The sequence below is a fragment of the Diabrotica virgifera genome, chromosome 3 (genome assembly GCF_917563875.1).
Source record: "Diabrotica virgifera virgifera chromosome 3, PGI_DIABVI_V3a".
In the NCBI taxonomy this organism is placed as follows: domain Eukaryota; kingdom Metazoa; phylum Arthropoda; class Insecta; order Coleoptera; family Chrysomelidae; genus Diabrotica; species Diabrotica virgifera.
The window spans coordinates 231,284,932-231,429,110 of NC_065445.1; the positions used below are offsets into that span (position 1 = coordinate 231,284,932).

The following is a 144,179-nucleotide window of genomic DNA, read 5'->3' on the forward strand; positions in this document are numbered from 1 at the left end:
TAATCACAAGAAAAATTCAGGTCCGGATTAACAAAAAAAATAAATAATTGTGACCTTGAAACAACACCCTGTTTATTTAAATTTTCAAAATTCGTCTGCATATTTGAAAAGAGCACAAAAAACTAAGTTTAATTGTATCGAAATTTTTGTTTTGAAAATTCGAGTTCTTAAAAATTTCGACATATGTAATTTCAAAATTAAAGTCATGCAAGTCTGCGCAAAAAATGGAAACTCCATTAAAGCTCTTTTCAAATGTGCAAACGGGTTTTAAAAATTTCAATATACAGGATGATGTTTTAAGGTCACAATAGATTTATAATTTTGTTTAATCCGGACCAGATTTAATGTGTACCAGATGTCAAAAAAATATACAAGGTGGTTCTGAAGTTATGGGTCCAGAAAGAAATGGGCAAAATCGATAAAACACCCTGTAACTCGGTTATAAAGTCGGTGGAACAATAAATTTAGTGTGTCTAGAACCGCCCTATTTACTTCTATTCACCAATCAAGTATTTTCGTTTTCCAATGAAACACCCTGTATACTACCTGATCTTGATTGCGGCCCACAAGCTGTGGCAATAGCTACTATGTGGCCCAGGAAAGAAACAGTTTGAGTATCGCTGTATTAACTTAAGTTCAAATCTGCAGCCTCGGATTCAATACATTAGTATTCGTATGTGTCTTACACATATTTATCTTGAGTCCCCCTAGCTTGTACTCGTCCTTTAATTTCCTCACCATATATTCCGTGTCCTCCCTGTCTTGTGCAAAAATTACTTGGTCCTACGCATTGTTCCAAATTTTCTGTACCTACCATCTTTTCGAAGCCTGATCGCTGTATATGTTAAAAAGTGTACGAGGTGAGTATGATAAATACGAATTATCAAAGAATATAATTCAGGGCAAAATCAGAGTCAGAAGAAGCTTAGGAAGATGTAAAATCTCGTGACTACGTAATCGTAAACGCTTTTAGATGCAGTTCAATTGAACTATTCAGGCACGTAACCAACTAAATTACTATTGCCAGAATGATTTCCCGGAACTTAAAGAAGAAGAAATGAAAACATCAAGCCGGACCTGACGACTCAGCTATCAATACTTACACATACTCACATTGACTAAAGAATAAGGGAAAGTTGAAATCATTTGCTTCTTGTTATTTTGCCCGGCCTCGACACGACGATTTAGAATTATTTTGAATTCAGTTTCGTTTCAAATGTGACGATGCGCCAGTGGTCGTATTTACCAGCGAATTTGTGAATGTGATTAGGAAAATATTACGGGCAGTTACACGATTTGGTCGAAAGTGAAATCAGTTATTAAAGAACTAGCGGCTTGGCGGGGCTACGGATCATGAAAGTGACAGTGATTGTATCTGTGTTACTGTGTTGCTTATTAGGTAATGGTTGCTCTGAAAAAATAGATTGCATTGTTCTTACGCGATAAATTTGCTTTATGATAGGATAGGTACGTGTAGAAAAGATATTTTGGTAAAAATTTTTTTTTCTACTACACTATTGCAATACAATCTTCTTCTCCTATGACGTTGAAATATAAGTGGATGATCTTCGTTTTTTCTACTGCTGCTCTGAATAGTGATCTGGTGTTAATTGTATTATAATTGACGTAAATTTTATTGCTACGAGCTTCTTTTCTATCTCAACTACGTTTACATTTAATAATTATGTATTCCAATAGTTCATAGTTGTTTATCTCTTAAAATCACTAAAATATTCTAATTTTACCTTATCTTCTTCTTCTTCTTCTTCTTCTTCTTCTTCTCCTTCCTCTTTATAAGCAATTCTGATTGTTCATTGGCGGATTGATACCTCTATGGAAGGTTGTCACTCTATTTTTTGCGTGATTGGTCGATACTTCTTCTACCAATTAGTGATTTATCTCGTGGTATTTTGACCACACATGTCTCCCCCATTCTGTTTATGTGGATATTCCATTCTTTTTTTCTATATAGTGCCCATTCGTTTATACGCTGTACGTGATATTTTCTAGTAATATCTTCACTCCTCTTTAGATACCTCAGCGTATTTCCTATAATTCTTCTCAGTACTCTCATCTCTGCCGTTTCCAGTAGTCTTTATATCGGGTATTGTTTCTAATGCATATGATGTCATTATTGGTCTTACACTGGCTTTATAAATTCTTGCCTTCATCTCAGTGATAATATGTCGGTTTTGCCATATAGTGTTATTAAGGCATCCTGCCAGTATATTTGCTTTTGTATTTCATTTCTCACTTCTTTGTCCAGGTCTCCGTAGCTTCTTTGTAGTGGTTGTGTTGAACCACGTTCGTAGATTTTTCAGCCAGGAAATCCTTCGCCTTCCTGGTCCTCGCTTTCCCTCTACTTTTCCCTGCAAGACCACTTGCAGCAGTCCATATCTCTCACTGTTCCTCATGATGTGACCGAGGTATTCGATTTTGGCTGTTTTTATTTTGATTAACAGCTCTTTTTCTTTTTTCATTCTCAGCAAAACACCCTCATTAGTAATGTGGTCGGTATAAGATATCTTCAGGATTCGACGATAAAGCCACATCTCAAAAGCCTCAATTTTCTTGCAGGTGGCGTCTGTGAGAGTCCACGACTCAACTAGGTACAACAGTATAGGAAATATATAACATCGTAGTAATCTGACTTTTATGGGTATCGACAAATCATGACATTTGAACAACTTTGCCATTTTTTGAAATGCAGATCTTGCTTTCTCTATCCTACATTTGATTTCTATAGAATGGTCCCAATTTTCATTGACGTTCGTACCAAGGTAGATGTATGTTTTTACTCTTTCTATTTGATGACCATTCACACTGATTCGTCCAAATTGCTGTTCATTCTTAGAGATCATCATACATTTGGTTTTCTTAGTGTTTAGTGAAAGTCCGTATCTCTGACTGACTTCTGCGATTCTGCTCATTAACTCCTGTAGGGCTTCAGAACTGTCAGCGAATACCACAGTGTCGTCTGCGTATCTTATGTTATTGATACATTCTCCGTTAATTCTAATTCCGGCTTCAACATCATCCAATGCTTCTTGAAAGATTTCCTCAGAGTAGATGTTAAACAGCAGTGGGGATAGTATACATCCCTGACGGACCCCACGTTTGATTTTGATATCGTCGGATTCTCCTGCCTCTGTCCGGATAGATGATGTTTGATTCCAGTACAGATTGCTGATAATCCTTAAATCACAGGTGTTTATTCCAATATTGGTTAATATCTCCATCAGCTTGTCGTGCTTTACTGTATCGAACGCTTTATGGTAATCAATGAAACATGCATAAATATCGCAATTCACGTCTCTACATCGTTGAAATAGCACTTGTATACTAAATAGAGCCTCTCTTGTACCCACTGCATTTCGAAAACCAAACTGTGTTCGGCTGATTTTTTCTTCGCACAGTCTATATATCCTTTGATGTATAATTTTTAGAAATAGCTTTAAAATATGGCTCATTAAGCTGATGGTTCGGAAATCACTGCAGGATACGGACTTTGTTTTCTTTGGTAAAGCAACAAACGTCGACTTCAACCATGCTTTTGGTATTACTCCACCTAAATATATGTCGTTAAATATTTTGGTTAGGCGTTGAGTACCGTCGGTGTCAAATAGTTTTATGAGTTCAGCATATGCATTGTCAGGTCCAGGAGCTTTGCCATCTTTTAGTTGTGATATTGCTCTTTCCACTTCACCTGATGTGATTGGTAAGTGGTCATCACATATGTAGGATGGAGGTTGTTCGGATCTAGTATCATCAAAAAGTTCCTGTATGTATTTTGTCCATATGCAGATTTCTTGATTTCTGTCTGTGATGATATTCCCCTGTTGGTTTCGCAATTTGCTAGCTGTGTTGGATTTCTGAAGACCAGCTGCTTGTTTCACCTTTTTATGCATGTTAAACGTATCATGTTTTTGCTCTAACGACTCTATCTCTTCACACTGTGATTTTAACCAATTTTCTTTGGCCTTTCTTATTTCAGTTCTTATTTGTCTCTGAATCGTGTTGTACATTATTTTGTTGTTTTTTGATTTTATTCTTTCTTCCATAAGTTGTAGTATATTGTCGTTCATCCAACTTTTTCTCATCTCTTTCTTTTCTATTAGATGTTCTTCTCTGATGTTGTTAAAGGTTTCACATATATTTTGGAGTGATTCTTCGGCATTATATGTTTGCTCCATATTAATTAGCTTCTCTGAAAGAATCTGTGCGACTGTCTCTTTTGTTTTCTTATCTTTTAGTATTCTCATATCGCACTTTTTGTTGCTGTTCTTTTTTGCAACCTTCTTGAATCTAAACCTAAATTTACCAACAACAGGAACATGATCTGATGATACGTCAGCACCGGGGTAACCCTTAACCGATAGGCATCCATTACGGAATCTCTTGTTCACCATTATGTAGTCAATTTGATTCCGTATTACGTTTCCTGGTTGATCTTGCGGGGAGACCCAGGTGTACAAGCGTCTTGGTGGTAGTTTGAAGAACGTGTTTAGTATTGTAAATTCTTCTTCTTCTACAAACAGTTTTAATCTGTCTCCCCTTTCATTTCTCTGTCCTAAACCAAAATCACCTATGAATTCACCGCTTCTCCCTTTACCAATTTTCGCATTGAAGTCACCCATAATGATAGTTATATCTTCTTTTTTGTAGCTCCGTAGCTGAACAGTGTAATTCCAAGGTATTTTATTTCAAGTACTTGATTAATACTGATGCCATCAATTTCTATTCTACATCTGATTGGTTCTTTTAATGATTATTGTTGTTTTAATTTTCTGAGATGAAACTGTCATATTGAATTCTTTTGCTCTTATGTTAAATCTGTGGACTAATCTTTGCAGACCATCTTCATCTTGGGTTATCAATATTGCGTCGTCTGCGTAGCAGAGTCTTTTTACTTCTTTCTTTCCCATTCTGTATCCTCTTCTTTTGTTGACGCTTTTGATGATTTCATCTATGATTAAACTAAAGAGCATAGGGCTCAACGAGTCCCTTGTTGTATCCCGCTGCCTATGTATAAGTTCTGTAAGTTGACCATCTATTCTGACCTCTATTTGGTTGTTTTGATAGATGGTTTCAATAATTTTTATGATATCTAGGGGAGCTTATATATTAAACAGAAGATGGATTACATCTTCGAATTTTATTCTGTCAAATGCTTTCTTCAAGTAAATCGGACATAGAAATGCTGGTCTATTATACTTTAGCATTTGTAGTTTTCTATCAGTTTTCATCTCCTTTTTTAATAGTAGAATAATTAGTTCCCTCGTTCTTTATTCTCCCGGTATTTTATTGTGTTTTATAATTTTGTTAATTAATGTTGTTAATTGTTCTGTCATTGCTGCTCTACACTATTTCAGTAATACGTTTGGTATTCCGTCTTAACCTGCAGCTTTTCTGTTCTACAGCCTTTCAAGTGTTTTTCGAAATTCACGTGTACTTATATTAGTCTAAGAGCTAGTGAACCCTCCGACTAACGGTCGTCCTGTAAGGCTAAAAATTTTTCTAGTGATAATTCATAGCACACCAAGGCTAAAAACCATGACCTGGCAGGCCTCAGCGGTGCACGTGTATCTACCAGGTGAATCGAAAAGTGCAAATTTAGGGGGTAAAATAAACTTTCTCCTGTAAGGTTTAAATTTAAGTATGTGTTTGAGTAAGTCATTTAGAAGAAATGTGTACAATGACAGGCGATTCTGAAGAGCATAAGACCTTGCCAGGCGAGGGGAAAGATTAGGGGTTTTTCCTAAAATTATTCTTTTTGCATCGAACAAATTTTTTTTAGGTTTTTTGAATCATGTTAAACATAAAACGTCTTTAGTGATTTTTCTCTTAAGTTAATAGTTTTTGTTATATGAGCGATTGAAAATTTTGAAAATTGAGAAATCGGCCATTTTTAACCCTAAATCGGACATTTATCTAAAAATTTCAATGTTACCAAGGTACGTAGATATTCTTGAAACATTGATTGATGAAATCTAGAAGAGTTTTTTGCAATAAAATATCGAAAACCCCTTTGTTTTTTTAATTGCTAATCAAGCGTGTGCGACACTGTAGTATATGTGAGGACGTTTGAGTTTGCATAAATTCATTATCTCGAGAATGGCCAAATTTCAAGAGAAATCCTCAGACACGTCGATTTTTATTTTTGAATTAGGACTTTTTGGCATATACATAATACTAGTGACGTCATCCATATGGGCGTGATGACGTACTCGATGATTTTTTTAAATAAGAGTAGGGGTTGTGTGATGGCTCATTTGAAAGGTTATTTAATTCTCTATTCAGTAATATAAACATTAACATAATTATTTATACAGGGTGTACAAAAAAAATTTTTCTTCTATTTGTCAAATTTAATCAAAGTTAATTTAATAAAAAAAAATTTTTGTACACCCTGTATAAATAATTATGTTAATGTTTATATTAGTGAATAGAAAATTCAATAAACTTTCAAATGAGCTATCACACAACCCCTACTCTCATTTAAAAAAATCATCGATTACGTCATCACGCTCAGATGGATGACGCCACTAGTATTATATATATGCCAAAAAGTCCTAATTTAAAAATAGAAATCGACCTGTCTGAGGATTTCTCTTGAAATTTGCCCATTCTCGAGATAATGAATTTATGCAAACTCAAACGTCCTTACTTATACTACAGTGTCGCACCTGCTTGATAACCAATTAAAAAAACAAAGGGGTTTTCGATATTTTATTGCAAAAAACTCTTCGGCATTTCATCAATCAATGTTTAAAGAATATCTACGTATCTTGGCAACATTGAAATTTTTAGATAAATGTCCGATTTAGGGTTAAAAATGGCCGATTTCGCAATTTTCAAAATTTTCAATCGCTTATATAACAAAAACTATTAACTTAAGAGAAAAATCACTGAAGACGTTTTCTATTTGGAATGTTTCAAAAAACCTAAAAAAAATTTGTTCGGTGCAAAAAGAATAATTTTAGGAAAAACCCTTAATCTTTCCCCTCGCCTGGCAAGGTCTTATGCTCTTCAGAATCGCCTGTCATTGTACACATTTCTTCTAAATGACTTACTCAAACACATACTTAAATTTAAACCTTACAGGAGAAAGTTTATTTTACCCCCTAAATTTGCACTTTTCGATTCACCTGGTAGATACACGTGCACCGCTGAGGCCTGCCAGGTCATGGTTTTTAGCCTTGGTGTGCTATGAATTATCACTAGAAAAATTTCTAGCCTTACAGGACGACCGTTAGTCGGAGGGTTCAGTAGCTCTTAGACTATATTAACTTCTCTATATGTGGTAACTTCTGGTGTTTCCTGTTCTGGCCTCGTTTATTCTTTCTCTGCATAGAGCTTTTTTTGATAGTGAATCCATGTATCCTTTTCTATGTGTTTTGGTTCTATTAGTTCCTTTATCTCCGTTCTTTGACCACTTATAAAGCGTCCGTTGACCTCTTCCTAAAAGTGTTGATAATTTCAGATTGTTTATTTTTTGCCCTTTCTACTATTGGCATATACTTCAAAGGCATCTGCATATTTTGACGTCGGTTTTAACTCTCTTTCCCTTTAGGTTTTAGGTCTTCTATTACCCTTTCCTATTTGACAATCGTTCCCTTCCAATTTTCAGGGATCTATTATATGCCATTCTTTATATCCTCTACAGGGTGCTTACTTTTTGTAACAAAGTTAGTTATATCTAAACTAAAAGGGAAGTTCCCTAGGTTGGCTGTATACCATATAGTTAAAAAACTCTAACAAGAAGTAAAACCACTTCTATGTAAATTGGTATATTTATTAAAACTTAAAAAATCCCAATGGATTGAATAAAATATGTCCAATTCAGAACGTTTTCAGACCTATCAAATAGACCTAGTTACAAATATACAGAGTCTTCCATAACACTATACCGCATCAAGACATATTTTTTTTAATTTATTATACGCAGGGTGTTTGGTAAAGAATAAGCCATAGCTTAACCTTAGATTCCTGAGCTTAAAATAGGTCGATTTAAGCTAAGTTACCTTAGTACGAAAGTTGATAATAACCGCAATACATAGGTGTCAAAGTTAAACTTTTATTTTATTTGTTCTTGAATAATATTTCCTGACAGGCATGGGATAACAATACGAAATTTGTTTTGGGATGAGAAATCTAAATTCGTCACCAAAAATGATGTATTACCCAGAGGGCGTCACATACGTCTTTCAGCGCTCATTTAATACGTTCAATTTTTTTATCCCCCACTCTACATACTTTTTGAATCAAAACTTTTATTTTTTTATTATTTTTACTTAAAAAAGGTATACTACATTTATCCCGCTAAACTCAACCGTTTTCGAGATAAACGCATTTTAAATCTGCGATACAACATAATTTTTTTGCATAATAGGTTTCATTGTAGGTGTAGTTGAAGAACTTGAAGCAGACCCGAAAAAAAAATTGAAACCATAAAATAATAATTGTGCCAGTTCTCATATTTATGTCATTGCATCGATTATTTCATTCATAGGAGATTCTGACCAATAGAAAGCTACAGAAATCTAAATTAAATCAATAATTTTTGATAATTGCCCGTCGTCAAGTATATTACCTCAGATGCCCTTCGTTGCTACGAAAAAATACATTCAGTGACATTAATGACAATTAATGTTTTAAAAATTATAAAAGTGATGACTTTCAACCGTGAAATATTTATAATAACTGTGTGTTTAATTGTACTAATTTTTTGTACTTACATAAATAAATTACAATAAAATTTTGGTTTTGAACAGTTTAATTCATGAAATAATCGCAACAAATTGCACTCGATCTCTAAAATTAATATATAATTTTTGCCCTCGTGACACTTTGAAATAATTTCACTCGCCTTCGGCTCGTGAAATTAAAACTGTCAAAGTGACACTCCGGAAAAATTCAATAATTTTAGAGCTCTTGTGCAATTACTACAGAAAATTCCATTTGAAGAACTTTGTGATACATTTTTGAAAATTTTTATGGTTTTAAGTTATTTTTCGGGCGTAACTATAATGATATTATGCAAAAAATGATGTCGCCTTGCAGATTTAAAATGAGTTTATCTCGAAAACGGTTGAGTTTAGCGAGATGAATGTAGTTTACATTTTTTAAATAAAAATATTAAGAGAATAAAAGTTTTGATTCAAAAAGTATGTAGAGTGGGTAATAAAAAAAATGAATCTATTAAATAAGCGCTGAAAGCATTATGTGGCGCCCTCTGAGTAATATATCATTTTTGGTAACGAATTTAGGTTTATAATCCCAAAAAACCCCCGCTTACCAAATGTCGTGTTATTATCCCATTCCTGTCAGGAAATATTCAAGAATAAATAAAATAAAAGTTTAACTTTGACACCCTGTATTTCGGTTATTATCAACTTTCGTACTAAGGTAAATTAGCTTAAATCGACCTATTTTAAGCTCAGGAATCTGAGATTAAGCTATGGCCCATTATTTACCAAACACCTTGTATATTATATTTATTTATTTATTCCTTCTTTATATAGTTTATTTATTTCATAGCGATTTCAAAATAAAAATGGTCATAACTCGTTAAAAATATCCCTAACCCCTTCTTGTACGAAAGAGATTATGAGACGAGTCTCAATATGCGAAAATATACAGACTGTTCAATTTAAAAAACATTATGTTTGCTCTGCCACGTAGTTATTAATCACCCTGCAGAATTCGGCATATTAGCCAAGCCTGGAAAATATCGTTGGCTATATTTTTTCTAAATAACTTTTTTGGATATTCTGTACCATAATGGATTTACCAACCAACGCGTCACCCCTAACATGACTTAGAGACCACTTATGTGCCCTCCGAAGCATGGTATCGGCTCAGTTAAATTAGAAATTGAAAAATTTCTGGTGCCAATGCCGGGATTCGAACTCGAGCCCACCAGTATGTTAAGCCACTGAAACCGCCAATTCTAGTAATGTGGTACTTATTTATATTTAATCTGCTTATTAAGAAAACTGCATCCGTGAATGAAATTTCCCGGTTCGAAACACTTTTTCTTCTTGCATGATTTATTCGCAACATATTATTATTATTGTTTATAATTTCAGTATTACATTTAATAAATTTGTTCTCTTCCATAATTGTTAAGGAGTTTCCTTGAACGAATGTAACAATTTCAATCGTAGGGTATTCTGTTATTTGTTATTTTTTTGTATAAGAATTTGTTTTACAATAATTAAAAGTACCTCTTTTTTGGGGGGATTTGCGATCCATTGCGTTTTTGCAATGGATCGCAAATCCATCGTTTGCGTTTTTTCAATTGTTTCATCAGTTATTATATTTGAAGTTGGCTTAGTTTTATTTTTTTTTTAGTTTCTGTAAACAGCGCATAAATTCAATTTTTACTTCAATTTTAATTTAATACTCGTTGTACATCAGTGTGTTTCTGTAGTTAAATTTTTATGTCTATTTATTACCCTCATTCTGAGTGTAGAATTCTTTAAGAAAATAGTAATTATTTGCCAGTCCATGTAATGTTTAATGTTTTCCAATTTTGTTTTTTCCGCCTCCTCAGTCCAGCATAATATGAATGCTTGAGCATTGCCCCAGTATAGCTTTAATCAGCATAAGATTTTTAGTGCCTAATTTCTTTTTTTCGCCTTTAAACTGTATATATAATATATATAGTTCGTTCGCTAAACTCAGACACAACTGGCTAGTGATTTTAGTAGGTAATTTTTTTGTTTTTGGCCAATTTTGCCAAAGTTGGCAAAATTACTAACTATTTAGTAATTATCAACTATTTAGAAATTATTTACTAATTTACCGATTATACGAATTTCCACAGTTTTCACTGTATTCCTTCACTCAACCGTTCTCTCCAGCTCTTCTGTCTTGCCAGTCCCCTTCCTGTAGATTTCTTCTCTCCATTGCTTCGCGCACTTCATCTCTGAAAGATCTTCGGGGTCTGCCTCTCTTCCTTTTTCCTATCGGGCTCCACTCTGTTATTCGGTTTATCCAACGATTTTGGTCTCTGACATCCAATCTTCTGACATGTCCGTACCAGGTTAATCTCTTCTGTTCGATGTAGTCTAGTATGTCTGAGTTCACTCCCATTCTTCTCTTAATCTCTATGTTATTTATTCTATCTGTTCCTGTTACTCTACAGATTCTCCTTAGGAATTCCATTTCTGTTGCTCTTATTTTGTTTTTGGTTTTCTTATTTATTGTTCAATTTTCATACCCATAAGTGAGGATACTTCTTGTCATGGTATTATACAGGGTGTTTCATTAATAATTGTCCATATAGTAACTGGAGAAACCTTAGCACAAAATACGAAGATGTAACCTAAAACACTTAAATAAAATGTGGCTCCTTACAGAGTTACAGAGTTTTCAAAAACTTTGGATACCACTGGAAGAAGACTAATAAAACGGTAGGTCTGTACATTTTCGGTTTTTTCCTGGCTCTAGTATCATTGTTATTTGTGCTAGTTTTCATTGTGATGGGAAATGACCTAATCTCATTATAGAGTTAAATATCTGGGTCAGAAATTGGAAGCCTTTCTTTGGGAGTCGATTGAAGGGTATTTCCTGTAATAAGGTCGTATTACTGACCTTTTTTGGATAGATGTTGTATTGTATATTTAATTTTTTGTGAATATTTTTTTGGGAAATGTCTAGTTGATAAGGTTTTGTGAATATTGAAATAATTTCTTCTTTAGACTGTAGTGAGTATTTTCCATCATTTAGTGTAAAAACTTTTTTGAGGTGTGTCGCAAATGTTTCGTCTTTTTCTAGTGCAATTGTCGTCCATGTTCCTATTTCTGTTCTTAGTAGTGGGATTGCATAGTTCTGCCTTCATAAGGTCGTTCTGAAGCTATTTTCTTGTGGCATTTTTATAATAAATTACTTTTACTGGGAAATAAGCCACAATTTTACCAAAAAAATGATTTTATTAACGTTTCGAAGCCCAAATCAGGTTTCGTTGTCAAAATAAAAAACACCGCTAAAATAAAAAAAAATAAAAAAAAATGTTGTTGCTAAGTAAAAAAATTCTTCTAATAATTTATTTAATCTGACTCATTTATATTGGCAATTCAGACATATATTATACATTTTAAAGTAGAAGACTTTAAAATTATATCGCCAATATTTATGAGTTGCGTTCCTGGGACGACTTTACTAAAAGATAGTTCATTCGATTACATGAAATCAATCCCAACTCAAGAATATCCGTCACAAAAAAAAACAAAAAAAAATCATAGCATTTTATCTGTCTTTAAAAAGACAACCAAATGCAACGATGACAGTAAAATTTTTTAAAGACAGATCAAATGTTATGATTTTTTTTTGTGACGAATATTCTTGAGTTGGGATTGATTTCATGTAATCGAATGAACTATCTTTTAGTAAAGTCGTCCCAGGAACGCAACTCATAAATATTGGCCATATCATTTTAAAGTCGTCTACTTTAAAATGTATAATCTACGTCTGAATTACCAATATAAATGAGTCAGATTAAATAAATTTTTAGAAGAATTTTTGGTGCTACTTCGGTATGCGGTCTACGGCAGAGTTTCTAGTTTGGTATGCGGTCTACCGTCTGATATGCGATCTACGGCAGTTTAGCTGATTCGTCATGCGGTCTACGTACAAAAACAAATTAGAGAAACTATTACAAACTTTTTATTATATTTATACTTTACTTGTCATACTTGTGCTTTACTTCACACTTCACGTGTTATTTTGTCTAAATCCCGAACCGAGGATTAGCGGCGTGTAATTTGGGTTGCCTATATAAACTTGAATTAACGAAATGGGCCTTGAGTGTTAATTTAAAACGCTGAAAAGACCGTTTAGTGATAATAAAAAGGGTGGGTTGTGATTGCGCGCAGCGGTCAAATACCTCCTGCCCTGCGGTTCTCTCACTCTAATACCCGTAAGTTGGGTTTGGACTAGCGTTACCAGGTGTCCCGATTTGCGCGGGACGTCCCGATTTTCAGGGGTCTGGGGCCGCGTACCGATTTTTACCTGATCGGGACACTAAGTGTCCCGATTTTCACCCACGAAAACCAATTTCAGGAGGACTTGCAGTGAATTTTATAAATATGTTATAAAAACAAGGCACTCCTAAAAGCGGCAAAATCGAATGAACAATATAATTTTAATAAAAAATAAATAATTTACTAAATCTACGATTTTTTTTGTAATTTCGTCCGATTATTATTATTACGTAGGATTAAATACAGATTCTAGAAACACCTTGTAGTCCAGTAAATGAACGGAAAATACGGCGATACCGTGTAATTTTCACGATCAACTCCGAATTGCATGAAAATTTGGACGGCTTGTGCGCCATTAGTTGCTTTTACTCGGGGGGTGACAGTCACCCCCCGATAGGTATTTGAGGGTGAAAAACCGCGCGTTTAAAATAAGTCCGGAGTTGGAAAAATTGACTAATTCTAAGCAATTTTAGTTCTACAGAATTTTTTACTCTACTCTTTACAGAGTTGTTTACGATTGAAAATGTTTATTTTTCGACAAAAAAATCATGTTTTCAGAAGATTTTCACAAATAACTCAAAAAGTAAGTATTTGATCGAAAAAAATATTCTTAGCAAAAATGTAGCGTAATATAAAAAAATGAACAAAAATGTGAACTCGTAAAGTCTATAGAACCAGCAAAAGTAAAGTTGTAGCTCATGAAAAATACGTTCTTATTCGTCAAATTCCAAAAATATTTCAACGTGAAATAACCAAGAAATGAAGCCCTTTTCGGGAAAACCAATTAAAACTTTTCTAATAAAGCTTTATTTTTATGTTTTAAAAAAGTTTCGAACATCAAAACTAAGCGATTTATACTCAAAATCAAGTTGACTCCTTTTTTTGGGTAAAAAATCGTGAAAATCTCCCCTATTTAGCACCCCAAATGAAATTAATCGTTACCGCTTTACAAACAATTTACTTTACTTATTATATATTTTTTACATGATTGAAAGGGCCTAAACAAGTCACTAATCACGATGTATGCAAAATATGAACAACCAATTTTAACCAATTTTTGTTTTACAGAAAAACAAAATGAATCTATCATATTGATAAAAGCAAAACCTACCTATTTTTTACTCCTTGAGATTTTTAATATCCCTAATACTCTTTAAATTATTTTGAAAAAAGGGCATTTTCCAATATTTGAGGAAAATTTATTTTTACTATAAAACCATTTTTTTTTCAAAACTAAGCACTCCCACCGGTAAACCTTACAGATCGTATAAACAATACACATATAAAGTAAATGGTAAAGGGGAACGATTAATTTTATTTACGGTGCTAAATAGGGGGAGATTTTCACGATTTTTTTTTTTTACCAAAAAAAGGAGCCAACTTTAATTTGAGCGTAACTCGCTTAGTTTTAAGACTGCTAGAGACTTTCATATACAACAAAATTAAAGATTTTTTTAAACACTTTAAAAATTTTTAATAGGTTTTGCCCGAAAATTGCTTAATTTTTTGGTTATTTCAAGTTGAAAAATTCGATTTGGAATTTGACGAATAAAAACGTATTTTTGATGAGCTACAACTTTGCTTTTACTGGTTTTATAGACTTTCTGAACATACAATTATTTTGCTTTTTTAAAAGCTACATTTTTTCTAAAAATATTTTTTTCGATAAAATTACTCGAAAAGTATTGACTTAGTTTAAAAATTATAAAGAACAAAAGTTTTTTAGAGTTAGTCAGTTAATCCATTTTGGGACTTACTTTAAACGTGCGTTTTTTACCCCCGAGCAGGGGTAACTGTAACTGTCACCCCCCAAGTAAAAGCAACCAACGGCACAAGTTCAACTTTGATGTAGACAGTAAGTAGAACCTAAAACCAGATTTTCATGCAATTCGGAGTTGACTCTGAAAATTGCACTCCAAAACGGTCATTGTTGTTTATTTGTCCCGATCTACAACCGTAAATCCCGATCTGTTTTTGCTTATGTACCGATTAAAAACAAATCGGACCTGGCAACACTAGTTTGGACCGAAGGGTTAGGTCTTCCTCCTTTCAGGCAAAAACCGATATTTACTGCGGTTGCATGATATTTAATATTAAGATAGTATTGGATGTGGTAGAATGTAGACTCTTTGTATAATTACCAATTGAACAGTGAAGCTGTTAGTAATAATAAAATAGTAATGTTTGTAATAGTTTCTCTAATTTGTTTTTGTACATAGACCGCATGCCGGATCAGCTAAATTGCCGTAGACCACATATTAGACGGTAGACCGCATACCGAAGTGGCACCGAATTTTTTTTACTTAGCAACAACATTTTTTCTTATTATTTTAGTAGTGTTTTGTATTTTGACAACGAAACCCGATTTGGGCTTCGAAACGTTAATAAAATCATTTTTTTGGTAAAATTGTGGCTTATTTCCCATTAAAAGTAATTTCTTCATAACGTCCTTGTAGCTTTCCATAATGAGTAGTCAGTGGCTTGGGTTGCATCTAGTTTTTGTAAGTACATATTCCTGAAAATTTACATTTTTTCTGCCATTATCAATTTTTTAGGTCTTTTTGTGCTTTATTGGTGTCTGTTGAACTAGAATATGAAATACAAATCGAAATCCAATCAACGGTTCTAAAGAAAAAAAGCTTTAAACTCACGATACATTTAAGACGACGCGCTTTTATTTTTCTATGGAAAATTCTATGAAACATAAAATACTAATATATTTATAAAAAAAACTATGCAACGAACCGTTGCATTAATTCTAATTAAAAACTATTGCCCAAAATATTTCATTAACTTCACTGACTTTCAGGATTATTCCAATAAATCTTTTGAGGATCCTATTATGCTAAGCTTCTTTTCTGTTAAACTTTAATGGGGTTAAAAGGTCTCATTTATCCACAAGAAATTTAGATCTCTAGTAGGTATGAGAGTCATAAAAATTATTCTGGGTGTAATTATAGAACAAATTTCCCATCATTAGTACAAATGTGGGGAACGTCACTTGAAAAAAGTAATTAAATATTAAGTTAATGTGCTATAAATTACAGTAATTAGAGAATACGATAATAAAAATAAAACTAAAAGTATATTTTTATGTATAATATGTTACATGTATATTTCTCAACATAATGTTGAGTAGGTACCTAATATCCAATAATAACATTTAAGCGTTTCTTTCATGTTTCAACATTCAACATTCAATTATTAATATAAGATTTGATAGAAATTCTTCCAATTTAGTATGTGAATGAAGAAGACAAAATATAATTAAAACAATGTCAAGAAAGGAAAACAGATTTCTTGTATTCTATTTTTTTAGTAAGATATGCTCATACAACCCTTAAAATAAGAGTTTGTTAGAATAGAATAGAATAGAATAGAATAGAATAGAATAGAATAGAATAGAAATATGCTTTATTGTCACTGAAAATTATACAATTTTATGGACAAAGCTTAACATAGATTCACGAAAAAGATATACATAACAATAACAAATACAATTTTATAAAATTAGATAAATCGTCAATAAAAAAAATATAAACAAGTTAAAAAAGTGAAGTAAAAAACAAAAACCAATATATTGCAAAATTACTATAAATTGCAAAATTGAACATACAACATAATATAATAAAACACAAACAAAGGAACTAATAAGTTTAAGCTGCTTGTTTGAGACACCCAAATATAGATAAATACACTTTAGTTACTTGTACATTACTGTGATTTCTTAGTTAGTCATTAAGAAACTCTTCTACTGAATAATATGGTCTTTTAGATAAATGAGCTTTTGTCATTTTACGGAACTTGAGAAAGGATGTTGCAGATTTGAGTTGTAAAGGGAGATGGTTGTATAGTTTTTTTGGGGAATATAGTATAGATTTCTTTACTAACTCAGAAGACGGGATCGGTAAATAGACATCAAAAGTTGAATTTCTGGTGGAGTAGTCATGATGAGGCCTTGCTGGAAAGACATGCATGTGTTTACGAATTAAGCAAACAGTTTCTAAAATATACAAAGATGGAAGGGTTAAAATTTCGTGATCTTTAAAGTAACTTCTGCAATGGGTTGTTCTTCTGAGGCCAAACAGATATCTTATTGCTCTTTTTTGTAATTTGAAAATAACATCAAATTGGGCAGCTGTACTAGACCCCCAAAAAGGAAGACCATATCGAAGATGAGACTCGAATAAAGAAAAATATGTTATTTTAGAAGATGCTAAATTGAGTTCCTTCGAAACAGATCTTATGGCATAGCAGGCCGAGGCGAGTTTCTTACTTAACAAATCGATATGAAGGGACCATTTGAGGTTGCTGTCTAAAAGAATACCAAGAAATTTTACAGAATCAATGGTAGAGATCTGGCTGCTATTCACAAGCAGGGGTTGAAGAGCACCTTTATATGATAATGCTACCGTTTTATCCACGTTAAAGGAGAGTAAATTAGAGTCAGACCAGGTTTTTATCGTAAGAAGATCAGAAGTTATAGTTGCATGAAAAGTTGCAATAGTTGAGTTGCTCCAAGTGATACTGGTATCATCAGCAAAAAGAAAAATTTTTCCATCGTTCATGCATTTGTTCCTATTCATGCCTCGTTATAACTGTATAACTACTGTGTTTTAAACTTTTACCAGAGAACTGCAGTTCTCGTCAGTGGCGCACAATACCCCTACATGCGACACTATATATACACGAAATTTTCGATTGTCTAAATCTGACTGAATTGAAAATTGGGCCAAATCCCATCTTAAAGTTTAGGAAAAGACTCGCCCATCCATAAGTCAACTCCAAAAATTTCAAAAATTTAAGTCCGACCTTTACGGCTTCTGATAGTACTGATCACTACCTTTCCAACGCATGTCTAATTTTGAAAATCAGTTATACCAATCAAAAGTTACCGAGCTCAGAAGTATGACTCAATTTTTATTTAAAAAGGGGAAAATGTTTGTGGATATGTATGTATTGTTATGATCTGCTTTATATTACTTTTATATTAATTATTATTTATTTGATCAATTATTGAATTAACGCAAATCATACATAAAAATATTAAGAAAAAATCTCAGGGTGCCTTTTGTCAAAAAAATTTAATTAAATCCTCTTAGGTTATACATATTCTTTCTCGTGGCTTCAGTATCTCTTAGTTGATCCTTATCGGGATAAAATAGGAAAAGGAAATAAATAGAAAAATCATAAATAAACACATACAAATACCTTTATTATCAAAAGCAATGCTCTATAAATTTATCAATTAAATCTTGTTGGCATAACTGTCCAAAAGAAACTTTTACCATATAAATTAATCTAATTCAAACTAATATTTATCGCTTTGTTCTTGATACCCTTAATAAACCCAGCTAACCAAACAAATTTGGTATTCGCAAAATTACCTATTAAATTTTTGAAATGTTGGAATCTTAAATTCATATGCTTTTACGTAAAAAAATTAACTTCTGATTATAAAAAAAATCTATCACATAGGTTATTGACTGACCTTTTTGATTCACACACAATGATGTCTCCTCTTTACCCAAACAGCTCTTCCTTGTTGATTATGTTAGGCTACCAATCAAAGCCCTCTCCGTTCTCAGCAAACAATCCAGCAGGATACCAGCAACTATTTCTCCAAAAACACAAGCCAGGCCTCTTTTTTGCCAGCACTCGTTCAATAAACTCCAAAACTCTCTCCTCTCTTTCTCTCAACAATAATCTCCTGAGACCCAAGTATCTTTTTTACTTGGTGTCACAAATAATTTTAATAATGATAATTCTTGTAACTTACTCTCTTGGACTTTACAGAATCAAAGAGGTATTTCTTCTCGATTTGATTTGTCTCTCGTTCCACTTTTCAGCTACTCTCACTATCAAAACAAAACACTAGTACTTGCTTCTGAACTACTCACGAAAACTTTTGACTGCTCCTTTCGGATGCCGGTAACACAATAATCCCTCTTTTCAAAACTATCTGAAAATTCAACCTTCTCTCCTTCCCATTCCAAATTGCCAAACCAATCAGAGACATTTCTTCTTCCCCATTGTTTTTTCATTCGAAACACCCACTCATACTTTCAAAAATATTCCTACCATCATAATAACTACTTTCGGGAAATTCTACAAAATTTACTCGGGGTTAAACAAAAAGAGATTAAAATTCCAAACTTTCTTTACCTTAATTTTCTAAGAACTAATTACCTATGGCTTCTACCTTTCCCGTAATAAACAATCGGTTTAAAATAATAATCCTAAATAACTTCCACTTCACTTTTATTTACAAAAATGTTTTTAATATCCTTCATGGAAAAATGCATTAAGGAGAAACCACCTTGCGTGAAAGCTAACTTCTAATAAATATTTACAAATCAATATACAGGGTGTATCAAATTTATGTGCCCGCGTTATATTAAAAAAATTAAAATTTTTAATCTATCTTTGATTGATAAATTGAAACACAATAGTATGTATGTGGAAAAGTTACACCGATCTGAATTTTTTTTCTGTGTTTCAAGAGGGGGTCGGGGTCGATTTAGAACCGGTGTAGTTTGTGACTTTTGACCACCCATAAGCCAACTATAGGGCTAGATAGATACAAAATAGCATATTTTTGGGCGTATATATCTTAGGTTCAAGGAGAGACAGGAAAACCACAAATGCACCAAATCAATAGCGTTAAGTTAAGCTTTCAAGTGATTAAGCGGTTAAGGTCATAACTACACACGGCTCAATATAGCCGAAAAACTGAAAAATTGAACTTTGAAAATTTGGGTTTTTCGACAGTTACTCAAAATTTCAACCTACGAATTTCTCCAATAACTGAGCGTTTGTAGGAGGACTCTAGACGCGTTTAACGGTGTATACCTCATATCTAGAAAAATTCGAATTTTTAAGTTATAGGCTTCATAAATATGATCAAATTTATTTCTTATGGGAAAAACGATTTTTCAAGCTCAATAATTCCTGTAATACCTTCAGTTATCATACTTGATCTTGGATGCATCAGATACTACTTGTCAATACGTTTCAAACTCATGTTTAATAATCAAAATCGGTTAAGCCGTTCAGAAGTTATCGAGTTCCAAAAGTATAATCCATTTAACCATTATAGCCGAAATGGCTTATGTAGTTTTACTGGTTACGACGCTAAGCTTGATCGGACTATCCGAGTTTATTTGCCGGCCATAATTTTAATTAGGATGTCTGGGATATGAACTCGGATTGTCTTATCACAAGTCTGGTGTCGTAACTACTAGATCAGTTCGGAGAAAATGCGACAAAGGCTACCATTTATAACGCTTAACATGTAATCGAGAAACATTACATTCAACTGCATACATTTAATTTATAAAAAACTTTGAAAAACTCCTGATACCAGAATAAAAAACCGCTAAACGTCGTAAAAATGAGTGGCGCATGCAATATTCCAGCTAAAAAAGAACTGATATGAATATTACGTGGCGCGAAAATGTATTTTCATTTTGATGGAAAATAAAATTTCAGTTTTATTTTGAAAGATTTGATCCATAATATTTGCTAAATTTGAAGTAAAACGCGTCACAAAAGAGTCTCAAAATTTGCGGCGCGTTTTATTTCAAAGGGTTAAGATAGGCAAAATGCCCTCACTCCCAGAATTCAATTTTATTAATTTTTTTACGTTCTATGCAACTAAAAAATGAGATAACGCGGATTTTTAGCTCGCCACCCCCTTACCCCTCCCCCCACAGCCAAAAACGTAGATTTTTAGATTTAATTTTTTTTAGTTAGGTTGCAATTGATTTAAAAATTTCAAAAAATTCACACGTGTAGCTGAGGCTTTTATAAAACATGTCCATTTTTTATGGACCCATTGGTCGAGTGTACATAACCTCAAATTTTTTTTTAACTTTTTTAAAACCTATGACTTCTTTTCGGAGGGGGCTGCAGATCCAATTTTTTTGGATTTTGTGTATTTTATCGAAAGCTATCTCTCTGATTTTTTTCAGATTTTTCTGTCAGGTGCGCCATCTTGAAAAATCAAGAAAACGGTTTTTTTTAGGGGGTTTTTGGGGATTTCCTCCATTTTATAGACTGCAACATAGATCAACTCAAGGTTTTGTTAATAGATTATGTATAATTTAAAATAACTGAGTATATTAGGATATTCAAAAATTGGGCGAAACACTTTTAAACCCCCCCAAAAACCATGTTTTTTAAAAGTTTTGTAAGGATTTTTGCGGGTCTAATTATATCTTTTGTTGTCGATACAGCCTGAATATTTTTTTTATTTTTTTTACGTTCTATATGATTTTAAAAAATTAGGACTCACCGCAATTTTAGCCCACTTCTTCTATTCCCCCTCCCCCAGAGCCAAAAATGTCAATTTTTCGATTTTATTTTTTTTTAATTTGGTTTGCAATTAAATTATGAATGTTATTCTGAAGCTATTTCTTTGTGGCATTTTTGTAATTAACTATTCTAAATGGTCTTTTTTTAGTTAAATTGTGGCTTATTTCCCATTTAGAATAGTTAATAAATATTAAATTATAAATTACAAAAAATTCACACGCACAGCTTAGGCTTTTACAGAACATCTACTTTTATGGACCCGAAGGTTGAGTGTACATATTATAACCTTTTTTTTTTTTGTTTTTTAATAGGTACGTATAATTTTTTGGTGATGTATGTATGTCTATTTTTTTTGTGTTTTGTGTATTTTATCAAAAACTATATTTCTGACTTTTTTCAGATTTTTCCGTAAGGTGCGCCATCTTCAAAAATCCGCAAGCAAAACTGGTTTGTTCGGTGGTTTTTAGGGATTTTCTCCATGTTATAGATTTCAAAATAGATTAACTCAAGGTTTTTTTAGGTTATGTAGGTATAATCTGAAATAACTGAGTTTTTAGGGATATTTTTATATAATTTGCTATTGAATAAACTTAAAAACAACCTGCTAGTTTTAACAATCATAAACTTGTCAGGATGACACGTTCCACAATTAAAATTACGTTTCACAATTAAAACTTCCCCTGTTTCCATACCTACATAAAAAGTTTGTCCGACTAGACACCGTTAAAATATTCACATATTTACAGCTTGCTATTAATAAACTTTTTTTGGTACGCGGGATCCAGGCCTAATATTTTTTGAGATCACTACAGCCTGAATATTTTTTTCATTTTTTTACGTTTGATGTGTTTAAAAAATAATCCTTAGACCAATTTTAGCCCTCCTCCCTCTTAACCTGCCCAATAAATCATTATTTTTTCGTGTTAATTTTTTTTCTCAGTATATCTGTTGCTCAGTTTGTTCTAAAGTAAACTACATTTTAACAAAATAATTTCAAATTTTTGCAATATTTTTATATAAAGCAAAGATTTTTATATAAAGTAAAGATGTCGTTGTGATATCTTCTGGGTAGGATACAAAAAACAAAAATAAAACAGAATAATCAATTTAAGAAAAATACATTATTTTAATATATCCTACTTCTTGTCGTTTTGTGAATCAAAACATTTTATTCTTTTATATTAATATTACCTTCCATTATACATATTCTAATTATTCAAACATGTGCTTGTACTATCTACATAACCTATATCCTGCTCAGACTATTAATGTCATTTTGCTTCACGTTTACTGCCACGTAAAACACCATTAAAAGAATAAGGAAAGTATTATCAAAGAATATATAGCTCTGTATATACTCGTAGAGTATTCGGAGAGTATATTCGTTGGTATTACACTTTACAGTTCTAAAGTCTTCATCGCTGTCTTCGTCTATTACAGGTATAACATCTGTATTGTCAAAGAGTTTTGTAAGATATTCTGCTGGCTTGATGATTTTTGTAAAATATCTTCCATGCGATAAATATTATATTATGGCAGCTACATTCGAACAACATCCTATGCCTATGGTTATGTTGCCGTTTGCGCAACTCGCATCTACAACAGTATCTATCGTTTAATGTTTTCCAAACCATCTTCGTTTGGCTCATAATGCAAATAGCCCATGCTGTATGCTTGTCCCCATTAGGTAAATTATTCCGATTCATTTTTTTGCACAAACTTATTCAAAAACAGGTCCTTATAATAAATCCGCATGGTGCCAGGCAGTACAGCGGTCGAAAAATTGTCAAACAATTTTTTAAACGAATTCAAAAAATCAATTTTTTTACTTAGGACAAATTTGTTGTAGATTCTCTGGATCAACCTGAGCAAAAAAGGTCTCTTGTGATTTTTCTATAAAATTGACTGTTGTCGAGTTACATGCAATTTAAAATTTGAAAAACGCGAAAATGGCCATTTTCAAGGCTTAATTCGATTAAAAATTATTATTATGAAAGTCATTAAGTGACCAACTCAAAGTTTAAAGTCCCCCTCCCCCTCCCCTGCAAGAGCCTGAAGAAATTTTTGTCGTTATTTTATTACTATTATTTTTAATAATTAAAAACGAGCGCTAAGCACGTATTGAACCGACCGTCCGCGAGAGAGATGTACAATGTACAATTCATTGGACGTTTTAAAAAATATTGATTGGAAGTCAAAAATACGTTTTAAAAAAATAAAAAAGGAATTATTTGAGGTTATATGTATTGTACACTCGACCTACGGGTCTATAAAAAATAGATATGTTTTGTAGAAGCCTCATAAAATTTTTAAATTAATTGCAACTTAACTAAACCAAAAAAATTGAAAAATTGGCGTTTTTGTGGGGGCAGGGGGAGGGGGTGGTGAGCTAAAAATGCAATTAGTCTTATTTTTTAATCACATATAACGTAAAAAAATGAAAAAAAAATATTCAGGCTGTATCGATCTCAAAAAATATAATTAGACCCGCAAAAATTCTTACAAAACTTAAAAAAAACATGGTTTTTTGGGGGGGGGGGTTTAAAAGTGTTTTGCATTCTATAAAATGGAGAAAATCCCCAAAAACCCCCTAAAAAAACAGTTTTCTTGATTTTTCAAGATGGCGCACCTGACCGAAAAATCTGAAAAAAATCAGAGATATAGCTTTTGATAAAATACACAAAATGCAAAAAAAATTGGACCTACAGCCCCCTCCAAAAAAAGTTATAGGTTTTAAAAAAGTTAAAAAAAGGTTTGAGGTTATGTACACTCCACCTATGGGTCCATAAAAAATGGACATGTTTTGTAAAAGCCTCAGCTACACGTGTGAATTTTTTAAAATTTTAAATCAATTTATACCTAACTAAAAAAAATTAAATCTAAAAATCTACGTTTTTTGCTGTGGGGGGAGGGTAAGGGGGGTGGCGAGCTAAAAATTCGCGTTATCTCATTTTTTAGTTGCATATAACGTAAAAAAATTAATAAAATTGAATTCTGGGAGTGAGGGCATTTGGCCTATCTTAACGGGGGTACCCTTTAGCAAATATTATGGAAAAAATCTTTCAAAATAAAACTAAAATTTTACTTTCCATTAAAATTAAAATACATTTTCGCGCCACGTAATATTCATATCAGTTCTTTTGCAGCTGGAATATTGCATGCGCCACTCATTTTTACGGCGTTTAGCGGTTTTTTATTCTTGCTTAAATATACAAATGCAGCACTAATTTCATATAAGTATTAAAAAAAGATCATTATAAAAATTAATTTTTTTTATATCTGCAATGATTTACAAAAATCTAAAAAATAATAAAAACGCAAATAATAAAATAATGATACATGGTAAGGAAGTGAAAAAAGTAAAAAAGTTCACATATTTGGGATAAATTATAGAAAGGGGTAGAGGTGTAAAAATTTGGCAAACAAACGAAATATCGGAAACAACAAAAATTAAATTTTTAATAGCTGCATCAAAAATATACTACTTTACGGAGCAGAAACATGGAAACGGGACGGAACTATCTACAACTAAACAGCTACAAAATTTTGTAAAGAAATCTTTAACAAAAATCCTGAAATTATACTGACCCAACAGAATAACTAATAAAGAACTATGGGAAAGAACAAAACAAAATAGCATATCTACTACAGTCACAAAAAAAATTAAATCGATTGATCATGCTTAGAGGAAAAATCAAAACATAGCGAGACAAGCATTTGAATACCAACCAGAGAGGAAAAGAAAGAGAGGAAGACCAGACAACAGCTGGAAGAGAACTACATGAAAAGGTTGGAGAGAACATGAAAAAATTTGACTAAGAGAAGTGAAGTCAAAAATAGAGCGAGAAATAGAAAATAATGGAAGGAACTAGAACACAGTTTATCCAGAGAATAAACTAGAAACAAGATGCGCTGACAAAGCTAGTCATCAATCTTACACTATTGAACAATAAACGGATAAGTGCCAAATACTCCACAAGGAGGGATGGACCTAGATGGGGATATCTGCATTGACGATTGGTAAGTTAAAAGGTTGAAAGATTTATTACCGGAATTTAAAGTCTTAGTGGTCCGATAAGTAACAGCCTCTCCGCCCGATGGTGCCAGTATCTACCATCGTGTAATACATTCTTGTAGATGGCCTATTTCAAAATATCAGCCAAATCGGACTCGTAGTTTTATTTTGATCACGTGTGTAAGCGGGCGTATTTGGGGATTTAAGAAAAATGAAAAAAGAGCAATATCAGTCGGTGATTCGACTCTTGTTGTTAGAAGGGAAATCCTGCAGCGAAATTAAAAAGCGCTTAAACGCTGTAAACGGTGACTCTTCTCCTTCGATGGAAACTGTCAAAAATTGGTTTAACGAGTTTCAACGTGGTGGCATGTTTGTTTTTGATAAGTCACTCCCAGGTTCCCCGAAAACGGCTACCACTGAGTATAACGTGAAATAAATCCAATCTCGTATTGTTTGAGATCGCCGACTGAAGGTGTAGATTAAGAGCCGCTATAGGTGAAAATTCTTAATCATTTTAGGCACGACGGGACCCTACAACTTAAATAGTAGAACCTAAAAGAAAACGTTTGAACACTGTGCCGTCACTTTTCAGTGGCACATGCGTCTACAGTGGCGCATCAAACTTTCCACTTATGGACGGGATACATAAATTAAAAAATACCCTCACTAATTAACAGAATTTAATTTTTTTCATTTTTTTAAGTTTTATGTGATTAAGACATAAGATTCATCGTAATTTTAACCCACCACCCCCTTCTCCCTGCCCCCACCATCAAAAACTTTATTTTTCGATTTTATTTTTTTTTTGGTGGGATGCAATCAATTTTAAAATTTCAAAAAATTTACACGCATAGTTAAGGGTTTTATAAAACACGTCTATTTTTTATAGACCTGTAGGTTGAGTGTACATAACCTCAAAAAAATTTTTAAATTTTTTTTTTGAAAAAAAGTATATAACTTTTTTTTGGGGATAGCTGCAGATCTAATTTTTTCTTAGTCTTGTGTATTTTATCAAACACTATATTCCTAATTTTTTTCAGATTTTTCTGCAACGTTGGTCACCTTCAAAAATCCAAAAAACTGTTTTTTAAGGGGGTTTTGGGGGGTTTGAACGTGTTTTTCTGATTTCTAAATATTCTAAAGAACTCAGTTACTTCAAGTTACATATAACCTATAAAAACAAAATTGATTTGATATATTATGAAGTCTATAAAATAGGGAAAATCCCCCAAAACCCCCCAAAAAACAGTTTTTCGGATTTTTGAAGGTGGGGAGACTTACGGAAAAATCTGAAAAAAATTTAAAATATAGTGTTTGATAAAACACACAAGATTAAGAAAAAATTAGACCGGCAGCTATTCCTCAAAAAAAGTTATACGCTTTTTTGAAAAAAAAAATTTCTTTTAATTTTTTGAGGTTATGTACACTCTACCTATGGGTCTATAAAAAATAGGCATGTTTTATAAAAGCCACAACTATGCGTGTGAATTTTTTGAAATTTTAAAATTGATTGCATCCCACCAACAAAAAAATAAAAACAAAAAATGAAGTTTTTGATGGTGGGGGCAGGGGGAAGGGGGTGGTGGGTTAAAATCACGATGAATCCTATGTGTTAATCACATAGAACTTAAAAAATAAAAAAATTTAATTCTGTTAGTAAGTTCTGTTAACTTTTAATTTATTTATCCCGTCCATAAGTGGAAAGTTTGATGCGCCACTATCGACGCATGTGCCACTGAAAAGGGACGGCACAGTGTTCAAACGTTTTCTTTTAGGTTCTACTATTTAAGTTATAGGGTCCCATCGTGCCTAAAATGATTAAGAAATTTCACCTATAGCGGCTCTTAGCACAGCACACCCCCACATAGCAATGCAAGTTCCGTGTTAACGAGTGAAACGACGATTGTCGCATCAGCCAGTGGTCGGGAGCGTAACTATATGCCATATGGCGGTATATTCGAAAGACCTGTAAAATTAACTGGGATTGAGAACTCATTTTAATGTAAAGGATAATCAATATAACCTTAAAATAACAAAAGAAAACAAAATCCTTATCCTATACGATAATATTTATATCGTTGATTGATAAAAATATACCTGTATGTATTTATCAATCAACGTTTATAATTCGTATAGTATACTATTTGGATTTTCTTGTGTTATTTTGAGGTTAAATTTATTTTCCATTACATTAAAATGCCAAAGTAGTTAAAAAATTAAAGAATAAAACATAGAATACAATCTTTATTTATAAAAATGTTTATATGTATGTTCATAAAATATGTTTGTTATCAATTATCAATGTAAAAACTTAAAACACAACTACCTTATTACACATAATATATATTTACACAATATTATTTATTCATCAGTTTAAACCACACCAAAATTGTATACATTTGGAATAAAACACAACTGCTGTAATTCACTTTACACTTTTTGTTGTTGGATGCACTATTTAAACGCTATTTATTAAAAAGTAAAACAAATAAATATGGCGTCCTATTTTTCTCAAGGAAATGAAAACCAGAGATATGTAAAGAAAATAGATCAGGCTAGTCATATGCCACTCAATGCATCGGAGTGTAACGCCGATATCAAGTACGGTGGTCTAGCTATCTTTGTCTGTCGTGCGAGTGTGAGCGTATCTACCAAGAGGTGGGAATAACGGAACGACAGTGACACACAGGCGGCGGCCATCATATGCTAGAAAGAGAAAGCTAAGCGCCGGTAGAGAGAGATAGATAGACCACCGACCAGAACTGTTCCGCGTTACGCTATTTTTCGAACTGGCCTAATCTATTCTGTTATATCTATGATGAAAACACAACGAAACGAAAGTGACAGTGGTGACAGAACGAGCGAACGAACAACGTGCAGAAATCTGCAGAAATGAGACTAGTATCGCCATCCCGTGCCAGGGAGCGAACTAGCAAACGTGCGTTGGCCTTGAATATCCCTGTTACATTGCTATGTGGTGTTCTGCTGTGGCTCTTAGTAGTGTGTGAGATAGCTGAGACAGTAGGCATGTCAAAAGATCTCGTTGGTTACTTATATATGAAATTTTGGACATAAAAAAGTTGTCGGCGCGATGGCTGCCACATTTTTTAACTTTGAACAATAAACGCAACCATGAAACCACTTCAGAGCAGTGTCTGATGCTGTTTAAGCGTAATCCAAAAGAGTTTCTTCGTTGTATCATAACCGTCGGCGATATATTATGGTTCCACTGGTACATACCAGAAACCAAGAAACAGTCAATACAGTGGACGTCACCCAGCAAACGTGATCCAAGGAGGGCGAAGACTATCCAATCGTCCGGAAAGGTGATGGCTACCATTTTGTGTGATTCACAAGGTACGTTCTATGTCCACTTCCTGGAAAAGGGCAAAACGATCACACCGCTTTACTATTCCGCATTATTATTGGTCCGAGTCGACGCCAGATTTCAGGAAAAAGCCCCAATTAGGGAAGAAAAAATCTCTTCCGCCATGACAACGCTTCGACTCACACCTCCGCCATCGCAGAAATTTGAGTCGAATAAGAAGTTCATCTCCGCCACCGAAGCCTACTCTACAGACCTCGAGAAGAAGTATTTTTCCGACGGGTTAAAGAAGGTGAAGGATCGCTGGGTAAAGTGCATCGAGTTAAAAGGATACTGCCTTCAAAAATAAATCGCAACTAAAACAAATAGGGTAGGTGACTAGCGTCATCTGGCAATTGAAAGATGAAGTTTTTCAATCCTAAAAGCAACATTAATAATATTGAAAATATTAAAAATATTACTAAAAGATTTTTAAATTGAAAAACTTATTGGTACATTTACCTAGTGACACCTCCAAGGCTTCTACAATTTGCAAGCCAAATGGATGCTACAGTGAAGACAAAGGGAAGGAATTCTACACTATGCAATTCACATCCCCCGTCTGCAGCTTGGTAAAGTTCCAATGGAAAATGCACCTAGTTACTCTACGGAGTAATACGAATATAAAATAAAAATGTATACCATTTTTATTATTCAGTAGCAATGCGAAGGCAAAACAATCTTACTTTTAAATTAGAATACGGAGTGCAATCCAGCTCTCTGAATCGCGATTTTCGATTTTTATTGGAATCTCATCGGAGAGAGCGCAGGCTTGTTCTCCATATCCTAACTGACCAGCACCGAGAGCTTTTCCCACACATTGCAACTGAAACAAATAGGGTAGGTGGCTAGCGTCATCTGGCAATTGAAAGATGAAGTTTTTCAATCCTAAAAGCAACATTAATAATATTGAAAATATTATAAATATTACTAAAAGATTTTTAAATTGAAAAACTTATTGGTACATTTACCTAGTGACACCTCCAAGGCTAGACAAGGGGAAGGAATTCTACACTATGCAATTCACATCCCCCGTCTGCAGCTTGGTAAAGTTGTAACGGAAAATGCACCTAGTTACTCTACGGAGTAATACGAATATAAAATAAAAATGTATACCATTTTTATTATTCAGTTGCAATGCGAAGGCAAAACAATCTTACTTTTAAATTAGAATACGGAGTGCAATCCAACTCTCTGAATCGCGATTTTCGATTTTTATTGGAATCTCATCGGAGAGGCTTGTTCTCCATATCCTAACTGACCAGCACCGAGAGCTTTTCCCACCCATTGCAACTGAAACGAATAGGGTAGGTGACTAGCGTCGTCTGTCTTCACTGCAGCATCCATTTGGCTTGCAAATTGTAGAAGACTTGGAGGTGTCACCAGGTAAATGTACCAATAAGTTTTTCAATTTAAAAATCTTTTAGTAATATTTTTAATATTTTCAATATTATTAATGTTGCTTTTAGGATTGAAAAACTTCATCTTTCAATTGCCAGATGACGCTAGTCACCTACCCTATTTGTTTCAGTTGCAATGTGTGGGAACAGCTCTCGGTGCTGGTCAGTTAGGATATGGAGAACAAGCCTGCGCTCTCTCGTATGAGATTCCAATAAGAATCGAAAATCGCGATTCAGTAGGCTGGATTGCACTCCGTATTCTAATTGAAAAGTAAGATTGTTTTGCCTTCGCATTGCAACTGAATAATAAAAATGGTATACATTTTTATTTTCGTTTCTCTTTTGAAGGCTAAGTATTTATCGGACCGCCCTAGTAATGTTAATAAATGGACAGATAATGAATTAAAATAAAAAGATTATCCCTACTACAAATGGTCCTAGAACAACTTTTTTTAAATTCGTGGAAAATTACTAGCAAATTTTGTCTTTCGATGCAACTTATTGAGATGCAATATTTAGACACAGCAAAAAATCACGGTACTGTGTAACTACCAGCAAAACAGGCAAAGACATTGAAAGACAAATAAACCTTACAAATAAGGCATCCTATGGGACAGGTAATGAGGAGACAGCGATATGAACTGCTGATGTGATGAAGTGATGATGAATGATGAAGACTGATAATATAGGGCAGTGGCGTAGCCAGGAATTGGCTTTGGGGGGGCCCACCGGGGGGTCCGGGGGTAATTTTTGAAAATTAGACCTTGAAATAGGCGTTTGGGACTCATTTAAGCATCAAAATCTTTGGTTACAAATAACTTTATTATAGTTTTCAATTCCTCTCGAAAAGTAAAAATCAACGACATTTTATTTTGTTGATTAAAACTTTAGGAAAGATGTAAAGTTGTATGTTAATGATCCTTGAGTCATAATTTGATTGATGCTCTGTCATACTGTATACTCTACCACTTTCTTATTGAAAAATACTCATATTTTAACAGATCAAAACCCATAAATATTACAAGTAATGTTCATAGAAAGGTTTCAAAACTCAATACAATTTTTTATCCGTTCATAACATTTATTAAGTGCACAAAATTAGCAAGTTTACTTTCAATACAATCCTGAATTGGTAATAGATATGAAGATGTGCCCTACTAATGGAACTGCAACCTTCTTGGAGTTCTTGTGTATTGGCAGATGATTTCTTCTGTCTTCACTTGCAAATCTCGATGTATGGATAAGAGTGCAAGGGAAGTGAGCCTTTCTTCACCTATTGAATTTCTTAAATAGGTCTTCAGTCTTTTCAGTGTTGAAAATGATCTGGAAAATTAAAAAAAGCTGGAATCTTTTGAACTTTAAAGTGAGGTAATGAGTAATATTACTGACAAGCTGTCTAGTATTATTAAAAATTGTTACAACTTCAATAAATTACAATGAAGAAAACATATTATTAGAACAACTAAAAAGAACGATATTAACTATTTATAGTTCAAAGTAAACTCATCAAAGTTTATAGGAAATATTGTATAATAATTTACCTTTCAACTGATGCTGTTGTGACAGGGAGGACTGCCAATATACCAAGCAGAATCTTCATGTTAGGAAAAGCATCATCTTCGTCCTTCAAAGCCTTTAGCACTGAAGTAGCAGTTTTAGGCGTAACCTGGGCAATCTTCCACTGGCTTTTCCATAACTCCCACTCCGCATTCAAGATGTCCCGGTTTGTGTGGACCAAATCGGATTGGTAAAAATCCAAGGCAGGCTCCAGATCAGTGAACTGCCTTTGTTGGATATTGCAAGGAAGTACACTGTCTAGGCCAATTAACACATCTTTGTGGCTGGTGAAATAAATTATTTGTCAATTTGTACAAACTTTATACTAAATTAGGCATCAGCAAAACGAGGAAACCTTACGGGAAGTAGTTGGTCCAACAAAAACAGACGTAGTCTTAATAGATAAATAATGTTTACAGTTAGACCCAATTTCAATAACAAAGTAAAATATTTAAATATAGGCTATATTATCGAACTTAACTTACCGGTACTTCTTGAGTTCGGGAATTTACTCCTCCGTCCGTACTCAATCTCGGTTTTTTAGAAATGCGTCCATTATTTATTTAATATGAATATAAATTATCATCACAGTTCACAGCAAGCATTAGACTGAACACTAAAACCCTTCACCATGTAGGCCTATGAATAGCTACGTATTCAACTGTCGAGTCGAGTCGGTGCGTCCTAACCTCAAAACAAACCAGAAAGGCGTGAGAGCGAAAAAATCTTAGCAGCCTAGTGGCTGCTGACAGTCGGTCCCATGAACAGTGTTGCCAACCTTTACCTTCTAGAGAAGAAAATATACCCAGTACCGACACACTGTTACTTTATAATAACTGCAACTCTTTATTTATGAATGCAATAATACGTGTGCAGTGTTAAATAAGATGTGTGAAGCACGTTGTTTTACGTACAAGATTTAATACAAATAAACCGTAAGTCAATACCCGTAAAACTTAGTTTTTTATGATTTCTACAATGTTTAAAATTTTATAAATTTCGGGGGGGCCCGGCCCCCTTGGGCCCCTTCCCTGGCTACGCCACTGATATAGGGAAAGATAAGAAAAGGAAGGAGTATAGGAAGGAGGAGAGTGTCCTGATTGAAGAATTTAAGGGACTGGTTTAAGAACTCTTCAGAGCAGCGGTTAGATAGAGTAAAGCTAGTGATGATGATATCTAACCTGCGATTGGTAGACAGTACTTAAAGAAGAATTCTTTACAATTCCACTCAAGAAACATCCAAAGATGAACTAAAATTATAATATACAAAACACTGCTAAGGTCGGTCCTCATATATAGATCAGAAATATGGACTTTATCGCAGAAGGATGAAAGGCGTTTGGACATATTTAAGCGTAAACTACTGTGGCAAAATATTTGGAACAATAAACGACCAAGGGCAGTGGCGCAAAAATACCAACCAAACATCGTAACTTTCATTATAACACGATCGCTAAAAAGCTAACCACAGGAACACTTAGGAACACGTAGGAAGAAGAAGCAGAGGCCGCGAATTAGGTAGTTGGATAGAGCTGAAACTGATTTAGGGGTATTAAAAATAAGAAGACAGGCAACTGGTCGACAGAAACCGAACAGAATGGTGGCGAATCTTGGAGCAGGACAAAGTATTGTAGAGCCAAAGATGCTGACGATGATGACTGGGTCATGCTTTTATTTGAATGATGTTCACTTGTATTACACAATATTACACAATACACGGTGTAACAAAAATACAGGTCATAAATTAAATCACATATTCTGAGACCAAAACTAGTTAGATTGATCCTAATTTACCTAAGTACAAATGTGCACACAAAAAAAAGTTATAGCCTTTGAAGTTATAAAGTGAAAATCGATTTTTTTCAATATATCGAAAACTATTAAAGATTTTTTATTGAAAATACACATGTGGAATTTTTCTGGCAGGAACCATCTTAAAAATAAATCATAGTGAAATTTGTGCACCCCATAAAAATTTTATGGGGTTTTGTTCCCTTAAAACCCCCAAACTTTTGTGTACGTTCCAAATAAATTATTATTGTGGTACCATTAGTTGTTGACACACGGGGTACAACACACCCGTGTTGAGCTGCCCCCCCCCCCGACTTGCAAAAATCAAAAAACAAATAGCCTTGATTTATGAGCTATTTATGAGCTTTCATATTCCGCAAACTAAAAATTTTGAGCTCGTTCCACTGAGCAGGAATTTATTACTTAAGTGGGGGGGGGGGCTGAGTCAGCCCCCTCACTACTTAAAAATAGGAATATTGAATCGGTTTTTGCGGCAGAATTACGAGCTATTTATGAGCTCTTGAAATTATATAGTTTCGATTTTTGAGCTCATCCCCTTCATCCCCAAACAACCCCTTAATTGATTTAACTTAAGAGAAAAATGCTGAGAAAACTTAAAATATATCGTGTTGCGAATATAATTCGTATAGCTTATATACTCTAAGAATAAACTATTAAATCACGTGCATTTCGATTATTGAGCTACAACCCCTTCGCAAGAAAACCACCCTATCTTCCCGGCTTAAGAGAAAGTTGTACTTAAAATGCATTAAATTAATTATTTGGCGACTACATATCATTTAATAATTTATAAGCTTCCAAATTACGCGCATTTAGATCAGTAAATTGCAATTTATTTTGTATAGTGCAGTCACTGAAGGTAAAAATCAACGATTACCTTCAATTTCGGTGAACCTTCATCGATTTTCACTAAAATTGGTCAGTGGTTAGAGGATACGTCAAGAAACAAAGGTGACATGGTACCACCTTGCGCCTTTACCCTGAGGGTGGATACAGCCCCTTGTCGGGGGTGAAAATTATTTTATAAAAAATAATTTATGAAAAATAACTGCACAAATCAATAAAATAACAAATTAAAAGCAAAATTTATTATATAAAGTTATTAAAATAAGTCGATACTTTTTAAGTTATTAAAGATCAAAGATTTTAAATATTCGTGAAAAAAAATGCATGTTTTTAAGCGGTTTTTCGTAAATCACTGAAAAACTGCAAGTTTTTACAAAACAGTTAATAGTAGTTTAATTCGTATAGCTTATATTCTAAGAATAAACTCTTAAATCACGCGCCTTTCGATTATAGAGCTACAACCCCTTCGCAAGAAAACCATCCCATATTCCCGGCTTAAGAGAGAGTTGTACTTAAAATAATTTAAATTAATTATTTGGCGACTAGATATCGTTTAATAATTTATGAACTCGCAAAATATACACATTTCAATTATTGAATTGCCATTTTCTTTCTATAGTGCAGTCACTGAAGGTAAAAATCAACTATGACCTTCGATTTCGGTAAATCTCCATTCATTTTCACGAATTGACAATAACAACTTGCGGTTTTAGCCTGGGGTATATGTCACCCTTTCTCGGGGGTGAAAATTACTTTATTAGAAATAACCCCACAAATCGAGAGAGGGACAAATTGTAAGCAAAATTTGTTATATAATATTATTAATAAATCAATACTTTTTGAGTTATTAAAGATCAAATATTTTAATTTTTGTGAAAGAGATGCATGCTTTAAAGCGATTTTTCATAAATAACTCAAAAACTGTAAGTTTTTACAAAAAAGTTTTCATCACTAAAATTAAAGCTAATAAAAAATATAATAAATTGCTTACTTGAAAAACAATTTAATGTTAATTTAAAGTAAGTTATTGGTAATTAAATGTATATTTTTTTCCGCGACTGTTCAAATCTAAGGATTCAAGCTTAAATAACGGGAAAGAGATACATTTTATAACACTTAGGTACTAAATACTTGTCAAAGTACTTAGAAATACCTATCAAAAATGAGCTCCAGAAAAAGTTGATAGCATCAAAACCCGCTCACCAATTTTCGTGAAAATGAATGGAGATTTACCGAAATTGAAGGTCATAGTTGATTTTTACCTTCAGTGACTGCACTATAGAAAGAAACTGGCAATTCAATAATTGAGATGCGTATATTTTGCGAGCTCATAAATTATTAAACGATATCTAGTCGCCAAATAATTAATTTAAATTATTTTAAGTACAACTCTCTCTTAAGCCGGGAATATGGGATGGTTTTCTTGCGAAAGGGTTGTAGCTCTATAATCGAAAGGCGCGTGATTTAAGAGTTTATTCTTAGAATATAAGCTATACGAATTAAACTACTATTAACTTTTTTGTAAAAACTTACAATTTTTCAGTGATTTACGAAAAACCGCTTCAAATCATGCATTTTTTTCACGAATAATTACAACAAGAATAAAAAACCGCTAAACGCCGTAAAAATGAGTGGCGCATAAAATATTCCAGCTACAAAAGATCTGATATGAATGTTACGTGGCGCGAAAATGGATTTTCATTTGATGCAAAACAAAATTTTAGTTTTATTTTAAAATATTTTTCCATAATATTTGCTAAATTTGAAGTAAACGCGCCACACAAGAGTAACTTTGATACAGTTTGAATTTTGAAACTCTTTTGTGGCGCGTTTACTTCAAATTTAGCAAATATTATGAAAAAATATTTTAAAATAAAACTAAAATTTTGTTTTGCATCAAATGAAAATCCATTTTCGCGCCACGTAACATTCATATCAGATCTTTTGTAGCTGGAATATTTTATGCGCCACTCATTTTTACGGCGTTTAGCGGTTTTTTATTCTTGTATCAGGAGTTTTTCAAAGGTATTTATACATTAAATGTATGAAGTTGAATGCAATGTTCCTCTATTACACGTCAAGCTTTATAAATTGTCACCTTTGTTGCATTATCTCCCAAATGATCTAGTGTCAATCGAATGTACACTAGATTTTTTTCTATTCGAAATAGATTGAAAAAAAAATATATTGAGATGGCCGGTAAATTAAGTCGGATTGCCCGTTGCCAGATCAAATTTAGCATCGTAACCACTACAACTACATAAACCATTTGGGGAATAATCGTTAATTGGATTATACTTTTGTATCTTAATAACTTCTAAACGGCTTAACCGATTTTGATCAGTAAACATGAGTTTGAAACGTATTAACCAGTAGTATCTGATGGATATAAGGTCAAGTATGATAACTGAAGCTATTACAGGAATTATTGAGCTTTCGAAACCGTTTTTCCCACAGGAAATAGATTTTATCATATTTATGAAGCCTATAACCTAAAAATTCGAATTTTCCCGGATATGAGGTATACATCGTTAGATTCGTCTTGAGTTCTTCTACAAACCTTAAGTTATTGGAGCAATTCGTACGTTGAAATGTTGAGTAATTGTCGAAAAAAAAAATTTTCAAAGTTTAGTTTTTCAGTTTTTCGGCTATACTGAGCCGTGTATAAGTCTGATCCTAACGGCTTAGACACCATTTGAAAGCTTAAGTCAACGCTATTGATTTGATGTATTTGCGGTTCTCCTGCCTCTTCGTGATCCGAATATATATACCCCCAAAAATATGCCGTTTTGTACTTACCAAGTCCTGTAGCTGGCTTATGGGTCGTCAAAAGTAACAAACTACACCGGTTCTAAATCGGCCCTGGCCCCCTCTTTAAACACAGAGAAAAATATCAAATCGGTTTAACTTTCAAACACACATACATACATATCCACAAACATTTTCCCTTTTTTAAATAAAAATTGAGTCACATTTCTAAGCTCTATAACTTTTGAATGGTATAACCGATTTTCAAAATTAGACATGCGTTGGAAAGGTAATGATCAGTTCTATTAGAAGCCGTAAAGGTTGGACAAATTTTTAAACTTTTTGGGAGTTTTGGTGACGAGAACGCACAAGAGGCCCTAAATAGGAAGGGCCGTAAAATCTACACCCTTGGACCAAAATCGATGGTTGACATATAAATGGGTGAGTCTTTTCTGAACTTTAAGATGGGAGTTGGCCCAATTTTCAATTCAGTCAGATTTAGAAAATCGAAAATTTTGTGTATATATAGTGTCCCGTGTAGGGTGGTGTGGGTGTGCGCCACTGGCGAGAACTGCCGTTCTCTGGTAATGTTCAAAATTAGACATGCGTTGGAAAGGTAATGATCAGTACTGTTAGAAGCCGCAAAAGTCGGACTTAAATTTTCGAAGTTTTTGGGAGTTTTGGGGACCAGAACGAAAAACCGACCCTAAATAGGAAGGGCCGTAAAATCGACACCCTTGGACCAAAATGGATGGTTGACATATTAATGGGTGAGTTTTTTTTTGAACTTGAAGATGGGAGTTGGCAAAATTTTCAATTGTCAGATTTAGAAAATTGAAAATTTCGTATATATAATAGTGTCGCGTGTAGGGGGGTGTATTTCTGCGCCACTGGCGAGAACTGCCGTTATCTGGTAATCTTTCCGATATAAAACTAACAGCTTCGATAACTAATAAATCGAAAAATATTAATTTTATCAAAAAAATGTATAATGAACATTTTTTGCTTATAATTAATATTTTTACCAGCATTTGTGGTCAAAATATAAAAAAAATTCCACCCTCGAGATGAGGTGGCAACCACCCCATAGTAAAAGCGTCTTTCGGCATCATATATATTTTGATCCTTGGACTATCCACTACTTATTGTCAAATTTTTAAGCAAATCGATCCATTCTGTAAAAATTGCGAAGTGAAAAATTTCAGTTCCTGGACTAATTCTACTTTTGGAGCTCTATAACTTCTGAACGGCTTACCTGATGTTAATCACTAAACATGAATTTGAAACGTATTGACAAGTAGTATCTGATGCATCCAAGATCGACTATGATAACTGAACGTATTACAGGAATTATTGAGCTTGAAAAACCGTTTTTTCCCATAAAAAATAGATTTGATCATACTTATGAAGCCTATAACTTAAAAATTAGAATTTTCCCAGATATAAGGTATACACCGTTAGACGCGTCCTGAGTTCTTCTACAAACGCTCAGTTATTGGCGAAATTCGTAGGTTGAAATTTTGAGTAATTGTCGAAAAACCAAAATTTTCAAAGTTTAATTTTTCAGTTTTTTGGCTATGGTGAGCACTGCGTATGTCTCAGCTTGATCGCTTGAACGCTATTTGAAAGCTTAACTCAACCCTATTTATTTGGTGTATTTGCGGTTTTCCTATCTCTTCTTTAACCCAAGATATATACGCCCAAAAAATATGCTATTTTGTATTTACCTAGTCCTCTAGCTAACTTACGGGTAGTCAGAAGTCAAAAATTAGACCGGTTCTGAATCGGCCCTCACACCCTCTTGAAACACAGAAAAAAAAATTCAGATCGGTTTAACTGTTCCACACACATACATACATACATACATATCCACAAACATGTTCCATTTTTTAAATAAAAATTGAGTCATATTTCTGAGCTCGATAACTTTTGAATGGTATAACCGATTTTCAAAATTAAACATGCGTTGGAAAGGTAATGATCTATGCTATCAGAAGCCGCAAAGGTCGGGCTTAAATTTTTGAAATTTTTGGGAGTTTTGGGGACGAGAACGAAAAACAGGCTTTAAATGGGAAGGGCCGTAAAATCCACACCCTTGGACCAAAATGAAGAAGTAACATATGGATGGACGAGTCTTTTCCTAAACTTTAATATGGGATTTGGCCCAATTTTCAATTCAGTCAGGTTTAGAAAATCGAAAATTTCGTGTATATATAGTGTCGCTTGTAGGGGTGTTGTGCGCCACTGGTGAGAACTGCCGTTCTCTGTGTAATAAGTAATAACTTAAAAAGTATTGACTTATTTTAATAACTTTATATAATAAATTTTGCTTATAATTTGTTCTTTTATAGATTTGTGCAGTTATTTTTTATAAAATAATTTTCACCCCCGAGAAGGGGCGGTATCCACCCTTAGGGTAAAGACGCAAGGTGGTACCATGTCACCTTTGTTTCTTGAGGTATCCTCTAACCACTGACCAATTTTCGTGAAAATCGATGAAGGTTCACCGAAATTGAAGGTAATCGTTGATTTTTACCTTCAGTGACTGCACTATAAAAAATAAATTGCAATTTACTGATCTAAATGCGCGTAATTTGGAAGCTTATAAATTATTAAATGATATGTAGTCGCCAAATAATTAATTTAATGCATTTAAGTACAACTTTCCCTTAAGCCGATAAGATAGAGCGGTTTTCTTGCGAAGGGGTTGTAGCTCAATAATCGAAGTGCACGTGATTTAATAGTTTATTCTTAGGTATATAAGCTATAGGAATTATATCCGCAATACGATATATTTTAAGTTTTCTCAGCATTTTTCTCTTAAGTTAAATCAATTAAAGGGTTGTTTGGGGTTGAAGGGGATGAGCTCAAAAATCGAAACTATATAATTTCAAGAGCTCATAAATAGCTCGTAATTCTGCAGCAAAAACCGATTCAATATTCCTATTTTTAAGTAGTGGGGGGGGGGCTGACTCAGCCCCCCCCCCCACTAAAGTATTTAATTCCTGCTCAGTGGAACGAGCTCAAAATTTTTAGTTTATGGAATATGAAAGCTCATAAATAGCTCATAAATCAGGGCTATTTGTTTTTTAATTTTTGCAAGTGGGGGGGGGGCAGCTCAACACGGGTGTTAAACACAATGTTTTTAAAACTTTTTTACCTCTTAGCAGTTTTTCGATAAGCTAGTATTTATCGAGATATTTTGAATATTTTTCTAATCCACCACATATTTTTATTTGGTATAAATATGGTATATTTTATATGGTACATTTTTAGGTATACTTTGAACCATATATTAAAAAAAAGTGGCAACATCTCGATAATAGGTGCCTTATCGCAAAAATACGAAGAGGCAAAAAGTTTTAAAAACACTGTCTTTAACTAATGGTGCCACAATAATAGTTTAATTGGAACGTACACAAACATTTGGGGGTTTAGAACAACAAAACACCCATAAAATTTTTATGTAAACATATTAAAAAAGAAGCCGCATCTCGATAAAAAATGCACCTTTGTACTAAGGTAAGTTAGGTTCAATCGAACTCTTTTTGGGCCGAAAATATGTAATTTAATTTATGACCTTCATATTTGTTACACCCTGTATACATCCTTATTGTCGAAAAATGCAGTTTGTAGTAGCTTAGGTAAATAGTAGCTATTATGACATGCGATGTTCGGCTCACAGTAGGGTCCCCTTTTTAATTACAAATATTATAAAATTAATTAGGTTCATAGGAGCGGGTCTAGGACATTTCGCCGTCGCCGTTTCGCCGTCGCCGTTTCGCCGTCGCCGTTTCGCCGTCGCCATTTCGCCGTCGCCGTTTCGCCGTCGAGCCATTTCGCCGTCGCCGTTTCGCCGTCGAGCCATTTCGCCGTCGCCATTTCGTTGTTAGCATTCGTACTTATAATTTCGGGATGATCATTACTTGTATATAAGTTTTGAATGGTTTTCGAACGATTATATACTATCACTTTTGCATAATGAAGTTTTTTATTTTTGATACAGTAAAAGCAATTGAAATTCCTTTTCTCAATATTGTTTATTTCCGGGAATCTGATAATAGTCATATTTATCTATTTAATGATGTATTCTAATTATACTCTTGTTTATTGTCCTTAATTTGTACTGACTGATTTGTACTAAAGTATTTACCCTGACATTTAGTATAAAAAAGGCTAGTATGTTATCACGTGCTTGCGACATTTAGTATAAAAAAAATTAGTATGTTATCACGTTCTTGTAAACTTAACCAATGCCGGAATGGCGACGGTGAAACGGCCGGCGGCGAACTGGCTCGACGGCGAAACGGCCGACGGCGAAGTGGCTCGACGGCGAAATGGCGACGGCAAAACGGCGACGGCGAAACGGCGACGGCGAAACGGCGACGGCGACGGCGAAACGGCGACGGCGAAACGTCCCAGTCCGTATAGGAGGTGCAACACAGCAACCGCAAAAATTAAACGTATGGGCAGGTCTGTTTGGTGATCGACTGGTAGGAAATTTTTTTTACCTAACTATTTGACTGGAGAAATGTATTTAGTTACTGCCTTGACTAATATTATTAAGAATTATCAACAATATGATGAAGATCATTTAATTTTTCAACAGGGCGATGCTCGTTAGCATTCTTCGCAGCAGTCTCCTGCTCCTCGGTCACCAGATTTGTATCTCGTGTATTTTTTTGTGGGACACCTAAAAAGTAAAATCTATAGTACCTATAGATCATCACACGTATATTAAGGAGAGTTACGTCAACGAATTTTCAACGAAATCTTACGAATCAGTTTGCAAATGCTTCGGAATATGGAAGAACGTGCACCATTTGGTCAACTAAGAAATAAGTAACCAACTAAAAATATTAATTTTTAAATGTTTTTTCTAATAAATAAAATAAAGTACTGGACTGAATTTAAAATTTTAAAGACTAACGTAGAGGACATTGCAAGGGCTTTCAAGAGATATCTATACTATCTATAATATTGTCATTAAAAAATGTTGGGGTGATTCTACGCTGGGCTTAGGGGTGAAAGTAAATTAATCGAAATACCTGAAAAATGTGTCCTCCTTTAATGAAAAATTGACTCTTCACTATATTTTTCAACAATGTTGTCGTAGTTCGTGTCATGCTATAGGTAAAAGTCAAGTATACTTAAGGAGGTAGGCGCAAAATCTTGGTCCAATACTATTTAAATGCATTCATTTTTTTTCGAATTCTGAAAAAACCAAGAGAACCGTGATAAGACAACCAGATAATAAGTACCTACATATTTTCGAAAAATTTAAACGCCGAATGAAAGATTACATTATTACCTATGGCCGAAAGTTCCTGAAAACTTTTATAATGTTTGTGTTAATAAGTTACAGGGGTGAAAAAAAGAGAAAATTTAGCGTGATTTTTAATTTCAAATATTTCATTCAAAAGAAACTTTTTGTTTATTCTGAGAGACTTTCCGCCCTCGGTAATAATGTAATCTGTCATTCTGATTGAATGCATTTAAATAGGATTGGACCAAGCTTTTGCGCCTAGCCCCTTAAAAATAATATATACAGCTTTTACTTTTAGATCCTGCGATAATTCTCTTAAACTACATAATTACTTTTTATTTTTATCCATATCGGTACTTAGTTAAAGTTAATGCATGATTTATTTACATACAAAGCAAGCAGCGCAAGAGATTCCCCAGACAAGATCTGTATCACCCTCTTATTTAGTCATTACAACCGTAGTTCTTTGGTTATCTTCCGTCTAAATCTAATTTTAAATTGATTTGTACTCGTTGACTTGTAGTGTATCCAGAGCAGATATTAACCTTTTCTTTGCTGTCTAATTACTTTAGAGTATATTTAACCCTTATTGGATCGGTTGTTTCGTGTTGCACGTTTTTTAAAATAAAAAATAGGTATTTATATACCAAGTCAGTAAAGTGACTCATCGAACGAGTCTGATATTATGAGCCGAGCGAGCGTAGCGAGCAAGGCGAATAACAGACGAGTTCGATAAAGAGTCTTTACTGACGTGGTGCATACAAAATTTTATCGTCAATCATAAAAAACATTAACACTTACTTAATTACATCCTTTTAATGAAAAAAGAGTGTGTGTACTTTGTATGCACGTAAGAAGTACTTAAAAGAACAGCGTTTCGAAGTTGCTTTTTCCTTGTTTAATCGTAGCAAATCTAAATAAATAGTCATATTTTGTGTAATCTTTTTAATGTACAATGTACATACATACAATCTTCGGGTAGAAAGGTAGCCGCTTCAGGACACTTTGACCTTTGGACCCTCGCGATACAGCATCGCGCGTGACTGCCTCTTGATACAACAGCCCGCGTGACTCCGACTTGTCGGGGTGAGGTCATTGGCGTAACTTGTCGGGACTTGTCGGGTGACGTCATTGGGCAACAGCCGGAATAATTATTTTAATTTTTTTTAATCATTTTTTAAAGTCCTTATAATAGTCTAAGTATGTCAATAACCATTAATATTAAACAAAAAAGATTTCCTTACGGGGGATTCGAACCAAGTACTGACACGTCCGTAACTAGATACACATACCGCTAGTCTACGAAACCACTTGCTAGACACGGCCGATATTATTAATAAAAAGAACAAATAGGCAAGTAAAAAATGTAAAGAAAATAATTGACATCAAATGAAAAGACATTATACATAAATCATGGTAGATTCAAGGATATGAAATAGAACTTTACGTACAATACCGGGTGTCCATCTATATTTTCCCCCATTTTAACTGCCTATAACTTCTAAACGGCTCAAGATAGAAATAGGCGGTTTTCGCTGAAATGTTTTATTTTAGTAAAAGTTTTGTCTGAATGGATTAAATTTTTTATATCGCTTTCAAATACGAAAAAAAATGGCGGATTTTTGAAAAAAACTTTGTTGACTATTTTTTAATGGAACACCCAGTATATTTTTTTGTAAATTGAAAGAAAGGTCATTCATCTATCCAGCGATATAAAGTTTTTCAAAATCGGTTGTCAAATGACTGAGTAATTAATTTTTAAAATGAGAGGTGCAACTCTCTAACTAAGCAAATTGATATTATGTTATGTGATTTCCACATTGCATCTCTCATTTTAGAAATTAATTGCTCAGTCATTTGACAACCGATTTTGAAAATTTTTATATCGCGAGATAGGTAAATGATCGTTTTTTCAATTTTTTAGGTAAATGGCCATTTTTCATATCGCTTTTAAATAGAAAATGGCGGATTTTTGAAAAAAAAGACGTTGTTGACTTTTTTTATTAAAACACCCAGTATATTTTTTTGTAACTTGAAAAAATGGTCATTTACCTATTCAGCGATTTTTTTAAAATCGGTTGTCAAATGACTGAGAAATTAATTTTTAAAATGAGAGATGCAATGTGAAAATCACAACATAATATCATTTTGCTTAGTTACATGTTATTTAGGTATGCGATATCCACGCTGCACCTCTCATTTTAAAAATTAATTACTCAGTGATTTGACAACCGATTTTAAAAAACTTTATATCGCTGGATAGGTGAATGATCGTTCTTTCAACTTACAAAAAAATATACTGTGTGTTCCATTAAAAAAAAGTCAACAAAGTTTTTTTCAAAAATCCGCCATTTTTATTTTCGTAATTGAAAGCGATATAAAAAACTCAATCGATTCATACAAAACTTTTAGTAAAATAAAACATTTCAGCGAAAACCGCATGTTTCTATCTTGAGCCGTTTAGAAGTTATAGGCAGTTAAAATGGGGGAAAATATAGATGGACACCCGGTATAATATGTATCATACTAGTAATTTTATTTTTGTTGAATTACCTTCATCATTAAATAATCATTATCAGGTGCATTTAATAAGAAATTTAGCACTTCTTTTTTTGGGAATATAATTGCAAAATACTACAAAATTTCACTTTTGGCATAAATTTAATTAATAATAACGTAAACTGTGTACAATATTTTCAATAATTAAAGTAAATAAATTTTAAGTTCACTCAAATAAATAATCAATTACTGCCATCGACAACTTACATTCAATCTCGGGTAATTTGATTAATCGCGGCAGGTAAAGTAAAATTCTTCTTTCAGTACAATAAATTGTTACTTTACTGCTGCAAATGGCGTCAAATGAGTACAATAATGAATGACTTTAGTGACGGTTGGCGATAAAATATATTATTGGGAATGAATTTGATAAAAGTTTTAGTGATGTTGTAAATTGACTTTGTCAGTGTCTTAAATCTCTTTCGCTATATCGTTAACTGTGAATTTATTTTTATTTAATTTATATAATTTTTTATTTTTTAGGTATAAATTCGCTAATTATCCCAGATGAACTGCCATCCTTGCTGTCGGTAATTTATTCAAGTATTCCAACCTTAAAAAAAGGTAAGTTATTTCGTGTATACTACGTATAGCTATAGTAGATAATTATGAAACCAGTTGTTTTTTACAGATAAGTAAAAGCTGATATTTTTTCTTCTTCTTCTTCTGGTAGCACTACAACCCAGGGTGGGTCTTGGCTGACTGCACAACTCGCTTCCATCTCTAACGGTCGTCCATGATAGTTGGGTCAGTGGGTAGCCCCATTGTTCTTAGATCTGAGCATATATTGTCTCTCCATCGCATTCGTGGGCGTCCTAAGGGCCTTCTTCCTGTGAGGGCTTGCTCCCAGATCAGTTTGGTAAGGCAGTTATTAGGGAGTCTATGGACAAGGTCAGCCCATCTTAGACGCTGAGATTTAATATCTTGGACTATGTTACTCGCCCTATACATCTGCTTGACCTCAGCATTTGTTCTCATTCGGTATTGGTTGCTATTGGTGATAAGGTCCAAAGATTCTTCTGAGGATTTTTCTCTAAAAACATCTAAGTTTCCATTCAATTGCTTTGGTCAGAATCCACGTCTCACACCCATACAAGAGCAGCGGTCTCTCTCTCTCTTGGACCATCACTCCTAGTGGAGTATTGGGCGCATCTGCGTTTCTTGGCCGATAGTGTAAGACGGCTGGTGGCCAGCTCAGCGCGTCTTCTTGTGTTTATTCTCTGGTTAATCTGCGTACCAGTTCCTTCCATTCTCCTCTGTTTCTTCCTTTGTTTTTCACTTCCCCCCAACTTAAGCCGATTCTGTTGTGTTCTCTGGTTACTGTTTTCTTCCAAGTATTATCTGGTCGTCCCCTCTTCCTTGTACCCTCAGGTTGATATTCGAGTGCTTCTCTTGTGATGTTACTAGGATCTTTTCTTAACGTATGGCCGATCCATTTCCATTTCTTCTGTCTGATTGTTGCTATTATACTGGTTTGTTTCGTTCGTTTCCATAGTTCTTCATTTGTTATTATATTAGGCCAGTAAATTTTTAAGATCTTTCTTAAGGACCTATTTACAAAAGTCTGTAGCCTCTTTGTTGTGCTTTCGTCGTGCTTCCAAGTTTCTGCTCCGTAGAGTAATATGCTTTTTACACATGTATTGAATATATTGATTTTTGTTGACTCTGTTATTTCACTTGTTTGCCAGATTTTATTTAACGCATTGAAGGCGAATTGTGCCTTCGTTATTCTTGCTTGTATGTCTTTCATGCATCCTCCTTTTCTTTCCATGATTGATCCCAAATACGTGACTTTCTCTACTTCTTCAATTTCTTTGTCTTTTATTTTTATCATTTTTATCATTTATCATTTTTTATCATTTTTTATCATTTTTTAAGATTTTTGTCTTCTCTGTATTTATCCGGAGACCAATCATATCAGAGTACTGTGTTAGCTTATCGACTTTTGTTTGCATGTGAGTTCTGTGTTCTGTTAACAGGCAGACGTCGTCAGCAAATTCAAGATTTTCAAGCTGATTAAAGAGGTTCCATCTAATGCCTGTCCGATCATCCATTACTTTCCTCATAATCCTTGTCCAGATGGACAAGGTCAGCCCATCTTAGACGCTGAGATTTAATATCTTGGACTACGTTACTCGCCCTATACATCTGCTTGACCTCAGCATTTGTTCTCATTCGGTATTGGTTGCTATTAGGGTCGTGATAAGGTCCAAAGATTCTTCTGAGGATTTTTCTCTAAAAACATCTAAGTTTCCATTCAGTTGCTTTGGTCAGAGTCCACGTCTCACACCCATACAAGAGCAGCGGTCTAATCACTGTTTTATATATTCTGATCTTTGATGCTCGTGTTAGGCTCTTAGATTTAATAGTATTGTGGAGGCTTTACATACATCTGTTTGCTGCCTGAATTCTCCCTTTAATCTCTTCCGTGATATCGTTATCTGCAGTGATTGTTGCTTAGAGGTATTTAAAACTCTCCAATCTTTCAAAGTTATATAGGTCTATCGTAACATTTTGCCCTATTCCAGTTTTCTTTGCCTCTACCTCCAATTTATTGAAAGTTTCCTTCACATTGGTGACTGTGCTTCCCACAATGTCAATGTCATCCTCGTATGCTATAGTAGTAATTTTGGTCCATTTACTGTTAGTAATTCTGTTGTAATTTGTGCTGTTCTTACTACTTTCTCCAGGATTATATTAAAAAGGAGAGGTGAGAGCGCATCTTCTTGTTTCAGGCCACTGCTTATTTCGAACGATTCTGAGAATTTGTTACCTATCCGTACTCTATATTTTTCCTTAAAATTATATTTATTGTCTTTAAATAACTAAACAATAAAAAACAAGAAAGTCTTCACTGCAGCATCCATTTAGAATTCCTTCCCTCTCGTCTTCACTGCAGCATCCATTTGACTTGCATATTGTAGAAGTCTTGGAGGTGTCACCAGGAAAGTGTACCAATAAGTTTTCAATTTAAAAATCTTTTAGTAATATTTTTAATATTTTCAATATTAATAATTTACTATTAGGATTGAAAACTACTTCGTCTTTCAATGCCAGATGGCGCTAGCCACCTACTATCATCACTTCAGTTGCAATGGGTGGGAGAACCTCTCGATGCGAATCAGTTAAAATATGGAGAACAGTGCCTACGTTCCTTCCGATGAAGGCTCCAATAAGAGCCGAAAATCGCGATTCAAGGGACTGGACTGCACTCCGTATTCTGATTGAAAAGTAAGATTGTTTTGCCTTCGCATTGCAACTGAATAAAAATGGTATACATTTTTATTTTATAGTCGTATTACTCCGTAGAGTAACTAGGTGCATTTTTCCGTTGGAACTTTACCAGCTGCAGACGGAGGATGTGAATTGCATAGTGTAGAATTCCTTCCCTCTCGTCTTCACTGCAGCATCCATTTGACTTGCAAATTGTAGAAGTCTTGGAGGTGTCACCAGAAAAGTGTACCAATAAGTTTTTACTATACAAAAAATACTACACGTTTCTTTCATGAACGTCAAATAAAAAATATTTCTCTTTTCAATCTATCGAAATTTATCCTGAGCTATTTGTATGCATCTAGATCCAGTATCTTGTTTTACGTCATCTGATCATCTAATTTGTGGTATTCTTCTTTGTCGTTTATAATTCAATAGTTTTAAAGGTACAATTATTTTGCTCCACCAATGTGCTCTATCTCCATCCAATGTTACTACAATGCTCCAATGATACTCCATCCAAAATCAAGTGGTAGAATCGACAGAAAAGTTCATATATCTCGGTCATGAAATTAGAATAAGCAAGGATAATCAGACCTGTGAATTTCAACGACGAATAACACTTGCTTGGGAGGCGTATGGTTCACTAAGAGACATCTTTAAGAGCAAAATCCCGATAACTATGAAACGGAAGACATTTGACCAATGCGTTCTTCCTATTATAACATTCGGAGCAGAAACTCTCACGATCACAAAAACAACAGCACAAAAGATGCGAGTGACACAAAGGCGCATGGAAAGATCAATTCTCGGCGTGAGAAAAAAAAAGACAAAATAAGGAACCAAGACCTAAGGAAAAGAACAGGTATCACTGATGGTGTCGAACGTATAGCCAAGCTGAAATGGAATTGGCCAGGTCACATAGCGAGACTAAAAGACTTAAGATGGACCAGAAAACTAATTGACTGGCGCCCAAAATAAGACAAATGCAGCAGTGGACAGCCAACACGCTGGATGGACGACATTAAACGAATATCCAAGAAATGGCAAGAAGACGCATAGAACTGTGGAGAGTGGCGAAAAATGGGAGAGATCTATGTCCAGCAGTGGACAGAAGAGGTTGAATGATGATGATAATGATGACCAATGTGCGTTAGGGTATACAAAGCAAATTTCCATTTCAGTTTTGCTACTTGAATGAAAACAACTTTTAAACATATGGCTCGAAAGTTAAGCTTCTTGTTTTATGCTCTCTCCATTAATAGAGGTTGGTAACTACATTTCTAAAAGTTTCTGTGAAGCAGACATAAAATTCATCAAACCTCAGTTTGGCGCAGTATTTAAATTTATTACAACTTCTCTCTCACATGATTGATTTAAGCCAATCCTCCGGGATGTCATCTTCATATATTATATGGTTGAGAATTCGAATAAGTCTCCGTATATTCCTTTTCAATGCTTTACGTGATGTGTGTTCTTCGTCTGCTGTAGTCTGTAAGTTCTTTCAGTCTTCAATGTAGATTTGAGGCGCCATGTTCTTGCTGAGTTCTTGTAGTTCCTGACATTTCCCTTCCATACATTTTCCTACATCATCATCAATCAGCCAATCGCGTCCACCGCTGGACAAAGGCCTCCCTCAGTTCTTTCCAGCGTTCTCTACACTGGGCCGCTTGTAGCCAGTTTCCCGCAACTACATTTTATATCGTCCGTCTATCTAGTTGGTGGTCGTCCTCGGCTTATTTTGGAGTTTCTGGGCCTCCATTCCATGATTCGTCTTGTCCACTGTCCATATTGTATTCTAGTTAAGTACCCTTCAACGGCGGATCCAGCAACCTTGCAAGGAGGGGACAATGAAATAAAAATTTTCTTGTCACTTGCGTACGCAGGATTCTTTTTCGGAATGGCCTGTTACTTTCTTTTTCTTCATGTACCATGTCCTTTCAGAACGTTGGTTTATATCATAGCTATCTTAATTATTTTATTCACTGCCACCCTAAATCAACCACGAAGTACTTCTTCGTCTTGGACTGCGTTTGGCTTCTACTTTCACTTGCATAATATTTTGTAGCAACCTATATTTGAAACTTCTCATTACATGTCCAAAATACTCCACTTTTCTCTTCTTGATGCCTTCTATAATCTCAGTAATCTTGCTGAGAGGTTCTAGTATGGTGGAGTTTCGAATCTTCTTCACCCAAGATGCTTTTAAAATTCTTCTATTGCACCACATTTCGAGCTTCATAAGCTCAAGGCGATTTAAGTAGATCGATTTTAACGAATAGTCTTGGATTTAAAATATTGTTTATTATTTTTATTTCAGTTATTTTAATTGTTGAATTGTAGTAAACTTTTTTATCTAGGGCTTATCGTTTTCCTCGTTTTACGAGAGATGTCACTGTTTTGCGTCTCAAAGGTTAAATCATTGCATCGCGGTGATTTCCCTTAAATAGGCAGGCTGTTGATATTTGGTTTAGAGTTGTGACTGCATAGTTCCACCGAGAACGCATGAAATGCAGAAATAGCTATCTGGAGATGGTGGTCCAACTCTGAATCAAATAAAAACAAAAACAGCATTTTCCTCCTTCCTAGATCAATTTTATTTACAGTCCAAGACTCGACATCAGACAGTAAGACTGAGAATACTTACTTCAGAGAAGGAATTCTGTTTTATGTTTCAGTTATTTAGTTACCAACAGGACACAAAACCCACTATTTATTTTCAATCGTAATTATCTCTTTCTTAAAAAAAATGCAACACCAGGCGAAGTCTCTAGGAGGGGGCAATTGACTCCATTGACCCCCCCTTGGATCCGCGTCTGGTACCCTTCCCAGTTCCACTAAAACGTCGTAGCTCTTTTGATGACCTATTGAACACCTGATATATGCCTGATTTGTTGGTTTGTTATGTGATCTCGAAAGCTCACGTTCAGCATTGCATGGTCCATGGCTCGCTGTGTAACTCTGAGGTTATTCGCGGATTTTTGCGTCAGTGTTAAAGTCTCTGCTCCATAAGTTTGTACAAGCAAAACACATTGGTTATAAACAGGGACGGCTCGTGATAGTAGAAGGTGGTGAGGCACACTACACCTGAGGAATTTTATTATTAATGTTAGCTTCTCTTTAATGGCCGGAAAGTCGATTTTGTGACGTCATAACGCTAGGACGAAGCTAGGACAAATAATCCCCATTATCCCTGGACAAGAAATTCCCAGACAAATAATCCCCGGACAAAAAATCTCAACAAAAAATCCCCAGACAAAAAATCTCCACAAAAAATCCCGGACAAATAATCCCCACAAATTTTTTAGACAAAATTTCCCCACAAAAAATTCCGGACAAAAAATCCTTAAGAAATATTTGCTGCCGATTAGTTCTCTAAAAGTTTTCCCGTGAATGCGATCGACTCAAATGCTTTCAGCCTCAGTGTATAGAGCTATTTTGAATTCCAATTCCATATCGAAAACTTCAAATTTTACATAACAAAAGAGTGTGAGTATTTTCAAAAATCGTGGAAGATATGGGGAATGAGCTAAGGCCGTGGGAATCATGTTGCAATATTATTCGCTTAAATCTTTTCTCACTCTGATTTGAATAACTATGTTCAAAAAAATTTTACAAAAAAAAGCACAACCACAACATACAACATTTTTGAAACACTTAAAAACTACTTTTTTATGTAAATATAACAAATAAATAAAGAAAAATAATGTATTAGTTATATATTTTACCAAAAAAACACAAACACAAAATACAACATTTTGAAACACTTAAAAACTACTTTTGTATGTAGACGTTCGATGTGGAAGTGGAAACGTTAATAAAAACATTTTTTAAGTTAAATTGTGACTTATTTCCCATTTAGAATAATAAATTACATAAATGCCACAAAGAAATAGCTTCAGAACAATATATTAGGTGATCATGAACAAAGATTTAAAATGAACAAAGTTTTAAATACATATCCATAACTTCTAAAAAAATATAATAATCCATTCGTATATACCGCGTATGAATAGAAAGCTATGATCTGCAATCGACTTGTGCTTGTAGTCGGTTCAGTTCGGCTATTCCTATTCCGTTCCGCGGAACCTTAAGTAAAAAAACACGTGTTTGAGGCCGGCCTCGAGAATAGATGAATTTTGTTCCCAGAATCGGTGGCACATTTTTTAAATTTTGCCGGTATTACTGTTGTCGTTGTCGAATTTTAAGAACCGGTAATATGCTAGACAAGGATGGTGTGAGGCTAGCTTCAACTGTAATGATTTGAGAAAGTTGGAATGAGATGCGTGATGCATAGATACATATAATACTGGCACGTGGAAGACTAATACAAAGATAAAGAGTCAAGGCCGTACCGATTTTAACTTAGTTCATAAAAATAAAGTTATTTAGGAAATTTCAAAAAGCTAAATTACTGTTGTTCTGAAGCTATTTCCTAAGCTAAATTATATTTAAAAAACTGATTATGAAACAACGAAATAACGTAAATAGTCGATTGATATACTGGTGAGGCACTGCCTCACCTGCCTCATAGGACAAGCCGCCACTGGTTATAAACCATTCGCTTGAGACACATGGGAATTGAACTTTTTAGAATATGGCTTAGTTTGCCAAATGCTGCCCATGTCAGGCCTATTTGCCTCTGTATTTTCTGTGTTTCCCTGTCTCTGCTTATTTTGATCTCGTGATATTTGTAAGTGTCTGTTTGTTGAATGGTATTATTGTCAATAGTTTTTTTTTCCACTGATTACGAGATTTGTCATAAGTTTAGTTTTCTCAAAGTTTATTTTTAAGACAGAGCTCTCTCAGACAGAGTTTTAAGCGAATATCTCACAGAAACTGTAGAAAGTTATCTGCGATTAATACATCATCCGCAAACCTCAGATGATTTAATCTTTCTCCATCTATATTGATGCCCATATCTTGCCATTGAGTGTTCTTAAATATCACTCAAAAAAATTTAGTTCGTAAAATTGATTAACAGTGATTATTGAATAGTATTTCGTTGTAACAACAATTTAATTTTTAGACATTGATCAATATATTTGGTTATTGTCACAATGATTGAATAATAATTGTGAAAATAACTAGAGTACATTAATCAATAACACTCAATTTATTCAGACAATAAGTTAGTTTCGTATATTTAATAAATAATGGTAATTCTGGCAGCAAAGCACTTTCTTGATTTCGTAGATGATAAGTAATTACCTTGGTTTATCGTGACAACGTACAGATTTCATTAAAACAATGTACAAATGTTGTTAATATAGGGTAATATTTGATTATTCCATAGATGTAAACTGATTGTTGTGACAACAAATGCATTAATTAATCTAGTACTGCGTTTAATAACCACAATCAATGCGTTCATGGTAACAATAAACGAAGTTGTTGAAACAATAAATGTTTTGCTTGACCATTTGAAATGTAACGGCTTTTACTTATCGTTCTTTGTTAAACAATGCTGTTACCTCTGCCGAAATGCCGAATAATTTCATTTCGTTTCCAAGTGTAGTCCGTACTGGAAGGAAGTTTTCGTGTGTCTATTATCGTATGCTTTTTTTCGAATCCTGAGAATACTAATTAGTATTCTTGAAAAATTTAAACGCAAAATAAAATATTACAGTATTATCGAGGGTCTGAAGTCCCTGAGAACTTCTATAATGATTATTTTAATAAGTCACGGGGGTGAAAAAGAGAAAATTTAGTATGATTTTTAATTTCAAATATACCATTCAAAAGAAACTTTTTGTTTATTCTAAGGGACTTTAAGCCCTTGGTAATAATCTTTCATTCTGCGTTTACATTTTTCAAAAATACTTATTAGTTTTCTCAGGATTAAAAAAAATGAATGCGTTTAAAAAGAATTCGATCGAAATTTTGCACCTGCGCTCTCCAAAAGGATTAAAGTGTTATACATTTTTGGAATCACTATTTCAAACGCTTTTAAATGAGCTGTCACATGATGTACTTTCCTATTTAAAAAAACCAAAGTTGTGGCTGTTACCTGAAGAGGGATCGCGTAAAGTTCGAAACATTGATGTTATAATATACTTTGATTATTTTAAAAATCGACCTGTCCGAGCGTTTTGCTTATATGCTAAAAATAAATAAGTTAATAAGGGGACAACACTTTTTCCAGCGCACTGTATAAGATGAGAAATCACACAGTGTAAAGTCCATTAGGTTTAGGACAAAAAAGGGGGATTTGCAAAATTATTATTAATCAATTAATATCATACATAGAGCTAATGCATTCGGTAATTACCAATATAAAATACGTTCATAGTAGGGATGAATAGAATTGCTCGTAAGAATATCCGTATTTATTGTGGGAATGAACGGAATTCATTGTAAGAATAAACGGAAATAATTGTAGACATAAACGAAATACGTTAGGAGAAATAACACTGTTATTGACACAACGAATAGTCTTCGTCGGTCAATTAACGAGGTTGTTGTTTCAATGAATAGTGTTCGTTGTTGAATAGTGTTCGTGAACAGGGTTCGTAATATTAATAAATGGATGTTCATCCATTCAATAAACGTAATACATTGGATCAACTAAAGGCGAATTTACACTTATTCATTTTAGATGTACATTGCGGATGATTCATCCGCAATGAAAGGTATAAACATAGTCTTCATCTACACTTCATCCAAGATGCACATCCAAAGTAAACAGTAAACAAAGTAGAACGTCTTCCTACTTTTGATGAACTGGCTGGATGATTCATCCACCGTGAACCCCTACTGTAAAGTGTAAACTTGTTTTTTTCGGATCATTGAACATTCCATGCCATCAATACGGAGTCGAATAAATTTTTATATTTTGATACGATGCGTAAAATGGCTTTTCAGTGGAAAGACGAACATATGCATATATTTCTCGAAGTATATCGTAATCATGAGTGTCTGTGGAATAATAAATCTGAGGACTACCATAAAATACACATCCGTGAAAATGCATACCAGTCTGTACTAAAAGAGCTAAATTTATCTGGATTAAATATAGGCGACATAAAATCAAAAATAAAAACTATCCGCGCACGCTATTGTTCCGAGTTATAAAAAATTAGAAAGTCAGAAAAGAGTGGAGCAGGAAGCGGTGATGTTTATACTCCTTGTTTATTTTGGTTTAAAGAGGCAAACTCCCTGATTTTTTTCCAATTTTCAACATTCTTCTAATAATGCTTTACTTATTAACTCCACACCAGGACTATTTGCCATTTTGAAAACGCTGTGAAACGAATTCCGTCGGTGAAAATTGAAAATGTAAATTGCTGGCCTTTCAATCTACACTTTCACTATTCATGTATCATCCGCAGTGTACATCTAAGGCCGATGCCACATTATGCGTTTTGACCGGATGCGGTGAAAACGCATCCGTTTCCAACACAACCGGACCGACCTGTCACACTATGCGTTTAGTCTGGTGCAGTTTGTAAGCGCGTACCGATGACTCAAAACGCATCCGTTTCCATTGCAACCGGACCGATCTGTCACACTATGCGTTTTCACCGGATGCGGCAGAAACGCATCCGGTCAAAACGCATAATCTGACATCGGCCTAAAGTGAATAAGTGTAAATTCGCCTTAACGAACATAATGAATTGATGAACATCGCTTTGTTGTTCCAATAAACCAAGAATTGGACAAATTTTAAGTGTTGCTTTTGTTGTCTGAATTAACATTTTTATTAATATTACGTACCTTTTTCGTTGAGTGATTGACTCTAGAGCTGCCGTGAACAATTTTGGTGAAATATTGTCTCCTTGTCTTACTTCTCGACCTAAGCTAAATTTTTCCTGCTTCTTCGTGTAGTTGTATACTTGATGTAGCGTTCTAATATATTATGTTTTTGATTAGTGACGTGTATGTAGTCTACCTATTCGGATTTGCTTTAGGGCTTCCAGTACTGTTTCAAACTCTACAGAATCAAAAGCCTTCTCGAAATCGACAAATGCAAGAACCAGTGGGTTTTCCTTACTCATCTTTAATTCGTAGTTCATTTTATTCTTAAATGTTTTACATTTATTTCCATCTTTATTATTATTCGATATTTCATATTTTCTTTTTTAATAATTAGTTAGACTATTTTTGGTGTCCTAGTTTTTTTCGTTATTCTCTTTTCTTCGCCTAGGACCATTTTCTAGCCTTAAATATAGCGTTTCTCATATCAGTCTATTCCACGCTCCTTTTAGTTGATCTATTTATTTCTGTGTTCGGTCTATTAAAGATAGGAATCTGGATTACGGAAGATCTAAATCCGAAATCAAAAATTCGATCAAGAATAAAGCAATCAAGAGCAGGCTTTTTGAAGATGAGGAAACTGAGTAGCCAAAGATTCAATCTTCAAATTCGATATCAGATAGTGAAATGTTATATCCACTATAAGTATTCTTATTTATGATGTCGAAACTTGGACTGTTAATGTTGACTTAATGAGAAAGCTGGGAGCTTGTAAGATGTGGCTTTTTAGGAGAAATTTGAAAATACTATGGACCGATCATTTTACGAATGGTGTTACACAGAATGTGAAGAGACAGAGAAAGTTTGACCACCATTAAAAGGAGAAAGACACTATAGACAGCATATTTGGGGCACACACTTAGAATTGATAAGTACGACGAGTTGTTCCAGCTGATTATGAAGGTTAAAGTCAAATGAAAACGCAGTCCTAGTAGGCGACAAATAGCCTGGCTGAACAACATTCGCGACTGTAGCGGGTTAAACACATAGACGCTTTGAAGAAAAGCAGAAGATAGAGACGAATTTGCAATGGTTATAGACAACCTTCATTAGTGGAGTCCGCACTAGAAAAAGAAGATTAATTTTAGCCATTTTAAAATGGTACATTCATTGATCTAAAGACGACATATATCTTTAGGTGAATTCTCAGAATTGATTGCAGGGTATTGTTTAGTGAGAAGCAGGCCAATATCTTCCGTTTCCCCACGTTTATGATTAAATTAGCAAAATTATTTGCAATAAAAAGTGTTAGTAATGGTTAGTTTCAGCAATATATCATTGAGATTACCTTTAATCGTAGAGGATGGGTAATATCCTTGGATCAAACATATACAAAAAGCACCTTTTAAAACTTTGTAATATTTCTTTTATCAACATGTATCGTTTGATATCAATTTTTTAACTTGTATTTTCTAGGAACTGACTCTAGACTGGGATGGGGCTTCCGATTAGGCAACAGAGCAGATTTTCAAGTCTTGGTGGAACTAGGTCCACAGAAATACACTGAACCGCTCGGTAACCAAGTGCCCCAAGAAGGTAACAGAAAGAGGAATACTCTAGAAACTTTAAAAGATACTTTATGGGCTCAAAATCAAGAACTAAAGAGGTTGAAAGCGGAATTGCAAAAGGAAGAGCGAATTGCACAACGTAATAAACAAAAGTCACAGCATAATGAAGTGATAAAAAAGGTATGGTATATACTTATGTTGCTTTTATTGTTTCTACTAAACTTCGGTTTCAAAGATGATATGATATAATGTCAGTTTAAAGAAAATGAATGCTCTCTCTCCTATATGGCGCTACAGACCAAGTCGGGCCCTGGCCTCCCCCAGCATCCGCCTCCAAGTATCTCTGTCTCTGGCTGCTCTCCTCCAGTCTCCAGTTGTCCACCCTCAATATCTCTTTAGCATCGGTTCTCACTTCGTCTATTCACCTCTTCTTTGGCCTTCATACTGGCCGACGTCCCACCATAGTTCCGCTAAGCGTTCTACTAGTGAATGAATGCTACTTTTTTGTTTTTATACTAAATGATGTTCTCTATATTGTTATGATCTGCTTTCTATTACTTTTATATTAATTAGTATTTATTTGATTAATTATTTAATTAACGCAAATCATACATAAAAAATTAAGAAAAAATTTCAGGGTGCCTTTTGTCATAAAAAATTTAATTAAATTCTCTTAGGTTATACTTATCCTTTCTCGTGGCTTCAGTATCTCTTAGTTGATCCTTATCGGGACAAAATAGGAAAAGGAAATAAATAGAAAAATCATAAATAAACACATACAATTACCTTTATTATCAAAAGCAATGTTCTGTAAATTTATCAATTAAATTCTGTGGGCATAACTGTCCAAAAGAAACTTTTACCATAAAATTAATCTAAGTCAAACAAATATTTATCGCTTTGTTCTTGATACCATTAATAAAACCAGCTAAACAAACAAATTTGGTATTCGCAAAATTACTTATACTTCCTATTAAATTTTTGAAATGTTGGAATCTTAAATTCATATTTATGCTTTTACGTAAAAAAAATTAACTTCTGATTATAAAAAAGAATCTATCACATAGGTTATTGACTAACCTTTTGATTCACACACAATGATGTCTCCCCTTGACCCAAACAGCTCCTCCTTGTTGATTATGTTAGGCTACCAATCAAAGCCCTCTCCGTTCTCAGCAAACAATCCTGCAGGATACCAGCAACTATTTCTCCAAAAACACAAGCCAGGCCTCTTTTTTGCCAGTACTCGTTCAATAAACTCCAAAACTCTCTCCTCTCTTTCTCTCAACAATAATCTCCTGAGACCCAAGTATCTTTTTTACTTGGTGTCACAAATAATTTTAATAATGATAATTCTTGTAACTTACTCTCTTGGACTTTACAGAATCAAAGAGGTATTTCATCTCGATTTGATTTGTCTCTCGTTCCACTTTTCAGCTACTCTCACTATCAAAACAAAACACTAGTACTTGCTTCTGAACTACTCACGAAAACTTATGACTGCTCCTCTCGGCTGCCGGTAACACAATAATCCCTCTTTCCAAAACTATCTGAAAATTCAACCTTCTCTCCTTCCCATTCCAACTTGCCAAACCAATCAGAGACATTTCTTCTTCCCCACTCTTTTTTTTCATTCGAAAAACCCACTCATACTTTCAAAAATATTTCTACCATCATAATAATTACTTTCGGGAAATTCTACAAAATTTACTCGGGGTTAAACAAACAGAGATTAAAATTCCAAACTTTCTTCACCTTCATTTTCTAAGAACTAATTACCTATGGCTTCTACCTTTCCCGTAATAAACAATCGGTTTAAAATAATAATCCTAAATAACTTTCACTTCACTTTTATTTTACAAAAATGTTTTTAATATTCTTCATGGAAAAATTCATTAAGGAGAAACCACCTTGCGTGAAATATAACTTCTAATAAATATTTACAAATCAATATACAGGGTGTATCAAATTTATGTGCCCGCGTTATATTAAAAAAATTAAATTTTTATTCTATCTTTGATTTATAAATTGAAATACAATAATATGTAATATTAGGCGAGCGGGAGATACACCTAAAATGACCAGGTACTGACCACGGAGAGGTGAATGGCTAATTTTATTCATACTTTATATTTTTGAAGGTGCTGAAAACGAAAATGAGGCTTATATTGAATTTTATGTGGGGGAACATTGTCAAAATCGCAATTTTAACCTAAAATGAATTTATGAATTTTTCAAAGGAAAAGGTGCGGATCTGTGCATTGCAAAGTTTAATCGCAAAAGTTGAGTGATGAAATTTAAAATTTAGGCTTTTAATCACGTTTATGTTAAAATAGAGAGTACAAAGAAGTTTTCTGGAAAATGTTAGATCAAAATGTTTTATAGAAAAAAAATAGTGCAACTTTTATTATCGACATTAGAAATCCCCAATATAACGGTTATTTTTCGAGATACTGACCATGGGTGGTGAATAGCTAATTTTGGTCTTAGATTATGTTTTTGAGTGCTGAAAACGAAAATGAAATTTGTTTTAAATTTTAGGTGGGGGAATATTGTCAAAATTGCAATTTTACCATAAAAATAAAAAAAAGTGAAATCACGTTTTTTTGCGTTTAACTCGCTACAACTCTGGCCGATTTTAATATTTTTGTCTAAGGTTTGTTCACTATATGTTGCTCACTTTTTTGAAGACAACGGTATCTGTTTTAAGATTTTAGTCTTATTCTAGTAAAAGTTATGAATTTTTTAAAGTACAAGGTGCAGATTCCTGAATTGCAAAGTTTAATCGCAAAAGTTAAGAGGCAAAATAAAAAAATTACCTTATTAATCACGTTTATGTTAAAACATAGAGTACAAAGAAGTTTTCTGGAAAGTTTTAGTTACAAATGTTTAATAGAAAAAAAAATGGCACAACTTTTAATATAAACCTTATACATCCCCAAAATAACGCTTATTTTTCGAGATACTGACCATGGGAGGTGAATGGCTAATTTTGCTGTGTATAAGGTGAATAAATGTGCTGATAATGAAAAAGAGGCTTATTTTGAATTTTATGTGACGGAACATTGTCAAAATCGCAATTTTAACCTAAAAATGAAAAAAAAAAGTGTAGTCACGAATTTTTACGTTTAACTCGCTACAACTCTGTTCCATTTTAATATTTTTTTCTAAAATATCTATGGCATATATTTCTTACCTTTGTGAAGACTATGAAAGTAACTGTAGTCTTTCTGTCTTTTTTTATAAAAGTTATGAATCACGTTTATGTTAAAACATAGAGTACAAAGAAGTTTTCTGGAAAGTTTTAGTTACAAATGTTTAATAGAAAAAAAATGGCGCAACTTTTAATATAGACGTTATGTATGTATGTATCGGTTTTAGAACGTCTTTCGACGTTGTCCGATGCCTAACTTCCACGTCCTTCTATCATCCCATTGGCCCTCTCTAAGATCCCTTGCACTCATTGCTTTGGTTACCCCTTCTTTCCATGTCTTTTTGGGTCTTCCTCGTTTTTTGCGGTTTGGTGGTACCCACTGCATGATCTTTTTTGGCAATCTTGTGTCTTCCATTCTTTGAACATGACCATACCAAATCAACTGTTTCCTCTCAATGTCTGTTGTTAAGTAGCCATCTATTCCAATTCGTCGTCTTACTTCCTCATTTCGAACTCTTTCCCTACGGGATATACCTAACGATCTTCTAAACACATCCATTTCTACAGCTTCTAAGTTTTTTCTGTTGTTCTCGGTTATTCTCCAAGTTTCTGCTTCGTAAAGTAGGTTGCTTTTAATAAGTGTTTCATAGATATTGTATTTTCGCTGTATTCCTATTTCGGAGCTCCAAAGTATTCCATTTAGGCAGCCAATTGTTCTTCTAGCTTGTGTTACCCTTTTCTTTATTTCCTCATCGTCTTTTCCCGTTCTATCGAATATTACTCCCAGGTACGTGTATTCACTACAGGATGTGATTTGTTCATTATCCTCAGCTCCTATGGGTAGGTATTTAGTTTTTTCCACATTAATTTCCAAGCCCCACTGTTCATATTCCTCCTTTAGTTTTCTTGCCATATACTGTAGGTCGTCTTTATCATTAGCTATGATCACTTGGTCATCAGCAAATTGTAAGGTATATAAACAAACCTCTCCGAGGTCTATACCCATACCGTGGCATTTGCGTTTCCACTGGTTTAGTGCTTTTGCAACATATATCTTGAACAAAGTTGGTGAAATACAGCAGCCCTGGCGCAGACCCTTGTTAACTGTGAACTTTTTAGATAGTGTGTTGCCAATTTTTACTTGTGATGTAGAATTTTCATATAGATTTTTTAAGGCGTTGACTAGAGTGTAGCTGATGTTAGTTTCTTGTAGTGATTTCCACAATTTAGTCACAGGAACGCTGTCGTATGCTTTACGGAGGTCAACAAACATAAGATGGGTCTCGTGATTGGTTGCTGATTTTTTTTCAATTAATTGTTTTAGGCAGAAGACATTATCTGTGCAAGTCCTTCCAGAGCGGAAACCAGCCTGTTCTTCTTCTTCTTGTTCCCTATACTCCATGTCAATGAGATTTCTAAGAATGCGCCCGTACACCCGGCTTAGTGTACTAGTTACCGATATTCCTCTGTAATTTGAGCAATCCAACTTATTTCATTTTTTATGAATGGAAGAAATATAAGCTACTTTCCATAAACTGGGTGGTGTGACACCGTTTATATATTTGTTCATACACCAAGTAAGTGCTTGAAAGAGTTTATCTGTGCCACATTTTATTAATTTGGCAGGAATATATTCTGGCCCTGGAGCTCTACCATTTTTTAGTTCATTTACAGCTTTCTTCACCATATCAACTCCCACTACTATCTCTTCGCCTTCAACGAATACTTCTGTTGGTGATTAGGTGGTATATTCGGCTCTACTTTCTGTTAGCAAACTCTCGTAGTATTCTTTCCATTTTTCTGTTGATATTAACTGAACAGAAGTAGTATTTCTTTCTGTGTTCTTTATTTTGTTTAAAAATTTCCATGTCTCTGAACACTTCGTTGTTATACATACGTTGTTATACATATAGACGTTATACATCCCCAAAATAACGCTTATTTTTCGAGATACTGACCATGGGAGGTGAATGGCTAATTTTGCTGTGTATAAGGTGAATAAATGTGCTGAAAATGAAAAAGAGGCTTATTTTGAATTTTATGTGACGGAACATTGTCAAAATCGCAATTTTAACCTAAAAATGAAAAAAAAAAGTGAAGTCACGAATTTTTACGTTTAACTCGCTACAACTCTGTTCCATTTTAATATTTTTTTCTAAAATATCTATGGCATATATTTCTTACCTTTGTGAAGACTATGAAAGTAACTGTAGTCTTTCTGTCTTTTTTTTATAAAAGTTATGAATTTTTAAAAATAAAAGGTGCAGATTCGTGAATTTCAGAGTTAAATCGCAAAAATTAAGTGACAAAATTTAAAATTTATCTATTTGATTACGTTTATGTTAAACCATATAGTTCAAAGAAGTTTTATGGGGACTTTTGGGTCTAGATATATTATAGAAAAATATGGTGCAACTTTTAATTTAAAAAAAAACGTGGTTTAACTTTTTTTAATTTTTATTGCCAAATTGCGATTTTGACAATTTTCTCCCACCTAAAATTCAAAATAAATTTGATTTTCGTTTTCAGCACAATCAAAAACATAAAGTAAGACCAAAATTAGCCATTCACCACCAATGATCAGTATCTCGAAAAATTAGGGTTATTTTGGGGATTTATAACGTAGATGTTAAACGTTGCACCATTTGTTTTCTATAAAACATTTTGATCCAAAATTTTCCAGAAAACTTCTTTGTACTCATGTTTTATTTTTGAATTTGATTTAAAATCTATATCTCAAATTATGTCAGTCAAATTTTGCGATTAAACTTTCCAATTAACGATTCTGCACCTTGTACTTTAAAAGATTCATAACTTTTACTAGAATAAGACTAAAAGTTTAAAGCAGAAACCATTGTCTTCAAAAAAGTGAGCGATATACAGGGTGTTTCATTAATAATTGTCCATATAGTAAATGGAGAAACCTTAGCACAAAATACGAAGATTTAACCTAAAACACTTAAATAAAATGTGGTTCTTTACTGAGTTACAGGGTGTTTTATCTAAAAATTTAAAAACTATTTTTGCTCAGCATTTTAAAACTATTCGACGTATTCTTTTCATACTTGGCAGAAAGTATAGGTACTATACAAACTACTAAATTACGTTAAACAAACGTTTCTGGCTATTACCAGAGACGTACGACGGGGGAAAGTGAATGGTTGACCCTTTACAAATTCTACGCCACTGGAGGAATTGCTATTTTAGTTCAATTTTTGGATTCTCCAATACTTTCTATGAAAATAATATACTCTTTATTCGTAACGATAAAGTCATTAGTTTTCGAGATCTTTGAGGTTAAAAATGAAACGACACGGTTATTTTGATTAATGTATTGTGTGGCATCATTTTTAATTTCAAATATCTCGAAAACTAATCATTTTATCGTTACGAATGAAGAGTATATTATTTACATAAAAAGTATTGGAAAATCAAAAAATTACACTAAAATAGCAATTTCGCCAGTTGCGTAGAATTTGGGAAGGGTCAACCAGCCACTATCCCCTGTCGTACGCCTCTGGTAGTAGCTAGAAACGTTTGTTTATCATAATTTAGTAGGGTGTATAGTAGTCGCACTTTCTGCCAAGTAAGAAAACGATACGCCAAATAGCTTTAAAGTACTGGGTACAAATAATTTTTAAATTTTAATCATATGAATCATATCATAAATTAATCAAAATAACTGTACCGTTTCATTTTTAACTTCAAATATCTCGAAAACTAATAACTTTATCGTTACCAATGAAGAGTATATTATTTACGTAGAAAGTATTGGAGAATCTGAAAATGGCACTAAACTAGTAATTCCTCCAGTGGCGTAGAATTTGAGAAGGGTCAACCATTCATTATCCCCTGTCGCACGCCTCTGGTAGTAGCTAGAAACATTTGTTTATCATAATTTAGTAGGGTGTATAGTAGTCGCACTTTCTGCCAGGTATGAAAAGGATAAGTCGAACAGTTTTAAAATGCTGAGCAAAAATAGTTTTTAAATTTTTAGATAAAACACCCTGTAACTCAGTAAGGAACCACATTTTATTTAAGTGTTTTAGGTTAAATCTTCGTATTTTGTGCTAAGGTTTCTCCAGTTACTATATGGACAATTATTAATGAAACACCCTGTATAGTGTACAAACTTTAGAAAAATATTAAAACAGACCAGAGTTGTAGCGAGCTAAACGCAAAAAACGTGATTTATTTTTTTTATTTTTAGGGTACAATTGCAATTTTGACAATATTCCCCCACTTAAAATTTAAAAGAAATTTCATTTTCGTTTTCATCACGGTCAAAAACATAATTTAAGACCAAAATTAGCCATTCTCCACCCATGGTCAGTATCTCGAAAAATAAGCGTTTTATTGTGGCTTTCTAATGTCGACATTAAAAGTTGCACTTTAGAGCTATATACTGTAAATAGACAAGGCGAAAACGGCGGGTTCGAAGGGGAAAATATTACCATGAGATTTTTTTGCATAATCACATTCCACCCGGAACTTTCGTAATTTCCAAAATTTATGCTTAACCTCTGAGTGGCGCTTTCCTGCTATGGACGTGGATAATAATTTCAGTACTTTTTTGGATAAGCTTGTCCGTATCTTCAATAAAGCATTTCCTTTAATTGCAATTAAGCCAAAACATCGCAAACCCTGGACTACTAAAGGTATCCGAATATCTTCCAAGAATATGCGTTCTCTTCTCTATATCAGGAAATTTACTACCAACGTTTCTATCACTGAATATATCACCAAGTACAGGGCAACCTATCTTAAACTTATAAAATCAGCTAAAAAAGACTACTACCATAACCGTTTGGGAAGCTCAAAAAGTGTTGCAAAAGAAACTTGGTCCATAATAAACGATCTTCGAAATAAAACCCACACTGCTAAAACAATTTCCCTTCCAGACCCTGAAAATCTAAATGAATACTTTGTTAATGTGAGTAAAAATATTACATCAACTATTTTGCCACAACAAGATCCCATTGCTTATCTCCCTAATTCAAGAAAGGTCTCGAATTCATTCTTTATAAAACCAGTCGATAAATCTGAACTGATCCAAACAATCAATAGTATCAAAAGCAAATCCTCCTGTAGTACTGATGGTCTATCGATAAAAAAATTTTCTAATCTCCCAGAAAATGTGTTAGAAGTCCTCATCTCATTAATTAATGATTCCTTTGAGAAAGGTAAATTTCCAGAGTGCCTGAAGACAGCCATCATTATTCCTCTTCATAAGGGTGGTGAAATATCTAATACCTGCAATTATAGACCTATTGCACTACTACCGGTACTCTCCAAAATTATTGAGAGACTCATAAAAGCCCGACTTATGTCCTTTCTAGTTGAAAACAACATTTTATCACAAAATCAGTTCGGCTTTTTAAATAATAAATGCACCACTGATGCCATCTTTTCTGTACTACATGAGGTTTATCAAGCACTGAACAATAATCTTCACACTGCCACCGTTTTTTGTGACTACGCCAAAGCTTTTGATTGTGTAAATCATAACATTTTGATAAGAAAACTAAATTTCTACGGAATTCGAGGTATTTCTTTAGATTGGTTCCAATCTTACTTGGATGATAGGAAACAACTGGTTAGAGCAAATGATACAGACTCTAGTCTCAAAAACATTGTATGTGGGGTACCTCAAGGTTCAGTATTGGGTCCTCTACTTTTCCTTATCTTTATTAATGACATCACTAGTTTAAAAATCGATGGAAAAATCTTTCTTTTTGCTGATGATACCAGTATCACTTGGAGCAACTCAAATATTGCAACTCTTCATGCTACTATAACTTCTGATCTACTTACAATAAAAACCTGGTCTGACTCTAATTTACTCTCGTTTAACGTAGATAAAACAGTAGCATTGTCTTATAAAGGAGTCCTTCAACCCTTACCTCTTAATAACAGCCAGATCAGTACCGTTGATTCTGTGAAATTTCTTGGTATTTTTTTAGACAGCAACCTTAAATGGTCCCACCATATCGATTTGTTAAGGAAGAAACTATCCTCAGCTTGCTATGCTATAAGATCTGTTTCGAATGAACTCAATTTAGCATCTTCCAAAATAACATATTTTTCTTTGTTCGAGTCACATCTTCGTTATGGTCTTCCTTTTTGGGGTTCTGGTACAGCTACCCAATTCGATGTTATTTTCAAATTACAAAAAAGAGCAATTAGATATCTGTTTGGCCTCAGAAGAACAACACATTGCAGAAGTTACTTCAAAGATCACAGAATTTTAACCCTTCCATCTTTGTATATTTTAGAAACTGTTTGCTTAATTCGTAAACATCTACATGTCTTTCCACCAAGACCTAATCATGACTACTTCACGAGAAATTCTACGTTTGACGTCTATATGCCGACCCCGTCCTCTGAGTTAGTAAAGAAATCTATATTATATTCCGCAAAAAAACTTTACAATCATCTCCCTCTACAACTTAAATCTGCAGCATCTTTCCCCAAATTCCGTAAACTGACAAAAGCCTACCTATCTGAAAGACCATATTATTCAGTAGAAGATTTTCTTAATCAATAACTAAGAAATTACAGTACCCTTTGCACAAGTAGTATTTTTATTATCATTTTTTTTTTGTGTATATTTGGGTGTCATATGCAGCAGCTTAACTTTTAAACTTATTAATTACTAGGTAGACTATGCATTTGCAATTTACTTAAATTTTGCAATTGACTACTTCTGTTTAACTTCATTATTATTGTTATTATTGTAAATATATTGACGATTTATGTAATTTTAGTAAATTGGATTGTTATTGTTTTGTTGTCTTGACTTTTTATAAGCTTTGTCGATAAAATTGTACAATTTTTCATGACAATAAAGCATATTTCTATCTATCTATCTATCTACCTGAGACATCCCAGAATAAGGTTCAAGAAGTCGCCCACGTGAAAAGTGGGCCAATTTTTTTTTAACAATTTTTTTTAATCAAATTTCAAGACTCAATATTTTTGGCCCGAACAATTTTTTCTTTAATTTTTTGGACCATTCGGGACAAAAAAGATCTCTTATAATTTTTCTCTAAAGTTGATCGTTTTCGACTTATAAGCAATTTAAAATTGAAAAAAACGAAAAATGGCGATTTTCAAGGCTTAATAACTCGGTTAAAAGTTATTATTATGAAAGTCAATATATGACTAAATCAAAGTTTAAAGCCCCCTACAAGATCCTGAAGAAATTTTTGTCATTATTTTATTACTAAGCTGTTATTTTTAAGTAATAATAATAAGCGTCATGCACGTGTGCGGGGCTGTAAATACTGAGTGCGAGAGAGAAGCCATTCCAGCAGTCCAATTGTGCATCTTACTCGCACTCATATTTACAACCGCGTCAATACGATCTAACCACTCATTATTATTAGTTAAAAATAACAGCTTAGTAGTAAATTAATGACACAGATTTCTTCAGGATCATGTAACGGCGACTTTAAACTTTGATTTAATCACTTTCTGACTTTCATAATAATAATTTTTGACCTTAAAAATGGCCATTTTCGCGATTTTCAAATTTTAACTTGCTTATAACTCGAAAAAGATCAACTTTAGAGAAAAATTATAAGAGACCTTTTTTGTCCAGAATGGTCCAAAAAACCTAAAAAAAATTAGTCCGGGCCAAAAATATTGATTTTTTGCAATTTGATTAAAAAAAATTGTTAAAAATATCTCATGGGAATATTTTTCCAAACGGACCCGCCGTTTCCGCCTTGTCTAAAAAATTTCAGAACAAAATATTAAAATCGAACAGAGTTGTAGCGATGTATACGCAAAAAAACGTGATTTCGTTTTTTTTATTTTTAGGTTAAAATTCCAATTTTGACAATGTTCCCCCACATAAAATTCAAAATAAACCTCATTTTGGTTTTCAGCACTCTCGAAAATATAAAGTATGAATAAAATTAGCCATTCACCCTTCGGTGGTCAGTATCTCGAAAACTAAGCGCTTTTTTGAGGGTGTCCCGGTCGTGTAAATTCCCTACTTTGACTTATAAAAGAACTTCTTACTCCGTGGCGTTACAATTCTTCGTGTGTTTTAGAAAACTTGACTTGCCTCCATTCCTTCGGTCTTGAGCAATATCCATCTAATTCTCCACCCCCATAGCTTTAAAGTCTCCTGCTGTATTATCTCGTCACCGGAGTCGAGGGCGTCCACGTGGTATTCTTCCAGTTGGAACTTCTTCTCATACCAGCCTTCTATTATCTCATCAGAATCTCTTCTGAGGTGTCCGGTCAATTGAAGTCTTCTGGACTTTATAGTATCGTTTGCGGTAACGATCCTGAACTATATGATTACGTCGCATGCGCACTTTTAAAAAGGGCGTTCGCGGTAATCGAGTTCTGAACTCCTACTCCGATGCTTACTCCGGGATTTTGTCAGATTTTGTCGTTCGCGGTAACCGAACTGCGAGTTCGGAACCAGTTCAACCGATCCTTGGGATTTGAAGCGAACTCGAAGTCCGAATATGCGCAGTAGGAATTTCAATTTGAAATCAATAATTTATTATAAACGAAAAATATCTGACCCTGGCGAGATTCGAACTCACGACCATTCGGACCTTTCGATCCAAAGGTAGGCGCTCATATTTGGAGAATGCTTTTGTATGGTCTCGTAGCTTATTAAAGTCACTAAACTTATAACAATACAAGATTTCATTAAACCATGCCTATTCATACTATAAACATATATCCGGTTGATCTGATCTAGTAAAATGTTCATGCAAATCTGAATTAAAATAACAAATTCATAAAAATAAGATGGACACATAAAAACTAGGTTATAATAGTCTTATGGACTTTATAGTTCTAAATTCGTTCGCGGTGTAAATCTATCTTGAACTGATTCTGAACCGCGCTTGCGTACAACCCGAGTACTAAGAAAATTCGTAACTAATCCTGGACTAGTCCAGGATCGTTACCGCGAACGAAGCTTATATCTTTTATTATGTTAGCCTCTGGATACAGTTCTTAGAGCTCTTTGTTAGTTCTTATCCTTTATTGTCCTGCTGCTTTATCAAGCACAGACCCGACGATCTTGCTTAGGATTTTTCTTTCCCAAACACGTAGTTTCTCTTCGTTTGCCTTTGTGATCGTCCACGTTTCGCTACCATGCATCACTACGGGTCGTATGACTTTTTTATGTAGTTGTATCTTTGTAGGTATTGTTAGTTGTTTCCATTTTATGAAGTTTTAAAGGGCATAAAGATATCTGTTGCCGGATTGCTCAGCAATGTTTTAAAGTTATAAACAATATTTTGGCTTATAAACAAATTAGTGCTGTGGCCAGGAGGGGGTGCTACGGGCTCCTTTATTTAGATGGACTTACCCAAGTTTTTTTTATGTATTTTGACCCGTAGAACACGAATTTTTTGGGTAACAGTTGATCCGGATGTCGATACGATTGTTATAAACAAAGAACTCGAGGAATTACATAACATCAATTTTTCGCAAAATAAAACATTTTTTGTATTTCTTGTACAAGTTTTTTTGTAGGATGCATAGTTTTCGAGATAAACGCGGTGGAACTTTCAAAAAATCGAAAAATTGCAATTTTTGAACGCGAATAACTTTTTATTAAAAAATAAATTAGGAATTCTGCTGACAGCATTTGAAAGTTTAAGTCAAATTGTACCGCGGTTTTAATTATTTACATTGCTAAAAATTAATTTTTTTATTATTCAATAAAGCAATTTGTTTATAAGCCAAAAAATTGTTTATAATTGTAAAACATTGCTGAGGCCCCTTAAATAATCCGATTTTAATTCTGTAAAATGTATTAGATAGGTAAAGCACCTCTTTATATGTAAAAAAATTAGCCAACTTCTAAATGGTCTACTTTTTGTTCAGAAAGATTTTAAAAAATTTGAACTTTTTTTAAAAACATTTAGATTGCAAATTTATTATGCAAAATCTATTAAGTCGATTTTAATGAAATTTGGTAGAACGTTTAAGTAAGTTATAACAATTTTCTAAGCGAATTACTAAGGTTCTAAGTGCCACCAAAGGGGTTAAGAAACATTGAATAACAACAGGCGTATTTTGCCCCCTTATTTTGTATTTATTGCTATATTGCAGAAAAGGTAATGCCTTAAGAAATTTTTGACCAGTCGTATGTCATACAAAATTCAATTATCTTTATTTTATTTCTCTACGACTTTGTTCCAAAACGAATCGTTTTAAAGTTATAAGCAAAGAAAGCAGAAAAAAAATCGATGTTTTTCGAAATTTTTAAATATTTTAATTTTTTTATTAATGTTCCGGACATATTTGAGAAGGAGCATAAGTCAATTATTATTACTGAAGGTGTCACCTAACTTTATCTGCAAAAATCCGAATGTCACCTCTCACATCCAAAAATAGACTTTTTTTACAGATTAGTCCTGGTCTAGTTTTATGTATACCTAATAACGCTTAATAACAAATAAGTTTGAAAAGAGAATGAATGCGAACATTGATATACTTTGTAACAAACTACACTACTGTTGAAAAACTAATAAATATACTCTTTTTACTTTTAGTCTACTAACACAGTCCCCAATCTCGATGGAGCAAACTGGCTTCGATCATGGAGTTCTTCTATCAATAAACGACAACACCCTACACCCATGAAAGCTAAACCTGGTCTAGGTGTAGGAGAAATAGACGCTAAATCTGTGTTTCCAGAAGACGAAGCGGATACAAAAGAAAGACAAGCAATGGACCAAGCGAGATCACATAAGACTTCAGCTACAACGTCGAAGGCAGATGCTCTGGATAATGTTAGTTTGGATTAATGTGTTTCAGATATTTATAATAAATTAAAATTCCAAAGTTTTTTGTAACATATTTGTATTTTATTACGGATAGTTTTCTAAATATCTTCTTTTTGAAGTTATATTTATTTATTAAGTATTATATTGTGTATATTTTATTTAATATTTTTTCCGGGTTTGGACCGGGATGTTCTTAAATGGCGGATATAAGAGTGCCACTCAATCTTCCTTTACATTTACGGAATTTTTTTGAGAATTACAAAAAAAATAGTAATTAATTTATTCAGCACCAACAGTGATGGAAGTTAATACAATCGAATACTTAATGTACCTGGAATAGGGAACTTGCATATGTTTGTTTTATTACATAATAATGTTCAGTTTCGTTTAAAAACAGGATTTCCAAAATTTCACGCTTCAAAACTTCATAATAACTTAGAGGTACAAACTTAAAATCTTCTGTGTTTTTAAATAATTTCAAACGATCGAAAAACGCGCGAAACCTTGTGGCGTCATATCATAATATTTTATAATGACGTTTCTCATGTCTAATATAAAATTATATAGCCATATGTTTTTGAAGATACTAATTTGATTTGTGTGTGTTTACTATTGAAAATAAAAGTAAATATTACAAGGGTTGTTTAGTACCATATTGTGTTGAAGTACAACCTTAAAAATTCCCAATAAATTATTTATTAGATTACCCGTCGACAAGTAAAAGTAGTTAGGTACATGCGGAAAGGACATTAAAGTCATTTTGTGTGAAAAACATTCTAATGTAAGCATTTAATGTCTGTTGTTGTCTGCTTAATAGTTTTTTTAATAATTCAAGTGTATTTTAAACAAAAAGAAAATATAACTTTTGGTACCTAGATTTATGTAGGTACAACATTAGAGATTAAAAAAAATAGAACGGAATAGGCCAATACACCTAGTTTTTATAGATTTGCAAAAAGCATATGACAATATACTGATACCGAAACTATGGGAAGTACTGCAAAACTCCAACATTAACTTTACTCTCATAAAAGCTGTCCAAAATTTATACAGTGACATGAAATCTGTAGTAAAATTAGGAAACAAAATAACAGATTTGTTTGAAGTCAACAAAGGTCTATGACAAGGATATTGCATATCACCGAGTCTGTTTAAGATTTATGTCGCCAAAGCCCTTACAATATGGAAAAGAAAATGCAGTGGAATGGGCATCCAAATAGACGACAACACTTGCCTGTACACCCTTTAGTTTGCAGACGATCAGATAATATGTGCAAACGGTAAAGAAGATTTGGAATATATGACTCGCAAATTGAAGGAAGAATACGAAAAATGGGGATTGCAGATGAATGTAGAAAAAACACAATATTTATGCCTAGGTGAGGATTCAACTGATATGATATTGGACAATAATCAGAAAATAACTAGCTGTGATAAATATATGTATTTAGGAATTAATTTCAACAAGGAAGGTACTGTGTATGCAGAAATTAAGAGCAGAATAAATAAAGCAAGAACAATAATTAAATCATTGAACGGAGTTTTGTAGAGTACCGAGATAGGGAAACAAAGAAAAATGAGAATATACAATACCATAATTAAGAGCACATTGGTATACGGATCCGAAATATGGAGAATAAAGGAACAGCAAAAAAAAAAGAAAATTAGAAGCTACTGAGATGGACGCCCTAAGAAGAGCAATTAGAACATCGAAATTGGACCGGGTTAGAAATGAGGAAGTAAAGCGAAGAATGAGTTTACAGGAAACGGTTGTAGAATGCATTGAGAAGAAACAATTAACGTGGTACGGACATGTTCAGAGAATGATGGATGAGAGACTGCCGAAGAAAATTATGAAATGGATACCTACAGAAAACAGGAAAAGAGGAAGGCCAAGAACGATACAAGGAGTAAGACGATCAATGAGTGTACGGGGATTAGAAGATGAAAACTGCAATGATAGAAGATATTGGCAACAAGGCATCGGACAACGTCGGAGGACGTTTTGAACCCGAATTTATATAAAATATACAACATTACAGATTGAATGATACTTACCTATACAATATTTTTCTGGAACTGGTTTTACTATAAAATTAAAATAAACTAATCATAATAATACAGATTTATGTTCATAATGGGCAAGTTTTCATACTGCCGTTAAAAAGCCTCTTGGGCCATTTTAGAAAAATTGTGTTAACAAAAACACTCAAATATTATGAATTAATGGCGCGGAACTCAAACATCATACTGATATGACGTCACGACCAATGAATTTGAATTTTTCTCTCGACTTTAATCGTCTTTAGGGGCCAAACGAAAGACAAAAACACCTTTTTTTTTCTTTGATATACTTATATTTTAAATTATGTTCTGTTGTGATTTATATCATTTTTTAGAATTTAAATGTGTTATGCTAGTTCCCTATTGATAAATCATACTTTCCAAACTTAAAAAGATGTCTCATTGTATATGGAGCTCTCTACATGCATTCTGACAAATAAATTATTTTTCTTCAATTTAATTTGTTTTTTTTATATGATAGTATTATATAAGTTGTTATAAGATTAGAATCTGACCAAGGAGTGGCCAAAAAGAAAGAACTATTTTTTTAATAATATCTTCTGTCTTCCATATTAATAAAAAAAATTGACAACTATTATAACCACAATAATTAAATTATGTACTTAATACGGGCCACATAGTCTAGGCGCAAGCCACGTCACCGTGGCCTTTTCAATTCTGATGAACAAACCCAAGTATTTCTTATGTATCTTTTGGTTGCTGATTACGAATTTCGAGGATGGATTTCGAGGATGGAAATTAGTTCTAGTTTTCACTAGAATTGTCTAAAAGCCCATAGTTAAAACTAGTTTTTCCTAGTAAATTCGGGTTTTAACTGAAAAATCGGGTTTTTACGGTAACATAGCTATTCACAAGAAAGGAGACCAAACAGTTTGTGATAATTACAGAGGCATTACCCTGCTAAACGTGACCTACAAAATATTGGCTTACGTTCTTTACGATCGACTGTCGGAATATTGTGAAAGCATAATAGGCAAATCCCAGTGTGGGTTTCTCAAAGAAAAGTCTACTATCCAGTGGCGTAACAAACTCCGTCGGGGCCCTCCCGCAGAATAGGAAATGGGGCCCCCTTTAAAAAATTACTAAATGCGACATGTGTAACAAATACCTATAATTATGTGTTACAGACCAGTAAATCAACGTAAGATATGACGATACCGTGTAATTTTCAGTGTCACCACCGAAGTGGTCAACTTAAGACTTTTCGAGTTATTTATGAGTAAAAATATTTATTGTTCAACAAAGAAACCACGTTTTTAGTCGATGTTTCGCAAATAGTTCAAAGAGTAAGTATTCGATCGAAAAGAATATTGTTAACAAAAATGAAGTCTATCGACTCAGTAAAAGAAAAGTTGTAGCTCTTGAAAAGTTTTTCTTATTCGTCAAATACCAAATCGAATATTTCAACGTGAAATAACCAAAAAATGAAATACTTTTCAGGGAAACTCAGAACTTTTTTAAAGTGTTTAAAATAAGCTTTCTTTTTTACAAAAGTTTCTAGCATCAAAACTAAGCCAGTTACGCTAAAAATACAGTTAATCCCATTTTTTGGTAAAAAAAATTGTGAAAATCTCCCCCTATTTAGCACCCCAAATGAAACTAATCATTATCGCCTTACAAATTACCTAATTTTTTTATATGACCTGTAAGTTTCACCGGTTCAAAGTGCTTATTTTTAAAAGGGTTCTAGTTAAAGGGCTTGAACGAGTCACTAATCACGAGTATATGCAAATTTTAAACAGCGATATCTTAACCAATTTTTGTCTTACAGAAAAACAAAAAAAATCCAAAATATTTATAAAAGCATGACCTACATTTCTTTACTCTTTGAGATTTTTCGTATCACTAATACTTTTTAAGTTATTTCGAAAAAAGGCATTTTCCAAAATAAAAAAACTGTTTTTACTATGAAATCAAATTTTTTCAAAAATAAGAACTTCGAACCAGTCAAACTTACAGATCATATAAACAATAAATATTTAAAGTAAATGGTAAAGCGTTATAATAAATTTTATTGGGGGTGCGAAATAGGGGCAGATTTTGACGATTTTTTTTTTTAACAAAAAGGGGCCAACTTTATTTTGAGCGTAATTCGTATAGTTTTGATGCTAGAAACTTACAAAAAAATAAAAATAAAGCTTTTTTGAAACATTTAAAAAAAATTTTAATTAGTTTTCCCCGAAAATTGCTTCATGTTTTGGTTATTTCAGGTTGAAATATTCGATTTGCAATTGGACGAATAAGAATAATTTTTCATGAGTTTCAACTGTGCTTTTATTGTGTCGATAGACTTCATGAATAAGTACACCATTTTTTATATCTTATAAGCTACATTTTTGCTATAAATATTTCTTCGATATCTAATATTTAATTCGATAAATACTTTTTTTTGAGTTATTTACGAAAAACCCGACTGAAAACATTGTTTTTTTTTGTTGAAAAATAAACATTTTCACTCGCAAATGACTTGAAAAGTATTAACATAGAAAAAGAAACTCTATAGAACAAAAGTTGCTTATAATTAGTCAATTTATACATTTCCGGGATTATTTTAAACGTATGTTTTTCACCCCAAGGAGGGGTGTCACCCCCGAAGTAAAAGCAACCAACGGCATAAATCCAACTTTGAAGTGGAGTGTAACTAGAACCTAAATCCAAATTGTCAAGCAAATACGTCCGTCGCGACGCTGATAATTTCACTCCAAAACTCTCATTTACTGAGCATTGGTGTAATCATGCATTGTTTATGACGACTTACATTTTTCATCTTTATTGGTATAGAATAAAATAGAACAAAGATTACTAAATGGTTACATAAGTATTATTCTATGAGATGAACAACTTTCTTCGTGCACTATCTACTATCAGCGAATATATCTACAATTTTATTAATTCGGATGGACAACTTCATTTTCAATACTGCACTTCTTAAAAAAATGTATGTATGCAAATAATATAACAACACATTTTTACATATATTAGACAACAAGATGGGGCACTTGACATATTGGGGCCCCCGTAACCTTCATCCTGCAAGGCGCCTCTGTTACGCCTCTGGATAATCGTATCGAAATACTAAAACGTAGGTAAAGATTAAAGAGAAAACCCATTTCTAGATTTAGAAATATTGTTCTAAAATTAGGCAAATTTCAATTCTCAAATCTTTGAATAGTCACGTACAAAGCATTATAGTTTATTGTCGCCACCCATAAAAGTTAGTGAGACCGGAAAATATTTTTCTAGATATGAGATGATTCACTTGCCGAATATGCCTATTTAGAAATTTACGTTTTTAAATTTAAACCCACAAAGTAAAATCATATACCTATAACAGATTTTTACATAATATCAGACGACAAGATGGGGCCCCTGCTCGATCGGGGCCCCCCCGCAAGCTTCACGCTGCGGGGGCCTCTGTTACGCCCCTGCTACTATCCATCAAATATTCCTTCTAAGGCAAGCTTTGGAAAAAACATATGAATATGCAATAATTTATACTCACCATTTGTTTGTGGATTTTAGATGTGCCTATGACAGCGTATACAGAAACGCATTATATAAAGCCGTGGTAGAATTTAATATCCCAATACACTTAGTGAGGTTGGTGAAAGCAACCCTCTCAACAGTCGAGTGTAAGGTTAGAGTGCAGAATAGAATATCAAGAACTTTCCAGACACAAACTGGACTTCGACAGTTGAATAGTCTATCGTGCCTTCTACTCAACATTGCCCTAGAGCAGCGGTTCTCAATCTTTTTGAGTCATGTAACATCTAAAGTTTCTTTTATTATATTTCTATATTTTTAGATTGTATAATCAAGACTTACTATGTACTACTATTTTAAGTTTTTGTGTGTTTTGTGTACCACCGCAAATAATTATATGTACCAGTGGCAAGGGAGGCTCAGCCTCCCCATAAATTTTTTACACACTCTACACTGTTTTGTTTATCATGAATCGCGAAAACAATAAGCACTCTCACTATTATACAACGTGTAAATTCCATATTATCACTAAATATCCATACACACGGAGCATTAGCATTAGAACGCATGATCGCGTCTCAGTTTTATTCAATATTATTGTAGGCAGGACCCTAGGTTATCCCGAGATGCATGGACGGAGCCGAGAAGCCCAGCAGTCTCCGTTGCTAATGCTCCGTGCAGCGCAGCAGGCGTTTAAGGAGACCCGGTCTCCTAACAGTGGCATCTACGGCGCCATCACACGCTCCCCGGAGATATACCAAGGGAGGCAGAGTAGCTTCTCGGCTCCGTTGCGTGCGTCTCGGGACAACGAATTTTAGGGTCCTGACTAAAAATAATGAAAAATCTAAAAGTGCGAATTTTGTTATGAAATTTGGTATGTGGGGTTATAATAATATTTGGAACAACTTGTTCAAATAACTTTTTCCGATATCTCTAACTCAAAGCAAAATATCGGTAATTTATCGTGTTTTTGAATTCGCAGTAGACCGCGTTTAGAATGAAAAAATTCAGTTGAGTATCTTAAAAAATTTGAAGCTTCATTATGTATGGACTGCAAAACTTCAAATCTGTATTTATTTTGATATGCATAGGTATCTATTTACAAATAGATGGAATTGTTAACAAATAAACGACACAAACTTTGGTATTAAACTTTTACAATTAGACTAACTATTTTTAAAATGATATGATATCATGAAATTATGAATTAGGATGATATTATGAAATATAAATAAAAAATGGTCAAAAAATGGAGCCTTAAATTACATTTTTTTGGCGCATTTTTTTTCTAGTGCAAATTTGTCTAGATATTTTACAGTTAGGTATAGCCTCCCCTATTGTAAAAATCACGAGCCGCCACTGATATGTACCACCAGTGGTACATGTACCACAGATTGAGAACCGTTGCCTAGAGTCTAGAGGAAGCTATTAGAGAATCTGGAATAACAACAAGAGGGACCATTATTAATAGGAGTGTACAAATACTAGCGTATGCAGATGACATTGATTTCATAGCAAGAAGAAAGGTGGACCTGGTTCAATCGTTCACGGGATTGGAAGCAGCATCAGAAATAATGGGGCTACAAGTTAACACTAATTAAACTAAGTATACGAAGGTCACAAATAATAATCAAGTAGCAGAACCTGAAGATCTAACGATTGGAACATAATATGGAACATAAAGTATATTATACTTTACCAAAAAGGAAGCGAAAGTAGCAGTAGCAAAAGCTAAAGCAGAAGCGAATTCAAACCTATACGATCAACTTGATACCAGGGAAGGCGAAACGAAGATATATAAAATAGCCAAACAGAGAGCAAAGAAAGCAAAAGATTTTAATCAGATTAGAGGTATCCGAGATGAAAATAATAAAATACTAGTTCACGAAAGGGATGTCAAAAAGAGATGGAGAAAGTACTTTGACAGCTTATTAAATGTAAAATTTGACAGACAGCCTGTAGAGTCAACGGAGACAGTAGCAGCAATGGTCAGCAAAATAACCAACGAGGAAGTGGCTCAAGCCCTTCAAAAATTAAAGAAAGGAAAAGCGGTAGGACCAGATGATATTCCTGGGGAAGTATGGAGAGCATTGGGAGAGATAGGAACAAGGTGGCTAGCAGGTCTATTTAATAGAATTATGGTAGCTGGACAAATGCCAGACGAATGGAGAAGCAGTATACTGGTACCTGTTTCCAAAAACAAGGAGATATGCAACAATGTACAAACTACAGGGCTATAAAACTGCTTAGCCACACCATGAAAATATGGGAAAGAGTAATTGATAGACGGATACGTGAAGAGACCGAAATATCCGAGAATAAATTTGGCTTTATGCAGGGTAGATCAACAACAGATGCAATTTTCATTATAAGGCAGTTGATAGAAAAATACAGGAGTAAAGAAACAAACGCTCATATGGCATTCATTGATCTTGAGAAAGCATATGATAGAGTTCCTCGAGAGATTCTGTGGTGGGCACTCAATAAGAAAGGAGTCCCTGGTGAATATGTAAAGATTGTGAGGGATATGTATGAGGGAGTAACGACTAGTGTTAGGACAGGTGTGGGAGCGACTGATATATTTCATGTGAAAGTAGGATTGCATCAAGGTCCTGTGCTTAGTCCGTATGTATTCTCATTAGTTTTGGACCAGATAACAGCGAAAATACAGGGTAGCATTCCATGGTGCTTAATGTATGCTGATGATGTCGTGTTAGTAGGAAATAGTGAAAGAGACTTAGAACAAAAACTGGAACAGTGGAGACAAGCTCTGGAGGAAAAAGGTTTAAAACTTAGTAGGACAAAAACAGAGTATTTGGAATGTTCATTTAAAGATGGAGGGAGCTACTACAAATAAAACGGTATCTTTGGATGGTGAAATGATTGTAAAAAGCAATAGTTTTAAGTGCCTAGGATCGGTATTACAGAGTAATGGAGAAATAGATGGAGATGCATGCAGTAGAATTAGGGCTGGATGGATGAAGTGGAAAGAAGCGAGTGGTGTGTTGTGTGACAGAAAAATTCCAATGAAGCTGAAGGGAAAATTCTATAAAACAGCCATAAGACCAGCTATGATGTACGGAACTGAATGTTGGGCAGTGAAAAAGAAAGAGGAACAGCGAATGCATGTGGCGGAAATGAGAATGCTTAGATGGATGAGTGGAGTGACAAAGAAGGATAAAATTAGAAATGAGTATATTAGGGGAAGTCTAGGTGTGGCACCAATTGATGCCAAAATGAGAGAGCATAGGTTAAGATGGTTTGGTCATGTTCAACGTCGAGACGTTAACCACCCAATACGAAGAATAGCTGAAGTGCAGATTCCTGGAAGGAGTAGGAGAGGAAGACCAAAGAAGACCTGGGGGGAGACGATAAGGCAGGACATGTTGGTAAAGGGGATTAACATTGATATGGCCCAAGATAGAATTGTGTGGAGAAATGCAATTAGGGAAGCCGACCCTGCATAGGGATAAGGCAAAGAGAATGATGATGATGAAAGTATGTTATACTTTCGTACAGGCGCGGATACAGAGGGGGGTCAACGTGTCCATGGACCCCCCTACTGTATTTAGTCGAGTTAGTATAGTTAGTTATATTAGTCTATAAGTATTTTTTTTATTATTTATTGTTTTTTTTTCTGTGAACCAGAGCTCAATTCTTTTGATACCGTAGGTATCTGAGATGACTGAATTTTATCCTTAGAGTAATCGTGAGTCGTATGGCTAAATCTGGACAATAAAATATTTGCGATACGTCTGACCCCCCTATTATGAATTCCTAGATCTGCGCCTGCTTTCGTATATCTAGGTTCATAAATCAACCAAAGTAATACAGTAACTGCAGAAATTAACAGATGTACCTATACAGGGTGAGGCAGATAAAGGGCCTATTAGAAATATCTCGAGAACTAAAGGTAAGAGAATCATGAAAATTGGAATACAGGGATTTTGAGGTATGAACTATTTAATGAAAATATTTTAGTCTCTTTGCTGCTTCCGGTTAAACCGGAAGTTGATTGTAACTTCGTTTTTTTAAATGGGACACCCTGTATATTTTTACATTTTTGGATGATGCTCGATGTCTTCTTTCTTAAAATATGAGGTTTTGTAATATTATACAGGGTAGTTTAAAAGATAATTACTGTTTTTTATAAATATTGTAGCAAACTTCACACCCTGTAGAATTGTACTGATTCGATATCAAAAACTTCATTTATGTTCAAGTGATTTTTAATATAGTCTACTATCATAAAAAATTAATAATACAGCGAAATGTTTAATTTTAGTATACAGGGCTGGTCGAAACTCGGAATGAGTATTTTCTGAGTTTTCTTAAATGGAATACCCTGTATTTTTGTATTGTAATGAAATGATATTTTAAAGTACTTTTTTATTTCTTAAGCATTCCCTATACCTAACGGCTTCAATTTGTAAGTTATTCGTAGTTCTTTAAGCCAAACATTAATTGCAACAAAAATTACGAGACATTTTATTAGGTTCGACGTGAAAATATTCAATTATAAATAATTTTTCATTCCGAGTTTTGACCAATCCTGTATACTAAAATTAAACATTTCGCTATATTATTAATTTTTAATAATAATAGACTATATTAAAAATCACTTTAACATAAATGGAGTTTTTGATATCAAATCAGTACAATTCTACAGGATGTGAAGTTTGCTACAAAATTTATAAAAAACAGTAATTATCTTTTAAACTATCCTGTATAATATTACAAAACCTCATATTTTAAGCAAGAAGACATCGAGAAAAATTAAAAAATGGAAAAATATGCAGGGTGTCCCATTTAAAAAAAACGAAATTACAATCAACTTCCGGTATAACCAAAAGTAGCAAAGAGACCAAAATATTTTCGTTAAATAGTTCATTCCTCAAAACCCCTGTATTAGTGGAGTCAATGAAGGTTTTCACCTCCGATTTCGTTGAACCTCCATCGATTTTCATGAAAATTGGTAAGTATGTAGAGGATACCTCAAGAAACAAAGGTGACATGGTGCCAACTTGCGCTTTTACCCTACGGGGGGATGCCGCCCCTTCTCGGGGGTGGAAATTATTTTATTAAAAATAATACCACTAATCGATAGAGGGACAAATTAAAAGTAAAATTTGTTATATAAAGTTATTTCAATAAATAAATAGTTTTTGAGTTATTAAAGATCAAATGTTTTGATTTTTCCTGAAAAAAATCCATGTTTTAAAGCAGTTTTTCATAAATAACTCAAAAACAATAAGTTTCTTCAAAAAAGTTGTTATTACCAAAATCGAAGACAATATAAAAATAAATAAGTTTCTTATTCGAAAAAGCCTTTATTACATATACAAAGTGAGTTATATGCAATTGAATGTATATTTTTTTTCCGCGAGTACTCAAATCTTAGTATTCAAGCTTAAATAACAGGAAAACGATGCACTTTGTTAAATATAGATATTAAACATTTTAATAAAGTACTTAAAGGTAACTATCAAAAAGCTATATAAGAAGTCGATAGCATCCAAATTAAGCAAGTTATGATGGAAATAAGAGGACCCTTTCAGATTTTTTAGGGAAGAATGAAAAATGAAACATACGTCATTTCCACAAAAATTAAAATTTATAGTAACCCATTTAAAACTTTATTAATTTTAACATGAGTAATAACTTCAACAGTTTTGACCGGTTTAGAATGCATATTTTTGAAAAAAAATACGATTAAAAAAATTAGAATTTTTCAAATTTTCGTGAATTTCATTTTCTTTTGATAATAACTCCAAAAATACTCGATATACTTAAAAAATGGTAGAGAATAAAATTTTAGGTTTAGCTTTATTTAAGCTTTTTCTTTTTTTAATATTTTTTTACGACAAAAAATAACCGAGATAGAAACATTTAAAACCTAAATTTTACTGCGAGAACCATGTAACCGGGGCCCTTTCACCCTGTATTAAAAAAAATAAAGGATCTAGAAAATTATGCTTAATATAGTATTATAGAACTTTTACTTAGCTTTGTAACGGTTTTTGGATAAATCTCATATTTCAAAATTTAACGGAGTTATTTTAAAAAAACCAATAACATTTTCTTTGAAAAAATTTTATAGCGGAGATTTTGTATGTAGGTATACAGGTTGTGGGAAGTCCAATTAGTCGTTTGTTGTACGAGATACGAAAAAAAGTTTATTTAGGTGAGATTGGGGCATAAATAATATCAGAATTTAAATACATTTCCAAATATACAGGGTCACCCATATTGACAGGCTCAAACAAAATTATCTATTGTTTAATGGAACACCCTGTATATTTTTACATTTATGGATTCTCCTCTATGTTTTATTTCTTAAAATATCAGGTTTTGTGATGTTATACAAAGTAAGGGAAAATGAAAATGTAGTATGTCAAAGTGTGTAAATAATTTTATTTCCTTAGCTGAGCGCTTTCGACATAAACGTCATCATCGGAGCTAATGCTAAAATAAAAAAGAGATCTTGTAAGAACAAGAAGTACAAAACTCTTTTTTTACTTACGTCAAATACTTAAAAAGTACCGCTACATAGAGGTGTAAACAAGTGCATCTTAGGAATGTACATTTGATTTTTAAATTTTGAATGCTAACTTAGTCCTCCGTACAACAGCAAACAGCAAAAAAACAGAAAGAAACGGCCACATACACGTTGCACAAAAACATATAAACTTTTTTCATGGTCCGGGTGTCGATATCACCCGTCCATCCTTGGCCTAGTAACAACAGCTGACTGACAAGGTCGGATATTCAAATCTGCTTTTATCTGTTCTGCGTTGACATTGACAGCTGACGTTGAAACATGAATATTTTAAACATATTGAAAGGAAAATTGAAAATTTTTACAATGAAATTGATAAGGAAATGTACCTTAGATGTTTGTACTAATCAACTATTAAATTAATTGATGACATGCTTGATTTTGAGACTAATTGGCCCAACTTACATACACTGTGTTAAGTTAAAAAATTAAATTAAAAAACAAAAAAATTATTAAACAGAAAGTAATGAGAAAGATCAATTTTGATTGTGAATTCTCAAATTCAATATTCAGAAGATGTTAGCTTGTTGAAGTTAAAGATTGAGATAATATTGTATTGTTGTTATTTATCATCTTTTTGTCATTTATGTAAGTCATTGCAATGACCTTGACTTGGTGTATGGGTATGGATATTTTATTAAGTTGAAAACCCAATGTTTATGTAGAAATATTAAATGATTTTATTAAATGCTATGATGTTAAAATGGGTATATTCAGTGTCTATTGTTGTAAGACGTTGATGACAAAATAGAAGGATATAGTGTTCGGTGGAATTCAATTTTTAACAAAATAGTTTCGAACACTTTTGTTGTTAGGTGTTTTATTTCTTAGGCTCTCATTATACATTAGCACTTCGAGCCAAGCAGGCTCATGGCTTGGTTTACAATCTTCCTCCATTCTTGCTTGTTCTTCGCTTTTTCTTTCCAATTGGTTGCATTGAGATACTTCAGGTCATCATTAACTTCATGGCTCCATCTGGTCCTAGGTCTTCCTTTTCTCTTTTTACCACCTATTGTAGCGCTTAACATGATTTTAGGCATTCTAACTTGGGCCATTCTTTGGACATGTCCTAACCATCTAAGTCTTTGTGATCTTACAACTGCAATTATATTAGGCTCCTTATACAATTCTTCTAATTCCTTGTTTGTTCTTCGTGTCCACTGATTGTTGATTATTTTTCCCCCAAATATCCTTCTAAGTATTTTTCTTTCCCATACTTGTAACATTGATTGCTCGGTTTTTGTCATAGTCCAAGTTTCTGAGGCATACGTAACTATTGGTCGTATCACAGTTTTATACGTTCTTAATTTAGCTGCTTTGGATATATTTTTGCTTCTGAGTATTCTATTGAGTGCATACATGCAACGATTCCCTGACATTAGTCTTTTGTGTATTTCATCCCGGATGTTTGGTTTACTAGAAAATAAGGTCCCTAAATATTCAAATCTGTCTACCTTTTCAAATTTATACATTGTTCCTTCATTCGTTGTTATCATTAAATATTGCCCTTGTTCAAATTTTTTGTCGGTCCATTCCATATACTTAGTTTTTGTTTCATTTATATAAAGTCCTTTTTCTCGAGATGCCTTTTCTAGTCGTTCTACTACCTCTTTTAATTGTTCCTTGCTTCTGGATAGAATTACTACATCATCCGCGAATGCCAAACATTGATGCTTTTTGTGATATATATGTCCTGATCTGTTAATATTAGCCTCTTTTATTATCATTTCCAATACTACATTAAATAGCAGTGATGACAACGGATCCCCTTGTCGTACTCCTTCTTTCACTTCGAAATTTTCTGTTAGTTTGTTATTTACTTTTACTTTATTTTCTGTTTTCGTAAGTGTAAGCTTTATCATTCTTATTATTTTTGGTGAAACTTCTAGATTTTTTAATGCTTTATATATTTCTTTTCTTTTTATTCTATCAAAAGCTTGCTTAAAATCTAAGAAGAGTGCCATTGTTGGTTTATTATATTCATAGCTCTCAGCTTGTATTTCTCTTAAAGTAAAGATGTTGTCTATAGTACTTCTTCCTTTTCTAAAGCCACACTGGTATTCACCTATGCTATTGTTAAGACTTCTTGCTAGCTTGTTTTTGATGTGGACTGCTAATATCTTATATATTACATTTAATAGTGCCACGCCCCTATAATTTTGACATTCTGCTTTGTCCCCCTTTTTATAAAGAGGACATATCACTGCTTGCTTCCACTCCATTGGTAGTTCTTCCTTTTCCCATATGTTTTTTAGTAATTTGTGTATTTTGTCTGTCAGCTGCGCTCCTTCATATTTTAACATTTCCGCTGTTATAGAATCACTTCCAGGACATTTATAGTTTTTTAGATTCTTAATAATACTTTCAACTTCAGTTAGGGATGGTGCTATATCTTCCGTACTGTCTCTTTGCATATTCATTATTTCGTCTGTGTATCCTTCATTATCGTGATTTATGTGTTCTTCATTTCCATCATCTGTGTCTTCTTCATTGTGATTATTTGTGTACTCCCCGTTTAACAATTCATCAAAATATTGTTTCCATCGTTTTAATATTTCTTGGTCATCAAATATCATTTTTCCTTCTTTATCTTTGTAATTATAATAATTTCAGGACGTGTTATTATTGATTTACGTGATTATTCTATGGCACAGATATGTAGATGACATTTTAGCATTCATTGAAGGTCCCACCAACACACCCAATCACATCCTATCTTTGATCAATGGTCTACACCCATCCATCAAATTTACACTAGAGACTGAAATCAACAACAGTATTAACTTTCTAGATCTAACTATTGAAAAGACACCTTCTAAACTAGAATTCTCAATCTTCCGAAAACCTACACAAACTGACCACATCATCCCAAATTCATCTAATCATCCATACCAACAAAAAATGTCAGCTTTTCACTGTTACATACATAGACTGTTGAACATCCCTATGTCCAAAGACAACTACAATAATGAGGTTTCTATACTAAAACAGTTAGCAGTCAACAATGGTTACTCTCCTTTGATAATAGACAACATTATAAGAAAGAAATTGCTCAAAATAAAATTAAATCAAGCCTTTAACACAGAAGAACACACTTCCAAAAACTGCATTTACAGATCTATTTCCTATTTGGGACCAATTTCAGATAAACTGTCAAGTGTAATATCAAATAAAGTTGAGAACCTCAAAATTTCATTTAAAACTAAAAATTCAATCAAATCACTGTTTAGTAAAACCAAAGACAAATTAGATAAATTAAATAAGAGTGGCATATACAAGCTATCATGTGGTGAGTGTAGTACCACCTATGTAGGAAGGACAATGAGAACCCTTTCTCAGAGAATCAAGGAGCATGTCAGAACTCCAGAAAAATCAAACTTTGGCTATCATGTTAAATCTACCAATCATTCCTCCTCTCCTACTAAAGACAGCCAAATTTTGCATAACATCCCATCTAAAAACTATAGATTAATGAATTTGTTGGAGGACCTGGAGATTTCTAGAGAGATGAAGTCTAATCCTGATTTTTGTGTTAATACTCAGATCAATTTAAATTGTAATTATAAACCTCTCTTCAAGTATCTGTGGGAGACAGTTGAGTAGTGACCTCTTGCAATCTTTTATGTATGTAAAAACTATTGTATTTTTATTCAAAATTTAATTTTATAACTTTATATAAAAAAAGGAAAACATTTGACTATTGGTCAGATTTATATATACATTATTAATACAGATTCTACCAACAAGTAATGAGAGCCTAAGAAATAAAACACCTAACAACAAAAGTGTTCGAAACTATTTTGTTAAAAATTGAATTCCACCGAACACTATATCCTTCTATTTTGTCATCAACGTCTTACAACAATAGACACTGAATATACCCATTTTAACATCATAGCATTTAATAAAATCATTTAATATTTCTACATAAACATTGGGTTTTCAACTTAATAAAATATCCATACACCAAGTCAAGGTCATTGCAATGACTTACATAAATGACAAAAAGATGATAAATAACAACAATATAATATTATCTCAATCTTTAACTTCAACAAGCTAACATCTTCTGAATATTGAATTTGAGAATTCACAATCAAAATTGATCTTTCTCATTACTTTCTGTTTAATAATTTTTTTGTTTTTTAATTTAATTTTTTAACTTAACACAGTGTATGTAAGTTGGTCCAATTAGTCTCAAAATCAAGCATGTCATCAATTAATTTAATAGTTGATTAGTACAAACATCTAAGGTACATTTCCTTATCAATTTCATTGTAAAAATTTTCAATTTTCCTTTCAATATGTTTAAAATATTCATGTTTCAACGTCAGCTGTCAACGTCAACGCAGAACAGATAAAAGCAGATTTGAATATCCGACCTTGTCAGTCAGCTGTTGTTACTAGGCCAAGGATGGACGGGTGATATCGACACCCGGACCATGAAAAAAGTTTATATGTTTTTGTGCAACGTGTATGTGGCCGTTTCTTTCTGTTTTTTTGCTGTTTGCTGTTGTACGGAGGACTAAGTTAGCATTCAAAATTTAAAAATCAAATGTACATTCCTAAGATGCACTTGTTTACACCTCTATGTAGCGGTACTTTTTTAGTATTTGACGTAAGTAAAAAAAGAGTTTTGTACTTCTTGTTCTTACAAGATCTCTTTTTTTATTTTAGCATTAGCTCCGATGATGACGTTTATGTCGAAAGCGCTCAGCTAAGGAAATAAAATTATTTACACACTTTGACATACTACATTTTCATTTTCCCTTATTCATTCAAGTGTGTACAAACTTATCAGTCTTTCAACTATATTTATACAAAGTAGTTTAAAAGATAATTACGTTTTTATTTTCAAATTTCATAGCAATATTCACCCCCTGTATAATTGTAGTGATTTGACATCAGAAAATCAATTTATATTCAAGTGATTTTTAATATAATCTATTATTGTTAAAAATTATTAATCTAGCGAAACGTTTAATTTTAGCTAATACAGGGTTGGTCGAAACTGAATGAGTGTTTTCTCAAAGTTTGAGAGTATGAGTTTTCTCAAACGGAGGAGCCTGTAATGCCTGCAATGAGCATTTTAATGAACATGCTATTGTATGGCACTTTATTATTTCCCACCCTGCCAGTGAGAACTGAATTTATTTTTGAAATCGCTAACTTTATGTCTTTAATTATTTTAAATATTATAAACGATTAAAAAACAATCAAATTAAATTGAAATTAATAACCAGTGTATATCTTCCACATTTACTTCATATTTAACGTAGCCTGTACCATAACATTGCACAGATTATTATCCCTGTATAGCAACGATAACCATGAATGTGAATTCATACTTGAGAAATGTCCTATATCCAGTCTCACAAAAAAAAAGGAATTCCTCAAACATAATATATATGCAGACAAAATCAGCCAAAGTGATTTGCGATATCTAATTAAAGGCCCTACCAAGTTGGTTTTGTTGAATATAGCATGGAAGCACGACGATACTTTAGTGATAAGCGTATTTTTCGTAGTAGCTATAGTATGTTGTTTTATATTATGTATTACCTATATTAAATTAGTTTTAGTATGTTTCGTTTATCTAAAAAAATGTAAAACAAACAAAAATTCTGTTTTTCTTGTAGTTGTTTTTTCGTATAGATATTGTTTTATATTGTAGTAAATTGAATTTAGTTTTAGTATGTTCCGTTCGTTTGTAGAATTATATTTAATTAGATTTGCTGTAATTACTAAAATAAATAAATTTTCAATTATATTTTATGTATTTGTGGAAAAGGAAACCTAGCATTAGCGGCCACATTTCTATAACGGCCAATTGTTTTCTATTTTTAGTGGCCGTTATTGTCAGGTTTTACTGTACCAATAATATTTTATTAAATTATGAAATATTTAAATAAAAAATTTATAAACTTGATAAAAGAAAGTTTGCTTAGAATTTACTCCTCTATCTAATTATGGGGTTATTTTTAATAAAATAGTGTTCACCCATGAGAAGGGGTAACATCCACCCCCAGGATAAAAGCGCAAGTTAATACCACATCATTTTTGTTTCTTGAGGTATCCTCTAACTACTTAACAATTTTTATGAAAATTTTTGGAGGTTCAACGAAATCAGGGGTGAAAACCTTCAGTGACTGCCTTTTTGGAAAAATAAAAGATTAATTTTTTTCGTGATTGTCGATTTGCTAATTTTCTGATTTTTGGCTGCTATAAGGTTTAAAAAATTAATAAAAATTATAAATGATGCACATAAATGTAAAAAAATATTTACTTTACTTAATTAAACGAGATTGCTTGAGCCAGAATGCTGAAATCTGCATTTTTATCATTAAAAAAAAAGGTGGATTTCACCCCTAAAATGCAGAAAGCGCAACTTGGTGCCATATCACTTTTGTTTTTTGAAGTATCCTCTAACTACTCAACAATTTTCATGAAAATCGATGAAGGTTCAAAGAAATCGTGGGTGAAAACATTCAGTGACTACACTTTCAGAAATATAGAAGAATAAGGTTTTCGTGATTTTCGACTTGTTAATTTTCGGATTTTTGGTTGCTATAAGGTTTGAAAAATTAAAAAAAAATGTAATTGATGCACATAAATATAAAAAAATATTTATTTTTCTTAATTAAACGAGATTACTTGCGCCATAATGCGGAAATCGGCATTTTTTACAATTTAAAAATTAGGGGTGTATTACACCCCTAAAATGCAAAAGCGCAAGTTGATGCTATATATCATTTATTGCCTGAGGTATCCTCTAACTACTTACCGATTTTCATGAAAATCGATGGAGGTTCAACAAAATAGGAAGTGAAAACTTACAGTGACTGCACTTTCAGAAATCTAAAAAATAATTTTTAAAAGAGGGGTGTATTTTACCCCTAAAATGCAAAAAGCGCAAGTTAACACTATGTCACCTTTGTTCCTTGAGGTATCCTTTAACCACTCACCAATTTTTATGAAAATCGATGGAGGTTCAACGAAATCTGAGGTAATAACTCATATCCACCTTCATTGACTCCACTATATCCCAATTTTCATGATTCTCTTACTTTTAGTTCTCGAGATATTTCTAATAGGCTCTTTATCTGCCTCAACCTATATATCTAGCACATAGAGCGTACTATGGATTCAAGAAATTTTTAACATCAAACATAGTCACAAAAGAGTTGTGTACCTCGAGAGTTGTTAAGTTCAAGAGTTGTGTACCTCATACTAAAATTGAACAAGAGATGCTCTATTAAAATTATTCAAGTATATGCACCCACGACGAGTCATAGCGATGAAGAAACAGAAAACTTTTATGAAGATATAAATAGAGCTATGGAAAAAGATAAAACCCACCACCTAATCTTAATGGTCGATTTTAACGCTAAACTTGGATATAAAGAAGATAACGCAGAAGTGGCTATGGGCTCATTTGGATATGGTGAGCGAAATGATAGAGGAGGTATGCTACTAAATTTTTTGTTGCATCATCGGCTATACGTGATGAACACATTTTTCAAAAAGAACCAACAACGTAAGTGGACGTGGGCTAGTCCAGATGGCATAACAAAAAACGAAATCGATTTCATCATCACAAACAGAAAAAATATTATCCAAGATGTTACAGTAATCAATAAAATCACTGTTGGGAGTGACCATCGGTTGGTTAGAGCAAAAATATTGATCAACATTAGACAAGAGAGGACAGCAATGATAACAGAGAGGCATTCTAATAAATGGGAATCGATAGAAGATAGTGTAGCTTATCAGAATCTCATAACTTCAGAACTGAAAGAAGTAGAACATCTAAATGAAAATGCATTAGATATAGAGGTGACAAACATGCGAATAAACAGTGCGATTCGAAACGCTCATAGCAAATATAAGGAAAAAAGAAAAAACAAGATAGATAAACTTACTCAAGCTACTAAAGACCTTATAAACAAAAGAAGAGAATTGAAAAACAAATACACAGATAATTTTGCAGCACTTAGACAGTTAAACAAAGATATCACAAAATCCATTCGAAAAGATGTCAGAAATTACAACACTGAACACATAACTCAAGCCATTGATAAAAATAAGAGTTTAAAGGTACTGCGCCGAAAAATGACTGAAGGATCGAAAAATATTTGTAAACTTGTAAATAAAAAAGGAGAAATAACAACAAATAAGGAAGATATTTTAAAAATTGCTCAAGATTTTTACTCAGAATTGTATAAGCGAGAAGAACTTCCAGATCCTGATCAAAGTCAAATACCAAAAGTTCAAAATGTAGGCTCAGAAGACATCCCAGATATCACAACAGAGGAAATAAAATCAGCTCTCTCGGAGATGAAAAACAATAAATCACCTGGAGAAGATGGGATAGTCATTGAACACATCAAAGAAGGAGGAGAAACGTTAATAAATGTATTGAAAAAGATGTTCAATGTTTGTTTGACAAGAGGCGTAACCCCCTCTCAGTGGCATAATGCAATAATAACCATAATTCATAAAAAAGGTGACATTTCAGATCTGAAGAACTACAGACCTATTAGTTTGCTCTCACATACATACAAACTATTCATGCAGATAATAACAAAACGGCTTGTGAACAAACTGGATAGTTACCAACCTTGTGAACAGGCTGGGATCCGCTCCAGATACGGAACAAACGATCATCTACAAGTTATAAAAACGCTAATAGAAAAGTGCACAGAGTATAACAAGCCTATCTTTCTTATATTCGTGGATTATGAAAAGGCGTTCGATACTATAGATCATCATAAAATGCTTCGAGCATTGGCGGACTGCCGCATTGACTACCGATATATCGCCTTGATTAAAAATATCTACGAAACTGGTACAGCTTGTGTTCGACTTCATGAAGATACCAAGAAATTTAGAATAGAACGTGGAATTAGACAGGGTGATACTATCTCCCCGAAATTGTTTACAGCTGTTCTTGAATATATGTTCAAGCAAATGGAAGGAGAGGATAATATGGGAATCAATATAAACGGGGAGGATCTGAACCACCTAAGATTTGCCGATGACATCGTTTTAATATCTGATAGAGTTGATAAAGCTACAAAAATGCTGCACACGCTCTAAAAAGTGTCAAAAACAATTGGTCTTAAAATTAACACCTCAAAGACAAAATTTATGACCAACCTTGTAGTCAGCGATAAAATTCAGATTGAGAGTCATAGCATCGACCAAGTAATAGCTTACAAATATCTAGGGCATGAGATTCGCTTAGGCCGAGATAACCAGACGACTGAAATACAATGTTGTTCTGAAGCTATTTCCTTGTGGCATTTTTATGATTAATTATTTATATGGGAAATAAGCCACAATTAAAATGAAAAAAATAATTTTATTAACGTTAGGGTTGATTTCATGTAATCGAATGAACTATCTTTCAGTAAGTCGTCCCAGGAACGCAACTCATAAATATTGGCAATATCATTTTAAAGTCTTCTACTTTAAAATGTATAATATATGTCTGAATTGCCAATATAAATGAGTGAGATTAAATAAATTATTAGAAGAATTTTTTTGCTTAGGAACAACACTTTTGTTTATTCTAGTAATATTTTGTATTTTGACAACGGCACCCGATTTGGGCGTCGAAACGTTAATAAAATTATTTTTTTCATTTTAATTGTGGCTTATTTCCCATATAAATAATTAACTGAAATACAAAGAAGGATAGGTCTCACATGGGCTGCCTTCGGTAGATTAAATAACATTTTCAAGTCTAATATTCCAGTTTGTTTAAAAAGAAAGGTTTTTGACCAGTGTGTTTTGCCGGTTCTTACATATGGTGCAGAAACACTAACTCTGACAAAAAGAACAATAAATAAAATAAGAGTTACACAACGCGCTATGGAAAGATCAATGTTAGGTATTACCATCAGAGATAAAGTACCGAACCTAGAAATAAGAAGAAGAACAGGAGTCACGGTGGCAGTTGAAAGAATAGCCATGGCTAAATGGGCTTGGGCAGGACATGTTGCCAGACTGACGGATGACAGATGGACCAAAAAGATTCTGGAATGGCGACCAAGGCAGGAGGCATATCGAAGCAGAGGACGACCACCGACTAGATGGACGGATGATATCAAGCGCATCACCACAAATTGGATGCAAGAAGCTCAAGATAGAAATAGGTGGAAATTTTTACGGGAGGCCTACGTTCAGCAGTGGACAAATATAGGCTAGTTGATGATGATGATAGTCACAAAAAGAACGAAAATACTGGTATACAGAACTCTAATCAAGCCCGTCCTCACTTACGCGTCAGAAACGTGGACGATAACAAAAAGAATGTGTGTGTACTTTGTACGCACGTAAGAAGTTATACTTCTATTATATAATTTTAACGAAGTAATTGTATTCTATTTAAATATTAAACTTTCTTATCTACCACTTTCAAAAAATTTTTATTAAAACAACTAAAAAAAAAATGAATCGTAGAGGATTGGAACCCGGGACGTTTCGAACTCTGACCGAACGCTCAACAACTAGACCACCTAGGTCATGTGATTGACACGTACGTTTCGGATATAATTATGAGTGCAGCTGATCTCACTACTACCAACTTTGTTAAATTTCGAAACAGTAATTTCACTTTTATTTATTAATGGTACGGTAAACAATCCTCATTTTTTAATATGTTATTCCTTACAAAAATACCTTTAATTTAAGCACAAATAATTAAAAATCGTAAATTTGGGTCAAAAGTTATTAACTTTTTAAGAATTCCCATAAGAGCTCATGTTAAAACTTAACTTTGACCCTTAATAGTAATTAAACGGCAAGGTAAACATTTTTTAAAAAATCAAGTCTTAGTTTTTTGAAGTAAACTATAACATACTAAAATTTCATGCAAATCCTTAATTCTTTGCCGAAGGTGTAGAACAGGGGTTCCCAAACTTTTTTGTACCACGCCCCCTTTTTTGAAAGAAAGCTTCTCGCGCCCCCCCTTACAATAAATTGTATGCGCCTAAATAGGAACAAAACAAAAACAAATAAGTATTAGCTTGAAAACAAAACATTTATTTATTCTGCCATAAGATACAACAATATCAGTTTCCATAAAATACAAAAATTATTAATAAAAGAAAAATAGATTATGTTGTTTAGTGAGATGAATGTGCTTGCATTTTATTTACTAGGATTCCTAGGCTGAGTTTTAGTAAGTGCACAGCACAAGTCACTAGCAACATCAAGTTTATTCCGATACTTTGTTTTAATTGCCACAAGTGGTGAAAATCGCACAAATAGTTACTTGAAAAAGGCAAATATAAATGAAGAGCTTCCCGTGATACACTAAGATACACTTTGAAATATTTTAACCAAAATGAAGGTTTGGCCATTATAACAAAGTATTTGGCAGAGGAATCGTGCAAAAAATCATTTGGATTTATTTGCAAAGCATCTTCTTGAAGTGATTCATGCAGGGAGTCTATGTTGACATGGAATGGATCAGTTGACATTCTGTAAATAAAATTGTCACAGGTGTTTGGGAAGTATTTCTGGAACTCTTCAATTAGGCTCTCCAAATGGTTTGATATTTGGATTTTCAAACTTGATCCTTCATAAATGTCCTTTCCTCTGCGTGTTTCTTCTGAGATTGGCTCTACTTTAGAGAAATTTGAATAATTTCAGGGGTTTGCTGATATTTTACGCCTCCAAAGTGGAAAGCCTCCATCACAATGAGTAACTACTATATTTGAGTCTCCACCCTGCAGTTTTAGGTTGAGGATGTTCAACGAGTCAAAGATGTCTGACAAATAAGCCAATATTACTTGGGTACAATGTTTTTTGAAGGCCATGTTTAGCTCATTTTGCTTTTGATGTTTCAAGGTGATTACTTCATCTCAAAGGTCAAATAATCTTGCTAACATGTTTCCTTTTGAGAGCCATCGTACTTCTGTATGAAGTAGCAGTGTTTTGTGATCACTTTCTAAATCTTCACAAAGCGTTTTAAACAGTCGAGTATTCAACGAACTCTTTTTTTATGTACTTCACTACTTTAATACACAACTTTAAGACAGCCATACGTTCATTTGGAAGGGGTTTTGCTGCCAAGGCTTGTCGATGTATAAAACAATGTATCCCAATCACACCAGCATTTTTCTCTATTACCAATTGCAAATAGGCTGAGCGAAAACCTAGCATTGAAGGTGCACCATCTGTACATAAACTGATCAGTTTTTGTCAAGAAAGTTCATGTTTGTCAAAAAACTCTCACACTGCTTTCATAACATTAATAATAGCTTTTGTCGTGGTCTCCAGTCTCCAACTCTGTAGAAAAGAGTAGCTTGTCTTTCATTCTTTCGTTTTGAATATACCGAACATAAACAATTAACTGATAACATTGTGCTATGTCAGTACTCTCGTCTGGCTGAATAGCAAAAAATGGCGATTATTTTACTGCATCAACTACCTGGTTTTGTATGTCTTCGGTCATATCATTAATGCGGCGTTTCATGCACAGTGTTGTCAAAAAGAGGTATTTGAGATAACTTTTGCTTACTCTGCGCTACCAGACACAGTTTGACAAGCGGTTAATATTGAATTTTAGAAAAATATAACTAAATTTAATTTAATGTTCAACTTGTCTCGCGCCCCCCCCCCCCTGATATGTTCTCACGCCCCCCAGGGGGGGCGCGCCCCCCAGTTTGGGAACCGCTGGTGTAGAACGTCATTAAACTTGTGATATTTTGAAAATTGATCAAATTATTTTAATTTTGAATTGAAATGATTTAAGTGCACTTTACATCAACAATAAATTGAATAAGAAATTGACAAAGTTATTCAAGGCCAAATTTGACGAGTACAAAATGTATGGTTTGTAAAAGAAAATGAAGGAATTTGATGAAATAGAACAATTGGATATGTTTTATTTTGTCAAATTTCTTTTTATTCACGGCAAAATTGGATGTAGGATTGTGTTTTGTATAAGCCAAATTTGACCTGGAATAACTTGTTGTCAATTTCTTATTCAATTATTGTTGATGTAAAGTGGACTTTAGAATTGAAAAAAAAAATACAACAAAACATATAGTAAGAAAACAATATATTAGGTGAATATTGATGGTAATCAAAATATATAAATTAAAGGATTACATTATTACATACTATGTATTTTGGAAGATCAAACAGGTAGGTTTATACCCATGATACATTAACAATTATTACGTACCTGTTGCTTTTAAAAACTATTTAAAAGTCACTACAATATTATAAACTGTTTTGTTTCTGTCCTCACAACAATAAAAGTAATATATTATACATTTGTTTACCTTTACCTTTTCCTCCAAACCACAGCTGTCCTACAGCTGCCATATTGGATCATTTTTGACATGTCATTTGAACATCCAATCAAAACAAAGTTATAATGCGCGTATGCGCCTGGGTGATGCGTATGCGCCTGGTTTTAACATATAAAAATTCACCCTCATCGCGCGTAAAGAAGTATAACTTCAAAAATGATGAAGAATGGTTAGGCTGTTTTGAACGTAAAATCCTCAGACATTAAAGGTGTGCAGGAAAACGGATTGTATCGTAGACGCTATAATTTTGAGCTTTACCACCTTATAGTGAGCCTAGTGGTAGATAATCTTTAGACCTTCTACTTTCTCGGGTGTAGGTAATAGAGCCTAGTGCATCTATCAAAATAAACAGGCTGGGGTGGCTAGACCACGTAGAGGGAATGAATGAGGTGTAGCCGTCAATACACATTATAGTCGGGGACCGGATGGAGTGAGGAGAAGAGGCAGGCCCAGAGCACGATTTAAGGATCAGGTGAAAGACGACTTGAGAGTATTAGGAGTGCGAAATTGGAAAACCAAGGCGAGAGATAAGAAGGAATGGAAGCTGATTCTGGAACAGGCCAAAACCCACCATGGGTTGTAGAGCCAATGATAATGATGAGAGATATTTAGATTTCCAGACTTCCGGTAAAAAAATTGCGTGGCAACACTGCATTAACGCTGCGAACGATATTATTCCATTTACAGACAAGATAAACTCTCAACAAACTTTTTTGTTTTTTATTATTCGAGTTCAGTTTATGAATAAGTAATAATTTCACTATGATTTGTCTAAATTCAAATGAACACACCATAGTTCATAAAATAAAGAGTTTATAATGTATTAAAACAATTCATTGAAAGTTTGTCTTATAAACCGTCGATACGTTTCTTGATATTTTCGATACATATTCAAATAGTTGATCGATACGAATCGGGGAGGTACTGATGGTTCTCATGATACACCTAAACGGCATCAATGGGATTCTATATTAGACACTGACAAATGGCAAACACTGCAATGGTTAAAAACCAATAGCACTACATGCAGGGCCCACTGTGATCTCCCTTTTTGTTTTTTTGTTATTAAAATCATTGATAAAAAATGTAGGTATTATACTAATACATACTAAGAAAAACAGTAGAGGTACATCACGGTTTTTGCTCGAAATTTTAAAGAACCACTTGTATTGACATGAAATTTGGCAAACACATAGGTAACATGTCAAAGAAAAAATACTTCTTCTTCTTCTTCTACCGGGTGAAAAAATATACGTTCAAAATAAGTCCGGAGATGGATAAACTGACTAATTATAAGCAACTTTTGTTCTATAGCATTTTTTCACGAAGTTTATACTTTTCGAGTTATTTGCGATTAAATATGTTAATTTTTCAACAAAAAAAGACGTTCTTTGACGCTTTTTTGCAAATAACTCAAAAAGTAAGTATTTTATCGAAAAAAACGTTCTTAGCAAAAATATAGCTTATAATAAATAAGTGAACAAAATGGTATATGATGTATGAACTAGACTAGACCCAGTAGAAGCAAAGTATTAGCTAATGAAAAATAGGTTCATATTCGTCAAATCTCAAGGCGAATATTTCAACGTGAAATAACCAAAAAAAATGATGCACCTTTTGGGAAAACTCATTATGGTAGGGGAGTCCAAGCAGGGATCTTTGCAGTTACTCGAGCGCGTCAGAAAATCACATGGGGAGAAACCTTGTACCCCGTAAATGTATCACTACCATATATTGGATCTTAATACAGCGGGGTTCGTTAAGAGGGGTCCGAAAAAAAATCTATCCCTAGAAAAACTCGAAATCGTTAGATTAAGATGAGGTAAGTTAAGTACATGCAGAACAGTGTGTATATTACAAAAATCTGGCGGTTTGAGCGGGGCGTAAGGAAATGGGAGAGTCACAAAGTTTCACAAAAAAATGGAAATATTTCGAGAAATAAACGTCAGATCGAAAAACTAGAAAATATGTGTTAAATATTTTTCAAAAATCTTTCGAATGATACCTAACACGACCCTCACGGAGAGGGGTGGGGCGTAAATTTAAAATTTGAAATAGAATCCCCGCGATATTTCCCGAAATAAACATCAGATCGAAAAACTGCAAAATACACGTATTCAATATTTTTAAAAAATCTATCGAATGACACCAAACACGGCCCTCCACGGGGGTGGCGTGGGGGGTTACTTTAAAGTCTTAAATAGGAGCCCCATTTTTATTGCAGATTTGGATTCCTTTCATACATGAAATCAACTTTAACGTAAGAATATCCGAAATTCAGAAGAAAAAAAAACAGAGAATATCAGAAAAATCATAAATGATTACAGTGAAATCTTCTGTTAGTAAATAACGAGGAAAAAAACCTCATGATACGATCCCGACAAAGTAAACATTTGGTTTTACATTTAGTTTACTCTCAAAATCAACACAAAACGTTTGAAATATTTTATTAGAGATATTTTTACTGTTTATTTAGAACGTCAAATAAACATGATTCAAACTTAAATTGTGGCTTATTCCACATAGGGCCGGTTGTTCGAACGCTAATCAAGAAGTTGATTATAATCAATCATTTATTGTAATCAATTTTCTTGATGGGAATCAAATCGCGACATGAAAAATACATGTAAAACACTAATCAGTTATTGATTGTAGGTAAATCAGTAATTAAAATATAGCCGCAGCTGTTAAATTATTAAAAATTGCTTATTATTATTATTGATGTGTAAGTAAAAACAAGAAATTAACATCAGAAAGAGTTTAATTATGTTTTATTTTAAATTAAAACCAAAATAATAAAATAAATCAGTCAACATAACCTCAAAATGCGACATCTGTCAGAAGTACGCTTAATCAAATATAATTGTAATTAAATATTTGATAATGATCAGTTTTGATTAGCGTTCGAACAACCGGCCCTATGGGGTATGGCCCTAAAATAGTAAATTGCATAAGATGCCACAAGAAAATAGTTTCAGAACAATACCAAAATAAGATTTAGTAGAAGTACAGGACAGAGACATGATTATCTACAATTACTAAATGTGCGTAAGTTTCCTCTGGATCGCGGAAGGTTCGTCAAAATGAAAAATTTTAACGAACATTAACCGAGCCACGAACGCTCACCGGCGCTCACACGGCCGGCGTGGAGTTCGCGGCGCGTATATCTATCTCCGCCTTTAATAGTCAAGTTTTAAAAGTTCAGTGATACAAAACATCAACAATAGTTTACCTTGAGTAAAATTTTTAATATTTACGGCATCTAAGCGACCTTTCTTAATCCAAGTTTGAGGTTAAAAATCAAACCCAGTCTGTTGAATATTAATTACGTATCATGAAAAAAATAGTAAATTCCAACAAAAAGCAGGGTTGGCCTTAGAAATATGTTTTGGACAATAGTAATTATATGGAACATAATAACTTAACAAATTTTACTATTACAAATATAATGTCAGAACGAACATCTGAAAACCAATCTTCGTCCATCAACATTCACCAGTTAGAGAATTCGCGATGAAAAACAAAGTAGCTGACCTCTGGTGGAATAAATTTAAACTACTATAAGTGGTATAAACAAACCAGAAAATTGTTGATTTGAATGGAATTTGGTCACTATTAAGAAACTTTTAGTATATTTGAGCATTATGAGTACATTAAAATATTTTAAATCAAATCGGTATCGTTTTATTCCTCAATTGAATGTTTGTTTATACCATTTATATCGGCCATTTTCTTGCATTCGACCTGCCCTCTATAGTCCGTTTCAATCGCGAATACTGATAACTCCAATTTGAACAATATGAGTAGGTACCTCCAACGCATCTTATGCAAGGACTGTCTCTCAAAATATCTACAAGTATCCAGACAAGGATCAAGAAATGATCTTCAGCTCCATTCAGGGTATAAAACTTCGAGATTTTCTTCTCCAATTGGGACCTCTGGTCAAATCAAAAAGTGTTATTTTCTTTATCAGAATGTCACACAACATAATATGTATACCATACCTAGGTCAGGAGATTCGCATAGGAAAAAATAACCAAACCGTTGAGCTTCTCTGTCGTATAAGACTAACTTGAGCAGCCTTCCGCAAGCTGAAACATATTTTCAAATCGTCTGACATACCAATATGCCTTAAAAGAAAAACCTTTAATCATTGTGTTTTGCCAGTACAGTAAGATCTCGTTTTATGAGGTGGATACGTTCTTTAGAAAACCGCATATAAAAAAATCGCATAAAAAAAGAATTTACTTGCATTGAAAAAGTAGGGATACGTTCCTTGATTTTCTAAAATCACATAAAATGGTGGACATTTGTCCACCAAAAATTGTGTCTTTGATGTTTTTTTTCTTCATTTTGCCAAATAAAATTTTAAAGAAGAAATTAAAAACGCAGACTAACGATATTGAGATTGCAAAAACCTCTTCTAATGGAACATAAAACTTTACGACACTTAATTAAATGTTTCAATCCAGAAATCAAAATGTGCTGTTTATTATACTGCAACTTGAAATCAGCAACATTTAAATTAAATTTCAAAACAATTACAGGTTATATATAGGTCTAGATACCGCGTATGAAAAAAAGTTAATTAATAGCAAGCTGAAAATTTGTTAATAGCTTAAGGGTGTCTAGCCGGACAAACTTTGATATATGGGAACACTGAAACAGGAGAAGTTTTAATTGTGGAAGAGGTTAAAAATTTGGAACGGTCAGACCACGAAAACGTCACATGTATTTTGTCCGACAGAACTTCCAATTGACTTGTTACCCTTTCATTAAACTCTCATGCAAAAATCAGACTGCTATTTATCACCTGTCATAATTCCTGTTATTTGACATGTTCTACGTGTTCCACTCATTAAAATACCCATTTGGTGATAAATAGCAGTCTGATTTTAGTATTAGAGTTTAATGAAAGGGTAACAAATCAATTAAAAGTTCTGTCGGACAAAATACATGTGATGTTTTCGTGCTACGACCGTTCCAAATTTTTAACCTGTTTCACAATTAAAACTTCCCCTGTTCCAGTGTTCCCATATATCAAAGTTTGTCCGACTAGACACCCTTAAGCTACTAACAAATTTTCAGCTTGCTATTAATCAACTTTTTTTATACGCGGGATCCAGACCTAACACCTTTCAATGCGAAATAATTCAGATTGATATAATAGCTGCATGGTACATCATGCATCAAGGGGAATATCCGAATTGCAAACTCTTAGACTACTGGATGGGAATAGTTAATATTAATTATACTAATTGTTAATAATAGGTAGACATTTTTGAATGAAATACCAACCGCATAACTTCAAAATCGCATAAAAATAATCAGCATAAAAAGAGACCTTACTTACTGTATTGACTTACGGAGCGGAAACGTTAACCATGACAAGGAGAACAGTGCACAAGATCCGTGTGTCTCAAAGGGCGATAGAGAGTGCTATGTTGGGCTTTTCACTACGAGACAAGATCCCAAACCGCAAGCTACGACAAAGATAAGGAGTGGCTGATGCAGTAAAGAGAATAGCAACACTGAAATGGGACTGGGTAGGTCACATGGCTCGAATGACAAACAAATGATTGACAACGCGGATACTGGAATGGAGACCAATAGATGAATTTTTTCAGGAATTAGATGCAAGAGGCACAAGATCGAAATAGATGGAAAATTATAAGGGAGATCTATGTCCAGCAGTGGACAAACGAAGATTATATGAAAATGAATATGTATTTATCTAACAAATAAATCATTAAATGATGAGTTCTTAACTAAACTCTTTTTCATTTATTTATGCAATTGAAATAATTTCGTTTGAAATTGAAAATGCGTATCCCTTGCACGGCATCATTTATACAGGCAAAACAAGTAACGTTCGAGAGAAAAATTAAGGAGAAAGAGTGATAAAGGCGCTTGCAGTCGCGTACCAGGATAGTGGTTAAATATTGCCATGGATAAATATTTTACAACGTTACCTCTTGCCAAACACTTAGTTTCATGGAAGTCAACTTTAGTTGGCACTTTGAAGAAAAATAAACCTTAGGTACATTCCAAGTGTGATGATTCCAAATAAATTGAGAGATGTATACTCTACTGTTTATGGATTCCATGAAAAAGTATCTATGTACTCCTACATACCGAAGAAAAATAAAGCAGTTATACCATTATCAACGATGCGTTCCGAGATGGCTGTAAATGATGATGCTAAAAAGAAGCCTCATCACATATGAATCTGGCGTCGACACTATGGACAAAATGATCAGTAGATATACTACACAACGTCGCACTTGGGATGACCAATAGTCATGTTTGTTAACGTCCTAGACGTTACATCACTCGCTTCATACCTCATTTATTATGAAAATAATATGTTGCTAAAAAAACCACCCAGCGACGACTATTTATACGTCAATTGAGCGAAGAACTTGCAACGCCAACGATTGAGAATCGATATCATAACATGCAAATAATGAGAAATTATTGCACCAAGATCGCTATTGAAAGGGATCTCTCCCTCTTCAATCCTGACTCCTCGGAGGTAGTGTAATGGTTGACGTGATGCCGTGTATTGTCTGTCTCCAAAGATCTCTGTCCCTGGTCATTTCTGTTAACTCATGCATAGGTCTTTCATAGGTCATGCATAGGTCATGCATCCATCTTGTTGGGGATCTTCCTCGTGATCTTCGGCCTTTCACCTAGTGTTGCCCAAAATCGGTCTTGGTCTTGCAGTCTTGGTCTTGTTCTTGCGTTTTAGCAAGACCAAGACCAAGACCGCCTTATTTTAGCAAGACCAAGACCAAGACTGACCGTGCAAGACTTGAGCAAGAACAAGACTAAGACTGCGAGACTCTTGCGTCTTGCAGTTAGGATTGAGTGTTGTTTTATGGAATAATACAGAGTGTAATAAAAATACAGGTCATAAATTTAATCACATATTCTGGGACCAAAAATAGTTCGATTGAACCTAACTTACCTTAGTACAAATGTGCACATAAAAAAAGTTACAGCCCTTTGAAGTTACAAAATGAAAATCGATTTTTTCCAATATATAGAAAACTATTGGAGATTTTTTACTGAAAATGAACATGTGGCATTCTTATGGCAGTAGTATCTTAAGAAAAAATTATAGTGAAATTTAGACACTCCATAAAAATTTTATGGGGGTTTTGTTCCTTTAACACCCCCTCCCCCCCACTTTTGTGTACGTTCCAATTTAATTATTATTGTAGTACCATTAGTTAAACACAATGCTTTAAAAACTTCTTTGCCTCTTAGTACTTTTTCGAAAAGTCAGTATTTATCGAGATATCTTGCATATTTGTGTAGTACCATTAGTTAAACACAATGCTTTAAAAACTTCTTTGCCTCTTAGTACTTTTTCGAAAAGTCAGTATTTATCGAGATATCTTGCATATTTGTCAAATCCACCACATATTTGTATATGGCTAAGTACGATTATGGAGACTTGATAATAATAGGAAAATTTATTTATGATTTAAATTTTTAAGTATATTTTGAACCATATTAAAAAAGAAGCCACATCTCGATAAAAGGTGCCTTATCGAAAAAACATAAAGAAGCAAAAAGTTTTAAAAACACTGTGTTTAACTAATGGTATCGCAGTAATAGTTTAATTGGAACGTACACAACCATTTGGGAGGTTTAAAGGAACAAAACCCCTATAAAATCTCTATGTAAACATATTAGAAAAGAAGCCGCAACTCGATAAAAACTGCCTTGTCGAAAAAATACTAAGAACCAAAAAAGTTTTAAAAATATTGAATTTAACTAATAGTATCACAATAATAATTTAATTGGAACGTACACAAAAGTTTGGGTGGGTTTAAGGGAACAAAACCCCCATAACATTTTTATGAGGTGCACAAATTTCACTATAATTTTTTTTTAAGATATTCTTCCCATAAAAATGCCACATGTTTATTTTCAATAAAAAATCTCTAATAGTTTTCGATATATTGAAAAAAATCGATTTTCATTTTGTAACTTCAAAGCGCTGTAACTTTTTTTATGTGCATATTTGTACTAAGGTAAGTTAGGTTCATTCGAACTATTTTTGGTCGCAGAATAGGTGATTTAATTTATAACCTGTATTTTTGTTACACCCTGTATATGTTTATTATTTGTTCGGGTATATGCTTAGAGACTATGAGATACAAAAAAATATGTAACAAAAATTTGGAAAATTGGATTTATCCGCATTATGAACAATACGATAAACATACATACCGAATTAAAATATTCATGTAAGAACGTATTGGATACGTACTCAGAGGTCATAATAAATTATTATACAATGTAAAAATAAAATATTTCATTCTTTCTTAATATCAGACGACGCCTTCGCTCTGAAATTAATAACAATTGGGTAATTGTTTAAATTTTGAGAATAGCTAACCTTTCATAAAATAATCTTCTTGTGTTGTGTGACGCCGACACGACAGTATAATAATATGGCATTGAAACTTTTAAAGAAGTATGTCGCCTCAGGTGATAACAATATAATACGAATAGCATATCCAGTGTTACGGACAACGACTCAATTGTTTTTCCTTATCCATATCGTAAAGACTAAACGTCCTACTTATAAACTGTTTGCAGGGTGTGCAATTAGATATTAGATCAATCGGCCAAACAAAAATTTTTTCTGAAAAAGCACTAGATAAGATAATGCTTGGCTACCCTGTATAGTCCATTCACGCACTGTAAAATGTTACAAAACCTACAAATTTCAAACAAAGAGATATTATTATATAAAAAGAGATATTGGCCGATGTGTGATTTTGCCCTGGGGATGAGTTTCACCCCTTCTTGGGGGGTTAAAAAACAAAGGTTCAAAATAAGTCAAGGTTGAATAAACTGACTAATTCTAAGCAACTTTTGTTCTATTTTATTTATCTACAAATAAACCAAGTCAATACTTTTCGAGCTATTTGCGACTTAATATGTTCATTTTTCAACAAAGAAAAAACACGTTTTTCGACGGTTTTTGCGCAAATGACTCAAAAAGTAAGTATTCTATTAAAAAAAATATTCTAAGCAAAAATATATCTTATAAAAAATTGAAATAAAATGATGTATTTAATGGTAGGGGAGCCCAAGCGGGGATTTTTGCAGTTACTGGAGCGCGTCAGATTATCACATGGGGAGAAACCTTGTACCCTGTAAATGTACCTCTACCATATATTGGCTTTTAATACAGGGGAATTCGTTAAGGGAGGCCCGAAAAAAATATATATCATTAGAAAAACTCAAAATCGTCAGATTAAGATAAGGTAAGTTAAGTATGTACATGGAAATGTGTATATTTAAAAAATCTGACGATTTGTGCGGGGCGTAAGCAAATGGGCGAGTCACAAAGTTTGACAAAAAAGCGAATATTTTGCGAAATGAATGTCAGATCGAAAAATTAAAAAATCCGTTCAATATTTTTCAAAAATCTATCGAATGATACTAAACACGACCACCCACGGAGAGGGGTGGGGGTAAATTTTAAATTGTAAATGCGAACCTCGCTATATTTCTCGAAATGAATATCTAATCGAAAAACTGAAAATTACACGTATTCAATATTTTTGAAAAATCTATCGAATGACAAATGACACTAAACACGGCCCCTGCGGAGGTGAGGTGGGGGGTACTTTAAAATTTTAAATAGTATCCCCCATTTTTTATGGGAGATTTGGTTTCCTTACGTAAAAATAAATTTGAACGCAATAATTGGAAATGGAAAATTAATTTAAAAAAGTGGATAAAAAAGGAATTTTTTCAAAAGAGGATTCAAATTTACCGCACAGTAATGCTAGTTTGTAACTGGTCCAACATCCGCCAAGTTTACTCCTCTGTTATGAAATTTTAACACTACTGACATTTCATAGCTTAATTAAGTTATATCGGCGATTTTTGTGTTTTCTGTGCTATTCCTTTAATTTTTAGATTTTTAGTCTACTTTTATATAAAAAACAGTAGTTTTTTTGGGACCCTTTAGCGACGTATTAGTATAATATAATATGTATGGATTACGGTCGAAGGCCGATATGGTCAACCAAAAAAGAAGATGTAGAGTTGTGTACTAATAAATAGCAATATGCTAGTGGGTATCACCTAATGTGAGTTGTTTATTAATAAATAGCAATATGCTAGTGGGTAACTGCGAGACTTGCAAGACTCTTGCTGCAAAACCAAGACCAAGACCAAGACTGGGAGTGCAATACCAAGACCAAGACCAAGACCAGGTGTACTGGTGCAAGACCAAGACCAAGACTGTCCAAGTCTCGTCTTGGTCTTGCATTTGGGCAACACTTTCACCTTTCCTTGTATAATGAGTCTTTCCATGTTTTCTGTGTTTGCTCTCATTACATGTCCAAAATATTTCAATTGTTGGAAATGAACTTTACTGAGAGTGGTTGGCTAACCTTTAGCTCTCTTAAAATTGAATTATTTGTTCTATGGTCGGTCCAAGGAATTCGTAGCATTTGTCTCCAACAGAACATTTCAATAGCGTCTATCTTTCTTCTTTCCGATTGTCTCAGGGTCCAAGATTCACCCGTAGGTCAATATGGGGAATATTAAGCAGTTGATTAACCTCATCTTTAACGCTCTTGAAATTTGACAGCCCTTCAATATTGTGGTCATTTTTGCTGTGACAACTTTTGGTAGATTACATCTACGTCTTATTTCTTCCTCTAGTGACCCTGTGTTTGTGATTAATGATTAATAATGATTGAAAGGGATCGGTCGACCAGTAAATCCTGGGGAGGCTGCTCCAGGTCCATCAACTCAAGTAGATGCACCAGGAAAAAAAGAAAGTCATCTGTTCCTTCCATATTTGTTACAAACAAATAATCAAGAAGAGAAGGAAAACATGAAAGACTTGCTCCGAATGTGATAGTCATATATGCGATAGGTACCTAAACATGCAGTAACTTTTGAGGAATGCGTAGAATGCAATAAATAAATCTTTTCTTTAGTTTTTTACAGAAATTTTTATATATTCTATTATTACGCAATCCATCTCATATGCATCAATCAAATAAATTATTCAAAATTGAATTTTTCTGTGGTGGGTACCCGGGTGTGTCCGTGGCCTATGTATCATTTGAACTCAATTATTTGTGCTTAGTAAAATTCTAAAAAATCTCAAAATGCACCATTGGCTTACAATTAGGTAAGTTAAGAGTGTATAGTGCAGTTAATGAAAGTGGATTTGAGCTATTACCTCCGATTTCGTTGAACCTCCATCGATTTGCATGAAAATTGGTAAGTGGCTAGAGGATACCTCAAAGAACAAAGGTGACATGGTGCCAACTTGCGCTTTTACCCTGGGGTGGATTTCACCCCTTCTCGGGGGTGAAAATTATTTTATTAAGAATAACCCTATAATTCATTAGAGGGACAAGTTCTAAGCAAAATTTGTTAGGTAAAGTTATTAAAATAAATCAAAACTTTTTGAGTTATTAAAGATCAAAGATTTTAATTTTTCGTGAGAAAGATGCATGTTTTTAACCGATTGTTCACAAATAACTCAAAAATTGTAAGTTTTTACAAAAAAGTTGTAATTACCAAAATTGAAGCTAATAAAAAATTAAATAAATTTCTTACTAGCAAAACCTTTTAATGTTAACTAAAGTGAGTTATAGGTAATTGAATGTATATTTTTTTCAGCGAGTACCCAAATATAAGTACCTACTCAAGCTTAAATAACGGGAAAATGATGCCTTTTATAACATAAACTTATTAAATAAAACATTTTTCAAAGTACTTAGAATCTCTATCAAATGAGCTTCCGACTGAGTCGATAGCATTAAAATTTATACTCCAAGAATTGTTCAAAATTTATCTTTTGAAAATTTTTCCAAAAATGTTATTATTATTTTTTAAATACCTCCGTTAATTTTTACGACATCAGATTCACCATTTGAAAGATAGTTCTAAGAGCTATTAAACCGCGTTAAATTTAATCCTATAAACCTGTTACTTTTTTCAAAATAAAAGGTTAGATGGCCCAGGTTACATGGTTCTCACAGCAAACTTTAAGCTTTAAACGTTTCTATCTCGGTTATTTTTTACCCTACAGAAATAGTAAAACAGGTAAAATATTTGGTACAGAAAATGCTAAAATTGTATTAGATGTCATTTTTTACTTTTTTAGTTATTATCAAAACAAAATGAAAATTACGATAATTTTAAAAATTCTGATTTTTTTAAATTAATTCGATTTTTCAAAAATACGCATTTTAAGTCGGTCAGAATTCTTGAAATCATTAATTATGCTAATATAAAGAAATTGTTGTAAGGATTATTATAGATTTTAATTTTTGTGGAAATGACCTGTTTTATTTTTCACTTATTCCTAAAAAAATCGAAAGGTTTCTTTTATGTTCATCATAACTTGCTTAATTTTGATGCTATTAACTTCTTCTGGAGCTCATTTGATAGGTATTCTAAATTACTTTGACAAGTGTTTAACAGGTATTTTTTATAAAATGCATCGTTTTCCCGTTATTTAAGCTTGAATACTTAGATTTGAGAACTCGTCGAAAAAAATATATATTCAATTACCCATAACTCACTTTGAATTAACATTAGTTTAGTTCTTTAAGTGAGTAGTGTATTCAGTTTTTCATTATCTTTAATTTTAATAATAATAACTTTTTTGTAAAAGCTTATAGTTATTGAGTTATACGAGAAAAATAGCTTTAAAACATGCATTTTTTTACGAAAAAATAAAAATTTTGATCCCGATAACTCAAAAAGTATTGATTTATGTTAATAACTTTATACAACAAATTTTGCTTAGAATTTGTCCCTCTATCGACTTATGGTATTATTTTTAATAAAATAATTTTCACCCCCGAGAAGTGGTGGCATCCACCCCCAGGCTAAAAGCGCAAGTTCGCATCATTTCAGCTTTGTTCTTTGAGGTGTCCTCTAACTACTCACCAATTTTCATGAAAATCGATGAAGGTTCAACGAAATCGGAGGTGAAAACCTTCAGTGACTGCACTAGTAGTCGCAAATATTTTACGGGTATCCCTACTTTTTCTGTTTTTACACGGCAAATTACGTGTAGTAAAATTCTCACTGGTATGGATATAAACATTACTTGAAAATGTCCAACAAAATACTTGGATCACAGAATATATCCTGGTGTATTCTCTGCTTGCATCTTCCATAAAGAATAAACAATAAATAACTTTTTACTAAGTTCATGTCTTAAATTAATTATTTATCATAATACACTATCAATATTATTTAATCAACAACTCAATTTAATCAACAAAATAATATTCCCGATACGATGTCATGTCAAATATTTAAAATGGTCACTGTCTTGTCACCATATTTATTCTATTCGACTCAGTGCGTTGTATAACAAAGATAGCGAATGTTCGATTTGGAAAATATCGAACTAATCCTGAAAAACCTAATAAATATTTTTAAAAAATTTAAACGCGGAATGAAAGACTAAATTATTATCGAGGGCCGAAAGTCCCTTAGAATAAATAAAAAGTTTTTTTAATGAGATATTTGAAATTAAAAATCACGCTAGAGTTTCTCTTAGTTTTTCCACTCTGTAACTTATTAAAATAAACATTATAGAAGTTTTCAACAATTTCGGAGTTCAAAGCAAAATTTTAATTTTTAATCCACTTACATGAGTTAGTCAGGATCTGTAAAGTACCACAACGTGTTTTTTATCCGGTATCAGCGGGTATGATTTTTAAACAAAATTTCCTCGCCAAAAATTGCGGTTGTTAGTTGTTTTTATTCTTTATATAAATTATGAATAAACAATCCAAGTTATAGATTCAGTGTCTATGTTGCTAACAACCAATTCGTTTCAATCATGTTTTTTAAAAATAAAAGTTTAGTTTTTTCCACACAAATGACTTTAGTGCTTTTGGTGTACAGTGAAAACCTGCAGCCATATAGTGTGCTTAAGTCTACCCGAGATATATTCGTTTACGAACTCTTTCCTAGGAGTACAAGGGAGGGTTTAAAAAATTATTATACTCTGAAATGTCACGAAAGAAAGCCTTCGAAGTGCACAGTGGATGTTATGAATGGTAGTATTTTTAACACGACTATATTTATTTACAAATATATAAGCAGTAATTTCAAGAACACTACGGGAGCATTTAAAGACGCACTTCAAACCGTAGATTTCAATAACAATGTACATTTGAGCAGGGCCGTCTTAACCCGGGGGTGCTAGGGGTGCGAGGCACCCGGGCGCCAAGTCCAAGGGGCGCAAGCCGAACACTTGCTAAGCTCAAACTTGCGTTTTTTGTCCTTAAAAAACTACAAATAACAAAAACATACAAGTGCACTTTTGTTATCTTTTACAAAGGCTATTAATGCTTACTACACCTACGATATGCAAATGAAATATGAAACCCATTTAGATTATTCGGACAATAATTTCAAAAAGGTGACGCGTACACTATTTTGACCAATATTGAATGTCGAGTGACAATAATCACCATCTTGTATAAATTATCAGTGTTTCCGATTCTGTTGACAAAAGTATAATTGCCGTTTGGGGAGCTATGTACCTATGTAGAAGTAGGGAGTGTTTTAAAAGCGACGCATTATAATATAATATATTATAGTCGGTATTTTTAAAGGTGGCGATATAATCTTTTATAATAGGAAAATATAAATGCTGATTTTCAAAAACCTAATTTTCTTCATTACGTTTGCGACAAGAAAGACGTTCATTACGTTTTTACAAAGACACGAGAAAAGTTGTAGTCACTTAATTTGTGTAAAAAATATGTAGATCTAAAAAACACTTACTAGAAAGTCATACAGTAGACCAGGGGCGGCCAACCCGTCGATCGCGATCGACCAGTCGATCGCGGCCGCTAGGTCAGTCGATCGCTGGCAAGACAAAATTACCTACCTAGTACCTACCTACCTATTCCCGTCCTAAAATCGCAAAAGAATTAGAAAGGCAGACAGTCGATCTCGAGTCCGATTAAGTTGGCCACCCCTGCAGTAGGCTCTGTCAATTCAGCAGCAGTTGAACGCGAAAGAAAAAGGTGGACGGCGGATTTAGAAAGAACTATCGAAATAATAATATTTTTAGCACAATAAAATTTAAAGGGGAAAGGCGCAAAATGTCGCCTATAAAAATGTTCAATGTGTTTTAAATGTATTCATTTTTTTCGAATCCTGAGAAAAGTGATAAGTATTTTTGAAAAATTTTAAAGAATGAAAGATTACGTTATTACCTAGGGCCGAAAGTCCCTTAGAATAAATAGTTTCTTTTGAAAATCACACTAAATTTTCTCTTTTATTTTCACCCCTGTAACTTATTAAAATAAACATTATAGAATTTTTTAGGAACTTTCGGCCCTCAGTATTAGCAATCTTTCATTCTGCGTTTAAATTTTTCAAAAATATTTATTAGTTTTCTCAGGATTCGAAAAAAATGAATACATTTAAAACACATTGAACATTTTGACATGCGACATTTTGCGCCAATGTCCTTAAGAGGAACCAGTCAAAGGTTGTGTGAATCGGATAACGGTAACTTTTTAAAATTAATAGAATGTATTTCCAATTTTGATAATACGCTATCAGAACACATTGCATGAATTCAAAGTAATTATTATCTTGGACGCATAATATTCAAAATTAATTAACAAGTGCAATTGGTGAAAAAATTTAATCCACAATTTGTTGATCTTTTAAAATAATCTAAATATTATTCTATAATTTTAGATTGCACACTTGATATTTCACACAAGGAACAACTTACTGTTGTTGTTAGGTTCGTTTATCTCAATTCGTCAACAAAGCTTGCCGAAGTTAGAGAGCATTTTCTAGGTTTTTTACCGGTTACTGATACTACCGGACAAGGATTAGCAAATTATTTGTTAGAATTTTTGAAATTATTGAATATTGATTTAGATGATTTACGAGGCCAAGGGTATGATAATGGGGCAAATATGAGAGGAAAAAAGATTGGCCTTTATCGCTAGATTGCGAAACTAAATTTTCTGAAACTGTTCGTCCACGTCCCCGAAAAAGACATTTTAATATCGAGGCTGTAGACGAGCCTCTTTAAGACCCAAAACAAAATTTTAAAGTTAACTGCTATTATTACGTATTGGACATTGCCATTGCAAAATTAAGTGAAAGATTTGAAATGTTGAGGGAACATAATTATAATCTTTCTTTCGTGGAAAATATATTGAGTTGGAGAAACTCTGAAGAAAACTTAAAAAAAAACACAATGTTTAAATTTACAAAAAAAACTAGCGCATGGAAATAGATCTGATATAGATGGCGAAGATCTATTGCATGAGTTAGAATTTTTACCAATATTTTTATTAATATAGACACAACTCCACTCGATATTTTAAGTTATATAATATATTCTAATAATTTACTGTACGTTTTCCCAAATCTTGCTATTTAACACTTCCAGTCTCAATAGCTGCAGGAGAAAGGTCTTTTTGTATACATACTTAAATTGATTAAAAATTATCTGCGCTTGACAATGGACCAAGACAGATTAACAAACCTGGCTTTAATAAGTATAGAAAAGCAAGTAAAAATAGATGTCACCGAAGCAATAAAAACTTTTGCCAACTTAAAAGCTAGAAAAGTTGACTTTGATACACTTTAAAAAGTATGGTATAGTGTTACAAGATTAATCTTTTTTGAATACTAACACCATGTTTTTTAATATATAAATAAAGAAAGCAAAAATAATTAGTTTTAATTTTACCGTAACCATAACCTATATAATCTTCTGACAAAAGGGGGCGCAAAGATGAGTCTTGCACCCCGGCGCCGTGTATGCTTAAGACGGCCCTGCATTTGAGTAACGGCATCACTGCAAACTATGATGATAAATACTACTATGATGCTGCAACTGATACTTTAAATGTATGGTTTCATGAAGGAGGTTTTGGTGTCCAGGAGGTTTTTCACGTTCTTGTCAGTGAAACTGTAGACAGACACCAACAGCCTATAAATATCCGATTTAGTGTCTGCAATAATACCTACAATGTAAACAGTTTATTAGAATTTGGAAACCATACGTTCAAAACTGACTTAGATAACAGAGATATTTATTTCCGTAAATCATTAAGAAATCTGAGTTCTTCATCCGGTAATTGTGTTAACACTTTTTTACTAAACAATGCCAAAACAGAATTAGTTTCAAGTACCCCTGCCTTAACAACACTAACGACAACCACTACAACACGAGCAACCATCACTACAACCACTCAAAAAATAACTATAAGGGGAAAAAGTACAGTGATTCCAAATCAAGATGTCTCTATACAAGGAGATACACAACCTAACATAGAAACCACAATAACGTTGGCGTTGTTAATCATAGTGGTATCATTGGTAGTATTTGTGATACTTGTAATTTTAATTTGTGTGTTGATATATTTCTGCAAGAATAGATCAGCTTCTGGCAGACATTCCAGCGCGTTTTCTGAACGGTTGGTCTCCCAAAGACACTCAAGAGAATCAACCAAAACGGACGCCCCTAGTGAAGAATACAGTTATTGCACACCTCTTGAAGGTGTTCTAGAAGTGCCGAAACCACAGTATGATTATGTTATCAAAGAAAACGAACAATTGACTGAAAATGATTACCACATTGTTGAAGACCGAAGAACGAATTTAGATGAGCCGTATTTAGAACCTAAAGAGTATCATAAACAACATAACGAAGATCTTACTATACAGATGGTTACACAAATGTGATTTGATTAAAGAAAATTGATACCTAGCTCTGGTACATTTAGAAGTGGTACAGTTTTAACTAGGAACAGGTAATAACTTTTGTGCAATATTTGTAAAAAAAATAAACTTTTATGTTTGTAATTATTGTGTATACGTATTTTTGTTTATAATACAAGTTTTTCTGCCTTTTTAACATTTAAATGCACTTTTCCTCACATTATTATACAGTATTGTGTAAATGTTTGGAATAAGATCGTTATTATTTCGTAAGCCAGTAACTTTAAGGAACAATCCTGAAATCCTTAAATTATGATTTTTTGACATATATACATATATCATACTAGTGATATCGTCCATTTGGAAGTGATGACGTTATAGATGATTTTTTTAATGAGAATTGGGACCGTGTGCTAGCTCGTTTGAAAGGTTATTCATTTCTCTATTCAGTAATACAAACATTAACATAATTATTTATACAGGGTGTCCAAGAAAAAAAAATATTTAAATTAATTGACACAAAAAAAAAGAATGTATGTAATTTATTATTATTTATTATTTGAATTCAAAATTCATTCTACTTCTATCAGAAAACGGAAAAAAATGTGTTTTTTTTATAAATAATCATTACTTTTCGCTTAATTTCAATGTTCAAGCTGCCACCCATCCACCTCTTGGTAGTTAGAACATTGAATTTAAGCGAAAAGCAATGGTTATTTATCAAATAAACATTTTTTTCTGTTTTCTGACAGCAGTAGAATGTATTTTGAACTAAATAAATTACATAGGTACATTCTTCTTTTTGTGTCAATTAATTTAATTTAAAATAATCTTTCTTGGACACCCTATAAATAATTAGGTTAATGTTTATATTACTGAATAGAGAATTGAATGACCTTTCAAATGAGCTAGAATACGACCGCTATTCTTATTTAAAACAATCATCGATTACTTCATCACGCAACTTTTAAACCCTTAAAAGTTAGAAAATTAATTTTATTATGATTCTTAGAATTTAAAAGATTCAGCGCCGACCCTCCATCTACCTTCCTAAAATGCTATTAGGCTCGGTATAGTGTATGTTTCGTTCAGTTCTCAAAGACGTGTTGTGGTACAATGGACCAGGATAGTGTGACGTCACAACGTCAAAATTTTTCCAAACACGTTGTGTCTAGGTATACGCTAACGTGTACGCAAATAAAAAAGTTAGGTAGAATTAAACGTCATAACAAATATTTTTCTATCAAACAAACACTAAAAATATCAAAATAGCGTGTATCAAAATATACAGTCACTGCCCACGCTAAATAGTCACTAGCTTGATGAAGTTTAACTTTTTTATTTGCGTACATTTTAGCGTGTACCTAGACACAACGTGTTTGGAAAACTTTTTGACGTTTTGACGTCACGACTGTCACGGTATATAGTACTTGACTTGGATAACTTTACCAGTATATCTTCCGGAAGATACCTCTCGGTATCTCTACCTTTTAATTAAGCGGCTAAGACAACTTTTCCAGCAATGCTTGAATAACCATGAAATACCTAAAGAATGGAAAGAGTCACATCTGAGCACTATCCACAAAAAGGGAGATAAATCAAAACCTGAAAACTATAGAGGAATTGCAGTCACTAGTAGTATCAGCAGAATATATGGAAAACTTATTAAAAATCGAATAGAAGAAGAATACCAAAATATGGAAGCCGAAGAACAGGCTGGTTTTCGCGCAGGTCGATCTACAATAGATCATGTTTTCTCCATTACTCAGATAATTGAAAAGAAAGTTGCTCGTGGCCAAGAAGTCCATCTGATGTTTGTAGACCTTAGAAAAGCGTATGATAGTGTCCCGCTGGTTAAATTATGGGAGGCACTGGAGAAAACAAATGTAAATATAGAATTGGTTGAAGCCGTAAAAACGTTGTACTACCAACAAACAACAAGAATTAAAACGGGAAATCTCATAACACCTGGATTCACAGTAACTAAAGGACTAAGGCAAGGATGCTGTATCTCACCAACACTATTCAAAATATACCTCGAAGCAGCACTCAACAAATGGAAGAAAAAATGTACGAATATGGGCATACCACTAACGGACTCAACTTTGTACACGCTGTGCTTTGCGGATGACCAGGTGATCATCGCACAGGACTCTGAAGATCTTAGTTACATGATGCGAAAACTATTAGAAGAGTTTACAGAGTGGGGCCTAGAAGTGAATATGGAAAAAACTGAATACATGAGTATCGGAGGAGACCAACATAGCCTCCGAGTAGAGGAAAATCAAGAAATAAAATTATATGAAGACTACAAATACCTGGGAGTAAAGATCACTCAAGACGGAAAATTAGATGCAGCTATTAAGGAACGAAATATACAGGGGAGGAAAGGCATATCCTTACTAAACAGCGTACTGTGGGATAAAAATATTTCTAAGGAGAATAAAAAAAGAATATATAACACTATAATAAAAAGCATCACAACATATGGATGCGAAGTTTGGCCCCTAAAAGACAGAACAGAGAAAATGCTTAGAGCAACAGAAATGGACTTCTGGCGCCGTTCAGCGGGAATATCTAGACGCGACAGAATAACAAACGAGAGAGTCAGAGAAATCATGGGGGTTACACATACTATTGTTGACGACATCAGGACGAAACAACTCAGCTGGTACGGACACGTAAGGAGAATGCCGGAGAATAGAATACCAAGACAAATCCTCGAATGGCAACCAAGAGGAAGGCGCAGACCAGGAAGACCTAGAAGAAGTTGGAGAGAAGGAGTTGATAGAGAAATCAGGGACAGAGAACTCGAGGACGATCTATGGAATGACAGAACGAGATGGAGATTGGAAATCGGAAGACGTCGAAGAACGTTGTAAACCGATATTATATATATAGATACCTCTCGGCTCTTCTTCATTCTCCTGAGGACAGGACCTTCTCATTCGTGACCCAGTCAATCCACGAAATTTTAAGTATTCTCCGATATAGCCACATCTCAAATGCTTCCAATTTTCTGCACATAAATATCTTCTTTCAAGGTTCACGATTCAACACCATCAAAAAAAGTTGATTAGTTAGTTAATATTCTTACCTATTACTCTTTTATTGAATTATTTTTATTTATACTATTTTACTGAATGTTTCTGGCGAACTAAAAGTGAATTTTTCTTTTGTTGATACGTTTATTATAAGTATTGAAAATGCTTAGACATGTCATCATTAAACACTTCAAATTTTATGGCGTAATCGTAGGGGAGATGGGGTTATTGATTGAGAGCCAAGTAGATAATGGGAGCATCTTATTTTTAGGGATTGGAATGCCCTAATATAACTACTGAACGGCCACTAAGGTTGATCGTGAGTTGTGATAGCTCATAGGTATCATAGGTAAATCATATAGTCTAGGCGCCAAATAGAGGACACCGTGTCCTTTTCAATTCTGATGAACAAACTCAACGGTTTCTTATGCATTTTTGGCTGCTGATTACAAATTTTGAGGCTGGATTTCGATCCGAGTGGTCAAAAAGTTGGTATAAACAATTTAATTGTTCATAAGGCTCTGGCTCATAAACTAAAAGAGATAAAAAATGTTTCAAATAAAATTTGTTCCTTAACCCTTAAACGCCCAACCTTTTTTAGGTTCCATGTACGCCCAAGGGTGGGTAAAAAATGTCCACCAATGAGAGTTGTTGGAAATGGATTAAACTTAAGGATCTTATGCTTAATAAACACAGCATCTTGTAAAATATTAATATAAAAAATTTGCAAATCTTACAACAAAATTACAATGTACATCAAAATTAACATACCAGTAAAAGCCAGTAATTCAAATTTGTCGATTTTCTCCATATTCTTCCTTTCAGCCTCCTCATTGGCGAATAATTATGTCGATTATGTAATTATACGTCGATAATTATATGGATTATGTTCCTACCAACGAGAAATTATATAGAAACCTTTAGTAACAAGTTTTACCAAGGGTGTACTTTTTATGCCTACCCATATTTAACTCAAGCTATTACTTTTATTTTCAAAAATATCGGTAGATACAATTTAACATCCGATAAAAGGCTGTCTTTTTAACAATAAATAATTTTTGGAAAATTTTTAAACAAGCAATAAGTATGTTACAAGGGAATACGCATTAGGTGGACATTTTTTACCCACCCTTGGGCGTTTAAGGGTTAATAAAAAACGAAGAAAAAAACGTTTACTAAACTTAAATCCAACAATTAGAACTCAAGATATCGTAAAATTAATGCACAATGCAAATTGCAAATTGCAAAATAAGTATGTTTCGAAACTTTATCGATCGTAACTCGGTTTCTACTTTCTACGCATGCAAATTAGCCTTAGAAGGTCCCATTTTAAAGCTGAATTAATGGGCTTTCAAAAAAAGCTCATTATATTAGTTTATCTTCATTTGTTTTAAAGTTATACTCCTTTGAAGTTAAAATTTTCTTAAAAAAATGTACACTAATTTGTTTATAAGAGTTTCAAGCAAATTTGAGCTATAAACATTTATACTTTAATCAAAAATAATGACAGAAGAACTCAAAAGGAACATTTTGAGCTTAAGAAAATGTTCGTAAGTTTATGTTTGGCCAAGATACCGATATTTTGGCCACGAATTTCGTCACTTACTTGACTGTGAGCCGATCTTGTGCCTCATAGCGCGCCAATAAAATATCGATATCTTGGCCAAAAAAAGATGTCTTCGAGTTTTCCATAGGTTACCCATGCTAGGTTTATTCTTCTTGGTAGTCCGCATGTTTGGTTGTCCCTTGTGATCTTTATTTCGTGTCCAAGGTATATGTATTTTTCCACCAGCTCTACTTCGTTGTCTCCAATATTGATATTTCCGCTAGGTACTAGGTTTGTCATGAATTTTGTTTTGAAGATGTTTATTTTAAGACCCACACTGCCACACACTAACTTAAGTTCATGTAGCATTGTACATATCTCCTTGAGGTTGTTAGAGAAGAAAACTATGTCGTCTGCGGTCTGCGAATTTCAAATTTGTTAATCTTCTGCCGTCAATTTTCAGGCCTCTCTCGTCCCAATTAAGTTTTTTACAAGCATACTCTAGTACAGCTGTAAACAGTTTAGGCGATAAGGTATCGCCCTGTCGGACTCCTCTGCCGATTGGGATATGATCCGTGTTTATGTATCACCGACATAGTTGCGTTCTTGTATGTCTTGTAAATTAAACTTGTGTATCGGTAGTCAATGCGGCATGTTTGTAGTGCTTTCAAAATTTTGTCAAGTTCTCCGTGTGAAAGGCTTTATGGAAATCTACAAAAGTCAGAACGAGTGGTCAATTGTATTCGATAGTCTTTTCTATTACCGTTTTAATTCTCTGTAAGTGATCATTTGTTCCAAATCCGGTACGAAATTCCGCTTGCTCTATAGGGCTTTTCATTCACAGTCATTTGTTTCGAGCTTCTGTCATGTTTCACATAATATTAATATATCTACGTCATACGTTATTGGTATATAACAATGATACAAACCAATGACGTATAACGTAGATATATTAATATTATGTGACACATGACAGAAGCTCGAAACAAATGACAATCGATGAAAAGCCCTATTGGCTGGTAGAAATCAAGTTTTTCTGAAGACGATTGGCTACTATTCTTGTAAGGAGTTTGTGAAGGCTTATAGGTCTGTAGTTTTCTAATTCATGCTAATCTCCTTTTTTGTACATTAGAATAGGGAACTTGCACATTTTTCTTTTATTAGATAATAATGTTCAGTTTTGTTTAAAAATGAGATTTCCAAAATTTCACGCTTCAAAAACTCGTAATAACTTAGAAATACATATTTAAAGTCTTCTGCGGTATAAAATAGTTCAAACGGCCCGTGACGTCACATAGTTTTGCATTAGTTTTGATTATGGTTATATTTCGCTGTGTCTAGGTCAGAGATATGTAAAGAAAATAGATCAGGCTAGTCATATGCCACTCAATGCATCGGGGTGTAACGCCGATATGAAGTACGGTGGTCTAGCTATCTCTGTCTGTCGTGCGAGTGTGAGCGTATCTACCAAGAGGTGGGAATAACGGAACGACAGTGACACACAGGCGGCGGCCATCATATGCTAGAGAGAGAAAGCTAAGCGCCGGTAGAGAGAGGTAGATAGACCACCGACCCGAACTGTTCCGCGTTACGCTATTTTTCTAACTGGCCTAATCTATTCTGTTATATCTATGGTCTAGGTACACGCTAACGTGTACGCAAATAAAAAAGTTAGGTAGACGCGAATTAAACTTCATCAAGCCAGTGACGTCATTATTTAGCTTGCGCAGTGACTATACATTTTGGTACATGCTATTTTGATATGTTTAGTGTTTGTTTGATAGAAAAATATTTGTTAAGGGAAGGGAAGCAGAACTATTCAGATGTTTTAAACTTAATTGTAATAAATCAATGTATATATATGAAAGTATATATTTAGGTTAGCAAAATAATTATATGTATTTAGTTGACATGACATGTAGGTACAAAATATTGTTAAAATAATTTTTATACGTAAGTGAATTATTATAATCAACTACAGTCGAACCCGCTTATTAGAATACCTGTTAAAGGAATATCCCGCTTAAAGGAATATAAACTTGAGGTCCCGAAACGTTTTTACTGGCCACCAATGATCGGTTATTAGAATATCTCGGTTATAGGAATACTTTTGCTGGGCACGAAGGCTATTCCAATAAGCGGGTTCGATTGTATTCTAAATGCAAAATAAGCCACAATTTAACTAAAAAAATTATTTTATTAACGTTTCGACGTCCAAATCGGATGTCATTGTCAAAATACAAAAATTAGTCAGATTAAATAAAGTATTAGAAAAAATTTTTTACTAAGCAACAACATTTTTGTTTAATTTAATAATATTTTGTATTTTGACAATGACATCCGGTTTAGACGTCGAAACTTTAATAAAATCAATTTTTTAGTTAAATTGTGGCTTAGTTCTCATTTAAAATAGTTGATTACAAAAATGCCACAAGGATAATAGCTTCAGAACAAGTTAATTATTAATGTGAAAGCTTTAGGTCTTCCTTTTATTTTAATCTTGGACGGTAATACTATTTCATTTATAACTAAAAAATATATATTAATTTATAGTCTCCTATCTTTTTCGTACTGTTTTAAAATGTTCTTAAACTCGTTAAAAGAACTAAATAATTGTCCACACTCCATAGTTAATTTAAAAACAAAAACTAAACAAATAAAAAACAAGAAATCACTGACACTCTAACTTTTTTATTTGCGTACACGTTAGCGTATACCTAGACACAACCTTATATTTAGGTATATTCTTCTTCTCCTTCTTTAGTTTATTGGCCTCCACCTACTTGGATATTTGGCCAGCTCATCGTCGTGGAATAAGTCAAAAATATTTATATTCTAATGACATTTATCGTATGTCATTGTAATAATATATACCAGTTTGTTAAAATTGGAGTTTTATACTGTTTTTGAAGGAAAGGAACGAAGGTTTACTATTGAAAATAAAACCATTTTGTAAAAGTACAAATTTTCTATGAATAGTTCAAACGATCAAAAACACTTGTAACGTCACATAAATGTATTTTCTACTGAGGTTTATAACTTCTAATTTAAAATTCTGTTTACTTTATTGGAAAAATGTAAATGTACAACCCAGTGACGTCACGACGCGTTTTGGACCACCTGTTTTAATTTGAATTTTTAATCGTCTTTAGGGGCCAAACGAAAGACAAACAAAACTTTTTTATCTTTGATACATGTTTTAAATTATGTTCTGTTGTGATTTATAACATTTTTTTCGAATTTAAAAATTTATGCAAGTTCCCTATTACCTCAGCATTGTGCCATTTGTCGGGTATATTATTGTCCAAAAGGCACATATGTTAAAAATGTTTTTTATTTTCCTAGTTAGGCAAGTGCCTCCGATTTTGATTGCATCAGTAACTACACAATCTTCGCCTGGAGATTTGTTATTCTTAGCTTTTCTTAGGGCTAGTTTTATTTCGTATATTTAATTGTGATTTCCGGTAGTAGTTCTGATCCTTGGTTGACAATGCCCTTTTTCCTTGTTAATATTTCTGAAGCTTGATCTTCTTTGCTATTTGCTATAATATGTTGGCTTGTGTACAGCAATTTGTAGAAGTATTCAACTATTTTAAGGGTTTCCTCTATTGTAAGATGACCATTTCTATCTTTAATCTTTATTATCTGAATGTCTCCGTTCTTAGTCTTCTTCTCAATACTTTCATACTTCTATTGTTCTCAAAGGTATGTTCGATTTGTTCTTTGTTATATTTTTTGAGTGTCGGTTTTGTTTTGACGGCAAAGTGTCGCTAAATTTTATTTTAGGTGGCCAAGTATTTATCCTAATTGAATATTTTACTTAAGTAAAAAATGTTTATTTGAAGTACATAATTAAAGTTGTACACTCAGTAAAGTTGATTTATGTGTGTATGTACAGGGCCGCCGCTCAAATATTGGCCGCCCGTGTGCAACTTAATATTTGCCGCCCCCCTTCCAACACTTTAGTCCTTTCAACATAGGTACTAGTATTTAAAGAAATGTGCAGGAGATACATAACAATAATAAAATAAACAAAGTCCATTCTATGTAGGTACATCCAAATATCCTAATTTAAACGTCCATTTAATTAAAATAAACTATGAATAGATGACATAAAAAAACTAAAAACGAACTTTTCGTCTCGGAAAACTTTTTGACAATGTTTTAATATCCAATGTCGCACACACTTCATGTTCGAGAGATAACGTTGCTAAAGCAGAAAGTTTATCTTGCTTCATTGAGAATCGCAAATAGTTTTTAATACTTTTTTTAAGTTTTAAGAACGACCGCTCACCCGTAGCTACATTAACGGGTAGAGTTAGGAATATTACGTACAACTATAGTTAAGTTTGATATAAGGATATTTTCGTAAATGTGTTCAAGAATATCACTAGGACTTTTTTCTGTGGTAAAATATGGTTGAATAGCTTTAATTTCTTCATATAAATCGATTGCACTAATGTCAGTCTCTGAGCTGTTTATGTCTGTAAGGTACACTGTCTCACAATTGGTTTTAAGTTGATCATCGTTTTTAACTTTAGTTATGCCATATATTACACTAAAAATGTCTGCGTGCTGTTGAAGTAATTGGAACCGTTCTTCAATTGCTGTTACGGTAGCATCCAAAATCATAAAATAAAATATTATTTTAAATGACAATTGCGGAGATAATATAGGTTCATCAGTTCCTTCAAACTCAAAATGCACTTTTCTTCTTCTAATTCGTTCGATAGAGGAGCTAGGGAAATCTTCTTCAATATTAGCTTTTGTAGATATCTCACTGGATTGGATTACAAAATTTTGAAAATGTTCGTCAGAACGTTTAGTTATGAAATATTTTTTTAAATGATCAAGTGAAGATTTTATGTCAAATTTTGGATTTTGAAGGATTTTGCTAACGTTTATTTTACTTAAAATATCTTGCCACACCAAAACAGAACACATGAATTTGAATTTCCAAATTTTATTTTTAAGGGATTTTGTTAAAGTTCTTGTATTCATATCCCTTTTGCTATCATTTTGCAATTCTTCTAACTAAAGCATCATAATATATTTCACTGATCTGGGTTTTTAACGGTGCGATTGCATCGATCAGTTCATATAATAAAGCTGGCATTTTTGTTTAGATTGTTTGGAATATTAGAGTTTATAGAATTATCTGAATCAATACTATTTAATTTTTTGAATTTATTTTCGTTTTAAAAAAAGTATTATCATCACTGGCCTGCTTTTGGCCGCCCCTATAATCGGCCGCCCGTGTGCGATGCACACTTTGCACACATGGTAACGGCGGCCCTGTGTATGTATATCTAACATAAACAGATTTTCTTCGTTTTAATTTAATTCTATTTACGGATTACAGTAATATTGTTATAACATAGTTTGAGTACTTAATCCCCTGTATTTTTGTTTCTAACTTCCCTGTTTATTTATCAACTTCAATGTAACTACATCTCGAGTATCTACGCGTGTCTGGCAACTAACAATGAAAACAAACAGCTTCCGACTCGAAAGATTCTAAATCTGAACATCCTAATCATATTAATTTAAATACAAGTTATACCTGCAATGCTTTTCAGAGAAAAACACCTTTACGGGTGATAATTCCCATCTCTGTTGTCAGCGTATGTGGCCGTATATCCGTCCTTCGATGGATACCATGCATTGCTTGATTCGCACAGCGTTGCCGGTATTTTTGAATTTATTTTCGTTTTAAAAAAAGTATTATCATCACTGGCCTGCTTTTGGCCGCCCCTATAATCGGCCGCCCGTGTGCGATGCACACTTTGCACACATGGTAACGGCGGCCCTGTGTATGTATATCTAACATAAACAGATTTTCTTCGTTTTAATTTAATTCTATTTACGGATTACAGTAATATTGTTATAACATAGTTTGAGTACTTAATCTCCTGTATTTTTGTTTCTAACTTCCCTGTTTATTTATCAACTTCAATTTAACTACATCTCGAGTATCTACGCGTGTCTGGCAACTAACAATGAAAACAAACAGCTTCCGACTCGAAAGATTCCAAATCTGAACATCCTAATCATATTAATTTAAATACAAGTTATACCTGCAATGCTTTTCAGAGAAAAACACCTTTACGGGTGATAATTCCCATCTCTGTTGTCAGCGTATGTGGCCGTATATCCGTCCTTCGATGGATACCATGCATTGCTTGATTCGCACAGCGTTGCCGGTATCGGTAAAATTCTTTGATATCAACCACAAAAAATGTAAATTAATTTGTAGAAGAAAAATGTAAATTATGTACAGTGGAACCCAGATAAGTCGGCCTCCGATAACCCGGAAGTCTGGCTAACCCAGCCCGATTTTCATCAGACAAAACAAAAAATTTTTCACTTTGACTGAGTTTTTTACCAAGAAATAAAAGATACTATGTATACAGCTGTACGTAATTTAGATGTACTGTGCATATGTATTCCATGTTTTTGCAATTATAATGGAGTTTATCTGTAAGTATACCGTCTTTTATTAATTTTTACCATATTATCCGGCTAACCCGTATTTTCGATAACCCGGATCGGCCGCGGTCCCAATTAATCAGACTTATCCAGGTTCCACTGTACTTAGTTCTACTGCATTGATAAAAAAAACATTTTAAACTTTGACCGCTTTTGAAATATTGGAGATTTTGTAGATAGATTACTACTATTAACTGAAGATTATGAATTAAAAGTCGAAACACAAATCACTGTATTTAAGACTAAAAAATTTAACAATAGTTTAGAAGAAAATTCAAAAAAACTTAAAAGCAAAATGGCAATAATCACTACAAAACTATTTGTCGTGGAAAAATATATCTTCCAGTATAGTTTTTAACACTTTGGCTGCGTTTGGAGATATTTATAAAGGACAACGCACACATATTATAGGAATAATGTCACACAAATGAAATAAAATTTACATGAATAGATTGGTCTCGAAATTTCATTAATTTCATATCATTGCGCCAACTCTGAATTATTATTATTAACGGCGTAAATTGTAATTAAAGTTTGGCGAAATCACATTTTTGAAGTCCATAAAATTGTCATTCATAAATAATATTAGTCTAGTGGCCATTCACAAGGGCTTACTCCCGTGTGCTAGGCGGATTAGAAGAACTACATACTTTTGTACGCCTGGTCAAATTATAGGTACCCACTTTAATTATTTATAAGTCTCTGCCTTAAAGATTTATAAAGTGGCAATTCCGATAATCTTTTTTCTCTCTTTGACTCGTTTAAATTCCCATTTGATTTTAAGAACTATTTATATCAATTTATGCCGTTAATAATAATAATTCAGATTTGGCGCAATGATATGAAATTAATGAAATTTCGAGACCGATCTATTCATGTAAACTTTATTTCATTTGAGTGACATTATATTTTCCATTAGATACGTGCGGATACACAAACTAGAATATCTGGCCTATGTTATAAAGAATTAACAGAGCAACTTGGGCTTGCTGCAACTCTTCTTCAGGGCAAGGTATTTGGAAAGAGAATCAGGGGAAGAATATCTTGGCTTCAAAACCTAAAAAAGTGGCTCAAGACTTCTTCAACTGGACTATTCCGAATAGCAGCAAGCAAAGTATCTGAGCCATGCTGATCTGCCAACGAGTTGGCAGACGAAAGCAGACCAATGCGTCGTCTTATAGTACCTATCCGTTTCGGATGTTGACGACCATCATGGCAGCTTGTACTTTACACACTGCTGCTCTAAAAAGATTTGTGGTTGTTGTGTTGAACCACATACGTAGATTTTTTAGCAAGGAAATTCTTCGACTTCCTGGTTCTCGTTTTCCTTCTACTTTTCTTTTCATATTACACAAGGAGTTTCTACTTCGATGGTAATAGTTAAACTTTAACAAGCAATTGGACTGCGCAAATTATAGGTTTTATTCCAACGTGACCGTAAGTAAAACCTGAAGACGATATTTGAACTCTTTGTGTAACTTTGCGTCGATTGATATACGATTTCCCTAATTTTGTGTTATTTTTGCCATAATTTCTGGTCATAACTTTTTAATTGGAAATGACATAAAAACCGGTACCGAGGAACCGGAATATTCGAGGTTGAATTTTCAATATGCGATGATTGATATATCACATGTACTATTTCTAAAACTATAATGTGGAACTTCCATGTGGAACTATAATGTGATATAAAAAATGGAAGTATATTTAGTCTCGTCTTACTAAAAGTGATGTTGATTATAGTTACTTTTGAGTATTCGTTACAAATCGTTACTTTGATTACTATGATTACTTTTGTTACTTTTGTATTTGAGTACCGGTAATCATATCTAGAATCGTATTTCTCAGTAGGTAGCTATTTTGTATAGGTATTCTGATATAACAACGGCTTTCACTGCTCTGTTTAAGGGATAAAAATGATTTGATTACTTTTGTTACTTTTGCATCTGAGTACCGGTAATCATATCGAGAATCGTATTTCTCAGTAGGTAGGTATTTTGTATAGGTATTGCGATATAGTAACGACTTTCACGAAGTACGAAGTAATCAGAGTAATCAAAGCAGGCGCGGATACAGAGGGGGGTCAAGGGGTCCATGGACCCCCTATTGTATTTAGTCTATAAGCATTTTTTTATTATTTATTATTTTTTTCTGCCAACTCTTATTTTCAAACGATCAGTAAGTAAGTCTAGACCCCTCTATTATGAATTTCTAGGTCCGTGCCTGAATTAAAGTAATCAAAGTAGATACAATAGTCGTTACTCGCTCTAGTACGATTGGTACGAAGTAATCAGAGTAATCAAAGTAACGATTTGCCTCTCTGTATAGTAATCGTTACTTTCGGTATTCGTAAGTAACGAGTACCTTGTAACGAATAGTTACTTTTTCAACATCACTACTTACTAAGGTGTGTCGAGTAATATATCGCTTGAACTTTTTCTTCGACTTTAAAACAGTACCTCCGGTTGCAACTCTGGAACCGGAAGTACGAGGTATAATTTCGAATTTTTAATACCATCCTTGATATTACCCATACCGATGCCTTATTTGTCATTCTATCAGTTCTATTAACATAGGAGTTATATTCGCGGACGGACAGACACAACGATAGTACAAGCGATATATTATAAGACGCATCGAGTAATATATCGCTTGTACTATTTTCGCTACTTTAAAAAGTACTTCCGGTTACAACTGTAGAATCGGAAGTTCGATGTTAAATATCTCACCTCTAATATGATCCTTGGGCTTTAAGCTTTCATTCAGCACCTGATTTGTCATTGTATCTGGTCTAATTACGGAGAAGTTGTGTTTATAAAGCCTCTGGGAGAGACGGACATGGATAATTTAACATTTTCACATTTTTTCAAATGGGTGAACACAATATTTAATAAATATTTTATATTATGCTATATTTCTTTAAATTTGTATGTTCATGTGCCTAACTTTTTTATAAAAATTGGTAATGGTTTTATATTCTAATTTTCTATGTAAAGAAGTACATATTTAATATATCTCACATAAAATTCGTACGTTTCTTGGACTTAAGAAATTGGCGTTGGGTGGTAATGCCAATTTGACAGTTGACTTAGTTGGCCTCGATCTTGTAGGCAATAGCCATGTTTTGAGTGAAATTCAGAGAGGTGAGATAGAGCACCGAAAAGTAGCAACATAAAACAAACAAACAAACGTCCATGCTTAAAATTAAATACTTCATGTCAGTGGCGTAGCTGAAGATTGGGGGCCCTCTCGCGGCAAGTTTTGTGGGGCCCCGTATTATTAACATAACTAATTAGTATTATAAACATAACTAACACTATAATTACTAAAATATACTATTTGGACTTTATTTTTAATAAGTATACGCATCAGTTAGTGTTAATAGATTTTTTGGGAATAGACATGAAAACCTATTATACAGTAGGAAAAATGAGAGAATACCCATGAACGAACATATAAAACACGCTGTGTTTTCTTGTCACCGTGTCATACAAAATTGGCCAGCGCAAGTATATGTAATAATTATTATTACATGTACTTGCGCTGGGCAATTTTCTTTGTGACACGGTGACAGGAAAATACAGCGTGTTTTATATGTTCGTTCATGGGTATTCTTTAATTTTTCCGACTGTACATGTCTCTTAATCCGACAAACATATTAGTAAGTTGTTGCAACATTTTATGCTGTAGCTGCTGCTTCTGCTAAAGATTCGGAAAACGAATTTCTCATTTCTCGAAGATTATCACGAGTTTTTTTCAAAAAGTTGAAGGGTGACCGTTAACTCTGTCGTTTCAGATTGCAAAAATTTTGATGTTAGATTAATGAAGTTAAGTATTTTAGATTGAATAGTAATGTTAACGGAAAATTCAAAATTATTCATATGCTCTAATAATGCAATAACTTCTAATTTTTCATCGTTTTTTAGATAGCAATTAAAAGCTCGGCCCAAAGTCATAACAGCATCATGTCTGGACCTGGACGACCACCGGGTTTCACATAGCCTTCTAAGTGTTGGCAAACACGATAAATACAAAGTTATAATAGTATATAGTACATCTCATCTTCTAATGCTGGCACTAAAAACATATAATCTCTTAATTATATCGTAAAAAAACCAGCTCCTACTCCTGTACACCAGCAACGGCATCATTCAACACTATTAGGCTCAGATTGTGGGATGTAATACAATAAACATAGGAAGCTGTTTTTTCAATGTCAGTTATGCGCCTTTGTACGCCTGAATATAGACCACTCATAACGCTTGCCCCATCATACCCTTTTCCTCTGCAGTTGTGTATGAAAAGGTGCTTTGATTGTATAAATTTTAAAAGTTCATTTACAAGACCTTCTACACTTTGGTCTAATATTCGAATAAATCCCAAAAAACTTTCAACAACTTGTTTTGGAAGGTGAATTATTTTTATCGCAAGTTATTTTTACATACCGGAAAATAAAACTAAGCTGATCGTGTTTTGAAGCATCTTGAGTGGTATCAAGAATTATTGAATAAAAACAACTTTTTAAATTAAATTAATCAATTTGTTTTCAGTTACTTGAACCAGCAAATTTTTAACTTCGTTTTGAATTTGGGGGCTCAAGTAATTTGTTTTTAAGTTAGGTACTGTTTTTATCGATTAATTTAGCTAAAACAGGATCATATTTAGCTAGTAAATGAACCACCTACAAAAAATTGGCTTTTTGGGATTCACTTTCATCTAAACTACCAACATGTCCACGAAACGCTAAATTGCAACCGGAAAGAGTAAGAGTTACAGGTTCACACTTGTCGTACTTACCATATCTGAGAACCATAAAAAATGATAATTAAACACCGGGACTTTTAAAAATGCTGATTTTCTTATACATTTTATTTTATTATCACAGTTTCCTCATGTAGAGTGTTGCATCAGCTTCGACCTTGGCGACAAGCGACAACCGATTATTCGAAGTGTGAATAGGATGGCCGACATCCGATTTAATATACGAATCCGACACACGACAAGGGGGAACGGCCTGTTAGGTCTATTACCCGCTTCATTACTTTCTTCCAAATTCCCTATTTTGATACTTGTTAGGAAAATATGTTTTGGTCCCCTATTTGAAGAATGTAGAAGTATTAGCATGAAGGCTTTAAGGGGCCCTTCCAACGTCGGGGCCCCCCGCCTTGCGGGCCATGCGGGCCTGTCAGCTTACGCTACTGCTTCATGTATGAGTTGGATAGTAGTCTGAAATACGTTTATGTCAAGAACTATGAAATATACTATATTACCATGGTTTTAAAGAAATAAACAAAAACAAAAAAGAATGAGGTTGATAACAAGTTTCTGTCCGTTGTGGTCAACCACTTGATTTCATTCAAATGTTTATCAGAAATAAAACTACTACAGCGGCATGCTTTTGTTCAGTTTTTTATCCTACTGCACGGATAAACTTGACATTCAACAGCTGGCAACCGCGCAACCTATTCCAGTTCACTCTAAATATCCAATATGGCGATATCTCTGTTTTTGTAGACTGTAGTGTTGAAGTGTTTCTAGTGTTTTAAAGCGAACTTTTTTAGTGTGTGGTTAAGGGATAACACCAAATAACATAGGGTAAGTGTTTGATGAAATAATTTTATGTATTTTCACTCAAAATTGTTGCAATATTAATCAATCCAATTAGTGAGGTTACAAATTTGAAAAATCAATTAGAAATAGGTTAGAATTTTCATGCTTTGTCTTTTTATTGTTTATTTCATTACAATATTACTCAAAATCGTAGCTATAATAGTACTATTTGCAGATTCTTTGTATGGTTTTAATGAACAAATTTGATATAGTAACATCATTTGACATAACCGTTATCAACAATTTTGATAACATCTTGAAAAGTGCAAGTTAAAAATATCCTTGTATTTGCCACTTGCCACAAGATGTACACAAAAGGTGTAAATTCCTTTTTATTTGTTTACATTTACAAAAATCGATAATATTACTTAATTAAAAGGGCCCTAACCCTACGAGCCCTACCTAAAACTTGCATGTTCATGTTTGTTTGGACGTGGGGGAACTCACCTTTGTTTTTTTCAAATGGTTGCAAACATAGAAATATGGCACACTATGGTTGTAAATATGATACTTCCCTTCCCTTGTATTATTAGGATTTTTTAACATATTTATTTGAATAATATAATGTATTTGCACCGCACAGCTCCTGAGCTCCCCTTTAATATTATGGTTCATATTTGGAAGATTTGTGGACCATTTTTGAATAAAAATATTTCAAAAAACAGATTACAAATATTTTTGGTTTATTGTTTTGGTTAGAATATAAAATAAATAAATATGTGATTTGCATTTAACCAATAGCGTGTCGATAACAATATAAAATACCTACACCTGACCTACCTATGTAAGTACCTACGCGAACATCACGTTTTTATTCTGGGGACAAAGTTAATAGTCTGGACAGATTATCGGAGAATAGTCCATTTTTGGGAAAAGTTATTTACCAGCAATTTTATTGCTGGAATCGAACCTTATGATTGTATATATTAATAATATAGGTATGCAAAGTCCGCAGATAGTGTGCTACTTTTTTTATAAACAAAATGGCGCCCGAAAATCGTGTTTTTCTCCATTTTTGCTCTATAACGCCAAAGATTTTAACTTTACATCAAAAACACCCAAATAAAAATTCATATGAATTAAATCCTTCATAGAGACGTGTTTTTTCTGATTTACTTCGACGAAAATTTTCCCCGGAAAATGCGGGTTTTTCCAACAAAATCTTTAATTTTCAAGTAAAATTTTAGATAAGTAATTGTTTATGAATATAATTAAATATCTTGGTAATATAAAAGCTCTTTTCGTATAGATTATAATTACAGAAGCCGATGGAAATTGAATGAACAGTTTAGCAACAATTGAAATGTTAATTAAAAATTTACCGTCGCTATAATAACCACAATAATTATGATACATAAGAATAACTATGAATTTTGTATAAACAGACACCGTACCTATCTAATGTACTTTACAGAATTGAAATTGGACTATTTAAGCGGCCTCAGGAATATTTTAAAATTATAAACAATTTTTTGGCTTATAAACAAATAGAATATCTCGGGAAATATTAAATTAAATTAAATCTTGAAAACGGTATTGAAAAAAAGGCAGGATTTTTCTTTTAAAAGAAAAAAACGTTTAATTGTGATGAGTGGTTTCTGAGATACAACCGGTCAAAGTTGACCGGCATTTACGGCAAAGATATAAACAATAGGATCATAATTTTCAAACCACCACCTTTTTATTTTTGTCCTCTTTCTCCACACCAATTTTCATATCTTTAAAATACTCATAACATATATTATTATAATAAAAACTATCGATATTACAAGTGAAAATTGCCAAAAATAGCAAAATTCCAATCAAAAATTAGGTTGGAGAAAATGTAATCTCAAAGTTCTAAATCGATATACGTTAAAAAATGCATTTGCTCGGCTTCCCATGAAGCAATTTTCTTCATTCTTTTTTTGTTCTTAAGTAACTCGAGTAGAGCCATGTAACTAACATATTATTAAATGTCAAACTTGCTTTTTTTTGTTATAATAAATTAATTTATTTATTATAACAAAAATTGTTAATTTGTTTAAATAAAGATTGTTTAAATAATTATACAGCTTTCAAATGAGAATATTTGTGTTTTTAACGTTAAAAGGTACACTTGTTGTAAGTTTATCTAAAAAAAGTCTACAACTGGAAAAATATGTAGTTTTCTATTCTTATAAATAAATTAATCTACTATAACAAAACAAAAGCAAGTTTGACATTTAATAATGCGTTAGTTAGATGGCACTCGAGTTACTTGGGAACAAAAAAAGAATGAAGAAAATTGCTCCATGGGAAGCCGAGAAAATGCATATTTTTAACGTATACCGATTTAGAACTTTGAGATTACATTTTCTCCAACCAGATTTTTTCTTTTTCTATTGAAAGCATTGAATGAAGATGCAAACAATATTTTTCTAGAGTTTCATCATTTATTTTCCTCAATTTAAAAATATCGTAAAAATTTAAAATTTTTATTATAAGTTTCTAGAAGCGAAAATCGATCAATCAAAGAATTAACGGCAATGTCTAAAATATAGATGAACAAATTTATTTTAAATTTAGCTTCATCTGTTAAGAGCTCGTCCAAAGATTTTTCGCAGTCAAATAAACGCTTTTTTCTCCTGGCTTGAATTTTATTTTCAGTTGGAAATTCGGAGCTTATATCAAAATTTTTTCAATTTCATTAAATTTTCATTTGGTCATTAGCCATATTGTCTGTAACTTTTCATTTTTTCTATAGTTTCTGACAATATTTTTACACAATCTGACAATTTTTTTTTATTTAACTGATTATGCCGCCCCTTTGTGATGCCGCCTGATGCGACTGCCTCGCTGCATCATAGCACGGCACGGCCCTGTTAGCAGCCTACCATAGTATGTATGACTGACAGAAATTCCCATGACAAAAAATAACTTCGAGATAGAACTAAACATCATTAAACAAATAGCAGTAAACAGCGGCTATAACGAACAAACAGTTAACAAAATTTTAAACCAAAAACTCCATAAGAAAGCCCTGAAATTAGTGTATCCACCACCACAGAAAGAACCCAGTACCTTCTGCTCTCTCACATATGCTGGCAAGATAACAACAAAAATAGCCAGATACATAAAAAAGAAAGGAATAACACCAGCTTTCAGAACTAACAACAACTTAAGCAAATATATTAAGAACAATAAAAGCCGAAAGAGAAAGCAACTACAGAGTGGTGTGTACAAACTAATTTGTGGTGACTGTCCGAAAACGTACATCGGTCAAACTGGCAGAACTTTTGACAAACGGATAGCAGAACACAAAAGGGCTTTCAACAATAGAAAAACAGACACTTCTACATACGCACTTCACCTTCTAGATCATAATCATTCTTTCAATGAAGAGTTTAGAATTCTGTATATCCAAAATAAAGGCCTTAAGCTATCTTTTTTAGAATCTATGGAAATTAATCAACTGAAAAATACAGATATAATTCTGAATGACCAACTCGAGACAAACAGTTCCCCACTCCTCAACTCTATCAACTTGACTTTTTTCGCACCACCCTATTATGCAAGCTTCAGTTTGCGCGGGCATGCTCCTAATCAAATTATCAACATTTTGTTGTGGTAGGTTGCTCCATCCTTCAAGAGCAGCTTATACTAGCCGTGCGGTGTTTTGTGTATACATATTTACAAAATGTATATTTACAAAATTTTTATTATTTCAAGTATATTTTCGCTATTTATGCATTAACAAATTTAAGGCATTTATTGTTACTAAATCTTAAGTTAACTTACATCTTACATTATTACATACTAAAAAAAGAAGAATCTGCTTTACAGCGATAAAATTGATAAACTACAAAACGTTTTCAATATACGCCTTCTTTCTCACTTTCAGTGCCAGCCAAAATAACCTCGGACAAGGCTTGTTCCTGAGCTATGAACCACAATACATCCAGTCTGATCCTTATACCTGCGTAGTATTACTCTACGGTAGTATGAGAAAACAACTGTAAACATGAAATTCCCTATATAAGGACTTTTTCGCCTCATGACCACGTTTTCAGCATTTTGAACCACTGTGCGTCGGTCGTTATCGTTGAATATTTTCTTATCTTAGACATAATCCTAGTTTTGTGAGCTGCATGGACTTATAGTTTTTCAGTAGGGGGCTAACCTGGCTTCTCTCTCCTCCTTTATCCAGGCTTGGGACTTGAAACAGTTCTGTTGAGTTACTCGATCTATCTAACAGTACTGGTCCTTCTTCATGTGGCATCTCCGCTACGAAGATTGGCTATCATCATAGCAATTCTGAAGCTGGGGCTGTTGCTTGGAACAGTTGAATAGAACTGCAAGCGAACCATTCCTTGAGGTTTCTCAACCAATACATTCTTCCTTTCCTATGCTGCGCTTACCTCCAATCTTTCACTACCTAAACAGTACGACAGCATTACTAACTTGGTAGTTGTACCAGTTATTATGACATGTAGGAAAATGTTTTAAACTGGAGAGACGGAGTTCAGAGAAAGACTAATGCTCAGAACATCATTAATCATTATTTATGAAGTTGATCATCTAGCTAGCAGCTAGAACAACAGCAAACAGAATTAAAATAATCACGATCACCGCCAACCTTCAAAAGAAGACGTAGACTCGGACAAACATAAGTTTGGGAATATGATTCAAAACTCGATGATGCGCAGTGGTTCTTGTTTACTAGCGTTACCATGGAAACGGCCAGGGGTCGTATTTTCGAATTCAATCGAATATTTTCGCATACGAGTTAACTCGAATGAAAAATTTCGTATACCAACGTGAATGTGTATTTTTGAACGTCCTTCGAAATGTTATACGTATACGAGCAGAATTTGCACCGGCAACACTGCAAATTCGAATAACATTGAACTTATTTGTCATCTGAAGATTCACAATGTTGCCATACTTTTTTATCAATTTCTTGTACAATTTCAATCAATGGTATAATCGCAGTATTAAAAACAAAATGTTTTATATTTGTTATATATTATGTATACTGGGGTATAATGTACAAGAATAAGATTGTATAAGAACGTTTAATGTATAAAGATAACGACTTATAGTCTGAACAAATTATAAAAAAACAGGCCATTTTTGGGAAAAGTTGCTTAGCAGTTATTTTAAGTGTAATCGAATCTTAAGATTGCATAAATATATTAGTAATATCGATTTGCAAAGTCCGCAGAAAGTGTGCTATTTTGTTTAATATTACTTTTGTATCCAGTATTTACACTGATATTTTACTATTTACTTTTCAAAACTTTACTTCAAAGCGATTTTTTAAATAATGCACCTTTATGTAATGTGATAGTATGAAAAAATTGAGGATATGGCAACGGTGTCATATGTCAAGTTTGGAGCTTAGATCCAATGCTAAAATGCGTACATAAAGTTAGGTTAGGTTTTATTTTCAAGGTGTAATATACAACATGTCCTTTATTTCTATTAAAGAATTATCTAAACCAGCCATTGAAAATAAATTTCAATGTAAAAATATTGTAGACAACAACACAATTAACACTATCAGCTAAAACTATCATGACAGCTTAAATGACCTTGAAATGACAACAATAATTCGTATACGAGCATCACGATTCGAATGGTTCATACCCATTCGAGTCGTCGTATACGAAAAAATTCGTACACGAAGTATTCGAAAATACAAGACACCGGATTTCAAGCGAAATTCTTCTAATTTCGTATGCGAAATATGCTCGAATGAATTCGAAAATAGGACCCCAGTTTGCTGATCGCCAGTGTCGTAGTTAGAAGTGCATTACGTACCGCAGAGAGTGTTTAACTTATTGGTTTGATCGTGTTGGATATTTTATTAATAGTTTTTAGCTTAGTGTTTGGTATATTAGTAGTAGTAATTAGTGTATTATTAAGACATTTAGTGTATTTCTAGTGCGTTAAGTTAAGTCATTAGTTATTTAACAATATGCCTCATAAAAAGATAGGAATCACAGGGCTGGGATTGAATAGCCAAGCAAAGGCAATCATTTATAATGTTACTACATGTATGGAACAAGAGGCAGCACATTTCAAAACAACCGAAAACCTGTTAATACCTTTAAGTAAATTGACGTAAGTATTGTTAATGACATTTTATTTTCTTGATATTAAAGTTACTATTATTCTTATTTTCTTATTATAATTGTATTTATGAAGTTTCATCAGATTCTTCTTCTTCTTCTTTAGCCCATTTCTATCCACCTTTCGACATAGGCTTTCCCCAAATCTTTCCATATCTGTCTGTCCTTGGATGCACTTTTCCAATGAGTTCCTGCAGCTGCGTCCACGGTCTCCTGTTTTGTATTTCAGCATTCCATCTTTTATCTTCCTGTCTCGCATTGTGGCCTGCATATCTCCACTTTAACCCTGAATATGCTCAGTTACATTTTTTACGTTTGTTTTCTCTCTTATCCATTTGTTTGGTTTTCTGTCTTGAAGTGTTATTCCCAACATGGAATAAAATATAAATTAATACAATGGATATTTTCTGCGAGTCCTTTCTATTTTGTTTATGCTGGCCTTTGTTAATGTCCATGTTTATGAGCCATACGTCCTAACAGGAAGGATGCTCTGATCAAATACACAAGTTTTTAGGCACTGTTTCTTCTTTCACGCCAATCTTTTGCAATTTTTTTCGCAATATTTTCGTTTAGTAACATTTAACATTGGTAATTGTAGGGATAGGATTCTAGCAGCGACGGGTATAAGCAAAAACACCTTAACCAAAATAAGAAAAGATGGTAGAGACGTAAATAAAAATGGAGCGACTTATTTATCTTTTAAAAGTCCAAAAAGAAAACGTTGTCGTTCCAAAAAAATTGAATTGAGCAGTGGACAAGTGAAAACCGTTAAAAATATTATATACGACTTCTACACCATCGAGAAAAGATCCCCTACAATTAATGGTAAATAGTTTAAAAGTTAAAAAATTATTAGTTAATGGGAAATTGATACCTATATTTTTTATGGTAAATAAAATAGAGTAAGTAAAATTATAAAACAATTGTTTGTACCCGTTTAGAACGAAATATAAATTTTTTCGTAAACACACTGATATAGATACATTTTTAACAAAAATGGTAGATAGATACAATTCTTTTACAATTTTATTTGTGGTGACTATCATGACGACACCTTAATTTTATGAAGTGGGTCAGAAGTCAGCTCTTACCCAACTTACCCAAAAATTCGGTCCTGTTAGTTGACAATGCATCCTACCATAATGTAACAATGGAAAAAAAATGTGACGTCTGCCAACCGTAAGGATATTATGGTAAAGTGGTTACAGGAAAAATGCATCCCTTTTCCAGTGAACTTAACCAAGCCGGAATTGTACAAAATTATACAAGTCCATAAACCACGTTTTCCACCTCTTTATGTACTAGATCATGAGCTTGAACAACACGGGCACAAAGTACTTCGCTTGCCTCCCTATCATCCGGAGTTAAACCCTATAGAAAAAATATGGGCTTTGGTAAAAGGTAGGGTGGCCAGTCATAATACAACATGCAACATAAACGATGTTGAAAATATAACGAAAAAAAATTTTCAGAAGTGTTAATACAAGAATGGGCTAGCATATGTAAACACGTAAACAAATATGAAGACACCCTAATAAAAAAAGAGCATTTGTTAGACGCTACGCTGGAAAACCTAAAATTTTTTATTAATACTGGTTCATCAGAAGAAAGCTTTTCTGAGGATGAGGACAGTGATTCAAATTCCGGAATAGATATCTTAGAACCATCCGAAGAATCGTAATTAAAACTTTGTTTAAAATCATTGTTTAGAAAATAAATACATTAGAATTAGTAAAAATAAACACTTGTTTAATTTTTTTTATAGTTGAAATCCTTCCTTCTTTTCTTCCTTCCTGATAATGTTATTAAATAATTGTAAGTATTGAGGAATTTGTCATATATTAAAGTACTCCTAATATTTTGCTCATTATTTTATCAAATGCAACTGATTATAAGCTTCATAATTATTAAAAACTATGAAAATAAAAAGAAACAAATTCATTCTTCGCTTTAATTAAATATAATTTAGGTACTATTATAATTTACTTATAAAAATTTATTTCAAATCTGCCTGTTTTCGTCCGCCACTGGTAGAAATGGTTTGCTTGTCTGCGCGAAACGCTACATCGCAATCCCAAACTTATGTTTGTCCGACTCTACTATTAGACGAGCCCCCTAATTTGAGGCTTAGAAATCGAAAAAGCGACGATGATAGGTGAATGGCAAATTTTGGCCATTCTTTATGTTTTCGAGGTCGCTGAATCCGAATATGAAGTTTATTTTTATCTAGAATTGGTGGAACACGTACAAAAATCAAATTTTATGCAAAAATGCGAAAAATCAATTTTGATGATTTTTCATATTTACCTCGCTGTATCTTTGGTAGGTGTAAATATTTCCTTTTGAAAATTTTACTGTGTCATCTTTGATGAATTTAGATAACAATGAGATTTGTCCGAGATATTTAAATAAATTAAAAGAGAAGTTATTAATTTTTAAACATTTTGTCATCAGATTTCGTTAGTTTTATGTTTACTTAAAAATGTTCGGTGACAAACTTTTTAGTTTATAATTTTAATCAACACAGCATTAAAACATTAGTCACGAAGAAGTTTTCTGAAAAATTTCAAGTCAAAATATGTAATAGGAAAAAAAGTTATGTGACTTTATAGACGAGTGGCACACCCCCAAAAAAACGCTTATTTTTCGAGATACTGACCACAGTGTGGTGAATGGCTAATTTTGGTCTTAATTTATGTTTTTGATGGTGCTGAAAACACTTTTCACTCATCTTTTGCGATTAAACTTTACAATTTAGGAATCTTCACCTTCTACTTTAAACAATTCATAATTTGTATTATAATAAGACAGAAAAATGAAACGGGTTACATTGCCTTCAGAAAGGTGAGAAATATATACTATAAAAATTTACAGAAAAAAATATTAAAATGGAACAGAGTTGTAGCGAGTTAAACGCAAAAAACGTGTTTTCGTTTTTTTTTTATTTTTAGGGTAAAATTGCGATTTTGACAATGTTTCCCCACGTAAAATTCAAAATAAACCTAATTTTCGTTTTCAGCACCATCAAAAACATAAAGTATGACCAATTCGACTAACAAAAATTAGCCATTCACCACACCGTGGTCAGTAAATCGAGAAATAAGCGATTTTTGGGGTGTGTCGCTCGTCTATAAAGTCACATATTTTTTTTTCTACTATATATTTTGATTTAAAATTTTCCAAAATACTTCTTCATCAATTATTTTTTATCGCTCTGTTGGCTAAAATCATAAACTAAAATGTTTTTCTATGGATGCTATACAATGTGCAACTTCTCTCACTACTTACATACATACATTCAAAACGAACAATTTCTCAGGCTGTGAGAAAAGTCGGCCATTGCAGTGAGAAATATTTTTTCTCACGGGTTTCATACGTAGAATCGCGGTTTCCATGGTAACATGCACAATACAAACACCAATATTTTTGTCAAAGAAAATGTGTCAAATCAAAACTTACCAGGAATTAACTTTCAAAACTATTCAAATATAAGTGGTAACTATAATTTTAAATAAATAAAAGTATATAAATATTAAGAATATTAAATACCTACATATATGTATAATATGTATTTTATTTCAATTTTGGCATATAATCTACATAAAAGCACCTAAATTATTTAATTTTGAAGTTTGAACTCTTTACAAAAACGCATCCATAGAAAAAGTACAGTGTACAACACGGGAGAAAACCCTCCCTCGCTTGATTTGCTCAAATTCGCAACAAACTTCTGCGCTCGTGAGAAATATGTCTTTTTTCTCTCTTGTTGTACAATATACTATTGTCACTGAACTTTTTTCAAGCAAACATGAAACTAACGAAATCTGACGACAAAATGTTTAAAAATTAACAACTCCGCTTTTACTTTGTTTAATTATTTTGGACACATCTCATTGTTATCTAAATACTTCAAAGATGACACAGTAAAATCTTAAAAGCCAAATATTTACAGCGACCAAAGAAATAACGAGGTAAAGTTGAAAAATCATCAAAATTAATTCTTCGCATTTTTGCATAAAATTTGATTTTTGAACATGTTCCACCAATTCTAGAAAAAAAAAAAGATAAACTTCTTACTTATTTGGATTCAGCGACCTCGAAAACAAAAAGAAGACCAATTTTGGTCATTCACCTTTAAGTTGATTTTCGTGGTCGGTATAACGGTAATTTTAGGGGTGGCTGCCGCTCGCCTATATGTGTCATATTACAAAAAGGGTTGCGTGATTGGCTCATGATGTTTGTTGCCATACTGTATCAGTTGTACATGCATTATTTGTAGGAGTTACTTATTGTTCTCTGTTTTATGATATTTGTTTTATATAATTATTTTCTGACATTGTACTAAACAACCGCAACATTTTTACGCGACTCAATTCTTATTACAAATATCCGTATTTTGTTGTCTTTTTTAGTAGACTAACGGATATGGTAAGCCGTAATAATTGAAAGTTTTAAATATAATTCATTTACCTCTGTGGTCTGGGTTTTTATTTCTTGCATACTAAACAATACGGGATATATTACAGTTTGTTTATTATATTTATTTTACACCAATTTGTGCATTTTAGTTTAATTTTATAAAAAATAGTATTAGTCCATTTACTCATACACCTAGCTACTAACATGTCAAAGAAAAAATGTGATATTGTGCCGATGTGTTTGTGCCCTGTGGTGAGTTTCATCCTCTCTCGTAGGTGAAAAAATTAATATAAGTTCAAAATAAGTCCGGAAGTGGAAAAACTGACTGAAAAGTTTTTTCACTAAGTCAATACTTTTCGAGTTATTCGCGAGTGGATATGTTAATTTTTCAACAAAAAATAACACGTTTTTGGACGGTTTTTCGCAAATAACTTAAAAAGTAAGTATTTTATAAAAAAAAATTCTCAGCAAAAATATAGCTTATAAAATTGTGAAAAAATGGTGTATGTATGAGGTCTGGAGACCCAGTAGAAAAAGAGTTAATTGAAAAATAGGTTCTTATTAAAAAATTCCAAATGGAATATTTCAACGTGAAATATCCAAAAAATGAAGCACTATTCGGGGAAAACTCCTCACAACTTTTTTAAAGTGTTTAAAAAAAGCTCTATTTTTGCTTTAAAAAAGGTTCTAACATCAAAAGTAAGCTAGTTACGCTGAAAATAAAGTTCTTTTTTTTTGGTAAAAAAATCGTGAAAATCCCCCCAACCCCCTAATTAGCACCCCAAATGAAATTAATCGATACCGCTTCACAAGTTACTTTACTTATGTATTGTTTATACATACAGTATGGTCCAAATGAAAGGAATAAATTCGTTATTTCGTTAACCGGCTACTTTAAGGAAAAATACCGAAATAGGTCGATTTTTATTTTTAAATTATGATATTTTGGCGTATATGTCATACTAGTGACGTCATCCATCTGGGCGTGATGACGTAACCGATGATGTTTTTAAAATGGAATAGTGGTCGTGTGCTAGCTCATTTGAAAGTTCATTCAATTATCTATTCAGTATTATAAATATTTACATAATTATTTGTACAGGGTGTCCAAAAAAATTTAATTAAATTATTTGACAGAAAAAAAAAAGAAGAATGCATGCAATTTATTGAACTCAAAATACATTTTACTGTTGCCGAAAACAGAAAAAAATGTTTATTTCAGAAATAAACATTGCTTTTCGATGACATTTAATGTTCAAGCCAGCTCCCGCCAGCCACCTGCTTCTTGGAAGTTTGAACATTTAATTTAAGCGAAAAGCAATGTTTATTTGTGATATAAACATGTTTGTCTGATTTCTAACAGAAGTCAAATGTATTTTGAATTAAATAAATTACATACATCCATTCTTTTTTTGTCAAGTAATTTAATTTAAAAAAATTTTTTGGACATCCTATATATAATTATGTAAATAATTATGTAAATGTTTATATTACTAAATAGAGAATTGAATGATTAATTATTTATATGGGAAATAAGCCACAATTAAAATGAAAAAAATAATTTTATTAACGTTTCGACGCCCAAATCGGGTGCCGTTGTCAAAATACAAAATATTACTAAAATAAACTAAAGTGTTGTTGCTAAGCAAAAAAAATTCTTCTAATAATTTATTTAATCTCACTCATTTATATTGGCAATTCAGACATATATTATACATTTTAAAGTAGAAGACTTTAAAATGATATTGCCAATATTTTATGAGTTGCGTTCCTGGGACGACTTACTGAAAGATAGTTCATTCGATTACATGAAATTAACCCCAACTCAAGAATATCCGTCATAAAAAATTATAGCATGTGATATGTCTTTAAAAAGACAACCAAATGCAACGACAGTAAAATTCTCGCGTTAGAGACTTCATAGTAAATCACAAGGGAAAACCAGGAAAAACCCTGTGATACTATCCCGACATCGTAAGTATTTGGTCTTACATTAATTTACTCTCAAAAAATAATACCAAATTCTGACTTGTAACATGTTTAAATTATAAATATTATTAATAATACTAGATATATAAGTAATTTATATAATTTAAATAATAATTTATATAATTAATATAATTTAAACATGTTACAAGTCAGAATTTGGTATTATTTTTTGAGAGTAAATTAATGTAAGACCAAATACTTACGATGTCGGGATAGTATCACAGGGTTTTTCCTGGTTTTCCCTTGTGATTTACTATGAAGTCTCTAACGCGAGAATTTTACTGTCGTTGCATTTGGTTGTCTTTTTAAAGACATATCACATGCTATAATTTTTTATGACGGATATTCTTGAGTTGGGGTTAATTTCATGTAATCGAATGAACTATCTTTCAGTAAGTCGTCCCAGGAACGCAACTCATAAAATATTGGCAATATCATTTTAAAGTCTTCTACTTTAAAATGTATAATATATGTCTGAATTGCCAATATAAATGAGTGAGATTAAATAAATTATTAGAAGAA

The 144,179-nt window shown here is 33.2% G+C and overlaps 2 protein-coding genes across 9 annotated transcripts in view; both read left to right on the forward strand.

The window, feature by feature from the left end:
- Nucleotides 1–1,146: 1,146 nt before the first annotated feature.
- On the forward strand, nt 1,147–73,793 carry LOC126881585 (uncharacterized). Its single transcript, XM_050645944.1, has 4 exons — nt 1,147–1,399; nt 45,356–45,436; nt 57,257–57,528; nt 71,041–73,793. The coding sequence occupies exons 1-4, from the start codon at nt 1,354–1,356 to the stop codon at nt 71,293–71,295; spliced, it is 654 nt and encodes a 217-aa protein (XP_050501901.1). The 5' UTR covers nt 1,147–1,353; the 3' UTR covers nt 71,296–73,793.
- A 57,198-nt stretch (nt 73,794–130,991) lies between these two features.
- Nucleotides 130,992–144,179, forward strand: part of LOC114331769 (mitogen-activated protein kinase-binding protein 1) — a 742,485-nt gene continuing 729,297 nt past the window's right edge. For 7 of the 8 annotated variants that reach the window (XM_050645936.1, XM_050645940.1, XM_050645938.1 and 4 more), the window contains exon 1: nt 131,042–131,139. The gene's annotated coding sequence lies outside the window, so the exon portion shown is untranslated. Of the gene's footprint in view, nt 131,140–144,179 lie in introns of all 8 variants that reach the window. The other variant, XM_050645932.1, reaches the window with a different exon arrangement.

Excerpts from the sequence above, each read along its gene's own strand:
- LOC126881585 (XM_050645944.1), top strand. The coding sequence starts at position 1,354 with ATGAAAGTGACAGTGATTGTATCTGTGTTACTGTGTTGCTTATTAG. Across the intron at positions 1,400-45,355 it reads GTTACTGTGTTGCTTATTAG|GTATAAATTCGCTAATTATC; the intron begins GTAATGGTTGCT and ends TTTATTTTTTAG. Across the intron at positions 57,529-71,040 it reads ATAATGAAGTGATAAAAAAG|TCTACTAACACAGTCCCCAA; the intron begins GTATGGTATATA and ends TTTTACTTTTAG.